Source organism: Myxine glutinosa, chromosome 1 (assembly GCF_964187855.1).
Source record: "Myxine glutinosa chromosome 1, kmMyxGlut1.1, whole genome shotgun sequence".
NCBI lineage: Eukaryota > Metazoa > Chordata > Myxini > Myxiniformes > Myxinidae > Myxine > Myxine glutinosa.
Window position 1 is genome coordinate 151,359,874 of NC_136261.1, and position 132,638 is coordinate 151,492,511.

The 132,638-nt window shown below is 46.4% G+C and overlaps 3 protein-coding genes across 4 annotated transcripts in view; 1 reads left to right on the forward strand and 2 right to left on the reverse strand.

Moving 5' to 3' along the window:
* Window positions 1–4,225: 4,225 nt before the first annotated feature.
* LOC144892358 (uncharacterized) lies at window positions 4,226–70,029 on the forward strand. The gene is made up of 2 exons (XM_078778542.1): window positions 4,226–4,308; window positions 69,640–70,029. The coding sequence occupies exon 2, from the start codon at window positions 69,653–69,655 to the stop codon at window positions 69,956–69,958; it is 306 nt and encodes a 101-aa protein (XP_078634668.1). The 5' UTR covers window positions 4,226–4,308; window positions 69,640–69,652; the 3' UTR covers window positions 69,959–70,029.
* On the reverse strand, window positions 33,206–65,987 carry LOC137429760 (uncharacterized). The gene is made up of 5 exons (XM_068119985.2): window positions 65,967–65,987; window positions 58,844–59,306; window positions 50,413–50,604; window positions 42,615–42,758; window positions 33,206–34,288 (listed from the first exon to the last, which is right to left on the reverse strand). The coding sequence occupies exons 2-5, from the start codon at window positions 59,301–59,303 to the stop codon at window positions 33,333–33,335; spliced, it is 1,752 nt and encodes a 583-aa protein (XP_067976086.1). The 5' UTR covers window positions 59,304–59,306; window positions 65,967–65,987; the 3' UTR covers window positions 33,206–33,332.
* A 47,630-nt stretch (window positions 70,030–117,659) lies between the features above and the next one.
* The window catches only part of LOC137429786 (uncharacterized), a 36,273-nt gene continuing 21,294 nt past the window's right edge, over window positions 117,660–132,638 (reverse strand). Inside the window, exons 3-4 of one of the 2 annotated variants that reach the window (XM_078778559.1) lie at window positions 121,996–122,139; window positions 117,660–119,325 (exon numbers count right to left, since the gene is read on the reverse strand). In XM_078778559.1, the coding sequence (XP_078634685.1) occupies window positions 118,550–119,325; window positions 121,996–122,139 (920 nt within the window). In that variant the 3' untranslated portion in view covers window positions 117,660–118,549. The remainder of the gene's footprint in view (window positions 119,326–121,995; window positions 122,140–132,638) is intronic. The other variant, XM_078778550.1, reaches the window with a different exon arrangement.

A 132,638-nucleotide genomic window follows, 5' to 3' on the forward strand; every position in this document is an offset into this window, starting at 1 on the left:
TTCGACAGCACGCACAGCTCCCCGGAGAGTCCGCTGGCGACTACATTACTGCATTGCGGGAACTGATCGTTAAGTGTGAATTTGCTCCAATGAGTGACGCGATGATTCGGGAACAATTGGTTGAAAAGACTACCTGCAGCCGCACATGTGAACTATCTATTTCTAATGGAAACAGTTTTAACTCTGCCTCAAACTATTGAAATTGCTCATCATGTTGAAACTGTAGCCTGGTGTTGGCTTAGCGGTTAGGGTGTCGGCTTGGGATCCTAGGATCCTGGGGTTGAATCCCGGTCGATCGCTGAATTAATGCCAGGGGGGTTGACTCAGCCTGTCATCCTTCCGAGGTCGGCAAATCGAGTACCAGTTCACTGGTAATTCCCTGTGTCGCAAGAGGTGACTAACAGGGTTGGTGGCAGGAAGGGCATCCGGCCATAAAACATTGCTTCAACAAGCGTTACGCCTCGGTCCTCCGTCGGGGAAGTGATGTGAGTTGACAAAGTGGAAGACGCAGAAAACATGCTATGATATGATATTTCGCTCACAAGGTTCAGACATACATGGAGGCGGCCATCTTGGATTTTGACGTGGCGACCCAATTTTCTATAGCGTTCTTCCTTATGCCTATATACACCCACACACCAGATTAGAAGTTGGTACGTCGCTTATTTTTCAAGATATTCTGCTCACAAGGTTCAGACATACATGGCGGCGGCCATCTTCGATTTTGACGTGGCGACCCAATTTTAAACAGCGTTCTTGCTTGTGCCTAGATACACCCACACACCAGATTAGAAGTTGGTACTTCGCTTATTTTTCAAGATATTCAGCTCACAAGGTTCAGACATCCATGGCATCAGACATACTGGTGGCGGCCATCTTGGATTTTGACGTGGGTTGCACCCACACACCAAATTCGAATGCGGTCCTTCGCTTACGCCCGCACGCACACACGGACGGACGGACGGATGGACACACGGACGGAGGGGAAAAACATCGTCCCCCTTTCGCTCCGCTGTGCGACGGGGGACAAAAAGGGGAGCATGATTCCCCCACAAAGGCCAACCCCTGCTCTGCAGGGTAAAATGGCCTCGAAAGGTGGTTCATGTTGAAACTGCAATCAAACAAGCGTTACGCCTAGGTCCCCCGTCGGGGAAGTGACGTGAGTTGACAAAGTGGAGGACGCAAAAAACATGCTACGATATGATATTTCGCTCACAAGGTTCAGACATACATGGTGGCGGCCATCTTGGATTTTGACATGGTGACCCAATTTTCAATAGCGTTCTTCCTAATGCGTAGATACACCCACACACCAGATTAGAAGTTGGTACTTCGCTTATTTTTCAAGACATTCCGCTCACAAGGTTCAGACATACATGGCGGCGGCCATCTTGGATTTTGACGTGGCGACCCAATTTTCAATAGCGCTCTTCCTTATGCGTAGATACACCCACACACCACATTAGAAGTTAGTAGTTCGTTTATTTTTCAAGATATTTCGCTCACAAGGTTCAGACATATATATGGTGGCGGCCATCTTGAATTTTGACGCGGCGACCCACTTTTCAATAAGGTTCTTCCTTATGCCTAGATACACCCACACACCAGATTAGAAGTTGGTACTTCGCTTATTTCTCAAGATATTTTGCTCACAAGGTTCAGACATACATGGCGGCGGCCATCTTGGATTTTGACGTGGCAACCCAATTTTCAATAGGGTTCTTCCTTATGCCTAGATACACCCACACACCAGATTAGAAGATGGTACTTCGTTTATTTTTCAAGATATTCTGCTCACAAGGTTCAGACATATATGGCGGCGGCCATCTTGGATTTTGACGTGGCGACCCAATTTTCAATAGGGTTCTTCCTTATGCCTAGATACACCCACACACCAGATTAGAAGATGGTACTTCGCTTATTTTTCAAGATATTCCGCTCACAAGGTTCAGACATACATGGTGGCGGCCATCTTTGATTTTGACGTGGGTTGCACCCACACACCAAATTCGAATGCGGTCCTTCGGTTACGCACTAACGCACACACGCCCGCACACTCGCACACAAGCACGGACAAACCATTGTCCCCCTTTCGCTCCGCGGTGCGACGGGGGACAATAAGCAAAGTCTATGGGTTGTGAAACAAAACCATCTCATTCGGTGGAAAATGTACAGACAGCTACAGCCTTGCCCGATTGATCACCCACAACAAACTTCGTTCCAGTGCTCCTGTAAGTTTGGATAAATGTACTGTTTCACATGAATGCTCCCGTTGTGGATCTGTCTCCCACTTTGACAATTCAACAGTCTGTCCAGCGACAGACATGAAATGTACATCTTGCCACGAGATTGTACATTTTGCTGCTGTGTGTCAACACTCACAGACTGTACTACAGGCATTGTATATGGCCACATGAAGTTCTTGTTGTCCACGGTACACACCCAGGAAAGATGAAGGTGACTTGTGACTTTCTCATAAATGACATTTTTGTATATGTCGTTGTTGCCTCTGCTTGTGATTCTTCACTGATGAACGACGACCTATTCATCAACCATGCCAGGAATTATTTAATCTATCTATAATTCCAGTAATCTCTGTGTGTATGTTTGTTTGTACGTTTGTTTGTTTGTATGTCTGTGACCGCTGTTTCTCGACAACTACCGGTCCGATATACTTGAAACTTGCCAGGTATATTGCTGGGGACCCGAGGATGTGCCTTTTCAAGGTTTTAAATTAATCGCAGAAGTACTTACCGAGCTATGTCCAAAAAACGATTCAACCAATCAGAGAGCAGCGAGCTATCACGTGTGCCGAACGTGGCGAACACACTCTGCCTCGGATGGCACATTTGAGAGCGTATTCATTTATTTCCCGTCGGCAAACTATGTTGCCGTTAAACTATGTTTTAGAACTAATTATAAAACTAATAAAAACTAATTTGCGATTCATCGTAACTGCGATATACGACCTTCCGGACAGTGAGGACTGCACTTCCGGCATCCAATCACAGAACGCGTTATTGCGTAGGCGTGGCCGATGTGAGAGCGAGCTGATGCTGAGCCCAGCGCGTGCGCCATTACGGTACGTAATTCGATTTCTTCCGGAGAAAATAATAATTTCTCGATTTCTTATGCGCATTATTTCTCCCAATTCAGTCAGAGCGAAGGGCGGAAGCGAAGAGCGGTTTTTTTTGTTTACGGGCGTACGGGCGGGGTAGAGCGTACGGGTAGCGTTTTTTTTTTTTTTGGCACATTTGAGAGCGTATTCATTTATTTCACGTTGGCAAACTATGTTGCCGCTATGTTGCCGTTAAACTATGTTTTACAACTAATTAAAACTAATTTGCGATTCTTTCGCTTTCCTGCGCATTTGTGCACGCTATGGCGATTTCTTTACCAAACTCCGCTAGCCGTTAGCTTTGGACCAAACCATTTCATGTAAATAGAGGGGGGGGATTGTCACCGTACTCGCAAGCCGTTAGCTTTGGACCAAACCATTGCATGTAAATAGAGGGGGGGGGGGGGGGGGATATACTTTTAGATATATATATAGTACGGGCATGCCCTAGTTCTCACAATGCTGATAATGTTCATGTACTGGGTTGTTTTGAGTCTACTGTCAAATACCAGGGTCAATGTGTTAATGCTAAATGGTATGTTGTGGAGAAAGAGTCCACACTTCTTCCTTCATAAACACTTGAATCAGAGTTTGGGTATGAATATCCATGCTAAGCCACTTGTATGTTTTGTTACTACCTCAGATGTACCGACAAGTAGCGGTGTTCCACAGGAAACTCCCCGATCGCAAGTACATATTCAGTCTCCTGCAGCTGGTACACAGAACGAAATACAGGCTGAATTCCGTGCTCTAGTCTCAGATGACTTGGGGTTGATAAAAAGGAACTTGCATAAAATCAGGTTCAAACCTAATGCCGTCCCTGTCCAACAGAAGTTGCACCACCTTCCATTTGCTGTTAGAAAAGAGGTAGCTAAAGAGCTAAAGTGCCTTCAGGAACAGGATGTTATGGAGCCTGTGAAAGCTTCTGAATAGACATCGCCAGTAGAAGTTGGATGGGGAAAAAAACAATGCAGTACGGGTTTGCATTGAAGTTAGAAAAGTTAATGATTCTATTGTACTGTAGTTGAGAAATACCTAATACCAAACATTGACCAACTACTGAGTGAACTATGAGGTTCCACTGTTTTCCCCAAACCTGATGGAAAATCTGCTCACCATCAACTTGAATTGCGGAAACCTGCAGAAAGTCATGACTTGACTACATTCATCACTCATGAACGTCTTTTTAGGTACAAACGCGTTTGAATTGGGTTAGCTTCCACCCTGCTTCCTTTCAGGAATGAATGAACTCACTTATTCGCAACCTTCCAGGTGTGATTTTTTTTCAACTTTGATGATATTGTTGCGGATATGAGGACTGTATATTTTTTTGATTGTGTGAATTATTATTATTGTTTATTCTGCGCCTCCTGCCTCCGGAGCTGTGTAAAGGTCAAAGGGCATCCCATAATTAGTCCATAAAGCATCCACACCACAGCCAATCATAGAATACCCCTGTTCAATAGTTATATCTTATTATGTGTTTTAGGGTAAGGCTGTGTCTCCCATTAATTGAAATACTCCATTGCACCAGTGAAAGAGATAGATTCCCTTCATTCCCACTCCCAACACTTCCATTCCCCCCTTTTCGTCAATTGCAATTCGCATTGCCAACTGCATGTTGGGCGGTTTTCCCTTCATCCGCCATTGACCACGAGGCAGGGTTGGGGAAGAAAGGCGGGTCCCCACCTCGTCATAGAGGGGAGGAGTGAGTCAGCCCCACTCAACCAACCACGAACAAGGGGTTGGACTTGGAGAGGGTGTGGAGAGAAACATCGAGGAGGTTCGCGAAGGTTGAGGGGCGGGGCCTATATAACCCGCAGGCAGGGCGTGTCCAAGGCAGATGAGCTTGGACGGGATGAGCTACGACAAGAGCGGAGTGTGTGGTTTTTTTGGTCAGAGCTGGGTTGGTCGTCAGTGGTGGTCAGTGTTTGCGGAGAGTGGAGGGGTTGCGTTGAGTTGTCGGTGGTGAGGAAGAGTTGGACTAAGCAAGAGAGAAAGAGTCCTGGAGTTAGTAAGAGAGAGAACCCGTCACGCCAGACCCCCCACCAGCAGCGTTGGCTTGGCTCCACCAAGCAGCTCCGACCCGCTACCCCGCGCACACGACAGGATCGGTGGCATCGGCGGCCGTCGAGGTCCAGCCCGACGTCCCGTGCGGGATCAAACTCCAGCCAGCTCCGGGCCTTCCTCCAGCCACCCACCTCCTGTCATTCCTGCCTGCAATTTCCATCCATTTGCGTACGTGAGTTTGTTTTGTTCGTGCTGTCCTGTGTCGTAACAATAAGTCTGTATAAGCTAAAGATTGCACTGTGTCACCTGCGTCTCATGTCCCTGTAAATAAACGTGACTGCTTGCTTCCTACTTATATGTGTAAATAATAAATCTAATTGCTCTTCTGTCCGTCTTCTCGTCTTATTCCTTTTCCTCTTTGCATTCGGTCGTTTTAGAGTTTTCCAGATTGGGCAGCTGCGGTGCGATACGGCCAAAGTTTGGGTGGAATCGGGTTCTAGTCGGGGAATAACTGTTCGGTCGCGGTCATACCAACCGCTCGGTCAAAATAACATCTTAACCGCGTCCGCAACAATATGTTGGTCTCAGGCAAAACAAAGTCTGGGCAAGATTCCAACTTATGAGCTGCACTGCGACGCTTGTCGAATTCTGGTATTCAATTTAATACCAAGTGCGTATCTGCCTTCCGTTGCATCAAAGTGCTCGGACATATAGTGCATGAAAATGGTGTCCGACCAAATCCAAATCTGGTAAATGGCACTGACAATGCTGCTACACCTAGCATTCCTGATCAAGTGAGATATTTCATTGGAATGGCTGTGTTTTACGAAAAATTCATCTCTCACTTTGCCTCACTTGCCCAACCGATACACGATACGCAAGCTGTTGTGCCTTTGGAGTGCACGGATTCAGCTGCTACTGCTTTCACTGCCGTAAAAAACGTCATCATACCTAGCCCCGGATTACAACTTTGTAATTGTTACCACTGACACTTCTGGCTATGGGATTGGTGCAATAATGATGCAGATTACCCGTGATGGTATTGAGGAAACTACTGCCTGTGCGTTCAGGAAACTGACCGATATTGAGAAATGCTACTCTATCAGAGAACACGAAGCTCTTGCATGCATTTGGCCTGTGGAACGCTGACGTGCTTATTTCTAGGGCACAAAATGTACAATGCGCACTGACCATCAGGCACCAGTTACCATACTTTTGACTTCGGGTACAGGTTTCAGACCTATGCGTAAAGCGAACTGGAATTCAAGATTACTGTACTACGACTACTGAGTGCAGTATAAGCTGGGCTCTCAGAATAAAGTTGCTGATGCTTTATCTCGGTTACCTGCCGATACTGTAAACGACGGCACTGGCCGTGGATAACGATGTTGACCATGTCTGTGAAGTCTTGCTACAAGACGCTTGTATTTCTCATGACAAGTTGAAGCGATTAGTACTGATGACACTCAAGTACAAGTGAAACGGTGCATTCAAGATAGTCGTCCGTTCTAGTCTAAAATGGTCAATGACACTGTGAAACTGTACTTCCCCATTTGTGACAAGTTGTTAATTCACAATGACGTTATATTCCGTGGTGAACGAGTTATCCCCAATTCCCTCACTACTCGACTTATTGGCATTGGACATGCTGAACAGGAAGGCATTATTCCCACAAACAACGATTGAGACAGTTGCATCGGTGGCCAAAAATGGATAGACAGGCTTCACTGTGCTATTCGAAATTGTTTTGTTTGCCAGATGCACGATAAGACTCCTCCTTGTCGTAATGCTCCGATGCAAACTAGTTCCACTTCTTTCCGCTGCATGGAGTAAGTTAGGAGTAGATATTGTCAGACCAAATGTTTCCCATGACAACAGATTTGCTATCACTCTTATTGATTACTACAGTAAATGGCCAGAAGTTACATTTACTCAGTCTACCATGACTGAAACTGTCATAGGCTTTCTCAGCTCTGTTTTAGTTGAGAAGGTTTTCCAGACAAGATCATTACTGATCACGGACCACAATTTTATCATTACAAGTTTTCTACCTTTCTTTCTGAAAGAGGTATTAAACATTCACATTCTGCTATATACCACCCTGAAGGGAATGGTGAAATCGAAAGCTTTAACAAGGTACTGAATGAGGCCATGCAAACTGCTAAAATTACATACCTCCCAGTGGTTCACTCTGTACATAATTTCTTAGCAGTGTACAGATGCACTCCACGTAGTTCTACTTGTGTTGAACCATCTGTATTGCTTCACTGATGTCACATGAAGACCAGGTTAAATATTGCTAGAACAACTTAGACCTTCTATGGAGAGGAGATGGTGCGGCATAGAGTTTAGATTTTAGAAGAAACAAAAAGTCTCGGAACGCTTATGAAGATAGGTGTAGAGGTGTGAAATGTACTGTATTCAAGCTAGGTGAGGTGGTAAAAGCAAGAAAACCAGACCATGTTCCGAAAGTTGAAAGTAAATTCTCACACCCGGTTCAGATAACTACTCGACTAGTAGTCAGGTTCACTATGTATTTTCGTTCAAAAATTTTGGAGATTAGCAAAACTATACATTTTTGGAATATTCAGAGCATGAGGAATCCAAAAATTAATGTTGGCATTTGCGTAGACACCTGCATGGCCGCCATTTTGGATTTTCAAAATGGCCACCATAAAATACATAATTTGCGCTATCTCGGCTTCTAGTCAACCTAGAATCTCATTTAAATATGCTAATCCTATGTTTTCTGGGTCAAGAAAGCCATTGGTGGGATCATTAGACTTCTAATCCTAACACTTGCTTCACTTTTAGGGCTTTCCAGATGTTAGTGATACAAAAAATATTCCGCTCACATCTTCCGACCTATAAACTTTTCATTGAATATGCCTATTCCATGTTCAATCTGATACTAACAAGGCTGCTTTCTTGCTTTATAAACCCATACCTATAACTTCAAAGGACTTGCAATATCATGTATTATGTAATACAGTTATATCACAAATATAAAGACTGAAGGAGCTGTGCTCCAACTCGAATCGAAAGAATGGACGCGACAAAAAGCTGGAATTCGTCCGAGTTTCTTTATTGCATCAAATCAACTCGGGTATTCTGAAAAGCCCGTTTATCGGGCAGCATTACATACAAGTACTCGAATATCTCATGCCGGAGCGTTTGCCCTTAAAAGGCGCGACTGGGCGTGTCCGGGATACCTGGGCGAGTCTGGACATGCCCGGGAACGGCGAGACTGGGTGTCGCCGGACGGGCCGGGTGAGCCCGGGAAAGGTGAGTCCGGGCATGCCCGGGAAAGGCGAGACTGAGCGTCTCCGGGCGGTCTGGGCGAGCCCGGCACAGCGATCGCTCCGTGGTTGCGTCCTCGGCAGGTGTAAGGCGATTGTGTATGTTCAGCGGCAACCGCTACACACACCCCCCCAGAATCGACTTGAACCAGCAGGGTCAATTTAAGGGGGGTCCTGATGACCCGGCCGAAGCGACCCCTGGAGGGTCGTGGGGGGGGGGGGGGGGGGGTCCGGTGTGGGGGTCGGTGGTCGAGCGGGAGTCACCGTGGACGGGGGGCGGCCTCGCCGCGGAGGAAGGGCCAACCGAGGTGGTTGGTCGATGTCCACGTGCGCCGGCTTGAGGCGGTCCACCGAAATCCGGTCCGACCTGCCGCCGACGTCGATGACGAAGGACTTGTCGTCCCGTCGCAGGACCCGGAAGGGTCCGTCGTACGGTGGCCTGAGTGGCCCCCGGTGTGCGTCATGACGCACAAAAACGTACTCCGCTGTGCGAAGCGCTGGGGGGACGTAGGCCTGGGGGTCACCGTGGTGGGACGTTGGCACGGGGGCAAACCGTCGGGCGGTCGCCTGGAGGTCCGAGCGCTGGCGAGCAGGGACTGGTGGCGTCGGGCACGAATTCGCCCGTGACGCGTAGCGGCTGGCCGTAGACCAGCTCGGCGGTGGACGCCCGGAGGTCCTCCTTGGGGGCCGTGCGGAGGCCCAAAAGGACCCATGGTAGCCGGTCGGTCCAGCCGCCGTCCTGAAGGCCGGCCATGAGCGCGGCCTTCATGGAACGGTGGAACCGCTCGCACAACCCGTTGGCTTGGGGGTGGTAGGCCGTGGTACGGTGGAGCCTGACCCCCAGGTTGCGGGCGACCGCGCCCCACAGCTCGGAGGTAAACTGCGGCCCGCGGTCCAAAGAGATGTCCGCCGGTGCGCCGAAACGGGCGACCCAGGTGGCGATGAAAGCCTGCGCCACGTCGGCGGTGGTGGTGGAGACGAGGGGAACGGCCTCCGGCCACATGGTGGTCCTGTCCACCATGGTGAGCAGGTGTGTGAAACCCCGTGATGGGGGGAGGGGGCCCACCAGGTCCACGTTGACGTGGTCGAAACGCCGTTCGGGCACGGTGAAAGGTGCCAGCGGGGCCTAGGTGTGTCGGTGGACCTTGGCCTGTTGGCAGGCCGTGCAGGTGCTGGTCCAATCGCGGACATCCCGTCGAAGGCCGTGCCAGACGAATCGCGCCGACACCAGCTTCTGGGAAGCTTTCCGGCCCGGGTGGGAAAGGCCGTGGTGGGAGGCGAAGATGCGGCGTTGCCAGGTAACGGGCACGATGAGGCGAGGCTGGCCTTGGGAGACGTCGCAGAGCAGGACAGTGTCCGCGAAGGGGACGTCGGCCAGGCGGAGGCCCGTGTCTGCCGCCCGGAGGGCTTGCACCGTGGTGTCGGTGGTCTGGTCAGCCGCCATAAGCGCGAAGTCCACGCCAAGGTGGACCGCGTTCGCGCTGGCCCGAGAAAGACAGTCGGCCACGGCGTTGTCTTTGCCGGCGACGTGCCGGATGTCCGTGGTAAACTCCGACACGGCGGAGAGGTGGCGCTGCTGGCGGGCCGACCACGGCTCCGTGACTTTGGCCATTGCGTAAACCAACGGCTTGTGGTCGACGAAAGCCGTGAAGGGTCGGCCCTCCAGGAGGTGGCGGAAATGGCGAACGGCCAGGTGTAGACCGAGGAGCTCGCGGTCAAACGTGCTATATTTGAGCTCGTTCGGCCGGAGTTGCCGGCTGAAAAAAGCGAGTGGCTGCCAAACCCCGTTCACCCATTGCTCATGTATGGCGCCCACCGCGTAGTCGGAGGCATCCGTGGTGAGGGCGATGGGAGCGTTGAGCACTGGGTGAGCAAGCAGTGTTGCGTCGGCGAGGGCCCGCTTTGAGCTTGTAAATGCCGCGTCCATGGCTGCGGACCAGACGACGTCGTGTTTGGCCGGCTTGCCCCGGAGGGCTTCGTAGAGGGGCCGCATGAGCTGAGCAGCGCGGGGCACGAAGCGGTGATAGAAATTCACCATTCCGAGGAACTCCTGCAGGGCCTTGATGGAGCGGGGACGCGGAAACGCGGTGATGGCCTCGACCTTGGTAGGCAGCGGCACGGCCCCGTTCTTGGTGATGTGGTGGCCCAAAAAATCAACGGCCGTCGTGCCGAAGTGGCATTTGGCCGGGTTGACGATTAGGCCGTGCTCGCTGAGGCGCCCGAACAGTGTTCGGAGGTGCTCGGCCCGGGACGCACTGGCGACGAGGATGTCGTCCAGGTAGACGAAGAGGAACGGCAGGTCACACAGCACGCCGTCCATCAAGCGCTGGACCGCCTGGGCCGCGTTCCTGAGGCCAAATGGCATTCGAAGGAATTCGAATAAGCCGAACGGCGTGATGACGGCCGTTTTTGGGATGTCGGCCGGCCTGACAGGTACCTGGTGGTATCCCCGTATCAAATCGATCTTCGAAAAAATGACCCGTCCTGCCAAACGGGCGGAGAAGTCTTGAATGTGCGGGATCGGATACCTGTCGGGGGTGGTAACGTCGTTAAGGCAGTGGTAGTCGCCACATGGGCGCCAGCCGCCCCCCGGCTTCGGTACGATGTGTAGTGGCGAAGCCCACGCGCTATCGGAGCGCCGCACAATGCCGAGGTGTTCCAAAGCGTCAAACTCGGCTTTGGCCACGGCGAGCTTGGCTGGGTCGAGGCGGCGGGCTCTGGCGTAGACCGGCGGGCCCGTAGTTGGTATGTGGTGCTCGATACCATGTCGTACCGCGACGGCCGAAAACGTCGGCCGCGTGAGGGCCGGGAACTCCGCGAGCAGGCGAGCAAACCCGTTCGCCGCCGGGAGGGCGCATGCTAGCTCGGTCGGCGCGGAGCTGCTCAACGTGCATGCCAGGGAGCTGAAGGTCTCGGCGTTGACGAGGCGACGCCGTTTGACGTCAACCAGCAGCCCGTGTGCGCAGAGGAAGTCAGCGCCCAGCAGAGCCATGGGCACGCTTGCGGTCACAAAAGTCCAATGAAAGCGCTGGCTGCCGAAGTAGAGGGTGACGTTGCGCGGGCTGAAGGTGCGAATGGCCGATCCGTTGGCCGCCACCAAGGAGGGGCCGCAAACCGCGGACTGCCTGTCCTGATCGGAGGCGGGTATGACGCTCAGTTGGGCGCCGGTGTCACACAGGAAGCGCCGTCCAGATGCTTTGTCCCTGATAAAAAGTAAGTTGCCCGTGTGGCCGGCGCTCATGGCTGGTAATGAACGCCGGCCCGGCCGTTTCCCGACTTGCCGAAAGTGCACGGGGGTCGGCATGTCCGGGCCTTTTGTCCGAACCTGGCATGGTAGTAACACCACGCCTGGTCAGGTGTAGGCCCCGGTCGTCGTGTTGGAGGCGGTCGGCACGGCGTAGCAGCCGCCAATTGTGCCGGTAGTTCGGCCGCCGACCGTGCCGGGTGCTCGGGCGCCATGGGCTTTGCTTCGAACGGCGGCGGGCTCCAGGTCGCTGCCCCGATGCGTTGGCCTGCCGAGGAGATCTTGTCGGCTTCCCTGGCGAGGGCGCAGGGATCCGTGATCTGCGTGCTTGCCAGGGCGAGGCGTATCTGGCTAGGCAGCTGACGGAGGAACAGCTCTTGAAAAAGAAACTCCGGGGCGTGCTCCCTGAGCAACGAGAGCATGTAATCCATTCGCTCGGACGGGCGCGTGTCGCCGAGCTCGGGCAGGTCGAGCAGGCGCCGTGCGCATTCCGCCGATGAGAGGGCGAAAGCGTCGAGGAGGAGCTTCTTGATCGCGCCATACTTGTCAGCGGCTGGCGGGTGCTGGAGGAGGCTGAGGGCACGGGCCGCGGTGGCTGAGCCGAGTGCTGCTACCACATGACGGAAGCGGGTGTCGTCGGCGGTGATGCCTCGCAGGGCGAACTGGGAGTCCGCCTGGGCGAACCAAACTGCCGTGTCCATGTCGGTAGGTCACCAATGAAGGAGCTGTGCTCCAACTCGAATCGAAAGAATGGACGCGACAAAAAGCTGGAATTCGTCCGAGTTTCTTTATTGCATCAAATCAACTCGGGTACTCTGAAAAGCCCGTTTATCGGGCAGCATTATATACAAGCACTCGAATATCTCATGCCGGAGCATTTGCCCTTAAAAGGCGCGACTGGGCGTGTCCGGGAGACCTGGGCGAGTCTGGACATGCCCGGGAACGGCGAGACTGGGTGTCGCCGGACGGGCCAGGCGAGCCTGGGAAAGGCGAGTCCGGGCATGCCCGGGAAAGGCGAGACCGAGTGTCGCCGGACGGGCCGGGCGTGCCTGGACATGCCCGGGAACGGCGAGACTGGGTGTCGCCGGACGGGCCGGGCGAGCCCGGGAAAGGCGAGTCCGGGCATGCCCGGGAAAGGCGAGACTGAGCGTCTCCGGGCGGTCTGGGCGAGCCCGGCACAGCGATCGCTCCGTGGTTGCGTCCTCGGCAGGTGTAAGGCGATTGTGTATGTTCAGCGGCAACCGCTACAAGACAATGGTTTTCATTTACCTTTGTTTGTTGCTTTTCTATAATCCTGAGCACTATTTTGAGGCCTTTATTGGATTCCTTGACCCAGAAAACATAGGATTAGCATATTTAATTAAGTTTATAGGTTGACTAGAACCCGAGATAGCACAAAATATGTATTTTATGGCGGCCATTTTGAAAATCCAAAATGGCGACCATGCAGGTGTCTGTGCAAATGCCAACATTGATTTTCGGATTCTCCATGCTCTGATTCTAAAAATGTACAGGTTTGCTAATCTCCCAAAATTTTGAACGAAATTACATTTGTTAACATAGTGAACCTGACTATAGGTTTGAATACTTATGAAACCAAAGGTGGTAAAACATGGAATGTTCAGCGATTAGCAAGATTCTATGGAACTCCTTTTCCCAAAAAGGAGAGTCTTGGTGTTGAATGGTGTGATTTAGAAAACACGAATGCTCCACCAATAAATTATAACAATGATCGATCTGTCAGAGATTGGAGTGCGCCTGTTTGGATGAGAGATTACGTACGACGTGCCATGGCATACTGAGATTAAAACTTTTTATTTTGAAGATACTATCAGTGTGCGTGACTGTTTGAGATACTGTGTCTCTGCGATTGCATGGGGAGTAAAAGTTAAGTTAATTCTCATCAAACTGTAACTTTGAGTAATAGCATATATTTATATAGAGAGAGGAATGTGGTGTCTAGCGTCATTGTACTTATGGTACATTACATTGGATACATAGGAGGGAAGGCCTGCTCGAGTTTTGGGAAGAAACGGTTGCGCTTGCTTGGTGTGCCCTGGAGTTACGACGTTTATTCTGCGTCCTTCATGCTCAATCAACACAACACTAAAAACCTTGACAAAACACATAAAAATATTATTTCATTTAATTTGTACTAATTATTTTTTGGCGCAGTTCGCTGCATCTAAGGCTGCTGGGCCATAGAAGTTCACGGTTCACGTTTCACGGTTCACGCGTGTAAAGAAAAGTGGACAAACGTAGTATGACTTGCTCTGGGCCATAGAACGCCTTTCATGTTTCACGTTTCACGTGTCACATTTCACGCGTGAAAGGCGGAATGAACATGCACACTTTTTCTATGCGTGAAAACGGAGATCTCGGTCGACCTGATTATTTTTAGACTGACATCCGGGCAAAACTTCCGAAACAAAATGGACGACTACCGAGAACAGTTGATCGAGTTAGTGAGAGCAAGGCCCCTGCTGTGGGATCCGCGTGTGGCGGATTACAAAGACAAGGACCAGAAGGCACAAGTTTGGGAGAACTTGAATGGGCGTCTGAATTCACCGACAGGTTAAGGTTTATTGTTTTCGGGTGTGTGCGCGTGTGTGTTTGTTTAATTGTGTGTGTGTGTGTGTGTGTGTGTGTGTCAATGTGTGTGTGTATGTGTGTGTGTGTGTCAGTGTGTGTGTGTGTGGTTGTTTAATTGTGTGTGTGTGTGTGTGTCAATGTGTGTGTGTGTGTATGTGTGTTTGTGTGTGTGTCAGTGTGTGTGTGTGTGTGTGAGAGAGAGAAAGAGAGAGAGAGAGAGAGAGAGAGAGAGAGAGAGAGAGAGAGAGAGAGAGAGAGAGAGAGAGAGAGAGAGAGAGAGAGAGAGAGAGAGACAGACAGACATACAGAGTGAATGAGACAGTGATAAAGACAGAGACAGAGTGAGAAGTTGGAAACGTGTAAAGATTTATAATCCAAATTCGCTATTAGCAACACAAAAACCTGTACTACTTGTCTTTTCATTGTGTTTTAATTGATGTCATTTGCAATGACATTTTGGAATAATGTGTTCCTGTTGCTAGTGATCATTCTTCCCTGGGGGCCATAGAACATGTAAAGATTGATATTTAATTTTGTTCTGACTGCACTACAAAATACAATATTAGTTGACATTTCAGTCTGTATTAATTGATCTCATTTACAAGTACATTTTGTAGGCCTACGTGTGAACAGGTGAACAGCCAAGCGTGAAATCCTATGGCCCAGGGTCCGATTGTTCACGTGAACCGTGAAACGTGAACCGTGAACTTCTATGGCCCAGCAGCCTAACCAACAGCTGACGTAAAATGCTTTGTAAATGTACAATGGGTCCTAATAACACAAGATATGGGAGACAAAATGTCCCATGGCCATACATAACACATCCTCAGTCAGCAAATGTACTGCCACAACACTACTGTAAATTTATTTTCTGTAAAATTTTACACACATTAGCTCAAGTGTTGTACCTATCTCCTAAACTGGAATAAAGGTGACAATAAAATATATTCAGTTTTCTGCATAAAGTTTTTTTTTTTTGCAAAAGCTGTCATTTGTCTGGTCACACATGTACATTAATTAACATAACCTCATTATCCCAAAGTCAAGTTTGAAGATTGTTACTCACAGTATTCTTCGTACAAATGCCAAATACCAAGCCATACTTAATCATCATTAAAACATTTAATCATTACATGTGTGTATATTTAATCATAATCGTGTGTGTGTGTGTGTGTGTGTGTGTGTGTGTGTGTGTGTGTGTGTGTGTGTGTGTGTGTGTGTGTGTGTGTGTGTGTGTGTGTGCGTGCGTGCGTGCGTACGTGTCAAAGGTAAAGTGACCTCGTCTGAATCCAAATTGGTGATTTGTCTGGGATGATGCTCATATGAACTGCAATAATGGATTCCATGACCTTTATGATGATTAGACATAAGCTTGTAGGTCTGTAGTTAAGGTGGTCAGTTTTCACCCCTCAGCCCAAATTGGGCTAAGGCGTATTGTCGTCACGGCCGCCACGGCAGCCATCTGGGCGTCCGTCAACTTTTGGTTTCCGTCAATTTCGAGCAGAACGGCCTGTCCGATTAAATCCATGTTTGCAGTGTGTATTGGGGTTGAGTAGAGGAAGGTTCCTTTCGAAAATGGGCGCGCTGCGATTTTCAATATGGCGGCCACGGTAGCCATCTAGAAAATTGGTTTCCGTCAATTTCGAGCAGAATGGCTTGTCCGATTACATTCATTTTTGCAGTGTGTGTTGGGGTTGGGTAGAGGAAGGTTCCTTTCGAAAATGGGCACGCTGCGATTTTCAATATGGCCGCCACGGCAGCCATCTAGAAAATTGGTTTCCGTCAATTTCGAGCAGAATGGCTTGTCCGATTAAATCCATGTTTGCAGTGTGTGTTGGGGTTGAGTAGAGGAAGGTTCCTTTCGAAAATGGGTGCGCTGCGATTTTCAATATGGCCGCCACGGCAGCCATCTAGAAAATTGGTTTCCGTCAATTTCGAGCAGAATGGCTTGTCTGATTACATTCATTTTTGCAGTGTGTGTTGGGGTTGGGTAGAGGAAGGTTCCTTTCGAAAATGGGCGCGCTGCGATTTTCAATATGGCCGCCACGGTAGCCATCTAGAAAATTGGTTTCCGTCAATTTCGAGCAGAATGGCTTGTCCGATTAAATCCATTTTTGCAGTGTATGTTGGGATTGAGTAGAGGAAGGTGCCTTTCGAAAATGGGCGCGCTGCGCTTTTCAATATGGCCGCCACGGCAGCCATCTTGAAATTGGTTTCCATCAATTTCGAGCAGAACGGCTTGTCCGATTAAATCCATTTTTGCAGTGTGTGTTGGGGTTGAGTAGAGGAAGGTTCCTTTCGAAAATGGGTGTGCTGCGATTTTCAATACGGCCGCCACGGCAGCCATCTTGAAATTGGTTTCCACCGTGCATGGGCTGAGGGTTTACACCCGCGTTGCGGTGCTATTTATTATATCACAATGCAGTGATTTTGGCAGATTTCCAAGCAGATGGAAGATGACCTCAGGCAAATGATAAGATGAAAAGGGTATAGTTGCAAAATCAGAGTCAAGTATTGAAAGAAACCTCTCCACCTTCTCAGGTGAAAAAAGGCAGTCCAGCAACAGTTGGGTACGACTGGGCAGGGTGGGTACAGAGAATAAGCAGTTGGGGAAGATAAGATGTGGAAGCAAACACAGAATCGAGGCATTCTCATGAGCAGAGTCAGCTGTGGTGCCATTTGAAGAGAGGGAAGGGATGGAAGCGGAGCATACTCCAAAGACAGACTGAACAAGGTGCAACCATGTTTTCGAGGAGAGAAACAAATGTGAAAGTTCAATCTTGAGGATAGACAGATGTTGTTTTCTGGTTCTAATGAGAGTGGACACACTTGTTGTGGGATTTTGGGAATGCACTGAGATTGACTTCGGTTAGGTTTCCTTTCCAGCAAGAGAAGGAAAGTTGTTTCAGAGTAACAGCCTCACCACAGGATTCAGTGCACCATAGGCGGAAAGAAGGGCACAATAATTGAAGATGAGATGGGATGGACCTGTGCATAAAAGAGAGAGCAGGATTCTGTGGAAGAATTCTTAGGCTGTGTTAATAGCGCTAGTAGATAAACGAGACCAGTCCTGAAGCGGGATGCCTGTTTGCAGTCCCTGCCAATCTGCCTGAGTGAATTGCCACACTCACCAGCACTTATGAAGCTCTCTGAGAATATCCAGAGATGATCTTATGATCATCTGGAGTGTAGCATCTTGTGATCCTCTTGAGGCTGATGTAATACAGGCAAAATTATAGAACTGTAATTCTTGGTCAACAAAATGATCTCTTCACTTTCCTGAAAAATCTTCAGTACTATGTTATTGATGACTCCACCCTGTGCAGAACAATATACCATACTTCTGAGACGCAAGCTGCAAGCATTTGCATTCCTATCTGCGAGTAAAAAAAAAAAAAAATACATATATATAAAAAGAAGTTATTGTCCCCCGTCGCACAGAGGAGCAAAAGTGGGACTATGGTTTTCCCCTCCGTCCGTGTGTCCGTCCGTGCGTGCGTGTGTGTATGCGTGCGTGCGTAAGCGAAGGACCGCATTCGAATTTGGTGTGTGGGTGCAACCCACGTCAAAATCCAAGATAGCCACCGCCATGTATGTCTGAACCTTGTGAGCTGAATATTGATATTGATAAAAAAAACCAAAAAAAAAACCACCTTTAGAGGCCATTTTTCCCCGCAAGCGGGGGTTGGCCTTTTTCGGGAACTGTGGTTGTTGTTGTTTTTCGGTCCCCTTTTTGAAGCAATGTTTTACGGCCGGATGCCCTTCCTGACGCCAACCCTTTTTGCCGCCTTTAACGATAAGCAGGGAATTACCAGTGAACTGGTACTCAATTTGCCGACCTCGGAAGGATGACAGGCTGAGTCAACCCCACTGGCGTTAATTCAGCGATTGACCGGGATTCGAACCCAGGATCCTAGGATCCTAAGCCGGCACCCGAGCCGCTAGCCCAACACCAGGCTAATATTGATATTGATTGATATTGAAAATTGGGTCGCCGCGTCAAAATCCAAGATGGCCACCACCATATATATGTCTGAACCTTGTGAGCGAAATATCTTGAAAAATAAGCGAAGTACCAACTTCTAATCTGGTGTGTGGGTGTATCGAGGCACAAGCAAGAACGCTGTTTAAAATTGGGTCGCCACGTCAAAATCCAAGATGGCCGCCATGTATGTCTGAACCTTGTGAGATGAATATCTTGAAAAATAAGCGAAGTACCAACTTCTAATTTGGTGTGTGGGTGTATCTCGGCATAAGGAAGAACGCTATTGAAAATTGGGTCGCCACGTCAAAATCCAAGATGGCCGCCACCATATATATACAGACTTGGCATTTAATATGGAATATTTTTTTTGTGGGGGTGAACTTACTTTTCAAGATGACTTACAACCAAACGTTCATTGGAATTATGTTGAAATTATTCTAGATTTTGTTAATGTGACCTTTAAAAGAAACAAAAACCACATTTGACATTTCGAAGCAAATAAATTGATCCTTGAAAGTGATATAAACTGATATCGAACTCAATTCACGGACAGCACTGTGTTAAACTTCTGTGCGTTTTCCAGAAGTATCTCTTTATTTTGCACGTTAGCCAAAAATTTTTTGTAACAAAAACAAAAGTGAAATTACGACTGGGATTACGGACAGTAAAATTACAGTTCAGTACTTCGTGTAACCCCCACGAGCATTCAGGAGAGCACGTACACGTTGAGGCATGCTGTTCACGAGATTTGCCAGGGTTTGGACAGGAATCGCTTGCCATGCAGTTACAACAGCCTGCTGCAATTCACGCACAGAGGCAGGCTGCTGGTCCAAGTTGTCGATTTGACGCGTTAATTCTGCCCACAAGTTCTCTATCGGATTCATATCCGGGGACATGGCAGGCCATTCCATATGCTCTACACCACGGTCAGCAAGTAAGTGTTGGATCATGCGAGCACGATGAGGCCGTGCATTGTCATCTTGGAAGACAAAGTTTCCTCAAAAGGCTGCACGAACAAATGGAAGCAATGTTTCTTCCAGAATGACGCTGTGCTTGAACTGGCTCAGGTTTCCATTCAGAACAACCAGGTCAGTTTTGCCCCATGCATGAAAAGCAGCCCAAACGGTCACCCCACCACCTCCAGCTTGGACTCTTGACACTATACAATCTTCGTTGTAGGCTTCATGCACTTGTCTGCGCACTCGGACACGGCCATCTTGACGATAGACCAGAAATCTAGACTCGTCACTGAAGATCACGTGATTCCAGTGTCCTGGCTGCCATTGACGGTGCTCTCTGGCCCACTGCAATCGGCGCTGGCGGTGTTGTCTGGTCAGACGTGGCTTTCTCAGGGGACGCCTGGCACGATAGCCTGCTTGAACCAGTCGTTGGTCGACTGGCCTTCTGGATGCAGGCACATTTGTCAGTTGCTGCCACTCAGCCCTAAGCCGATTAGCTGACATGGTACAGCCATTGCGGACTAACCGGTGCAGCTGGCGATCATCCCTCCTTGTGGTTCTGCGGGGACGTCCTGGCCTCGGTATTGGAGTAGGGACATCCCTCTGAGCATTTCGTTTCAGGATCTTTGACACCTGACCTTGAGTGATGCCATACTGCCAAGCAATAGCACGCTGTTTCATGCCGGAATTTCGTAAAGCCACCACTAAATGACAAACAGCATTGTCGAGGTGACGGACCATCTCCAGGGGAAGCGGCAATAACTTTTGTAGATGTGCAGCAGTTGTTTTCCACTAATACAGAACGCAACAACCCTTATATACCCGATTGTGAAGCCAATCGTCAAATGTACCTGTCCGTACATTTTGTCACGTCACCTGTGATATAATCCTGTTATTGACTTCTTGCTGCGACAGACAATCAGTGACATGGTTCTTTTAACAAAGAAATCACCGAAGCGTAAAAGAAACTCACCAGATTGATATACCGAGTTCAGAAATTAAACCCAAGTCAAGAAAAAAAAAAAAAATCCATATTAAATGCCAAGTCTGTATGTCTGAACCGAAATATCTCGAAAAATAAGCAAAGTACCAACTTCTAATCTGGTGTGTGGGTGTATCTAGGCACAAGGAAGAACGCTGTTTAAAATTGGGTCGCCACGTCAAAATCCAAGATGGCCGCCGCCATGTATGTCTGAACCTTGTGAGCGGAATATCTTGAAAAATAAGCGAGGTACCAACTTCTAATCTGGTGTGTGGGTGTATCTAGGCATAAGGAAGAACGCTATTGAAAATTGGGTCGCCACGTCAAAATCCAAGATGGCCGCCTCCATGTATGTCTGAACCTTGTGAGCGAAATATCATATCATAGCATGTTTTCTGCGTCTTCCACTTTGTCAACTCACATCACTTCCCCGACGGGGGACCGAGGCGTAACGCTTGTTTGTCAGTACATGGAACATGTCTATCAATGCAGGAAAGTCCTCAGCTTGCTCTGTCTGTGTATATGTATATTGTTGCGGTTTTGAGTTTTTACAAATAAAGGTTAATTTCCCCTCATAGTTTAGTCACACTTGTTGTAATTGTCATGGTTCTCTTTTTGAGGCAATGTTTTTATGGCCGGATGCCCTTCCTGACGCCAACCCTTTTTATTTATTTAGGCTAACCCCAGGACCGCAAGGCTAACCCCCGCTCTTGCAGGGAAAATGGCCTTTTAAAATGCCTGTTGTTTGTTTGTAGTTTAGTCACACGACAACACGTAGCCTCGCGATAGTTCAGTTATTTCTTAGTAAATGTAAGCATCTTCCTTTTCCTGTGTTAGTTTTGCATTGAGTAGAATAATGAGAGTTCGGTCCTTCCATTGCTTATGCCGCCTTGATACTTTGGTTTTTGGCGCAAATTAACACGAGGCCGGCCGAACAAGTCGATCAAGGCCAAAGGAAGGCAGAGGAGGAGCCAACGCTAAGCACGAGCCACCAATCAGGGCTCGAAGGGAGTGGCTTAGCACTGCGTCAAAAGGCGTGGTTTTTGGAACATTCGAGGCGGGCTAAGGGCGTGGCCATATAACCCTTTGCGCAAAGTCCCGACCTCAGTTATGCGAAGGGAGAGGCGCTCGTTGAACGAGTTCTGAGGAGTGGTGCGCTGAAAGAAGTCAAACGAGTTTTGAGGGAAGAGGCGCTTGAACAAGTTAATTGCTCGGTTGAGCTTGAGGCAAATCCTCTATTGAGTTACGCGAGGGAAAGCGCGCCGTTGATTAATAGCGCTGTGAGGAACCACCGAGCCGTGCGAGAGACGTGTATATTTTCCCGCCTGCCTGCTCTGCCTTTGTTCGAGAGACGTGCCGCAAGGATCCCTCCCGCCTGCCTGCTTGCCTTCATCGATGGACGTGCTGTGACCGCAGAGGGCCACGCCGGGCGAAGCTGTTCCTGAACAACGGAGTCGGCGCGTTCAGCGCATGAACATTTCCTTTCTTCATTTCCCCCTGTAAGTGTGAACGGGCCCGAGTCTGGGGATAAGCCAAGACTGTTTAAGTGCCTGCCCTGTGTCTCTGCTTCTACCGATCCTTGTACATAATAATTATTAAACCTGTGTTCTTTCTTCTATTCGACCGTTCCCGTCATTTCCATCTGTTGACTAAGCGTGGTACGAATAAAACCGCTCGAATCGGGTTCCAATACCAGATAACTGCACGGACCACGTGGTACGCCAGCCGCTCGGACGTCCTCAAATTACGCGTGGCTCGTGCGAGGCTTGATCCCCGCTTCCACGGCGGCGTAGGTACTTCGGTACGTGCGAGAATTGTCCCGAAACCCTACCCTGCGTCTGCCCGGGAGGGGCGACTCAAGTCTCACGGTTGCGACGACCCAAAGAGGACAAGGGGCTTAATCTCCCCTTGGTAAGGGCAGGAGGGTCGCGCGAAAACCGTAACAATATGTATATGTATATATATTGTTGCGGATCTCAGAGACGGCACTACCCTTAGCAAGGGGGGGTTAATCCCCTTGGCCTGTTAAGCTGTCCGTCTCTAGTCCTGGTACTTATAACGCTCCTTTGCGGGGTGAAATTGGTCAGGGTTATTGGTCAAGGTGTTCTCCCGAATACCTTTACCAATCCCTCCGCAAAGCAGGGAGACAAGTACCGCTCGAACCACGGACAAGATGGTATTTGCCGAGCGGTTTAGCAATCCGCGATTCGAGCCGTTAGCAATTGACTAACCCGATTCTGCGCGTTGGCCGAATCGTGCCACAGGTACTCAATTGGAGACGGGACAAAAGCGATTGGGGGAAAGAAGAAACCAAAGGTAAGAAATAACAGACATTTATTAATTATGTACACCAAAACCAAAGGAAGAGGAAACGAAAGTAATATATAGAACGAAGAAGAAGAAGCAGGACACAGGGCAGCCTTAAACAGTCTTATATTATACCCCAGGACAAACACACAGACTTACACGAAAGGGGAATAGCAGACAGGAATGACTGGAAGAGGGAGAATGTCCAGGTGGGACAGCAGGGCTGGAAGGTTCGGGCAGAGGCACAGCATTGAGGTCCGCTCCAGGTCCACGCTCCGGGCTGGAAGTGAACAGCCAGCGGCAGCTTCTGGTCTCGTATCTCACACGGTCAGACAATGCGAATAAAGTGCGGGATTGTCGCCGTCAAACGGACCCACTCTCCTCCTTACAATGCTCCGTATCCTCGTCGGGTACCTCACTCATCTGCCGGGTCACGTCTTCTCCTTCAACTCTCATGAACCTTCTCACTCAACTCTCCTTCTCTCCTCACGCGTCTTCTCCGTACCTTCTCACCCGACTCCTGAAGCAGTCCCTTGCAGCCGCTTTTATTGTCCGTGTCGGAATCAAGCCGCCGGCTCTGATCACACACGCCTACCGGTTGGCTCACATCGGCGCTGGTTGGTCGGTAAGGGCTTGCTGACTCCACCTCTGATGACGAGCTGACGTGCCACACCTTGTTCTTGTGGCCCCACCCCCTTCTTCCTCGGCTTGACTGCATGGCTTATGGCGGCGTGGTGCCAGTAAAACAGCCCAATGCAAACGGCGGCGAACGCTGCCCTACTGTTACTTTGAAGAGCGCGGGTGAGACGATTGGGGAAATTGAAAGGGGCCTATCTTATTTGATTAATGCAACGCAGATTCAACTATTGGGAACAGATCCTTAACTGAAACACATAATAATGAAACAACTATGGAGAGGTCCTATGGTTCGCTACGTGTTGTACATGGACTAACTAGGGTGCGATCTTTAACAAAGCCAATTGATGGGGATATTTACAGGGGATCATTTATAAGGGAAACATTTACTAAAATTTACTAGTGAAGGTTCTAAAAACCGTAACAATATATATGTATGTATACACATACACACGCACACACACACACACACACACACGCACACGCACACACACACACTTGGAACTTGGAAGCAGAGCCTCAAGGGTAATGTGCAGAAGTGTTATTTTTAAATAACAACAAATACAAGGCACGTGGCAGTGGAATTCACTGCACGTGATGTGTGTGCAATGCGCGCAGAGTGAAGCAAGTGTTAATTTATGTCAGTATAACCTGGTGTTGGCTTAGCGGTTAGGGTTCTGGCTTGGGATCCTACGATCCTGAGTTTGAATCCCGGTCGATCGTTGAATTAACACCAGGGGGGTTGACTAAGCCTGTCATCCTTCCGAGGTCGGCAAATTGAGCACTAGCTCAATGGTAATTGGGGCACTGCATCAGCGGCACAAACGCGCTTCCTGAGAAATTATGCAACCAGCAGCCACAGGCTGCATACGAAAACAACAACATTTATGTCAGCATGATGTCTAATAAATAAAGAAGATATAAGCACATCTCACATTAGGCAGAGGCTTCAGACTTTAGCACGCTCATGAAGCTGTGCCATCAAATAAACTGTGCCAACCCATCATTTTTGATGGGCTTTTTACTAGTATGTATATGTTAATATATCTATATATATCTATATATATCTATATATATCTATATATATCTATATATATCTATATATATCTATATATATCTATATATATCTATATATATCTATATATATCTATATATATCTATATATATCTATATATATATATATATATATATATATATAGTCACGGTTTTGAGAATAAAGGATGACCCCCCCATCGTAGGTAGACGCGCCACAACATGTAGCCTCGTTTTAGTTCAGTTATTTCATAGTAAATGTAAGCGTAGTCCTTTCCTGTGTTAGTTTTGCATTGAGCAGGCCAGGCCAATGAGTAGGCCTCGATTAGGCTGGAATACCATGTGCTCGGCCTGAACAATTCTGGCAAGGCCGAAGGGAGGAGCTGCAGGAGGGAGTGGCCGGTAAGCAGCGAGCCGCCAATCAGAGCTCAAGGGGAGTGGCTCAAAACGGCGGCAAGAGGCGGGGCTTGGAACATTCGGGTAAGATTGGGGAGGGGCCATATAAAGCCCTACCCCGAGCCCACCAAGACAGAACGGGTGAGAGCAAGAACGAGAGACGAGGAGAGAGAATCGCCCAGCCCCTGAACAAGTCCAAGTGCTTGAATCGAACTGTTGTAATAGCGTCGTTGTACACGAACTCTCCCCGTGCCCTGTGCTCTGCCACCTGTATTAATCGCGCTTGTGAAGACGACCCATTCCGGGCCACAGACGCGCGATCTCCTCCTGCCTGCATTTTCCCTGCATACGTGCCATGACCGCCAGAGGGCCACGCCGGGCGAGCTGTCCCGGAGCGGCCGACGGCAAGGCGCATTTGGCGCGCGAACCTGTTCTTCTTCTTCTTTTTCCCCGTGTGAGTGATTGGCCCCTTCGTCTGGGGATAAGTTAACATTGTTTAAGTGCCTGCTCTGTGTCTCCTGATCCTTGTACATTATAAATAAATTGTGTTATTCCTCTTATTTGACCATCCCCGTCCCTTCCATTAATTGGCCGAGCATAGTACGAATAAAACCACTCAAATCGGGTTCCATAAAAGTAACGGCGCGAGTCACGTGATACGCACACCGCTCGGGCGGAATCGATTAGCGTGGCTTGTGCGAGGTCCGGTCCCCGTTTTCGTGGCAGCGTGGGTCAAAAGTACGTGCGGCATCGACCCGATACCCTTTTTCACGCTTGCTGCGGAAGTGGCGATTCGGCCTCGTGGACACAAAGACCCAAGGGAAAAAAGGGGTTTTAATCCCCCATTTGTAACATGGACAGGCTTCGGAAGATCCGCAACAATATATATATATACAGTCACATGAAACCCTGGTGTTGGGCTAGCGGCTAGGGTGCCGGCTTAGGATCCTCGGATCCTGGGTTCGAATCCCGGTCGATCGCTGAATTAACGCCAGGGGGGTTGACTCAGCCTGTCATCCTTCCGAGGTCGGCTAATTGAGTACCAGTTCACTGGTAATTCCCTGTTTGTCGTTAAAGGTGGCAAAAAGGGTTGGCGTCAGGAAGGGCATCCGGCCGTAAAACATTGCTTCAAAAAGGGGACCGAAAAACAACAACAACCACGGTGCCCGAAAAAAGGCCAACCCCCGCTTTGCGGGGACAAATGGCCTCTAAAGGTGGTTATTTTTATTTATAATCCCCCATTTGTAACATGGACAGGCTTCGGGAGATCCGCAACAATATATATATATATACAGTCACATGAAAAAGTAAGTACACCCCATGTAAAGTTTTGACCTTTTCAACATATTTCAACATTCAGCTATTTGATCTTCATTTCAACAATATTGAGAGATAAAGGTGATATAATATAACAAATATCATGAAACATTTACATTTTGTAGTCCATTGTACAATTTAAATAAACATAAATGCAAATTTCGCATGTGGGAAAAGTAAGTACACCCCTGCATTTATCACGACTTCAAATACCTAAAATTAGAATCAGGTGCACCAGCTCAGGTGCACCAGCTCAGGTGCACCAGCTCAGGTGCAAATGATTAGAACATCGTTAGAGAGGATCTTGGAGGAAACTGTCTTATTTAAACCTCAGACATTTAGTTTGGTTTGTTCTTTGTTGTTGAAGTGAGTGGCGTCACCATGCCGAGATCAAAAGAGCTCTCTGAGGCCTTCAGAAAGAAGGTTATAGATGCCTACGAGTCTGGGAAGGGATTTAAAAAGATCTCCAAACAATTTGAAATCAATCATTCGACTGTCTGGAAGATCATCTACAAGTGGAGAAGATTCCAAACAACTGCAAACTTGTTCAGGCCAGGCCGCCCCAGCAAGTTCAGCCCGAGAGCAGACCGCAAGATGCTGAAAGAAGTCTCTAAGAACGTCAGAATGTCATTACGGGACCTACAGGTAGCTCTTGCCACTGTTGATGTCAAAGTGCACGAGTCTGCCATTAGAAAGAGGCTGCACAAATTTGATCTACATGGGAGGTGTGCCAGGAGGAAACCTTTTCTGTCCAGAAAGAACATCAGGGCAAGACTAAAGTTTGCCAATGAACACCTAGGCAAAGACCAGCACTTCTGGAACAATGTGCTCTGGACAGATGAGTTAAAGGTAGAGCTATTTGGCCACAGTACCAGAAGACATGTTTGGCGAAAACCAAAGACAGCATTTGACCACAAGAACCTGATACCAACTGTAAAGCATGGCGGTGGAAATATTATGGTTTGGGGCAGCTTTGCTGCATCAGGGCCTGGGCAGCTCATCATCACAGAATCCACTATGAATTCTTCATTGTACCAGAAGGTGCTTGAGGATAATGTGAGGCCATCTGTCGGAAAGTTGAAGCTCAACCGAACGTGGACCTTGCAACATGACAATGACCCTAAACATACCAGTAAATCCACCAAGGAATGGCTGAAAAGAAAGAAATGGAAGGTTCTGGAATGGCCAAGTCAAAGCCCAGATCTAAATCCCATCGAGATGTTGTGGGGGGATTTGAAACGAGCTGTGCATGCAAGAATCCCCTCAAACATCGCACAGCTGAAATAATTCTGCCTGGAGGAGTGGGTAAAAATTTCACCCAGCCGACGTCAGAGACTGGTAGACAGTTTAAAGAAACGCCTACTTGAGGTTGTTTCTGCCAAAGGGGGCAATACCACCTATTAGAGCCAAGGGTGTACTTACTTTTTCCACAGAAGGAAATGGCATCTGTTAATTATTTTGTGGAATAAATTATTGCAAAGTCAATTCTACATTGTTTTTGTTCAATTAGATCACCTTTATCTATAGATACTGTTTGAATGAAGATCAAATATTGATATGTCCACATATGTTAAAAAGATTTAAAAAACATTTCAATTGGGTGTACTTAAAAATATTGCCTCAAACAGGGAACCATGATTGTCATGGGGCCCGCAAGGCTAACCCCCGCCCTAGTGGGGAAAAATGGCTTTAAAACGATCATTCATTCATTCATTCAATTGGGTGTACTTACTTTTTCCACATGCGAAATTTGCATTTATGTTTATTTAAATTATACAATGGACTACAAAATGTAAATGTTTCATGATATTTGTTATATTATATCACCTTTATCTATCAATATTGTTGAAATGAAGATCAAATAGCTGTATGTTGAAATATGTTGAAAAAGTCAAAACTTTACATGGGGTGTACTTACTTTTTCACGTGACTGTATATGGGGGTTAAGCACAGTGCAGTGCCAGGCAGCTATCATTAAACCTCATTCGGGTTCAGGTTGTATTTGCAGGGGGATAAATTGTAAATCAAAAGAGGTAGTATTAACACAGTTTAGGAATTTATTGTGGCCTCATCTGGAATATTGTGTTCAGTTTTGGTCACATATCTGAGGAACGACAGAGCTGCCCGAGAGAGAGAGTTCAACGTGGGTGGAGCTACTGGAGAGATTTCAGGGAAACCTAGAAAAAGCTTTGAGGAGTTGCTGAAGGAGACGGGACTTCGACATTAGAAATGAGGCATTTATGAGAGGATCTGATAGGGATGTTTAAGATAATGAAGGTTGTGGACAAGATAGGTACAGTGGAGTTTTTCAGCAGAATCGACAGTGGTAGTACCAGGGCCATCGACTCATTCTAACACTGTCATTAATCCCCCTCTTTTATTGATCTGTGAAATAAATACCCTGTGTTGGTTCTCTGATATTCCTCTAGATTCTCAGTAGTGCTATCGAACATCATATTATGCTTGGTCCCATACCCAACCCTACTTGCCAATTTTCTAATCTTCTGATCACTCACACTCCCAACTCCACACCCTTTCCTTTCCTGCCACAACTACTCATTTGCAATATGTCAGTGCATTTATTTTGTCGGCATGATCCCCTCCGAGTCGATGATCCTGCTGATCTCGGTTTTTAAAAAAAGAAGTAATGTAAAGCCACTGCAAAGAATCAAATAATTATTAGCTTTTTGATGGTGTGCATAGAACTTCAAGGACTCAAAATGAATATTTTTCATGAAAGCAGGAAACCAAAGCAGGATCGCTTGATCCCGAGTAATTCTTCTTCCTCTGGTCGGCATAATTTCATAGAACCTACAGGCCTCAAAAGGACTTTTCATCCAAAAAGACATCCAGAGCAAGGTGGCTTGGCTTCTCGATGAGGATTCTTTTTCTCAGGTTATAACATCCCTCAAGCGTCATACAGACTATATCTGTATTCATTCTATCGGTTTTTGGTGTGATTTTGAAAGTGGTGCTTAAAAACACCCCCACTCCCTTCAATCCCACTCCTCCCTCCAGGTCTTTAAAACAGCTGTTCACCACCATCTCTTATCTTCCCCCATCCAAAACCTTGATCTTTTCTACCCCCGCTAATTCACCACAGATACACTTTTTCGAAATTCCAACTTCTTTCCTGGAAGTCCTTTCAGTGTCCATATGTTTTATACCTCTCCCACCTCCCCCCAAGCCCTCTCCCTCCCACAGTTCTCTCGATGTCCCTGCTCTCAAATGTTGTGTTTGTGTCCTTCCCCGTCTCTCCCCATCTTGTCTACCGCTCCCCTTATTTTGTGTTTTATGTGTCGGTTTGTGTCGGTTTGACTTTTTGTGTGATTAATGTTAGCTCTTTCACGAGCCTCGATGTTGTATACAAAAAAATTTAAAAAATTTAAAAAAAGATTTCACGGTGCTTTGACGACGAGGCTCCTGACAGAAACAAGGATACAAGGGTTCAGACAGTGAAATAAATGTGTATGGCACCTTCCCATAGTTTGATGATCTATCCAATAGCGAGTTTGGCATAGACAACGTATAGTTCCATATGAGGTAGTGCTCATTGTGTGCTACTATAATGACTACCATATTGTATTTAACACAATAGTATTTGACCGACCCCCAAACTCGAGGGAGCTTCTTTAAATCTTACCAATAAATAAAATGAATTTCCATTGTAAAGACCAGTCAATGAAACTTTGGTTCATTATACCAAGAAGCTACTGCATAATAATTCTCATGAGAGGAATGACCATTACGAGCTGAGATGCATTTGAAAATTACTTGAATCACAATAAAAGTTGGGCTTAAAATAAAAATGACACAAAGCTATAGAAATACTAGAATATATATTTAATTGACATATAAGACAACAACTTATGAGATAAAATGGGGAAATAATGCATTCCAAATAAAATGTTAATATATGAAGACTGCTCCATACATTCGCAACAGCCCAATCATCTGCTCTTCCTTTCCTTCCTCCCCACTCATACGCACGCACAAAGTACACATTGCTCCGACCTAAAAACCTTTGTACATAGGTAATAAATATCTGGCCCTTACTATTCTGGATTGTATTTCCAAAAGACACATGAAAAACAAATAAGAGGCTTTAATTTCACTGTATATAATTTTCAGCATTTCAATGGCAGCGAGGTTTTCATTTTGTGCTCATTAAAAAAAAAAAAAAAAATTCAATTACAGAAGCACGGCCAGTAATCGAGAACAAAATTATATTTTCTTATTATATTTGATAAAGACGATTTTCATCTCACGTTTGAAATACCCTTGTGGAAGTTGGTATTGCTCTGCCATTTTGGTAATTTCATTGGTATAAAGGTCAAGCTTTTGGTGCACAAACTGTGATTAGTGTCCATTATGTACAATGCCAATTTAAATTGGTTTCTCAAACAGTATATACAACTTCAATTATCTTTGCTATCAGTTTCTGAAATGCTACAGTTCCCTTTTTAAATGTATCGCTCTGACAATCTCATCCGCAATGTTTGAACTTTTTCCTGATACCCTGTTTAGTACTAGTGTAGCTTTTCCCACCATAATCAATAATTCTGAATGTGATAATACTTTTACAAACTTTGCCAGCTGGTGGAAGTTTCAAATGATTCTGATAAAAGTGTTGAAAAACAATACATAACCAACAGCCATTTTATCACAATAAAAAAGGCAATAAACTTGAGGACTGAATGTAAGTCTTTTCCACCAGAACCAACAGCACAAATATAAATGCCCAGATAAGCAATTCCTACAAGCTCTTTCAATACGATAAACTTCAGTCCTTTTAACACGTTGACCGCCGCCACTTGCCGGCAGTCAAATGCATGTGGCACAAGCTTATTTCAGAAATAATTTATTTTCCTGTTGTATCCATCTCTTCTTTAGTCTTAGTTGAGCTGAAGTGAGCTTTGTGCCGATATCATATTTGCGCACTTTAGTGATTTTCACTATCGTATATAACGGTGCAACACAAATTTGATCATGATTATTACATCGATTTATGTTCATAAAACTGTGAGCAGATCATTTGTTGCGTTATCTGGCACGACAGTGTATTATGTTTACAATCCAATAGCATAATATTTTCAACAAGAATACTCATAGTGGCAGAACCTGGTGCACCCAGCACCACGAGTATACTCAGTCGGCAGTCAACGTGTTAAGAGCTTTTTTCATTTAAAAAAACCTCACATTGCAGGGATGCCTGTGCATCCTAAAAGGACATTATTGATTATTTTTGTTGTTCGGGTTTGACCAAGACGTTTCCATTTTGGTTTAAATGTGCCGATGAAATCCAGTGTAAGACTGCAGCAGCATGGCAAAGACATGTCCCTGAAAGATGCAATGTTACGAGTATATTTAACTGTTTAGAATCTGTATGATTCATTTCATATTACTGGAGTAGCCATGTCATGTTAAGTTGCTGAAATGCTGTATTCAGTAAATGCATATAAACAAGAAAATGACACTTTTAGCCAAAATGTGATTTATGTACTTGCTACTAAAAGTCAAAATGTATCAATCTTTTGAAACAATATTTTCTTGATATTAGATTCCTTTTCTATACTTATAGTATTAATCAATGCATCTAAATCAAGTACAGTCACGTGAAAAAGTAAGTACACCCCATGTCAAGTTTTGACTTTCTCAACATATTTCAACATACAGCTATTTGATCTTCATTTCAACAATATTGAGAGATAAATGTGATATAATATAACAAATATCATGAAACATTTACATTTTGTAGTCCATTGTATAATTTAAATAAACATAAATGCAAATTTTGCATGTGGAAAAAGTAAGTACACCCCTGCATTTATCACTACTTCAAATACCTAAAATTAGAATCAGGTGCACCAACTCAGGTGCAAATGATTAGAACATCGTAAGAGAGGATCTTGGAGGAACCTGTCTTATTTAAACCTCAGACATTTAGTTTGGTTTGCTCTTTGTTGTTGAAGTGTGCGGCGTCACCATGCGCAGATCAAAAGAGCTCTCTGAGGCCTTCAGAAAGAAGGTTATAGATGCCTACGAGTCTGGGAAGGGATTTAAAAAGATCTCCAAACAATTTGAAATCAATCATTCGACTGTCCGGAAGATCATCTACAAGTGGAGAAGATTCCAAACAACTGCCAACTTGTTCAGGCCAGGCCGCCCCAGCAAGTTCAGCCCGAGAGCAGACCGCAAGATACTGAAAGAAATCTCTGAGAACCCCAGAATGTCATCACGGGACCTACAGGTAGCTCTTGCCACTGTTGATGTCAAAGTGCACGAGTCTACCATTAGGAAGAGGCTGCACAAATTTGATCTACATGGGAGGTGTGCCAGGAGGAAACCGTTGCTGTCCAGAAAGAACATCAGGGCAAGACTAAAGTTTGCCAATGAACACCTAGGCAAAGAACAGCACTTCTGGAACAATGTGCTCTGGACAGATGCGTCAAAGGTAGAGCTATTTGGCCACAGTACCAGAAGACATGTTTGGCGAAAACCAAAGACAGCATTTGACCACAAGAACCTGATACCAACTGTAAAGCATGGTGGTGGAAATATTATGGTTTGGGGCAGCTTTGCTTCATCAGGGCCTGGGCAGCTCACCATCATAGAATCCACTATGAATTCTTCATTGTACCAGAGGGTGCTTGAGGATAATGTGAGGCCATCTGTCGGAAAGTTGAAGCTCAACCGAAGGTGGACCTTGCAACATGACAATGACGCTAAACATACCAGTAAATCCACCAAGGAATGGCTGAAAAGAAAGAAATGGAGGGTTCTGGAATGGCCAAGTCAAATCCCGGATCTAAATCCCATCGAGATGTTGTGGGGGGATTTGAAACGAGCTGTGCATGCAAGAAATCCCTCAAACATCGCACAGCTGAAATAATTCTACATGGAGGAGTGGGCAAAAATTTCTCACAGTCGATGTCAGAGACTGGTAGGCAGTTATAAGAAACGCCTACGTGAGGTTGTTTCTGCCAAAGGGGGCAATACCATCTATTAGAGCCAAGGGTGTACTTACTTTTTGCACATGCGAAATTTGCATTTATGTTTATTTAAATTATACAATGGACTACAAAATGTAAATGTTCATGATATTTGTTATATTATATCAGCTGTATCTGTCAATATTATTGAAATGAAGATCAAATAGCTGTATGTTGAAATATGTTGAAAAAGTCAAAACTTTACATGGGGTGTACTTACTTTTCCACGTGACTGTATGTCCTTGAGAGATGCATTCTGAATTTTTGGACGATTCAAAGCACTTTAAGTTCGAGTTCCCTTAATGATCACGTTATAAAGTCCAGGATTGTTTTTAAATTAACGTCTCAGGATATGATGAAAAGCATGCACAGTTACGTTTTTATCGAATGTTACAAGTTTATATATTTTTTGTTATTTTCCGTCTGGTTCCAACTTTGTCTTTTTGAACCTTGGTTTATTACCCTATTTGTCATGATTCTGTTCTACACTGTTAGAGTCAGCATCAACCTTTGCATTTTCATGGTCAGAATTTGCTTGTTCTGAGTCTCTGTGGTGGTACCTCAAATGTCTTTGCAACCAATTTGCATATACAAACGTCTTTCCACAATAACAGCACTTGTGAGGTCGATGTCCCATGTGAATCCTCCTGTGTACCTCCATGTTATCTAAACGTGCAAATGCTTTGCCACAAATAGAACACTTAAATGGGCGCTCCCCAGAATGAATCCTCATATGGACCATCATGTTATCCGAACGTCCAAATGCCTTGCCGCAAACAGTACACTTAAACGGCCGTTCACCTGTATGAATCCGTTCATGCTTTTGAAGACCAGCGGGTTGTGAAAATGACTTCCAACAAACAGAGCACTTGAACGGTCGCTCACCTGTGTGAATCCGTATGTGCTTTTGAAGTCCGCCCGGTTGTGAAAACGACTTCCAGCAAAGAGAGCACTTGTATGGACGCTCCCCAGTGTGAACTCTCATGTGCTTTGCAATGTAATATTGTGAAAATTCTTTGCCACAAACAGTGCAATTGCAAAGTTTCTTTTCGCCATCACGAATTCTCAAGTGTGACTGAACAGCTTGCATCCGATTGAATGCCTTTTCACGAACAAAATACCTATACTTGTACAAATTATCCCGTGTGTGGATCCGCATGTGCATTTTGAGACTAGATGACTGAGTGAATGTCTTCTCACAAACGTAACATTGATAAGGCTTCTCACCTGTGTGAACAGTCATGTGTCTATACAAATTGCTTTTGATGCTGCTAGCATAAGGGCATTGACTGCATTGGTGTGCCTTAACACGAGAGCCTTGACGGTGTCTTGACATGTGACGCTTCAAGGTAACCTCAGTGTGGAATGATTGGGAACATTTTGTGCAGGAGAACCAGTCTTCATGCTTCAATGGTCTCTCTGTAAAGACAATCCACATAAAGTTAGCCCAAGGACTGGCCCGTTCATTTTGGTAAATATTTATGTTTATTTCCCCCCCCCCCCCCCCCCCCCCCACCCCCCTCTGCTCTGCAAACATGCTCTGATTTAACAAGTTAAAATGTAAAATCGGGTTGACCTGTTAATGTTCCCATCAGTTCAAGCCAACACAATTTTACATTTTTAATTTGCCATTTGACTCATGATGCACAGAATCCAATTTCAAATTCCATATAATCATCATCATCATCATCAGTAGTAGTAGGCCCAGGTGTCCCCACTGGATACCTGTAATGAAATTGTATCTAAGTTGAACCCAGGTGTTATGCTCTCTCCAACCACTGAGAGGCGTCTATAAGAACTCGGACGAACATCGCCCCGAATCATTCCTGTGACATATAATCTGTGTGACCGTGTATACTCGAATGGTGCGTATATCTAGATGTTCCAGGCTTGCTTGCATTGATCGCTAATCACTTGACACCTCCATGATTATGTAATCCTGATACATGGCTTGATTATATCTTACAGGTGTTGCCAGAGATCGAATTTGAATTAAACCTACCATTAGGACAATGTTGTGGATTTGACTTTTTACAACACTTAATTCAAATTCGTCTCTTCGTCCCGAACGAGTACGAGACCCGAACGAGTACGAGATGGCTCATAAGATGATCCAAGTGCCTGTCTTCGGAGCAGATCCCCAGGCGACGGACGCGGCCGCCGAACTGACACATTGGCTGAAGATCTTGAATAATCAGTTCAATGCTCAGGAGGCCGTCACCAATGAAACAAAGCTCACTGTGCTGCAATCTAAGGTGCACCATGCCGTGTACATGACCATCGAACAATGTGAGACGTTCGATGATGCGGTGGCTGAGCTGAAGCGTATCTACATAAAAAAACGAAGCGTGGTCTATCCCGACATTTGCTTGCGACTCGTCGACAACAGCCCACGGAGACCTCAGATCAATTTGCTCAAGACCTCCGACGCCTACTGAAGGAAAGTACCCCTGTGGTACACACCCATGAACAAGTCTGCGATGACCTTGTCCGCGATGCTTTCGTCTCAGGTCTATGGTACTTCTTCAAACAAGTACTTCAAACTTGCAAATCAGCATACTTTCAGCTGCGAAAGATCGCATCCATTCGCCACTTTCTTACTCCTCAAGCTGCTCTAGCTCTGGTCTGTGCCCTTGTCCTCTCAAGGCTAGACTATTGTAATTCGTTGTATGCTGCTGCCCTCAGTTTCTCTTGGATAAGTTACAAAAGGTTCAAAACTCTGCCGCTCGTCTTGTCTGTAAGGCGAAGAAGTCTGACCATGTTACTCCGCTGCTTGAATCTTTACACTGGCTGCCTGTCTCTGCTCGTGTGCAATACAAAATTTGCACACTATGTTATAAATCATTGTGTGGAACGGGACCTCACTATCTCTCCGATTTGCTCACTCTCTATGAACCTCGGCGACGGCTTCGTTCAAGCGACGACTCTATGACCTTAGAGCAGCCGCGCACCAGCACCAAGTCGTTTGGCGAGAAATCCTTTTCCTTTGCTGCACCTCTGCTCTGGAATGACTTGCCTTCCTCTGTTCGACATGTTGACTCTCTTCCTGCCTTTAAAACCTCCCTCAAAACCCATCTGTTTCACAAGTCTTTCAAAGTCTAAGTCCTGTTTTCCCTTTGGTTTGAGGTGGGACAGAGATCGAGAGTATGTCTGTGTACATGTGCGGAGGAGGGAGGGGGAGTACACATCTGTGGGTTTTGAATGGGGGGGGGGGGGGGGGAGAGGAATAGGGCAAGAGTGAAGGTGTGTCTATGTGTGTGTATGTTTGTGTATGTGTGTGCGGTGTGTGTGCGTTCGCATGATAATGTAAAGCGCCATGAGGGTCGTTTACTCTGCTTGATTGGGCTATATGACTCCTTTATTATTTATTATTATTATTAAGGTCGCCGGTCGTCAGACAAAGACTACTTGAAGCATCCGAATTGACACTAGCCGAAGCCCTTCGGTTATCTCATGTGTACACCGAAGCACGGGAACAATCCGACGCGTATGAACGCCCATACGCCACTGCGGGGATATCTCGACAGACCCGACCGGAGAGAGCTACCGCCGAGATCGAGGATGCTGCCTCGGCTCCTCCGCCGGAATTGGGGACCACGGATACTCTCAAGGATCCCGATCCGGGATTGACGGTGGCTGCTGCACCAGGACCCAAGTCAGGAAGTAACGCTACGTGCTATTTCTGCGGGAATCAGAATCATCCCAGGTCAGTTTGCCCAGCTAAGGACGCGAAGTGTCATTTGTGCACAAAGACGGGACATTTTGCAAAAGTTTTCCGAGCATTGCGAGGCAAGCGAGCTCGCTCGACGATGAATGTGCTTATCTCCGAGCCCGCGGCACGAACGGCGCACCTCGCCCGACTTTGATGGGGATCGCCCCTCTTCGTGGGCCCCGAGCTGAGAGCTCGACCTTGATGAGACTCGCCGCGCCGACTAAACAAGTGTCGCAAACACTTCAGTACGCGGCGCGACCGTCCTCGACAGGCATTCTTCGGACACCCTGCCAACTTCCGGGATCGGCCACCCGATCGGTGAATGCTGGCTTCGAAACTCCGCGCGTGGCACGAGCGCCCTCCGGAGGCGGCACGATCGACCTACAAGCTACTTCAACGGCACGAAAGACATTAGCTGGCGTCGGATCCACACGCGAGGCTTGAGCGCCTCCCCTCGATGACTCGATAACTACAGGGCCACCTGACCTGTCTCGTGCTATAATCCCACTTATGATTGAAGGAATTTTTGCAAATGCTTTAATCGACACAGGATCCACGGATAGTTATGTGGATCTTCGGCTTGTGCAGAAACATGGATGGCCGATTCTTGGGACAAGACGCAGAATCTTTATGGCCTCTCAGGGGCTATGGCTTAGCACAAAAGGGGAATGTCGACTGAAGCTTGTGATTAAGGGTCGAATGTTTCCGGATGTGCATTTAATTGTCTTACCAGCATTATGTGCAGAAGTTTTGCTAGGACATGATTTTCTCAAGCGACATGGACGTTTGGAAATGGAATTTGGTGGTACTGATACACTTGTTGTGTGTGCTCTTGCAGGGATGGAAATTGAGCCACTGTCGCTGTTCCCCAATATGACCACGGACCTGTCGCGGTTAAATCGCGACGCTACTCACGAGCTGACGCGCAATTCATTGCGGAAGAAACGACGCAGCTACTAAAGGAAGGTATCATAGAACCGAGTCGGTCGCCATGGCGGGCCCAAGTTCTGGTGGTACGAAGCGAATCGCATCACAAAGGCATGGTAATCGACTATTCGCAGACGATTAATCAGTTTACCCAGTTGGACGCCTACCCACTCCCGGGAATGGACTCCCTGGTTCGACAGGTGGCACAGTATTCGGTCTATAGCACTCTCGATCTACGTAGTGCGTATCATCAGATCCCCATCTCCGTGGCAGATCACATCTATACTGCGTTTGAATCAGGTCAGAGGTTATACCAGTTCACCCGGCTACCTTTCGGGGTCACAAACGGGGTCACTTGTTTTCAGAGGGCTATGGACGACCTCATCGCTAAGGAGAACTTGACAGATGTCTTCGTTTATCTGGATACTCTCACGGTTTGCGGGTATGACCAGGAACATCATGATGCTAATCTGAAGCGCTTCCTCGAGGTCACGCAGAGGTATCGCTTTTTTTTTTTTTTTTTTTTTTTTGTATACTGAATCGAGGCTCGTGAAAGAGCTAACATTTATTTCACAAACAAATCAACCAGACAAACAAAATATACAAAAGAGGGAGCAGAAGCCAAGATGGGGAGAGAAGGGGAAGCACACAACCACAACATTTGAGAGCAGGGAGAAGTGTGGGAGGGAGAGGGCTTGGGGGCAGGAGGCGTGGGAAGGGGAGGGGGGGGGGGGAAGAGGTATAAAACACATGGGGACCGAAATTAGCGGGGGTAGAAAAGATCAAGGTTTTGGATGGGGGAAGATAAGAGATGGTGGTGAACAGCTGTTTTAAAGACCTGGAGGGTAGAGTGGGATTGAAGAGAGTGAGGGAGTTTGTTCCAGAGCCGGGAGAAAAGAGGAATGAAGGAGTGAAGGTGAGCAGAAAGTCTTGATTTTGGCAGTTTAACCATAAGAGGGTTGCAGGCAGATCTTGTGCGACCTGTAGGAATATTTGGGGGACAGAGCCCAGAGAGGGCTGGGGGGGCAAGGCCAGAGAGGAGTCGGTAGAAGACGGAAAGACCACCAACCTGCCTGCGGTGAGTGAGTGAAAGGCCCTTGGAGTAAGCTTCATCGCGGGAGATTCCAATGATTCTGAACGCTTTGGTTTCAACAGCGTGAAGACGGGCTAGGTGTGAGGCAGGAGCACCAGACCAGAGGGGAGAGCAGTATTCCATAGAGCTGCGGATGAAAGCCTTGTATGTGGTGAGGAGCTCAGGTGTGTCAAGGAAGGACTTCACACGACGGAGGATGCCCAGTCGGCGACTGGCTTTGGAGGCCGATGGTGACTAAATGAGGCTAAATGTCGCTACTCTACTCGCACGATAGATCCCCTGGGGTACACGGTGACCCACGGCTCTGTAGCTCCGGATAAGGAGCGTCTGCGACCCTTGCTCGACATGGCCCCGCCCTGCGATCGTGCTTCGTTGAAGCGCTCTCTCGGGCTGTTTGTTCATTATTCCAAGTAGGTTCAAAATTTCTCCACGAAGCTCCGCCCACTTGTGGATTGTGAAGCGTTCCCTAAAAGCCTTGCTGCCAAGGCCGCTTTTCATAGCCTTACGTCCGACATCGCTGGCGCCGCTGTGGCGACGATTGACGAAAATAAATCCTTTGTTTTGGACAGCGATGCGTCGGATCATGCGATAGCTGCAACTCTCTCTCAAGGGGGGCGCCCTGTGGCCTTCTTTTCACGGACTCTCTCCTCCGCAGAGCGGAGACATTCGTCTGTCGAAAAGGAGGCGTATGCCATTGTCGAGTCGATCAGGCGTTGGCGTCCCTATTTGCTCGGACGATGCTTCCAAATTATCACGGAGCAACAGAGCGTTGTTTTATGTATGACACCCAGCATGCTCAACGCATTAAGAATGAGAAAATCACTCGCTGTTGGATCGAGCTCGCCGATTTCTGCTACACAATCAAATATCGCCCTGGGCGGGATAACCTGGTTGCTGACGCTTTATCGCGGCCGGCAATGTGTGCGAGCCTCACCTCTTTTGAGGACCTGCATGATTTGCACCTTGTGCCATCCCGGGGTGACGCGTTTCGCTCATTTTGTGCGCAGTCGTAACTTACCCTACTCTGTAGAGGATATTCGTCAGCTCTGTTGCACTTGTTCTGTATGTGCTGAACTCAAACCGCGTTTTTACAACCCTCCTATGGGAACGCTGGTCCGAGCCACTAGGCCGTGGGAGAGATTGGCGATGGATTTCAAAGGACCACTGCCGGCGTCACCAGCTTCGAGTAACTCTCGTTATCTACTCACGATCGTTGATGAGTTCTCGAGATTCCCTTTTGCTTTCCTGTGCGTAGATATGACAGCCGCCACGGTTATCCAGTGCCTGGAGAACGTGTTTTCTATGTTTGGGAATCCGGCCTATGTGCATAGCGATCGAGGCGCGGTGTTCCTGTCCCAGGAAGTGAGGAACTTCTTACTCCAGCATAATGTCGCTTCTAGCTATACTACTCCGTATAGGCCGCAGGCGAATGGACAGGTCGAACGCTTCAATGGTATTACTTGGAGAGCCGTTACACCGAGTCTTAAGTCCCTCCGCCGAGGCCTAGACAAATGGGCTTGGTCGCTACCAGTGGCACTGAACTCGATCAGGACTTTATTGTGTACGGCTACCAATCAAACTCCCCACAAATGGATGTTTCATCACCCGAGGAGTTCGGGTAGTACTCGATCTTTACCGAGTTGGCTTGCTGAGCCGGGACCGGCTTACCTCAAACATGCAGTTCACATGAGTAAGTATGACCCACTAGTGGATAAGGTGCAGGTACTCCAAGCTAATCCCGAGCACGCTCGTGTGTTGATGTCTGATGGACGCGAGTCAACAGTCTCCGTACGCCACCTGGCCCCATGCGGGGATATTGACGAACCAGTTTACGAGTCCATGGACTCTCCCGTTGATCCGCCTGTGGTGTATTTGCCGGCATCCTCACCGCTAAACGCTCCCCAACCTGTAGGCCCTGTGGTGCCACCGCCGTCACCTGACTTAGGCGGCTACTCCGACGCAGGGGACTCCGGTCTTGGGGTTGTAGTACCCGGTAGTTTCCGGACCCGTGCCGGGAGGGAGATTCGCCGCCCTGACCGCTATGGTTGGACCGACTGACATGGACGGACAACTGCTGCTCACTGCTATTATTCTGCTGCTATATGCTGCTAGCTTGATCCCTGCCTTAGCGGAAGTGTAGTTTTAACGGCGGGGAGAATGTAATGAAATTGTATCTAAGTTGAACCCAGGTGTTATGCTCTCTCCAACCACTGAGAGGCGTCTATAAGAACTCGGACGAACATCGCTCCGAATCATTCCTGTGACATATAATCTGTGTGACCGTGTATACTCGAATGGTGCGTATATCTAGATGTTCCAGGCTTGCTTGCATTGATCGCTAATCACTTGACACCTCCATGATTATGTAATCCTGATACATGGCTTGATTATATCTTACAGGTGTTGCCAGAGATCGAATTTGAATTAAACCTACCATTAGGACAATGTTGTGGATTTGACTTTTTACAACAATACCCACAGCCCAAAAGAATCCAGCCACTCCGACTGGATTCCCCCAGAGATCTAGTAGAGAGGAAATGTTAAATAGTTATCTGTATTGTGCGACTTGAGAGTAAGTTGCAGTTAAGTGGTGTACAGTGTCAGGTTCAAGATGACAGCACGAGCAGAACGGGTCTCAAGTTGGTCGAGTTTGTTGTGATAGGTTTTAAATGTGGGGTGGTACTCGGAACAAAGTCTAAATAATGTTACTTTGGAGGAGCACGGGAGGGTTTATTCAGATGAATGGATTACGAGGTATGGATCGTTGAGCATTGTATTGGTGGGCTGTAGCTGCAATGATAGTAGTGGCGATGTGATTGTGAACGATTTCCCCGAGACGTGTTTAAAGGTGGAGGTGGCCCGTTAAAAACAAGGTTGTTATATTAGGTTGCTGGTGACATCTCTCTGTGTCAGAGGGTGGGTATGATTGGACTAGTGGTGACATGGGTGTTCAAATGTTTGAGTGGCATCAATGAAGCATGTGCCTCTGATATGAAGATGGGGTTGGAGGGTGAGTATTTTTGTTTCAGCGGCGAGATGATCTTTGTTTGCGAGGTGGGTGCAGCCTGTGATGGTTCTGAGTGATTTGTTTTGTATTATTTGAATTTTAACGCATTGTTTTGGATATGGTGGGTTCCCAACTTGGGCTCGCGTAGTTAACAGTGGTTTGGATAAACTGTTTGTAAATCGAGTTAGGGATTATTTTTGTTAACGAAACTTAGTATTGGTTAATGCTTTTAGTATGTTAACCTTTTGGTCAACTTTAGCTATAATTTGTTGTATGTGTTTAGAGAGGGTCATGTGAAGGTCAAGTGTGATTCCAAGTATTTTGGAGTTTTTATTTAGGGAGTGAGGGTTGTTGGTTGTACATTGTGGTTGTTGGATTCACGTTTGTCCGGGGTTAGGAGAGTGATTATTGATTTAGTTGGTGACACGTTGTTTCGGTTAAATGTGAGCCAGTGTTGGAATGGTGTTGTGTTTTGTTGGAGTAAGCGAGTGGCTGTATTTATGGAGTGGTCTTGTGCTGCCATGGAAAGGTCAACTGCACAAGTAAAGATTGTCACAAGAGGAAGAGGTTCTGGAATGTCATGGAGAAAGAGAAGAAAAAGTGCTGGGGAAAGGACAATTATACATTATTAACAATTATACAATTTCATTTCAGAAAATATCACATTTGCAAAAAAAAAATCATTTATGCAGTTTAATGTCTTAAGCCATAAGTCGGTTCTGTGGCGAGGCCTGGGGAGGAGGGAGGGTGAGGGTGGGGTAGGAATTATCGACTTGTACGTCAAAAACACAGTAAAGTGAATGAGCTCTTACACGAGCCTAGATTGTGTCTACAAAAAAAAAAAAAAAATCTGTACTGAGGAAGAGCAGGAAAACTGGCATACAGACTGCACTTGACAAACGTATTGTTATTATGCATTATAAAAAGCAAACAGCTTAAGTTACCCGTCCAAACATATTTATCACATTACTCCAGGAGTGAATTCAGTGAAATGCATCGGGCTTACCTACTGGAAGATGGCCAGCACTGCCAGCCTCCTCAAATGAGTAATCAAAGGGCTCTTCTTTAACATGTACAAGATTCAAAGTACTTTCATAAGAGTCGGGAACATCATGTTGGAAAGATCTTTCATCCAACTGATCCGCTTCATCTGCACACAACTCAGCATCAGCCAAATGCAAGATATGCACAATGTAGAAGGAACAAGAAGTATATCCAAAGCAAATATTTGTGGTTTAAAACTTTGCACACTTGAACAAAACATGTAATAAAACAACGTATCATAGATGTAAACTGTTTCCATAACCACCCATCCCCCACAACCTTTAAATCCCATGTGCTCTAAAATATGCAAAATATTCATATGAGTCAGCATTCCTAAGTGAGCACTTATCTCGTCATTATGTGATCTCTGGTTTAAATCAGATGCATATTGTAGTGTCGACAGCTCTGATAACGCGGACCCGCTACGGTGAAGCGATGGCCAAATTAAAGGGAATCACACTTGAGTGGTTAGCATTATTTCCCCAAGCCGGAATGCAAATCACGCTGGTCGCTTGAGCGACCGTTTAACAAATCCTATCTCCCCACAGGGACTAACCAAGGCAGGACCGTTTGGATGCTAGTGACAAATTGGCGGATTATCAGGTGACATGTACTTAAGGAATACCAACATATTGAAAGGAGACACAGGCCAACGAAAACGACAAAAGGCAGACTGAAAAAATAAAGATAAATAAGTCAATAAATACACACTCAATAAACCTAAATTCAGTTTTAAAATATAAGAACTGCATGCACTCTTCCATTCATGCACAAAGGGGAGAAACCAGGCATAGTCTTGAAGGATACAGATGGGCATGGTCTCCAGAACGAAGCACAAGGAAGGACTGCAAGGTGACACAGGTCAGCACTCCGGCACCCACAAAAGTGGGCTAACTCCGCAATGACGCAGAGACCCCAGTAAAAGCGTAAACGTCCCCAGCTCTGACCAACTCAATTGTAGCACTCCTCCCATTTAGAGTACACTCGGATTAAAATAGAGCGTGAGGAGAGTAGCGAAGTGCAGGAGAAAATAGCGGGAGAGCAAAAGAAAAAAAAAAAGGGAGCGAAAGAGAAAAAGAACGAATAAGTCTGTGTACGGTCTTTCAACACCACCCTCCCTTCCACCTACGGCCATGCACCACACAGTCAAACATTATTTATTCATTCCTTAGCACCAGACAATGAGGTGGCATGTCGCCATAGCAACGTCATGTCGATGGAGTGTCGCCACTGGTGCTGCCAAACCAATGATGCGACACCTTGAAGTGTACCAATGGCAGCACGGCCTCGGGGGTCCTTGTGATGTCTGGCACCACGCCGGATGCCATGTACTCATGGTGCAGGAGGCAAGAGGGGTTTATTGGTCCAAACACAAACCAAGACATCCCAATGCACCCTTCTCCTACTTTGCTTAGGGACCTTGTGTGGTTTTACAAGGGCCACGTACAAATTAAACCTTCCTACATTATGCCAATACCAACTATAACCACCCCTCCTGGCATACATAAGAACAGAACAACTTTACTCTAACCGGTTCCTGAATAATGAATGAATGAATGAAAATGAATGATCGTTTTAAGGCCATTTTCCCCGCTAGATCGGGGGTTAGCCTTGCGGGCCCCATGACAATCATGGTTCCCTGTTTGAGGCAATGTTTTTATGGCCGGATGCCCTTCCTGACGCCAACCCTTAGTCGCCTCTTACGATGCGCAGGGATACGGTGTACCTATTCTAAACCGGGGTACACACCGGGATTCCTGAATACAAAAAAAATGTTTTAACCTACATAAATACACAGACCACGCTAACCTAACTAGCTACCTAATTTGTACGCCCTCCAAAGTAAGAATATGACGATTTGTCCATTATCACTTGCTGTCCTCAAGTAATATACATGTCCTTCCTTTTTGACAGGACCAGACTTGTTAGGGGCTCTGGGGTATCTTCTTTGCAAATGACATAGCTCCCAGTTTGGCTGAGCTAATTGTTGTGATGTTAAAGGTGCTGTAATGTCTACGAGTTGGAAATTTTTGGATATGGTTAAATGTCTTGCCAACATCAAACATTCTGTGCTCTTCTTGTATTTGACTTACTAGCAAACACCACCAGATAAACACAAGAATATAAATACACCTACCCCTCGATTTACAAAGTACACAGTACACGTTCTTGAAAGGTCATCTTGAAGGAAAGCAAAATTCTGCATAATCAAACCCTATTTTCTATTTGACTTCAATTATTACGAGCATTGAACCCATCGCTTCGCTGTAGGTAGTTGCACAACAAAACATGTGTATGTCACAGTACAGAATACAGTTTGTTGGCAGTCAATATTTGCAATTAACATGAGCACACTTATTCATTAAAAAAACAATATTATAAATTGGTTTTATGTTCCCAGGCATCAGTACGTCTTTTTTTTTTTTTTTTTGCAAATTGCAAAATGCATTTCTCATGAAGTTACCACCATAAAGGCCAAGCTTAGCACGAGAAGTAGTGCTGTAATAATGCCCCAGACGCAACACTATCTTACTACACCGACATCTTACTAAATTCATCATCCCGGGGTCTGGCATTAAGCCCGTCGCCTATGGACGTCAGATAATCAGATATGTGGGTTATGTTGTTCAACTGCCATCAATGAAGTGACAGGATGAGATGGGTTGAGTGCTGGACGCCAGGATAATGTGCATGCCCGTAGAGGCCCAGTCTAGCGCGAGACGTAACATCGTAATAACATCACAGCAAAAAGAGCGTGACAGACAGAGGGATGGATGGACGGAAAAATCTGGCTACTTTAATATATATAGATAATTGGAGATGCGCTCCAACGGAATACATGTCGGCCCAAAGATAAAATAAAAACACCCTTAAGAATACAGCAAACCTTTTTTTAAGAACATATTTAATATAAATTTGATATGATAAAATATGAATAAAATGTCACAGAAATAAATAAAAACAAGTCAGGAGACGACGATTGTTCACGAGCGAGCGGTATTCAATGACAAAGGACGGACTATAACCGAAACAGGCCTGGACAGGCCAGGCCCATAAATGTCAAAACGAAGGTTACTGACCTGGAAATGAGATAGAAAATAATGTATAATCAGTTATGAGGTTAGTTTTTTTTTTTGTTTTTTTTGTATACAAGATCGAGGCTCGTGAAAGAGCTAACATTAATCACACAAAAAGACAAACCGACACACAAAACACAAAAAACAAGGGGAGCGGTAGACAAGATGGGGAGAGAGGGGGAAGGACACAAACACAACATTTGAGAGCAGGGACATCGGGAGGACTTGGGGGGAGGTGGGAGAGGATTAAAACATATGAACACTGCAAGGACTCTGGGGTGAATTACCGGGTGTAGAAAAGATCAAGGTTTTCGATGGGGGAAGATAAGAGATGGTGGTGAACAGCTGTTTTAAAGACCTGGAGGGAGGAGTGGGATTGAAGGGAGTGGGGGAGTTTGTTCCAGAGGCGGGAGAAAAGGGGAATGAAAGAGTGAAGGTGAGCAGAGAGCCTAGACTTTGGCAGTTTAACCAGAAGAGGGTTGCAGGCAGATCTTGTGCGACCTGAAGGAATATTGGGGGGACAGAGCACAGAGAGAGCTGGGGGAGCAAGGCCGGAGAGGAGTCGGTAGAAGACAGAAAGACCACCAACCTGCCTGCGGTGAGTGAGTGAAAGGCCCTCGGCGTTGACTACATCGCAGGAGATTCCAATGATTCTGAAAGCTTTGGCCTCAACAGCGTGAAGCCGAGCAAGGTACGAGGCAGGAGCACCAGCCCAGAGGGGGGAACAGTATTCCATTGAGCTGCGGATGAAAGCCTTGTATGTGGTGAGGAGCTCAGGTGTGCCAAGGAAGGACTTCGCACGACGGAGGATGCCCAGTCGGCGACTGGCTTTGGAGGCCAGCTTGGAAATATGGTTTTCCCAAGAAAGATCATGGCAGATAGTGAGACCCAAAAGCTTGAGCGACAGAACTTCTTGGAGAGGATTGTTGAGAAAGTAGATGGGAGGGTTGTCCAGTCGGTCCTTTCGGAGAGACATTGTAAGAGTGTGAGATTTGTCAGGATTGAAAGACATGTTCCACTTGTTTGACCAGTCTGTGATTTTGTCCAGGTCTGCAGAGAGTGAGGAGGCTGCAGACTGCCGATCTGAGGGATGAGGAATGAAGCGACAGAGAGTAGAGTCGTCAGCAAAGAGATAGAGAGGATTTTCAAGAGAGTCAGAGAGATCATTGATGAAGACCAGAAAAAGCACAGGGCCCAGAACACTACCTTGGGGAACTCCAGCCTGAACAGGAAGAGGAGATGAGAGAAACCCATTCAGGGCCACACGTTGACTACGACCAGAGAGGAAGTCCGCCAGCCATGCGTGGAGATTTCCATGGATACCAAAGGAGGAGAGTTTGGAGAGCAGAGCAGGGTGCCAGACCGTATCGAAGGCACGTGAAATGTCAAGGGAGACAGCTCTAATTTCCTGTTTGGCGTTGAGGACCTCCATCCATTGTTGAGAAAGCAGAAGCAGCATGTCCAGAGTAGAGTGACCAGGTCTGAAACCAAATTGATGATCAGAGATCAAGCGATTGGAGAAGAGGAAAGATTTAATATCTGAAGCAATGATGGATTCCATGACTTTGCTGATAATTGGGAGAAGGCTGATTGGTCTGTAGTTGCTGGGATCTGTTTTTGCACCTTTTTTGTGCAAAGCGGTGATGTTGGCTGATTTCCAAGCAGATGGCAGATGACCTTGAGCAAAAGAGAGGGTGAAGAGAACAGAAAGAGGGAGTGAAAGTGCAGAAGAACATGATTTTAGGACCCGTGGGCTGATGCCGTCAGGACCAGTTGCAGAATCAGAGTCGAGGGTTGCCAGAAACTTTTCCACCTTGTCAGGAGGAAAGGACACAGAGTCCAGGAGCAGCTGGGTACGACTGGGTACGGTGGGTACAGAGAGGGATGGGTTTGGGACACAAGATTTAGAGGCAAACACAGAGTTGAGGCATTCAGCTTTTTCACGTGCGGAGTCAGCCGTTAAGCCGTTTGAGGTGAGGGAGGGGATGGAGGGGGAACAAACACCAGAAACAGATTTGACCAGACGCCACCAGGATTTGGAAGAGGGAGACAGATAAGAGAGTTCGGTCTTGAGAATGGTGAGATATTGTTTCCTGGCTCTCCTGAGGGTGGACACACACTTGTTTCGGGCTTTGTGAAAGGAAATGAGATTTCCTTCCGTTGGATTTGCTTTCCAGGAGACGAAAGCAAGTTGTTTCAGGGCAACAGCCTCACCACAAGATTCCGTGTACCATGGACGGGAGGAAGGGTATGACAACTGAAGACGAGATGGTATAAATCTGTGCATGAGAGAGAGCAATTTACTTTGAAAGAATTCCCAGGATGAGTTGATGTCAGAGGCGGTAGAGATGGGAGACCAGTCCAGATGATTGATGGCTGCTTGAAGACCGTGCCAGTTGGCCTGAGTGAAATGCCAGACTCGTCGACGCTGAGGAGGCTCTCTGAGAATGGTCAGAGAGATGTCCACTTTGACAAGCACATGATCAGATGAGCCGATTGGAGCAGAAGAAGAGCAGCAGACATTTTCAGGGAAGTTTGTCATAACCAAATCCAGAAGAGAAGATGCTCCGTTGACTGAGATCCGGGTCGGGAAATTGTGTAGTTAGCTACACAATACCGAAAATTCGGTGAAAAATGAAATGAAAAAAAAAAAAAAAAAAAATGAAAAATCGAGCTCCGTGGGGCTAGACAAATGACATTGGCCTAACCAAATATCGAAACCCCTGTCAGATTCCACCAAACCCCTCGGAGAAGATGTAGCTTGAACTCATTACCCCCGAAAAAGACACCTTTTTTGGGCGTGACCGCCCACAATGGGCGCAATACGCCCACTCTAGGCAGGACACAACTAGATCATGATATCAACCTCCCACCCAAGTTTCATTAAGATCGGATGATATCATCGGGTAGTTATGCTGCGGACAGACAGACACACACACATACAGACACACACACATGACGAATATAGTGGTCACTTGATACCTCGTGAACCAAAAGCTTCCCAGCAATTGAACTGATCATACAGTATAGTACAAAGTGCGATTAACACAACCGACTTTCCTAAAACAAGCCAAGATTGAGGGGGAAGGAAGAAATGGACTGAACCATTCTGCAAAATAAAATTTAACGTAATATAAAATGATTCCAAACAAAATGTTAAAAAAGTGAAAAACCAAAATGTAAAAACCCCAATTTATATGTTACGTTGTAGCGAAATCCCATATAAATAATTGCCATTATCATGAGGGGTGTACGTATTATTATTTATAAATAAACCATACTATTTTGCTACAAAATAATCTAACATACCAATATAACATACCGATGCCTATTGTTCAGAACTGCTGTGTCAACATAAAATAAATGGATGATTTTGTCTCGAACACAAATTTTTATACCAAAATATATGTGCCTGACTAAACATCACTGCGAATGCGCAAAGAGGTACAATTTCAAGTACCCCAATATCTGAAAATGATCATTTGGTATTGATCCATGCATGTGCAGTTTGGTGCTTTTATCACAAAGTGCACAATTATGAATATTTGGATTATGCCAGCACACTATATGATAATCATTTGAAAATAAAAAGATGAACACTGAGTATTAAACAAGCAGGACATAAAAACAATAGATTACAATCTATTGGAAATTGGATCAGGCCAAACAGTGCATATAAATAATGTCCACAATCAACCATTCTGTGAAAAAGTTCAAAGAAGGGTCAAATGCAGAAGTTAAGAACAACACGGTGAGAGATATATTCTGATTCTGATGCATCATGCGCTCTTACAGAGCATTGGTGCTGCAGAAGCTGTTTCTGGGAATGGGTTATACTGGGTGGTTTGTCATTGCCTTCCCAGTAGTAGTTTATTTATTTATTTAATGGCCACAATTATTCCCATGTTCTTGTAGGGGTTACTGGGGAAGCATAGCTCGAATCTTTCACGAACTGGCTGGTCAAGCCTGACGTTGGACTAAGGTTAGAGCAGGTAATTGGAATCCGTTCATGGTGCCGGCCATAGCTCGCCTACACTTTACGAAGGACACCGTGGGATCTTTAAACGTCCACCAGGTAATACCGGCAGACAGGAAGCCAATTCAACGTTCATACGAGGGACGCCACACACATTGATGAATCACCCTGTCTGCGAAATAGCAGGGTTTATAGCTGGGACGATATATTCGAACCCAGATTAGAGAGCTGAGAGTCGAGTGTGCATAACTCAAGGCTATCCTGGAGATATATACTGCTTGGTATTCACTTTCAGCATGGCAAGAGAACATTTATAATCCACAGAGCAGCAAAGCATGGTTTAGATTTCTTGGGCTTTGATGCACTCAGCATTCTTTTAAATTAAATACAAGTTTGCTAACAAGGAACTTCATCACGAGAGGCCATGAGGCCCATCAAGCCTGTGCAATGGTTGCCAACTTATGGCTGTTTGTCCATGCTGTATCCTTTTTAAATGACGAGTTAATAAAATAAGTAGCACGCACCATTTTTTTTAGTTTTTGCTACGACTCAGCCGTGGTCGGGTTTGAACCGCCGACATCCCAGACTCAGCGCGGATGCTCTTCTAAGCATTACGCCACTGAGTCTGGTTCTTCACTCAACAATTAATCTGTGAGATTCTTAATAAATTGGAAAACTTTTTGTTTTAAGCGTGTGATGTTGCTTACCAGTTTCAAAGTAATCGGTATCAACACTGTGCCTCTTTTCTTCGTTTGTTTTCGTTGAAATGTCACTGAGAGACTTTGTAGTGCTTGAGTGGTGACGTTTCTGTGTTTCCAATGCAACATCATTTACTGAAGAGGGAGGTGGTGTACTGGAGGTCCTACTACTGCTAACATTCACTGGTGGAATCACAACACCTGCAAGAATCACAAAACATATTTGACGTTTTTTATATACAGCTTTCCAAAGCAAAAACTGGCTCAATGAAATTATGTGAATCATGTGAATCTATGCATATTACAACTCTCTCAGTTATGCATAGTTATCGACAACCATGACTCCCAAAACTGCTTCAAATATCTGGTGAAAATCAAAGCAGGAAATTGAAGTATGTTAAAAAGATGCCATACATCTTAAACAACATGCAGGACTTCATTGGCCAGACCTCATACGTTACAACCCAAACTGTATACACATGTGTGCATCAACGTTGTTGTTGTTGACTAAAAATGGTTTCTACAATGTTTACTAAGGAATTATGAAAGAGCAGCCGAATGTTGAGTGGGGTTTTGACTTGCACACAACATTTATTTACAATTCGATTATTTTCTATGCATTCATTCTTAAATAAACAGTAATAGTGTGGAACGAGGAAGGAGGGGTTAAATATTATAACGATAAATTGAAAAAATTATCTCTGCAATCTGATAACTTTTCTGAGTTAAGAAGACAGAAAAAGGAATTCTATAGCACACAACGTATCCGATGAATTGTTCGATTCAGAGCATAAATTGTTAAAAGGTGTGAATTTTTTTTACTAGAGTGGCCTGAAAAAATATTTACCCTCTACCAATAATGCCAAATTTAGATAAATCATGCAGTAACAATTTTTCCAAATGAACTTTTTTATTCATAACTGAAGAGATCAAACGAAACACTGTTATAGTTGCAGGAGGTTACATTCCAGGAATACCTGCAAAAAACATGTACAAATCAATTTCACTGGTTGCAAAAGTATTCAACCCCTTAGTTCAGTACTCGGTGGAAGCATCTTTTGCAGCACTGACTGCTACAAGTCTTTCTGGGTAGCATAGGTCTCTAGCAGCTTTGCACAGTGAGATGGTCAAATCTTTGCCCATTCTTCACCTGCAAATTGCTTTCGTTCTGTTAAGGTTTATCGGTGCCGTCGATGGGCTACAATCTCAAGTTTCGCAATAAATGGTCAATTGGGTTCAAGTCAGGACTTTGACTGGGCCACTCAAGAACATTTATTTTCTTCTCATTCTCCAGTGTGGCTTTAGGTTTGCACTTCGGACTACTGTCTTGTTGAAATGTGAATCTCCACCCAAGCTTCAGATTCATGGCTGACTCAAGCAGGTTTACATCAAGAATTCTCCTGCACTTTTCACTGTCCATTGTCCCTTCTATCCTGACAAGCTTGTCAGTCCATGCTGATGAAAATCAGCCCCATAACATGATGCTGCCAACACTATATGCTTGACAGTCTGGATGATGTTGACAGGGTGATGTGTAGCATTCGGCTGGCACCAAGACGTTAACGCTTTGAATTTAGACCAAAAAATTCAAATTTTTGTCACGTCTGACCACAAAACCTCTCCACATTATGGCAGTATCATTAAGATGCTTTTTTTGCAAATTCCCTACAAGCTTTTAGATGAGTCTTTGTCAGTAATGGTTTCTTTCTTGCCACCTGTCCAGAGAGGCCAGCTTTGGGAAGGGAATGGAACATTTTTGATTGATGAATACTGACCCCTATCTCGGCCATAGAGCCTTGCAGATGTTTCAAAGGCATTGTTTGATTTGCAGTGACATCCTGGACCAGTTTCCTGCTTGCCCAACTTGATCTAGGTAGAATCTGGGTGGTATGATATGCTTTCCAATTCTTAATGATGGATTTCACCATACTCAGGGATAATGAGTGACTTTGAAATACAGTTGGACACCGCTATTCGTGGTTCCGCTATTCGTGGGTTCCGTGTATTCGTGGTTGATAAAATGTGATGTGATAAGATGTGATAAAATGTTATACTTCTCCCCCCCCCCCCCCTCCCATGCCCCCCCTCCCCAAGCCCTCTCCCTCCCACACATCTCCCGATGTCCCTGCTCTCAAATGTTGTGTTTGTGTGCTTCCCCTTCTCTCCCCATCTTGTTTACCACTCCCTCTTTTTATATATTTTGTTTGTCTGTTTGATTTGTTTGTGTGATAAATGTTAGCTCTTTCACGAGCCTCGATTCTGGATACAAAACAAAAAACAAAAAACAGAGTAACCAATCACAAATGGAAATAATTATAGAATGCTCTTATTAGAGATGTCCATGCAGTTTGTAAGAAGTTTATGATAATGTACTGATATTATAACATTATACTCGGACTGCTAATTTGTGCAGTCTCATTATGTGGCTACACTACAGGAGTAATCAAGTACTGTGGTAACCAGTGAAGTGTTTGTAGAAGATTGAAGCAATGATTGATGAAGTGTAAATGAGGCAGTGATGTAGGGATTGTTATGTGATGGCAATACTGTTAGCTACTCTCTAAACCAACATCGTCCTTATCTTGTTTGGGACCTTTTTTAGACTGTAGTTTGTCATCCCGACATTGCCTTTTTAATTTACCATAAATTTTTTTATTCACTTGTCTCTAATTTTTTGCAATGTGGAATAACACAATGGTACGGTACTCAGAGGATACTCAATCTTGGAGCAAAAGTGCCAAGATATCTTAGTCAGCAAAGTCAAACACTGCACATGTGTTCCTATATTGTCTTACGTAACCCTGACTGTATCTTGCAGCTCTGTCTTATTGCTCGTTTCTCAAAGCGTAATGTCTTCATCCAGCCTCATGCCACACAAGGACCTGCACTTAGAAATGCCAAAATACCTGGTGTGGTTTCCCTCTAACCAATAGGGTGGGGACAGAAAGGAGGGGCGGAGCCTCTCGAGAGGAATTTATGTATGCACGGCCAGACGTGAAAGACACTCGTGGTTTTTACCGTTTTGTTTACTTGGTGTGAATAAAACTTATATTATACACTCGAACTGCAGGTGTCCTCGATAAACTACTACGAGAGTACGAAGATGTACTCCAACCTTTGTTTTGTATCAGTGGGTGCCGGTGGGGCCGGCATTTTTTATCCACGTCATCCCCACGTTAGTATGTAGAGTCGACAGTGCCAGCACACTCTCTGATAATAGTTTCGTAAAATTAACTTCAATGAAGAACTTTATCAAGACAAGATATAAGTATTTATCTGAAGTATCCAAATCCTGGTTCTGAGAAATCAGAAGACCTCGGTAATACTTGAGTAGATTCTCGCCAGACAAAAATAGTCACTATAAATCATCAGAAAGCCGTTAGTCAAGCACATTGTACACGTGACACGCTTTCTTATCTGTGCATGCGCATAGCAAGGTTCAGGGTTGATCGAGTAGGCGTGGGGAAGGGCGTGGCCTCGCCAAACTACGATGGCCTCGGTTGAGCACGAGAGAACACGCTCTCAGAGAGTATCTGTAAATATTTAACTGGAGAAATAAACTGGAGAAACAAATTATAACAAAGGATTCTGCACCAAGTAAATCTCCAGTCATTGCCATTGAGAGAGGCCCAGCTGAGAAATACACCGTCTGAATAATTATTGTATTATTTGAGTAGATGATGTTCTACTACTGATTTACAAATGTTGCAGTACAAATTTTATAGATGTGCCCACCAGTGGTGTTTTGAGGGTGTCTGGCATTATTTAAAAAAAAATTTGAAATAACAATTTTCCCTCTCCCCCCCCCCCCCCCCCCCCTCTCCCTCCTCTCCCGCACTCCCTGCTTCCACGTTCCTCTCCCAAATCCCCAATCCCAGTAGCCATAGGTAAGAGGGCATAGACATAAGGAAACTAGGATCTTTATATTTAAATATTAATATTAATGAATTGACCATTGACCACTCAAGACGAAGCAGTATGCCAAAACAAAGATGAAAGGATCACTAAATGTCAGTTCAAAACTTATTAAACTAGGGGGCCCGTTGGTCAAATTGGACCAAATTTTAATTGGGGACTTTTGGATCTTTGGGAACTTTTGAGTCATCAGGGTCATCTGGGTCTTTTTGGTCCTTGGGGACCTTTGGATCATCCTGGTTTTTTGGGTACTTTTGGTTCATTGGGACTTTTTGGTTATCTGGGTCTTTTGGGGGCTTTTGGCTCTTTGGGGACTTTTGGGTCATCAGGGTTGGGTCATCTTTTGGGTCATCAGGTCATCGTGGACTTTCGGGTGATCTGGATATTTTGGGTCATCAAGGACGTTTGGGTCATCTGGGTGTTTTGGGTCAAGTATTTTGGGTCCTCGGGGACTTTTGGGTCATGTGGGTCTTCGGGGTCATCAATAACTTTTGGGTCCTTGGGGACTTTTGGTTGATTTGGGTCCTTGGGGACTTTTGTGTCATCAAGGACTTTTTGGTTCCTTGGGGAATTTTTGGTCGTGGTGGACTTTTGGGTGATCTGGGTATTTTGTGTCATCAAGGACTTTTGGATCATCTGGGTGTTTTGGGTCCTCGAGGGTCTTTTGGATCCTCGGGGACTTTTGGGTGATTTGGGTCCTTGGGGACTTTTGGGTCATCTTGGTCTTAAAGGTCATCTGTGTTAAAGGGTCTTCCAAGGTCTAAGGGGTCTCAGCAGTCTAAAGGGTTAAAAGGTACATTTGAATAGTACTTAATTAATTGACGTCAAAAAGTATGACACACGCACGCACACCTCCATTTATAGTAGATTCAATTCCCGTGGATTCCTTGTTCAGGCTGTTTATACGACGCCATCTATGATGCGCTGATGTAACGAATCTGGCGCCGAGAAACTGTGACTTGAGATGGTTATTGATCACGCTGTTTGCTTTTGCCTTGACCCACGACTGGAGGGATGGTGATCACGTGTCCCATGTGCGGTGTACAAGCACTGGTACCTCGCTATTATTTTATTTTTTTATAAAGGTAACAATGAAAAACAAGGCATTTCCTGAGACATGATATTTCTGCTGATATTATTTTATGCCACGTAACATTATCACGTATAACGCCGGCACGGAGGCAAATGTGTCTAGCGGCTCCGCCCCCATCAAGCTGATTGACAGTCATCGCGACGCCGAGCCCAGTCCTAACTTTTACATAGGAATGTCGTTTTCCGGACTTTTCAGAGAATCCTTTCAAGCTACGAGAATTATGATACCAAAGGATGTTGCAGGAAGTAAAACTCTATCGAATGGTAGCAGAATCATTGTCATTGATAGAGGCATCTCGGAAATATGCGGTCTGAAGAAGATTATTATTATTATTATTATTATTATTATTATGAACAAGAAGATGAAATCCCGGGTTTGAGCGATCTCGTTTTTTCGCTTTATTTTGCTTTTGCCTTGGTCTGGAGAACTGAAAAGGGATCCCTACCTCGACAATCAACTGAACACACCAGGTAGGCTCTCATATGTAGCCGAAGCGAGTTTTTAAAGAAGATAAACCAACTTTAGTTTTGCATGTACCAGATTGGACCGACGTTTTTTTCCACGCCATCCCTACATAGAGAGTACTACCGTACTCTCTGATTAGTGCAATTAGCTGTCTCCCTTTCCCCCATTGAAACTGGCACGGCATGCATTCACGGATTTTCATCGACATTCGCGAGATTTGCCTCGCCATTTCTGGGATTTTCATCGACCTTCGCGGATCATCATCATCGACATTCTCTGGATTTGCCTTACCATTTGTGGATTTTGCCTCGCCATTTGCGGTTTGGTCCTCTCTATTCACGGATTTTCACGACTCGGGAAACTATCCCCCCTTTTTCCATTGAAACAATGCCATGCTATTCGCAGTTTCGCAATTCACGGAATTTTCCAGGAACGTATCCCCCCGCGAATAGCGGGGTACCACGGTATTCTGATAACCCTCTCCTGACCAGTGCTTCTCCTCCACTTTATGTCTGACTTCTGTGGAAGGATCCTTCGTCTTCATGTTTGCCTTGTTGGTTGACAAAGTGTGTTGCACCTCAAATTGCATAGATAAGTGGGAGAGGTGAATTTTGAAGTTAAACCACTGATTACATCCACGTGAAACATATTACACTTATGTTGTAACCTTTCAAACAAATAATTTGCTCCTGAAGTGATTTAGGGTTAATTAGGCAAAGGGTTTGAATACTTATACAACTGAGAATCATATGATTATCTCTGTTAATCTAACTTATTTACATTTTATCTGCATTATCACTTTGGAGTAGTTTGTGAAGGATTTGATTTGAAAGAATCACGAAATAAGCTGATGGCATCAAAATGTGGAAATGTTGGAGCCAGCACGGAGACAAAAGGATATAGCTGCCATCTTAGTTTTCTGGTGGGCCTAAGACATTACGCCTCTCGGCCTCTGCTAATTATGCATTTATATACGGTTTGTTGCGTCAGATTTCCATTTTGTATGCAAAGCGGTTGATACAGAACGTATGGCTTGGCAAGCAATAGCAAGCTGCTTGCTAACACAACAAACCAAGAAAGCTGCTTGCTAATGGAACACACACAAGCTGCTTGCTAATGGAACACACACAACAAGCTGCTTGCTAATTGGGACATTTGTGAAGAATGTCATATATGACCATCTTCAGACATTTAAAACAACGCATTTGATGTGGAACTTCACGAATACTAAATGCAAAGCAATCTCATGTGAAAAAAAATAAAAATGAAACACGACACAGTGTTGCCCGCTCTGTTTGGTCCAACGAGAACAGTCAGAAGAGAGAAGAAAAAGAGAGACGGCCTTGTCCTCAGTGCCAAAACTCCACATACTGAGGACACTCATATTCTCAATATTTATATTATATTGAGAAGATGAGCGAATATACTGTCAATATAGAGCTAAAGATGTGATATACTGTCAATATACTGTCAATATACTGTCAATATAGAGCTAAAGAAAGATGCAATATACAGCCAATATACTGTCAATATGGAGCTAAAGATGTGATATACCTACTGCACATGCGCAGCAGTTATCGTGGTAATTAATTTCCATTATTGTTATCGCAATAGCGATCGATAGATTAATTATCGCCCAGCACTAGTGTGAACGGTTTAATATTCCACTGGTCAAGGTCATGCATAGAAACAATCAACATTCGCTATCATTGCAAATGGATGCAGGGATAGAAAGGCAACAACCATGATTCAAAGATGTAGGGATGGTTCCACATGATAGTTTATTGTGACCAGCCCAACCTTGCTTACATACCTTTTGGCATACCATCCCTACATCCTTCTTTTGGCATCCCCTACATCCGACATCCTTTTGCATTAAAAAAAAAATGTTTTTTTATTTGTTGGTTCTGTACTTTAAGACAATGTATTTACATGCTCGAGCATTTTATTTTGATTGCACAATGAAATATCTTGTCAATGTGTGAAAACACTTTCCATTAAATAGTAATACTATTAAATATAGTGGGCAGCAATAATATTCTACCATTGGCCACACCCACGTCGGTGTGACTGGCCCTCAGCCAATTGTGTCGCTATGGGCCCGCCCCCACCAAGCTGATTAACAGGTGTGGTCCTACCCACCCATCTTGGCCTTTCATTGCCCTACTTATAGCTATGCAGAAATGCTTACTTCGAGTAATCCTTTCAACTTGTGAAAAATTTGAGCAGTCATGGAATTTCCAGCTGTAAAATGCAGTAGATTTGTGTTTAAACCAAGTACTGAGCTCAAACCATTTTTGACGCTGTCTGAAAAGAAAAATAATCATAAGAAGAAGAATTACAAACAGGTTATTTTGAGTCTGTCAGTTCTGTAAATCAGCGATGCTGTCCAAAGGTTTCATGAACGCTGTTGGATGTGAAATCCTCCACAGACGACTGGTAGGTACTTTGTAGGTTTATTAATTTCTATCTTGGTTTTTGAGGATTTGTGTTGTATTAAACCTATGGAGTGCCGTACTATTCCTACATTAGAAGTCTACCGACTTCCTGATAAAGCAGGCAGCCAGATGCCATTAAGTTAACACATGGTTAGTGGTTGGCACCAGTTCAATCCTCCTTAAAGTTAGAAAATATATCTAAAGAGCACATTACTATATGCAATTCCAGTGAAAAGACTAAACAAAAAAAAAAATACCGATACATACACATACAACCAGACTCGGTGGCATAATGATTAGTCTGGGAGGTCGGTGGTTCAAACCCTAGCCTAGTCACACCAAAGACTGTAAAAAATAGTATCTGCTGCTTCCTTGCTTATTATTCAGCATTTAAAGGGATAGACTACAGACAAACAATGCTGGGAAGGCAATGGCAAAACACCCAGTACAACCCTCGTCAATAAACTGCTTCAACAGCACCAACGCTCTCTAAAGAGTATGGCAGATCAAAATCAAAACATATACATACCAGGTTCTGAGTTTTCAGTGCCTCCTGGTGGACAGAGGCTGTAGATATCTACGACCTGGATGCCAATGCCATCGTGAGGATCTTCCAGTAACCCGCCAATCTCTCTTTCTCTAGATGGAGGAATGGTTTGCAGAGAAACAAGTTTCTGGGCACAGCTTGTGAGTTCCCGACTCATCGTATTAAACATTGCATAAAGCACGTCCACAAGAGCAGAGTCTGCAGAGCAAAGAGTGCGTGGCTCCCAGCGCAATTCAATGAAGCTGCGAAGCTCGGCATACATTGCGAAGGGAAGTTTTTCTCTGGCCAGTGAGAAGAGCTCGTCTCTTACTGAAGCTGTCTCAGCACAGGCGCGAAGTGTCCTGTGGCTCTCAATACCCAGGACAGTTACCACTGCACGCGCTATTTCTGCTCTCAGGCCCTGAGCCTGCAGCCAGGTGGGAAATGTCCCCAGTTCAGCCATGACCTGTTAGGCACACTCAAACAATGATTTGGTCCATTTTGTTTCTGCAAAAATATGAACACTTAATTTGCAATTCAAATCGATTAAATTTATAAACTTCAATTCAACCCAAAATGCAAGATGTTTGAACAAAACAATTTGAGACACGAACCATCTCCTCAACCGTACCGTCAGCATAGACCTAAAACCAAAACACAAACTTGGCAACGTCACTTATCTGGATCAGTACATCCACAACAAACTGGTCCACAACTACAACCAGACACATCTCATCTCTAGTCTGGCACTCCTCCATTCCTCCAACGTTACTCTTTCAGACCCCTTAAAAATCAAATGCTATCGGACTTATTTGTCTCTATGTCAATGATGCCACTGCCAATTATTTAATTGTCTTTTTTTTTTTTTTTTTTTTTTTTTTTGTATACAAGTTCGAGGCTCGTGAAAGAGCGAACATTAATCACACAGAAAAACAAACCGACACATAAAACATATAACATAGGGAGCGGTAGACAAGATGGGGAGAGAGGGGGAAGGACACAAACACAACATTTGAGAGCAGGGACCGAGAGACATGGAGACATGGAGAGATCTGAGAGAGGGCGAGGGCTTTGGGGGGGGGGGGGGGGGCGTGGGAAGGGGGCAGTGGGAGAGGTATAAAACATATGGACCCTGCCAGGACTTACAGGAAAGAAGTTGGAATTTCAAACAAGGTGGATCTGGGGTGAATTAGCGGGGGTAGAAAAGATCAAGGTTTTGGATGGGGGAAGATAAGAGATGGTGGTGAACAGCTGTTTTAAAGACCTGGAGGGAGGAGTGGGATTGAAGGGAGTGAGGTAGTTTGTTCCAGAGGCGGGAGAAAAGAGGAATGAAAGAGTGAAGGTGAGCGGAGAGCCGAGATTTCGGCAGTTTAACCATCAGAGGGTTGCTGGCAGATCTTGTGCGACCTGTAGGAATATTTGGGGGACAGAGCACAGAGAGAGCTGGGGGTGCAAGGCCGGAGAGGAGTCGGTAGAAGACAGAAAGACCACCTACCTGCCTGCGGTGAGTGAGTGAAAGGCCCTCAGAGATAGCTTCATCGCGGGAGATTCCAATAATTCTGAAAGCTTTGGTTTCAACAGCGTGAAGCCGAGCTAGGTGTGAGGCAGGAGCACCGGCCCATAGGGGAGAACAGTATTCCATTGAGCTGCGGATGAAAGCCTTGTATGTGGTGAGGAGCTCAGGTGTGCCGAGGAAGGACTTCGCACGACGGAGGATGCCCAGTCGGCGACTGGCTTTGGAGGCCAGCTTGGAAATGTGGTTTTCCCAAGAAAGATCATGGCAGATAGTGAGACCCAAAATCTTGAGCGACAGAACTTCTTGGAGAGGATTGTTGAGAAAGTAGATGGGAGGGTTGTCCAGTCGATCTTTTCGAAAAGACATAGTAAGAGTGTGAGATTTGTCAGGATTGAAAGACATGTTCCACTTGTTTGACCAGTCTGTGATTTTGTCCAGGTCTTCAGAGAGTGAGGAGGCAGCAGACTGCCGATCTGAGGGAAGAGGAATGGAGCGGCAGAGAGTGGAGTCATCAGCAAAGAGATAGAGAGGATTTTCGAGAGAGTCAGAGAGATCATTGATGAAGACCAGAAAAAGCACGGGGCCCAGAACACTGCCTTGGGGAACTCCAGCCTGAACAGGAAGAGGAGATGAGAGAAACCCATTCAGGGCCACACGTTGACGACGACTAGAGAGGAAGTCCGCCAGCCATGCATGGAGATTTCCATGGATACCAAAGGAGGAGAGTTTGGTGAGCAGAGCGGGGTGCCAGACCGTGTCGAAGGCACGTGATATGTCGAGGGAGACAGCTCTAATTTCCTGTTTGGCATTGAGGACCTCCATCCATTGTTGAGACAGTAGAAGCAGCATGTCCAGAGTAGAGTGACCTGGTCTGAAACCAAATTGATGATCAGAGATCAAGCCATTGGAGAAGAGGAAAGATTTCATATCAGAAGCAATGATGGATTCCATGACTTTGCTGATAATTGGGAGAAGGCTGATTGGTCTGTAGTTGCTAGGATCTGTTTTTGCACCTTTTTTGTGCAAAGCGGTGATGTTGGCTGATTTCCAAGCAGATGGCAGTTGACCTTGAGCAAAAGAGAGGGTGAAGAGAACAGAGAGAGGGTGAGATAGAGCAGCAGAGCAGGATTTTAGGACCCGTGGGCTGATGCCGTCGGGTCCAGTTGCAGAATCAGAGTCGAGGGTTGACAGAAACTTTTCCACCTTGTCAGGAGGAAAGGACACGGAGTCCAGGAGCAGCAGGGTACGACTGGGTATGGTGGGTACAGAGAGGGATGGGTTTGGGACACAAGATTTAGAGGCAAACACAGAGTTGAGGCATTCAGCTTTTTCACGTGCGGAGTCAGCTGTGTAGCCGTTTGAGGTAAGGGAGGGGATGGAGGGGGAACAAACACCAGAAACGGATTTGACCAGACGCCACCAGGATTTGGAAGAGGGAGACAGATAAGAGAGTTCGGTCTTGAGAACGGAGAGATATTCTTTCCTGGCTCTCCTGAGGGTGGACACACACTTGTTTCGGGCTTTGTGAAAGGAAATGAGATTTCCTTCCGTTGGATTTGCTTTCCAGGAGACGAAGGCAAGTTGTTTCTGGGCAACAGCCTCACCACAAGATTCCGTGTACCATGGACGGGAGGAAGGGTATGACAACTGAAGACGAGATGGGATAAATCTGTGCATGAGAGAGAGCAATTTACTTTGGAAGAATTCCCAGGATGAGTTGATGTCAGAGGTGGTAGAGATGGGAGACCAGTCCAGATGATTGATGGCTGCTTGAAGACCGTGCCAGTTGGCCTGAGTGAAATGCCAGACTCGTCGACGCTGAGCAGGCTCCCTGAGGATGGTCAGAGAGATGTCCACTTTAACAAGGACATGATCAGATGATCCGATCGGAGCAGAAGAAGAGCAGCAGACATTTTCAGGGAAGTTAGTCATAACCAAGTCCAGAAGAGAAGATGTTCCGTTGACTGAGATCCGGGTCGGGAAATTGACAGATTGTGTCAGTCCCAGTGAGTCGCAGAAGTCCTTTGCTGAGGAGCCATGGCTGGTGAGAGAGGTACCCACACCCAGCCAACTGGCATGATGACAGTTGAAATCACCACATATGAGGAAGAGAGAGTTGGGATGAGTAGATAGAAGTTGGTCCATATCATCAGACAGCGAGATGTAGATGGAGTCATCACTGTTTGGTGGACGGTACAACACACATATGAACAAGAGGTGGGAGCGAAGGGGAAGCCGTAGCCAGAGGTATTCCTGGGGGTGAGGTGGAGAGAGTGCAGTGCAGGGCGAGTGAGGAAGAGAGTTTTTGATAAAGATAGCAACCCCGCCTCCAGGACGAGGCTCAGGTCTATCATACCGGAGGAGGGAGTAGCCCGGGAGAGATACTATGGAATCAGAGACATCATAAAGGAGGAAAGTTTCTGTTAAGCAGATCACGTCTGGTTTGACAGAAGCAACCTGTATGGAGAGATCAGTTAAGTTTGAACGAAGGCCCCGGATGTTTGAGGTCCATACCGTTAATGAAGAGGAAGGGGGAGCATCAGATACAGAACAGGGGGGAGGAGGGGTAGGGTAAGATGTGGAAGAGGTGGAAGACGTAGGGAGAGCTGTTGAAGGTGTGTCAGAGATTTCAGAATAGCTCGGAGAAAGGGAAGGATGGGGCGGACAAAAGGTTTGATGGTGATTGGGTGAGCCACAATGAGGTGTTATTTGAGGAGGGGGAAGAGCGAGGCAGAAGGTTGGGGGAGATGGAGGTGAGAGTTTGAAGGGGGAAGAAGCGGGGAGGATGCTTTGAGGAGGGGGAGTGAGAGGGGGGAAATTGAGAAGCAATGAGGGTGGGGAGATTTGAAGGGGAGGGGTGAGGGGGGAGTTTGGGAGGGAAGGGACAAGGGGAGGGATTTGAAAGGGATGGGATATGGGGGAGATTTGGAGGGGAGGGGTGAGGCAGGAGTCTAGGAGGGGAGGGGCGAGGGGGCGTCTTGGCGGGGAGGGGTGAGGGGGTAGTTTAGGAGGGAGGGGGCAAGGGGGGAGATTTGAAAGGGATGGGTGATGGGGAAGATTTGGAGGGGAGGGGTGATGGGGAAGATTTGGAGGGGAGGGGTTATGGGGAAGATTTGGAGGGGAGGGGTGAGATTGGATTTTTGAAAGTGTACGATTTATGGGAAACGAACATTTATTGCAAAATGAGTTTCTTGTGACCTTCGAGTTAAAAATACGTTTAAGGACGCTGGATGGAGGATGGAGTGCAGGAGAGTTTAGGGAATGTAGAAAAAAGGCACTATAGGAGATGGATTTTTTTTTTGGGATGAATTGATTTGGTGAGCAAGTCGAAAGCAGCCTTTTAAAGAAGAAGAAGAAAAAGGTGTTATAAAATATGACGGAATACATAACTTGAGGGGAAAGTGTAAACATTGAAGGTTAATGAGTGAAAACTATCTGGGGAAATGGAAATGGGGGAGAAACACGTGGTCGAAGAACGAACGCACGAATAAGAATGAATAAACGAATGAGAACAGAGAAAGAAATGTTTTTTTTTTTTTTTTTTTTTTTTTTTTGAGTTGAGATTTACACAAGGAAGTAGGAGGCTATGGGTGAAAAGCCTGGGAATACAGAGAACGAAAGTTATTGGATCACAAACGACGGACCACTGAGAGAAAAACAAAGCCTCAAGGTTGTACAGTGCACACTGTACAAGGCCTTGCTCGCGACACGGCAAACAGACGATCAATTTATGAAAGATAAACACCGAGAAACAACCAAAGTTGCACACAATAACTTCACACACCGAAATATAAATACAGTTTCGACAAAATACAATTGTGAACAGACTTAACTTCGAAAAACGTGGAGACCGTGTGGAGCTTCGAAAATCCCTGCCGCCGTCTCCAAGATCTCGCGAGATCTCCATTGTCACTGACATTTGTCACATTGTCACTGTCACACTGTCACATTGACATTGTCACTCCATTGTCACTGACGAGATTTGTCACTGACAAATAGCTGGTGTTACTGTCTTCCACAGCCTTTTGTCTACAGTGATCCAAGGCTCATGGAAGAGCTTGTATTTTTATTTTTTTTTGTATACAGAGTCGAGGCTCGTGAAAGAGCTAACATTTATCAAACAAACAAATCAAACAAACAAGTAAACAAAGCACATAAAAGTGGGAGCGGTCGACAAGATGGGGAGAGAAGGGGAGGAAGCACACAAACACAACATTTGAGGGCAGGGACATCGGGAGATGTGTGGGAGGCAGAGGGCCTGGGGGGAGGCAGGATAGGTACAAAACGCAAGGACACCAAGGACTTCCAGGTAAGAAGACAAAAGTCACCTCAAAAAAGTGGATTTGGAGTGAAATTAGCAGGGGTAGAAAAGATCAAGGTTTTGGATTGGGGAAGATAAGAGATGGTGGTGAACAGCCGTTTTAAAGACCTGGAGGGAGGAGTGGGATTGAAGAGAGTGAGGGAGTTTGTTCCAGAGGCGGGAGAAAAGAGGAATGAAGGAGTGAAGGTGAGCAGAGAGTCTTGATTTTGGCAGTTTAACCATAAGAGGGTTGCAGGCAGATCTTGTGCGACCTGCAGGAATATTTGGGGGACAGAGCCCAGAGAGAGCTGGGGGAGCAAGGCCAGAGAGGAGTCGGTAGAAGACGGAAAGACCACCAACCTGCCTGCGGTGAGTAAGTGAAAGGCCCTCGGAGATAGCGTCATCGCGGGAGATTCCAATGATTCTGAACGCTTTGGTTTCAACAGCGTGAAGACGAGCTAGGTGTGAGGCAGGAGCACCAGCCCAGAGGGGAGAGCAGTATTCCATTGAGCTGCGGATGAAAGCCTTGTATGTGGTGAGGAGCTCAGGTGTGCCAAGGAAGGACTTCGCACGACGGAGGATGCCCAGTCGGCGACTGGCTTTGGAGGCCAGCTTGGAAATGTGGTTTTCCCAGGAAAGATCATGGCAGATAGTGAGACCCAAAAGCTTGAGTGACAGAACTTCTTGGAGAGGATTATTCAGAAAGTAGATGGGAGGGTTGTCCAATCGGTCTTTTCGGAGAGACATCGTAAGAGTGTGAGATTTGTCAGGATTGAAAGACATGTTCCACTTGTTTGCCCAGTCTGTGATTTTGTCCAGGTCTGCAGAGAGTGAGGAGGCTGCAGACTGCCGATCTGAGGGATGAGGAATGGAGCGGCAGAGAGTGGAGTCATCAGCAAAGAGATAGAGAGGATTTTCAAGAGAGTCAGAGTACCTGTACCTAGTACCAGCCTAGTACCTGTCTGTACCAGCCTTGAACGAATAGCCGAGACAGTTTTACTCCCGAGGCGACCAGCCGAATATACTGTATAGCGGTTATTTTTGGCGTGCGCGGGAGGGAAGAGATGCAAGGTATTTATCTCACGAAACACACGGGTTTATTCCAAAACCACAAACAAGTAAACGCGACAAGGAAATTCAACAAATACAATTGAATGAAAATTAATCAAGAAACAAATGAAGGCTGAGGTAAAACTAAATCCTATTTTGAGGGACCCTCCACACAGTCTCAAAAACACACAAGGGAAAGATAAAATGAACACGAGGGAAAGCCCTTCAGCCGGAATTTAACTTGGCGTCCCAACGAGTACCTTTTGGAGCTTGGCAGCTGTTGAAACTGGGGTAGCCACTCGCGCGGGAAACGCTCCAAAATTGCGGGGGTCGAACGCCGCGTGTTGAAGGCACTACAAGCGTGAGGCGAGCAGATTAGACAGCCTCCTTTTGATTCTCTACCATCAAGTGCAACGAGACATTCAGCTTCCAAGAGCCCAAAAGTCATCCAAAACCTCCTGCAAAACATGCCGACGCGGCAAAGAGCGCCTCACTTTGCAAAACGCACCCAGCACAGTCAGCAAACGATCGTCCACGATCAGAACAAAATGGCCCCTTCTCCGAGCAGGAACCAGCTGAAAGAGAGAGCCAGAGAGAGACGTGCTCTTCTTCCTCCTCTTCAGAGCCAATCACCAAACGTCCCTTCTAGTTCGCCCCACCCACAACCATTGGGATAATCATGTCCCTCAGGGGCATGGTCTGTTTCCTATGGTCCTTTAGAGGCGGGGCTTAGTCCAATTGGCAATGTTCTGGTTCTGGCAGCATGCAGTGGACAGTTGTTGTCGTTAAAAGGAGGTTTTTCATGGCCTTCCTTGCCAGCAAAACGTAAAGGGAAGATCACAGAGGGAATATCCCATACTGGGGAAAACTAACCTTAATCCTTAACTAGTTATCACTGCTTCACCCCTCGTGTGAAGACACATAAACAATCTTAAGCTACAGTCTCCCGACTCAAGTGCATCGAGGTTTCTCCTACGCGTTCACGGTCCATGCTCTTATTATACAGTCCGACCTTTACTATGGGGTTCCTTAATCTGCCCCCATAAACGTAACAGTATGTGTAATTATACATGAGATGGAAAGAAATTAGAAAACCAAAGGACATTTAAAAGCAAAGTATTTAGTCCATGAGCTAGAGGGGCCCACCTAGCACCTCCCCCCCCCCCCCCCCCCCCCACTAATCAACAAAACTATATTTTTTTGAAACTTTTAAATGTACTGTTTGAGAAATTATATGTTAACATGCGATAAATTGGGACTCAGTGTGAATTTTGAGAGACTGAAAGTTGCTATTTCCTCTGTTTATGATGGTATATTGGTTATACTGTTATGTATATATATTGTTATATTGTTATGATGGTATATTGGTTATATTGGATGTTATGATGGTTATACACGATGGTATACGTAAGCAGAAGATTTTGTTTTTTAATCCAACCAAAGATGGCTGACTGGCGGCCTTTATCTACAGTGCATTCAGAAAGTATTCAGACCCCTTCACTTTTTTCACATTTTGTTATATTGCAGCCTCATGCTCAAATCGTTTAAATTCATTTTTTCCCTCAATCTACACTCAATACCCCATAATGACAAAGAGAAAACAGGATTTTAGAAAGTTTTGCAAATTTATTTTAAAAAAACAACTGAAATATCACTTTGGCATAAATATTCATAACCTTTGCTATGACACTTGAAATTTAGCTCAGGTGCCTCCCATTTCTCTTGATCATCTTTGAGATGTTTCTACACCTTGATTGGAGTCCACCTGTGGTAAATTCAATTGATTGGACATGATTTGGAAAGGCACACACCTGTCTATATAAGGTCTCACAGCTGACAATGCATATCAGAGCAAAAACCAAGCCATGAGGTCGAAGGAACTGCCTGCAGAGCTCAGAGACAGGATTGTGTGAGGCACAGATCTGGAGAAGCCGACAAAATAATTTCTGCTGCATTGAGGGTTCCCAAGAGCACAGTGGCCTCCATAATTCTTAAATGGAAGAACTTTGGAACAACCAGAACTCTTCCTAGAGCTGGCCGCCCGACCAAACTGAGCAATTGGGGGAGAAGGGCCTTGGTAAGAGAGGTGACCAAGAACCCGATGGTCACTGGCTGAGCTCCAGAGATCCTGTGTGGAGATGGGAGAAAATTCCAGAAGGACAACCATCACTGCAACACTCCACCGATTTGGGCTTTATGGTAGAGTGGCCAGACGGAAGCCTCTCCTCAGTGAAAGACACATGAAAGCCCACAGAATCTTGTTTCTCACAGTCCGAGAGTCCCTTAGGTGTTTTTTTGCAAACTCCAAGTGGGCCCCTCTAGCTCATGGACTAATTATGTTCTATCCCATCCATCTCATCTTAGACTAATCCTTCCATCCATTGCTCCATTCCACCAAATCAGTTCTCTTCAGCCACATTCTCATCACCCTTTCCAAACTGACCACACAACAACACACAACATGCATTTTAAGGCCATGTTCCCTGCTAGAGCGGGGGTTAGCCTGCTAGAGCGAGGGTTAGCCTGCTAGAGCGGGGGTTAGCCTTTCCAAACTGACCCAAACCTGCTATTTACAATCCTTTTAATCCATCTTTACTCCCATTTCGGCAATTGCTTTCCATTTTCCACCTGAAAAGCCCCATTCCTTCAATTAGTTGGTTCAGCTATCTCCACCAGCCCAACCCCATTTTCTTATAATTGATGCCTTTTATTTTTAATTGCTCAGCCTGACCTCTCTTTTCCAACAGCCCCAGTAATATTTTTGTTTTATACCGTCCCTGTAGCAATGTCCACCAATGAAATACACGAAGCCTTGTCATTCAGTTTAAAAAAAACAAACTGTAACCAAGTGTGGCTCAGAATTTATATCGACACGATTAACAACAACTACAAAAACAATCTATAGATATGGCTGAATTTCCACAAGTCTAAAGTGGAACACCTCGCACATGATAGAACCATAGATCTAGTTGTCAAACCCAAGCTCTGTGAGTGCTGGCAACCAAACTCAAAAAAAAGCTAACAACCCAGCTGACAACAAAAAAGCTGGCAATAAATTAATTCCCCCTTCCCAACTCCCCCCCCCCCCCCCCAAAAAAAATAAACGAAAACAATAATCAACACAAACAATTCGAGATCAATTTTTATCAATCACTCTCCCAAGCTTGGATGACGTGCATGTATCACTTTGTACCATTGTCTATCATACTCATGCACCTGAAAGAGCCTGCTCACTTTCTAAGTTATATTTCTTTTGTTTTTCGAAGGCTGTAGTTCAAAGGCTCAAAGAAGAGCTCATTCGCAAATCACATGCAGGATAAAGACATCAGTAGACATCAGCATACATTTACATGGATGGCAAGGAAATTAGTAGACAATGGACAAACGTATGGGATTGAGGATTTCAACATAGGTTTACATGCCATGTGGCACTGAAGGATCAATGCATTTGGACTCTTGAAAATGCAGCCTAAATCTTGTATGTTTTTTTGGAACTTGACATCTACATCAATTAACGGAAAGCCCTTCAGAGAGAGGCCCTTCAGAGAGTTCAGAGAGTTCAGAGAGTTTCCACAATGGTACAACATTTTAGTCGCTAAGGAAATAACAGGAACCAATACAAATTCTGAATTCTCCAACTTAGAATTTGCACAGACATCTCTGTGAATATGAAGAAACATCAGGGCAAGGAATGCGTACAAGAACATTAATGTGAGGAACGCACATCCTCAGTCAGCGCCATTTTGACTGATCCATGGGTTCAATGATAATCTATATACAGGGTGCCCCAACACCTTGCCTCCCCCCTCCCTGCCCAGCTTTACTGGGTCGCCACTGTACAATGGTGGGCATATAGCGGGAAGGATCATTCATTTGACATCTCAAATACCAAATTTCATCATGATCTAATGAGCCTTTCTTGTTCTGTTGCAGATTTTGTGAAGTGATGTCGTGGTCGGGTGATTCCGAGAAGAAAAGGTGGATATGCCGCATCATGGCTATCGCGTTCCGAGTCGCCAGGGATCAGACGCCGGGAACCATATCCCGATCCTGGGTTGCCAAGTACCTGAACAGGTCTGAGGACTTCGTCAAACGCAATTGGAACCGTGATCCCTTCGATTGCGAGATGGACAGCCGGCCCGAACAGACAGCACAATGTTTGTCTCAGGAAAGCAGGGATATCATCATTGAGTCACTTGCCAGGGAGAAGAAAAGCATTCGAGGGCTCCAAAAGGAGATTGAACGGGTTTGAGGGAAGAAGAAGAAGAGCTTATCAAGTATCCACAGGTTCCTTCAGTCCATTGGCGCAGGCTTTTCACCAAATTCCAGCACCGAAGCTGACGGAGAAGAACGTCGAGGATCGAATGTGGTTTTGTGAGTTTTTGAGCGAGTGGACCTCTGATGATTTTCTTTTCCTGGCCCTTTCTGATGAATTTTTCATTTATGAGGCTCGACGTCCCAACTTCCAGAACGACAGAATTTGGGCTCTTCACAATCATGACATTCCACAAGAACTCAAGATTCGAGAGAAATCGAAGACAGCACGGTGCGTTGGCATCTTCTTGATGTTCACAGCGAAAAGGCTGATATGGGTCATCAAAGAGCAAAGACAATCATGGGACGGCAAATACCTCCGAGACGTTGTGCTGACCCGCCATGTTATTCCGTTCTTATGGAACCCAGAAAATGTCCTCGGCATCAAGGAGACCACGTTTCTGCACGACCGAGCCCCGTGCATGAGCGCACTGGCGACCCAGAATCTTCTGAAGGCGAACAAGGTCAATTTTTTCGGAAACGATGAGTGGCCGGGAGCATCGCCTGACCTCAACACCTGTGAACATTTGGGGGCGATTCTCAAGAACAGAGTTGAACAACGCCTCCAGAACACCAGGGAAGAGCTTCTCACTGCTTTGACTGACGTCCTCGAAGAAATGGAGTTCGATCGTGATTTGTTTGTGTCTCTCTTGGAATCCTACCCCGCGCGTTTGGAGGCAGTTCGGTCGGCGGGCGGTGGGCACACCAAATATTTAAGCAAAGCTTTGAAACTGTGCACATGAGATGTCGAATAATAAAGCTTTTTTCCCCTATTCGTGGTTTCTCCCTACCTCTCCTACGTTGTGCTGGGCAGGGGGGGGGGGGGGGCTAAGGTGTTGGGACACCCTGCGTATATATAAAAGAAAGTTTTTGTTTGTTTGTTTGTCTGCACGTGCTAATCTCCTGAACGGTGATGGGAGGAAACCTCTGAAACAAAAAACGTCGGGACGGGCCCCAGAAAGGTTATAGGCTAGGTGGCGAGGCCGGTCGATGCCGCCTCGGCCGGGCTGGGCCCATTTCGCAATTAAAAGCTGAGCTGAATTATAGTAGTCAATCTTCTATGGCCGTGGGTAAAAGCTGAATTATAGTAGTAAATTCATTCAAAAAGAACCCGGGCAACGCCGGGTGCTTTCAGCTAGTGATGAGATAAGTAAAGCACATGGAAACACAACACCATCCTGTGTATATTAATTGATATCCCAAGCTAACTCGTGCCATCACGACTTTGATGCTGGGCCAAACGTGTTAAATGCAATCGTAACTCATGACTGCCGCAGATGAGGCATAAACACCTAAAATGGCTGGTCAGCGTCAAGAGGTATGTTTATATAGCACAAGTGTACCACATAGCTGAACTAAAGTTTCACAAATCAAAGGTAACCATGTTATATAACAAAGGCAATAATCGTGATTTGTATCGTATTACCAATGTGCGGTTAGGGTGAACATGGTGAGTATGCTGCTGCAAATAGGTACGGCGGTATCCATCACTCAGGTCCAACATGTAGCCTGTGTTGAGGAAAAACTCCACATTTGTATAGCACGAGATAAAAACGGCTTTTCCCAGGTGTAGAGATGCCACACATCAGACAGAGCCTAGTTTGTTGTCTGTATCCACATCCTCAGATAAGTGTAACAGGAACAAGCACAAAATGTAACTGAATTGCACTTTTTGGGGGTTGATCAGAAACTAGAACCTGACTGTTTTTTATTGATCTCACTCCATAGGTATCTACATCATGAATAGAGTTATTACAAACAAGGAGAAAAAGATATAAAACGTCATAGCCCCCGTGGTTTTAGAAATTTTGCTGTACTCGGAAACTCGGAAAGAGCCACACTCCAGAGGGTCACCTTTCCCCTTGTATAGAGGGACGAGGGTACTCAGTTCCCAATCCACTGGAATGCGGCCTTCTTTCAACACCAGATTACAGATCTCTGTCATTCTCTTCACACCCCAACTTCCTGCTGCCTTCAACATATCTCCCACAACTCCCGTCAGCCTTCCCGCTTTTCTACTCTTCATTGCTTTTATCGCTTCCTCAACTTCCTTCTCAGTTATCGGCAGAGAAGATACCCAGATAGGTAATTCTAAAGGGTAATTCTAAAGGGTTTCGTTCGTTTCTAGGCTTTGCCGATTTCATATTAAAAATGCCAAACTGAACCACTTCCTTTGGACATGACCGCAATTTTTAAGCGGTGAAACTGCTTCAATATTTGGTGATGTCCGTCCATCAAAATAAAAAACCTTTATAACCCACCGTGTTTAATTCTAAAGGGTAATTCCAAAGGGTTTTAAATGGTTCTAAAGAGTAATTCTAAGTTACCGTTTGTTTCATCCATTTCTAGAGCTTTGCCTATTTCATATAAAAATGCCAAACTGAACCGCTTCCTTCAGAAACGGGTACGATCTTTCTACTCTGCCTGCCTGGCAGTAAACCAAATTTCAAAATCATTACACACAGTAAACCTACTGTTTTGAAGGACGTCATAAAGGACACAAACAACAGGCACAAATAACTGATTAACGTGTTGGATAGGGTGGTAGTGCTACTGCATCCATGGCGGTAAAATTTGAAATTTATTTATTTGACTATTACAATCTTTTTTTTTAATTGAAACATATATTTGAACACTATAGAACACAAATCGCTTTCTTGTCACTTCCAAAACCCCTCTGTTTAGCAGTACTTGGACATGTTAAATAGGGTGATGTATAAAGGTAATGTATCAGACTGCTTCAATAGTGCAAAACTTCCGGAAAATTTTTAGGAATCTTTTAAATCATTAGTTTATTAAAACTGGAGTTTTGATTAATATTTAAAATTGATTAATTTGCCCACAACTGTAAACGTTGCAATAAATTGTCATGATGTCATCTTTTCATGAAAACATTCATGTTGTACTTGATATGGCTTTTCTTGGCACCATGGATTCAATGGTCTGGAGTGAATGTCACTGGCATGTTGCCATGGCAAGCTACTGGCAAACATTAAGCAGGTTGACAGACGTTCTACTTCTTTTAACGACCACAATTATACCCACTTTCTTGTGGGGTCGGTGTGATGCGAAATAGCGAAAGAGAGGTGTGATGTGATGGGGGTGAGTTGCTTGAAGGATGAAGTGGGACAAATCGTTGTCGACCCAGATGGAATTAAAGGAAGATGGAAAAGATATATGGAAATGCTGTTGAATACAGAGAATGAATGGGATGGCAACATCGAGAGTAACCCAGTTTTAGGACCGGCAGAGAAGATAACTGAGAAGGAAGTTGAGGAAGCGATAAAAGCAATGAAGAGTGGAAAAGCGGGAGGGCCGACGGGAGTTGTGGGAGATATGTTGAAGGCAGCAGGAAGTTGGGGTGTGAAGAGAATGACAGAGATCTGTAATCTGGTGGTGAAAGAAGGCCGCATTCCAGTGGATTGGGAACTGAATACCCTCGTCCCTCTATACAAGGGGAAAGGTGACCCTCTGGAGTGTGGCTCATACCGAGCGATAAAGTTATTGGAGCATGGAATGAAGGTATTGGAAAGGGTGTTGGAGAGGAGGATAAGGAAGAAAGTGAAGATCGACGAAATGCAGTTTGGATTTATGCCAGGAAGAGGAACGACAGACGCGCTTTTCATTGTGAGGCAGTTGCAGGAGAAGTACATGGAGAAGAGGAAGAAGTTGTTTCTTGGGTTTGTTGATCTGGAGAAAGCATTCGATAGGGTTCCACGCAAAGTATTGACATGGGCATTGAGGAAGTTAGGAGTGGAGGAATGGTTGATCAGACTAGTGATGGCAATGTACAAAAGAGCGCACACAGCTGTAAGGATGAAGGACGGGAACAGTGGTGAGTTTGAGGTGAAGGTGGGAGTGCATTAGGGGTCGGTACTAAGTCCACTACTATTTGTTGCTGTGATGGAGGTGCTGGCTCAGAACGTAAAGGAGGGTTTACTGTGGAAGTTGTTGTATGCAGATGATCTGGTGTTGATTGCGGAAAGTATGGATGGACTGAAGGAAAAGATGAACAAGTGGAAGGAATGTATGGAGACAAAAGGTCTGAAGGTGAATATCGGAAAGACGAAGGTGATGGCAAGCGGTAAAGCATGTGGTGAGGTGGAAAGAACTGGGAAGTGGCCGTGTGCTGTGTGCAGGAAGGGTGTCGGAGTGAACTCCATTCAATGTACAATGTGCGCTGAGTGGGTTCATCAAAAATGTAGTGGTCTGAGAGGGTCATTTACCAGTGTGGCAGCTACATTCAAATGTAAGGTGTGCACAGAGGGAGCTGCAGATGGAGGAAATGTTGAGTTGGATCTTGGAGACGGCGTGAAGCTGGAAGGTGTGAAAACATTTTGCTACCTCGGAGACATGCTGAATGGAAAAGGTGGATCAGACTCGGCAACGGTTGCTCGAGTGAGATGTGCATGGAAGAAGTTTCGGGAACTGAGTGGCGTGCTGATGAGGAGGGGAGTGTCGCTGAAGCTGAAGGGAAAGGTGTATGCTGCATGTGTGAGAATTGTTATGATTTATGGGAGTGAGACATGGGTAATGAACGTAGAGCAGCAACGAAGGCTGGGAAGGGTGGAAATGCGAATGGTTCGATGGATGTGCGGAGTATCGTTGAGAGAGAGGAAGACAAATGATGAATTGCGAAAGATGATGGGAATATTGCCTGTGATTGATGCTGTGAAGAGGAACAGGTTGAGATGGTTTGGTCATGTGTTGAGGAAGGATGAAAGTGACTGGTTGAGAAGAGTGATGGAAATTAATGTAGAAGGAAGTAGAGGACGGGGAAGACCGAGAAAGACTTGGCTAAAGATGGTGGAAGAAGAAATGCGGGCAAGGGGGTTAACAAGGAGAGATGCAGAAAATAGGGCAACATGGAGAAGATTGTCATGGGGACCGCAAGGCTAACCCCCGCTCTAGCGGGGAAAATGGCCTTAAAATGCATGTTGTGTTGTGTCTTGTGGGGTCGGCTAGGAAAGTTTTTAACCCGTCTTTCATGAAACGGCTGGCCAGGCCTGAAGTTTGACCAAAGGTGGTAGGAATTTGGAATTTGAACAGGGTGCCAGTAATAACTAGCCTATTCTTAACTAAAGGCATCGTGTGATCTGAACATCCCTCAACCACCAGTGTTGACAGACAGGTGTTCTGGGTTAATGGCCTTTGAAAGCACGACATACATTGATGCTGTGCCCAAAATGCAACCGATGCCCGTTTATTAGCGGGTCGCGATTCAAACTCGGCAAGACAGCTCAAAGGTAAGAGCTCCTACTTCCAAGTTATCCTGGCATATTGGGAGACTATAAATCTGATATTTGTACCCTCATACAGGTCGAACCCCCACCCACTCTCCCTGGATCCAACAATGCCTTCTTGATGTATCTTTCCATATCCAGGCCGTCTGTGAATAGGTATCCCAACTCTACACAGGCATTGGTTTTTCTTTTCCTCGAATTTCAAGCTGTCCATTCATTGACTTTCATTCCTCGTGACCTCTGATTCATTCATTTCTGCCAGTTGCCACCATATAATACATTGTCCCTGTATAATACATTGTTTTAGTTCAGCCTTGAGCCTGAAAAAACAAAGTTAAAATGATTTCCTTGCAAATCAAGTCACAAACCCCAAAATTAACCCGTTTGCTTTTGACCAAAGCCTTTTGTACTGATAATAATACAAACCAGATTTCCAAAAACATCAAAACTAAAACAATCCCAGTGTATTAAATTACAAATGAAGGATCTTAGAGGTTGTGCAATATAGATGAAGAAAATAAATAAATAAATAAATAAATAAAAACTTTGATATACAGGTAGTGGATAAATAAATGGAAACACATGGGTAAATGAGGGACACCAAGTACATTGAAAGCAACGGCTCCCACACAGATGTGTTCATTAAGCAAATAACACCCCAGCATGCTTAGGGTCATGTATAAAAATGCTGCACAGGCCTGGTTGCCTATAATTGTAGCTAGCATGGCTGCAATAGGAGACCTGTGACTTTGAAAGAGGGGAGATTGTTGATACGCGTTTGGCAGGAGCTTCAGTGACAATGACAGCTCAACTTGCTGATGTTTCATGAGGAACGGTATCTAAGGTGATGGTGGCATGGAACTCTGAGGGAAATACCTCATCAGCAAAGGGCAACAGTGGACGGAATTGCATACTCCAGGATCGTGATATCTGTGCATCCATTTGAAGTGCAAGGCAAAGAAGGCGAGCAACTGCAGATCAATCGAGTGTAAATTTAAACCTGAGGCACGAGCAGCCAGTTCCATTAAAACGGTCCGCCGAGAATGCAATAGAGCGGGATACTTTAGTTGGGTTGCAGTGCACAAACCGATCATCACACCTGGCAATGCACATTTGAGTCCAGTGATGCAAAGATCACAGGAAATGGACTACCGAGCAGTGGAGAAATGTGATATGGTCAAATGAATCATCCTTCACCATGTTGTCGACAAACGGACAAGTGCATGTGTGGCGCCAACCTAAAGAACTCTATACAACCCTGAATGCTTTGTTTCAATGGTGAAGGGTTCTGGTGGTTGTGGGGCGCATTTCCTGTTTGGGTGCAGTCATTCCCTTCGAAGGCAAGGTCAATGCCAATTGCTACTTAATGGTACCAAGTGATCATCTTCATCTCATGTTACAGCATTTGTTTCCTGTCAGGAGTGGTGTCTTCCAGGATGACAATGCTCCCATCCACAGAGCACACATGGTCGCCCAATGGTTTGATAAGCATGACACTGATATTATCTATATGTCATGGCCTTCTCAGTCACCAGATCTGAACCCAATCGAGCATTTATGGGATATTCGGGAACGATGCCCAAGACAGTGTTTTCCACCTCCATCAAACAGGTGTGAGTTGATCAACTTTCTTGTGGAAGAATGGTGCCGCATCCCTCCTGCAGAATTCCAGACGCTTGTGCTGGACTCGATGCCATGGCAAATTCAAGTCGTACGTGGTGGCCCAACACATATTTAGCAACTTTACATTGGTGTTTCCATTTTTTGTCGACTCCTTGTAAATGCTAGCTATTAATGCATTATAACAATGTTTATTGCGCATATTCTCTATTTCTTACAACCTACATCACATTCATGTTTACCACAAGTTATATGAATTGCAGAAATAATACATACCGATACTGCTTGCTCGACAATAGCACTCCCTCCTTGGGTACTTCCTGCCAGTGCTTAGTGCTATACATTCCCAACAATAACTTGCATTAGACATTTTCTGATTTAATCCACAAAATGAAAAACAAATATTTCATCCGTCCTATAGTTGTTTTCTCCACCTCCTAGCATTAAGCCACAATTTCAAAATTAGAAAGACGACACTGACAACTGAAGCTGAAGCACAGGCATTTTGCTCTCACATTACAGGCACGTTGGTGTTCCCTGAGTTTTCATTGCTGCTCCTCTGGTCTGACCTTCCCAACCAACTCCAGGATGTCATGGCGTTTCACCAGTAACCCCCACCTGGTTAAACTTCCAAAACAGTGACATTGTTAACGCTGCATCGTCTTGAGGCATTGTCATCATTATTCCAATATTGGTAGTATTACTCTTTACCTGCCATTTCTTAAGTAGTTACATATCCATTATGCAGGCTTAAAAAATTATACACAAAAACAGGGCGAGATTGTTTCATCCATTACACGTGCCACTGTCATATTCAAAACGCATCATGCAGCTGATTTGTCATTTATCTATATATAAACGTTTATGTATATATATAAAAGAAAGTTTTTGTTTGTTTGTTTGTTTGTTTGTATGTTTGTCTGCACGCGCTAATCTCCTGAACGGTGAAAGATAGGAGGAAACCTCTAAAACAAAAAAATGTCGGGACAGGCCCCGGGAAGGTTTTAGGCTAGGTGGCGAGGCCGGTCGAGGCCCACCTCGGCCGGGCTGGGCCCATTTCGCAACTAAAAGCCGAGCTGAATTATAGTAGTCAATCTTCTACGGCTGCGAGTAAAAGCTGAATTATAGTAGTAAATTCATTCAAAAAGAACCCGGGCAACGCCGGGTGCTTTCGGCTAGTCTCCCCCCCCCCCCCCCTTCACATGCCTCCCCCCCAAAGCCCTCTCCCTCCCACAGATCTCTCCATGTCTCCATGTCTCTCAGTCCCTGCTCTCAAATGTTGTGTTTGTGTCCTTACCCCTCTCTCCCCATCTTGTCTACCGCTCCCGATGTTATATGTTTTATGTGTCTGTTTGTCTTTCTGTGTGATTAATGTTCGCTCTTTCACGAGCCTCGATCTTGTATACAAAAAAAAAAAAAAAAAAAAAAAAAGTCTTCTTATAAAGCTATCAAATTTTGAGACAAAAATTGCCTAAAGCCATGTACTTGTACCTTACATCCAAAAGACATTTTATCCCGATTTGCTTTTTCTAAAGACACCATGGGATATTTTAAGTGTACAAGACAGCAGCCAGTCTTACATTCCCTTCCATGCATGTTGTTGAGTTAGCAGGATGACTTCGAGGCATGCACACTCGCCTCTGAGCTGCCTAGCTGCTAGCATGGGTTAAAATATTGACCCAGCTATAAACTCCTATCCTAATATTCCGCACAGAGGGCTGGGAATCAATGTGTGCGGCGTCCATTGGAGGGACGTTAGCACTGCAACTAGTCCATGGATTTTTTTTTTTAAGATCCCACGGTGTATTCCGGGAAGAGGCAGCGAGTTATCGCCAGCATCCTGAACAAACTTCAAATGCCTGCTCTCACCTACAGGAGGCGTGGCATCAACGATGCAAAGCACCAGCCACGTGCTCTACGTACATGAATGAACGAACGCAGGCGGTGCTTGCTAATGCATCACCACCAGCGGCACCGAGTCCATTCGTTCGATGAGAATCATTACATCTGAAGATCGATTCTTATAGTTATAGGCCTAGTTATTCGGATCAACTTTTACAGCTCGCCTCTGTAAGTGTAAACCGAGGAGGCTCGCATGGTTAACAAGGCACGATGGTGTATAAACTTTCCCTCCATCCTGTGAGCACCCCTACAACAACACAAAGCACCACGACACTGACGAACAGCAGAGTACCAAACTACTACAGTAGCAGCGCGTGATTTGATACTGTATCCAACCATTTTATACGTATCTCAGAGGCTTTGGTACGAAAGGGCTTCCTCCTCTTCAAGGTTTATATAAAATAATTTAATTTCCACCAAGCTCACACAACAATCGGACCGTTTTGGCATTGAAAATCGTTGTACTTTGATTTACGCATGCACACATTTACAGACAGCAAACGATACGCATGGAAACATCACCGGTACTAAACCTGACCAGTGCTTTTTCTAACTCTTAAAAAAGGTAAACAGAACAATGCAATATCATACAATACATTTAGAATACGAAGAAAAGCTTCGGGAGTCACGCACCTCCTACTTCCGGTTTACGATAACGGGCTCAGCTCAGGTAATCTGATGGAAAGACTTTCATCATCCATAATCGGAAATATTTTTTATTTACACTCGAAAATCATTCTCATTATCGTTTGTACCATTTTATGTCAAAATTAATTAAAATTTAAAAAAGAGGATCACGTCGAGCAACGAGATGCTTAACCAATGCGCTACTTACAGGCATCGTCTTTAGATACACCGCCCAATGTGCCACACTCCTGCTAATGAATAGACAAGAGAAGGATCGAATGGTGGCTGCAGGCTAAACAGAAAGAAGACAGGAAGCTTAGCAGTGGGAATTTGGGATTATTGGTAGGCTAGAAGGTGGAGAGGCCAAAAAAAGGATTGAGGAAACGCCAATGATTTTTTTTTAAGGGTGGATCGCAAAAAATAATTACAAGAAGGGAGAAGTGAAAAAAATAATCTACATCGACACTTAGTTTTATAATAAGATGGAGGAGCTTGAAACAAAAGTAGATAACGAGGAGTACGGTACTGTAGCGGCTACCGCTGGGTTTACACAATCGCCTTGCACCTACCAAGGACACGGAGCGATCACCATGCCGGGCTCGTCCAGGACGCCCGGGCAGGCCCGCGCTCAACTTGCCAGGCCTCGGCCGGGACGCCCGGGCATGCCCGGGCACGCCCGGCCACGCCCGCTCTCGACTTGCCAGGCCGCGTCCGGGATGCCCGGGCATGCCCGGGCATGCCCGCCCTCGACTTGCCAGGCCGCGGCCAGGACGCCCGGCCACGTCCCCTCTCGCCTTTCCCGGGCAAACGCTCCGGGATAATGTGTGTATATATATTGCTGCCCGATAAACGGGCTTTTCAGAGTATCCGAGTTGTTTTGTGACAATAAAGAAACTCGGACGAATTCCAGCTTTTTGTCGCTTCTATTCTTCCGACTAAGTGGTAGCACAGCTCCTTCATTGGTGACCTACCGACATGGACACGGCAGTTGCCCTTAAACTGCCTACCTTCTGGGAGGCTCACGTGGCGGTTTGGTTCGCCCAGGCGGACTCCCTGTTCGCCCTGCGAGGCATCACGGCCGACGACACCCGCTTCCACCATGTGGTAGCAGCGCTCAGTTCAGCCACCGCGGCCCGTGCCCTGAGCCTCCTCGAGAGCCCGCCAGCCACTGACAAATACAGCGCGATTAAAAAGCTCCTCCTCGACGCTTTCGCCCTCCCATCGGCGGAACGCGCACGGCGCCTGCTCGACCTGCCCGAGCTCGGCGACACGCGCCCGTCCGAGCGAATGGACTACATGCTTTCGCTGCTCGGCGAGCACTCTCCGGCATTCCTGTTCCAGGAGCTGTTCCTCCGTCAGCTGCCTAGCCCGGTACGCCTCGCCCTGGCAAGCACGACGATCACGGATCCCCGCGCCCTCGCCAGGGAAGCCGACAAGATCTCCGCGGCAGGCCAACGCATTGCAGCAGCGACCTGGGGCCCACCGCCGTCCGACGCAACGCCCATGGCGCCCGAGCACGGTCGACGACCGAACGGCCGATGCAATTGGCGGCCGCAACGCCGAGCCGACCACCTCCAGCACGACGGCCGGGGCCTCCACCTGACCAAGCGTGGTGTTACTATCATGCCAGGTTCGGACAGAAGGCCCGGACATGCCGACCCCCGTGCACCTTCGGCAGGCCGGGCAACGGCCGGGCCGGCGTTCATTACCAGCCATGAGCGCCGGCCACACGGGCAACTTACTTTTCATCACGGACAAAGCGTCCGGACGGCGCTTCCTGTGCGACACCGGCGCCCAACTGAGCGTCATACCCGCCTCCGATCAGGACAGGCAGTCCGCGGTTTGCGGCCTCTCCTTGGTTGCGGCCAACGGATCGGCCATCCGCACCTTCGGCCCGCGCAACGTCACCCTCTGCTTCGGCGACCAACACTTTACTTGGACGTTTGTAACCGCAAACGTGCCCATGGCTCTGCTAGGCGCCGACTTCCTCTGCGCACACGGACTGCTGGTGGACGTCCAACGGCGTCGCCTCATCAACGCCGAGACCTTCAGCTCCCTGGTATGCACATTGAGCAGCTCCGCTCCGACCGAGCTGGCATGCGCCCTCCCGGCGGCGAACGAGTTTGCTCGCCTGCTCACGGAGTTCCCGGCCCTCACGCAGCCGACGTTTTCGGCCGTCGCAGTACGACATGGGATCGAGCACCACATACCAACCACGGGCCCGCCGGTCTACGCCAGAGCCCGCCGCCTCGACCCAGCCAAGCTCGCCATGGCCAAAGCCGAGTTCGACGCTTTGGAACACCTCGGCATCGTGCGGCGCTCCGATAGCGCGTGGGCTTCGCCACTACACATCGTCCCAAAACCAGGGGGCGGCTGGCGCCCATGTGGCGACTACCGCCGCCTTAACGACGCTACCACCCCCGACAGGTATCCGATCCCGCACATCCAAGACTTCTCCGCCCGTCTGGCAGGACGGGTCATTTTTTCAAAAATCGATCTCATACGGGGATATCACCAGGTACCTGTCAGGGCGACCGACGTCCCTAAAACGGCCGTCATCACGCCGTTCGGCTTATTCGAATTCCTACGGATGCCGTTTGGCCTCAAGAACGCGGCTCAGGCGTTCCAGCACTTGATGGACGGCGTGCTGCGTGACCTGCCGTTCCTCTTTGTTTACCTGGACGACATCCTCGTCGCCAGCACGTCCCGGGCCGAGCACCTCCTCCACCTCCGAACACTGTTCGGGCGCCTCAGCGAGCATGGCCTCATCGTCAACCCGGCCAAATGCCACTTCGGCACGACGGCCGTTGATTTTTTGGGCCACCACATCACCAAGAACGGGGCCGTGCCGCTGCCAAACAAGGTCGAGGCCATCACCACGTTTCCGCGTCCCCGCTCCATAAAGGCCCTACAGGAATTCCTGGGAATGGTGAATTTCTATCACCGCTTCGTGCCCCGCGCTGCTCAACTCATGCGGCCCCTCTACGAAGCCCTCCAGGGCAAGCCGGCCAAGCACGACATCGTCTGGTCCGCAGCAATGGACGCGGCCTTCCAAAGCTCAAAGCGGGCCCTCGCCGACGCAACACTGCTCGCTCACCCGGTGCTCAATGCTCCCATCGCCCTCACCACGGATGCCTCCGACTACGCGGTGGGCGCCGTACATGAGCAATGGGTGAACGGGGTTTGGCAGCCACTCGCTTTTTTCAGCCGGCAGCTCCGGCCGAACGAGCTCAAATATAGCACGTTTGACCGTGAGCTCCTCGGTCGACACCTGACCGTTCGCCATTTCCGCCACCTCCTGGAGGGCCGACCCTTCACGGCGTTCGTCGACTACAAGCCGTTGGTTTACGCAATGGCCAAGGTCACGGAGCCGTGGTCGGCCCGCCAACAGCGCCACCTCTCCGCCGTGTCGGAGTTTACCACGGACATTCGGCACGTCGCCGGCAAAAACAACGCCGTGGCCGACTGTCTTTCTCGGGCCAGCGCGAACGCGGTCCACCTCGGCGTGGACTTCGTGCTTATGGCGGCGGACCAAACCACCGACACCACGGTGCAAGCCCTCCGGGCGGCGGACACGGGCCTCCGCCTGGCCGACATCCCCTTCGCGGACACTGTCCTGCTCTGCGACGTCTCCCAAGGCCAGCCTCGCCCCATCGTGCCCGTTACCTGGCAACGCCGCATCTTCGCCTCCCTCCACGGCCTTTCCCACCCGGGCCGGAAAGCTTCCCAGAAGCTGGTGTCGGCACGATTCGTCTGGCACGGCCTTCGACGGGACGTCCGCGATTGGACCAGCACCTGCACAGCCTGCCAACAGGCCAAGGTCCACCGACACACCCAGGCCCCGCTGGCACCTTTCACCGTGCCCGAACGACGTTTCGACCACGTCAACGTGGATCTGGTGGGCCCCCTCCCCCCATCACAGGGGTTCACACACCTGCTCAACATGGTGGACAGGACCACCAGGTGGCCGGAGGCCGTTCCCCTCGTCTCCACCACCACCGCCAACGTGGCGCAGGCTTTCATCGCCACCTGGGTCGCCCGCTTCGGCGCACCGGCGGACATCTCGTCGGACCGCGGACCGCAGTTCAACTCCGAGCTGTGGGGCGCGGTCGCCCGCAACCTGGGGGTCAAGCTCCACCGTACTACGGCCTACCACCCCCAAGCCAACGGGTTGTGTGAGCGATTCCACCGCTCCATGAAGGCCGCGCTCATGGCCGGCCTTCAAGATGGCGGTTGGGCCGACCGGCTGCCGTGGGTCCTTTTGGGCCTCCGCACGGCCCCCAAGGAGGACCTCCGGGCATCCACCGCCGAGCTTGTCTACGGCCAGGCGCTATGCATCCCGGGCGAATTCGTGCCCGACGCTACCAGTCCCTGGTCCGCAGCTCACCAGCGCTCGGACCTCCAGGAGGCCGCCCGACGGTTTGCCCCCGTGCCAACATCCCACCACGATGACCCACAGTCCTACGTCCCCCCAGCGCTTCGCACAGCGGAGTACGTTTTTGTGCGTCATGACGCACATCGGGGGCCACTCCGGCCGCCGTACGACGGGCCCTTCCGGGTCCTGCGACGGGACGACAAGTCGTTCGTCATCGACATCGGCGGCAGGTCGGACCGGATTGCGGTGGGCCGCCTCAAGCCGGCGCACGTGGACATCGACCAACCGCCACGGTTGGCCCTTCCGCCGCGGCGAGGCCGCCCCCCGTCCACGGTGCCCCCCACTCGACCGCCCACCACCACACCGGACCCCCCCCCCCCCCACGACCCGCCAGGGGTCGCTTCGGCCGGGTCATCAGGACCCCCCTCAAATTGACCCTGCCGGTGCAAGTCGATTCTGGGGGGACGTGTGTAGCGGCTACCGCTGGGTTTACACAATCGCCTTGCACCTACCAAGGACGCGGAGCGATCACCATGCCGGGCTCGTCCAGGACGCCCGGGCAGGCCCGCGCTCAACTTGCCAGGCCTCGGCCGGGACGCCCGGGCATGCCCGGCCACGCCCGCTCTCGACTTGCCAGGCCGCGGCCAGGACGCCCGGCCACGCCCCCTCTCGCCTTTCCCGGGCAAACGCTCCGGGATAATGTGTGTATATATATTGCTGCCCGATAAACGGGCTTTTCAGAGTACCCGAGTTGTTTTGTGACAATAAAGAAACTCGGACGAATTCCAGCTTTTTGTCGCGTCCATTCTTCCGACTACGTGGGAGCACAGCTCCTTCAGTACCATGATTGTAGTTAATGTGAAACAGGGACAAATTGGACAGGGCAAGAATGGCAAACTCTGATGCAGGATGAGGCTGTATTAATTAAATTGTACGAATTGTTGGACGGTGTTAATAAAACTGATTGAATGATTGATTTTTATATTGCAGGCACCTACAACTCACCGTAGATGAGTTCAATTCCAAAGTAAAGGAGAATCACCTGCTTGAAATCTAATTATTTCGAACAACTTCTAAAAGGTGCCAATACTATTGTCCGGGCAATTTTAGGATTTCTGTGTGGAATAAGTCAAGATTTAGTAATTTTTATTCAGCTTTTTTTGTTTTGTTCCACTGCAAACCAAAGAAATACATAATATGTGGATACCAAAATATTTTTACATTTCAACAATTTTGTGGAAGAAATAGTGCATTATTTGAAAAAAGTGCAAGGGTGCCAATATTTTTGGCCATGACTATGTCGGGCGCCCCTTTATATTAACTTTTCTGGAGCATTACTTGGTCCCCACTAAGAACACAAGGGTCGTCCAGCATGCACACGATTTTTTAAAGAATGTTTCTTATTTTCTATTGTCTGGCATTTTCCACAAGCCATGGAATGTCCCTTCTTTTCTATTGCTTGGCATTTCCTACAGGTTATGGAATTCCCCTTTTCTATAGTTTGCCACATGCCACATAAAGGGGCCTTTTCTATGCCCCTGGCATTTTTCTCAAGAATGTCCATCTTCTATGGCCACTTAGAGAATGGCCATCACAACAACAGATGAAAAAATACATGGAGACATCACATACATCAACTAAATTACACTAATTAAAACCAATTTACCACGGTTTGTATGGGGGTCCCACCTGATACTGTAAACCATCTCCCCCAATGATTGTCATGAAATACGGTATCAATCCAATCCTGAACAAAGAAAAAATTATATATTGATTACTACCGGGGTCAAAAATATTATATGTCCAATTTTTTGGGGTTCACCCATATGAGCCAAGCAAAAACTATGGCACTTAGGTGGAATTTGTTTTGAAAGCCATTAATTAGACGTATTGGCTGATGTATTGTTAAGTTTGTAGAAGTTAGACAGTGATTACTTTAGACCAGGTAGATTTGCATAAATTAGCATGCTCCGATTGTTGTGAAGAAGAACCACCCCATGTAATAAGTAGGGATCCGGTAGGTCGTGTGTTTGGATTAAGAGTACTAGTGAGGTACCCGTGCTACACACGGGTGGGAGGCCATAAGCAAACAGACAATGCAGAAACGGCGAATGCTAAAGCATGAAACCAATAAATTCCACATTCCTGTAGTACCTTCAGTCGCACGTCAGACATGAACAGCAAGTTCGTGAAGGACTTCCATGAAAAACGTACCCGTTGGCAAACAAACGGGTACGTTTGTTCCATACCCAGTCAATGGCGAATCTGCATATGGCGATCCGCGAATTCACGTTTAGAAAGTAGAAACCGTCACGGCATTTCGTCATTCACTTGAACTTGATATCTCTTTTTTCATTCCAAATAGCATAACTCCAATCACAAATGAAATAACATTAATATAAAAAAATAAACTTTTAACAACATTCGTGACAAACAAATATTTAAATCCTGATGTTAAGTTCCGTACGGTTGGGTGAATACAATTACAAATTCAAAATTGTAATTGTATTCACTCAATTCCAATCATCAATTGATACTTTAACAAAACGATTAACACGATTAACGTTTAACGATTTAACATTAGGATTGAATGACGGTTGTATTTGGATATTATCAAACCAGTGCATTGCCATCATCTGTCCATTCCGCATTCGCAGCAGGTTCATAATTGTCATCAAAAGCGAAACAGTATTTGTAGAATTTCAATAAAAGCCACATCACTGTTCATATCAGTAAATATTATTCCATCGTGTTTGGAAAAACTGGAAAATTGGAAAACTTGGAAAAACAATATAGCCTATTTTACTGCCAGCGGTCCCAGGAATACCCACCCAAAATATCGTTGCGATCGGTTGAGCCATTTTTGTGGTACCTTCGAACGGACAGACGGACATTTGGTGAATTATAGTAAGATTACGTGTGGCCATACGAAGGGTGGCTCTTGTGTTAATTAGCTCAGGGATAATGGGTAATTTATTCCCTGTTTGTAAATACCTCTGTACTTTATTCCTATGTCCCTTTTGGCACCACACCATAGACACTAGCCAAAATCGCCCATTAAACACCCCTAATTAATAAAACCACCAGAATCCAGGCATGAAGCACTGCCACTGACAACCCTGACTTTGGAAGCACACGGGACGAAAAATCTGTGAGGGCACGCCCCGAGGAGCCGTGATTGGGCGGGGTTTGATTGACAGAAAGGACGGGTAAGATGGAACTCGTTGATGGGGTCGGGGCGGAGACGTGTTGAGATGATGTCAGAGCCCAAGGAACAAAAGACTGTTCCCGACATTTTGTCCTCTTACGCGTGGGGAGTTCAGAACGCTCTGACCGTTATTGGTCGCTCTTGCACATTCTCTCCCTGAACCTCGTACGAACGGTGGCATTTTGCTCTCAGGCTCAAGGAAGTGATCGTGAACGGCCATGTTTGGAGATCCTGCTGGTGTCGTGAGGAGGCAGAGCTGCGGCCCGGGAACTGTGCTTTTCCATGCGGAGGACGGGTGGACGAGCACGGCGTGGAAGAGGGGGCTGCACGCCTGCTGTTCGCTTCGCCCCGAAGGCCTACTTCGACCAACGGGCGCGGCCCAGTGAAACGAGGGCGGACTGAGGCCTACTCGCGCCAACGAACGAGTGCACTTTCCCACCAAGAACAGAGCCGCGTCCAGACTGTGCGCTCGGGGCCTGGCCGAGCCCTGACAAGATGCATTGGTCGAGTTGAGCTAAGTGCAATTGAATAACCAAACGCGTTTATTTTCAGTTGTCTTTCCCTTTGTCTGTGTACTGGATCTGTGTGCAGGGATGTCCCATTTACGATTTTATTTACCGTACCGTGTAGGGGGGGAGAGGGTAACATCGGCTATGTGGCCGCAGCCTCACGCAGAGGTGTGGGAGAGGGCGGGTGGGGGAGGGAGAGGGCGGAAATCCTCGTTGTAAATGTGTATTGTGCAACTCCACCTAGTGGTGGTGGGAAAGGGTATTGCAATTCCCTTTTTTACCTCGGCAACGCTGAGGTTAAAAGCACTCTTCGCACAGGTAAATTTATTTCGGCAAACAGGACAACTAATTGGTCCGTCAACGCCAGTATATAGGTACATACAATATGGTGGTTGTTGTTGTATAGCTCCGGACACTTCTCTTGAACAAGCCCGCGACCCAGAAATCTCCCAGGAGCGACCCAGAAATCCCCCACATCCAGGATGGTGTACCCCCAACTTCGCAAAGTCAGGGCCACGACAGAATTAGAGAGAGTGAGAGAAGAGATAGAGACAAGAGGGAAAAGGTCGGTTATATGGGGACCTATTGGCACTCTGACTATGACCGCGTTGCTCTGATGAACCTGGGCAGCAAGGAAGAACGGTGAAGATTTAGCCCCCAATTCTCGTTGGGTGGTACAACCACCACAAAGAGGCATCCCTGATAGGTGCTAAGATGGTTGTTGTCTGAGTAGTAGCTTTTGCACTGGCAACAAATTAACCAGGTCGTTTGCACGTTTCCCAAGACTCAAACATTACCTCTACCCTCGTGTGCACACAAGAAATGCACCACAACTCTTTTCTACAGAAAATGGTCTTCATCACGTGGTTTTAAAAGCATCGATTGTGAGGATAACTAATTTGAGTTTGCTGCCAAATTCTCAAAAGCTTAAATAAACACTGCATTTGATTTGAGATGAATCACAAACAGATTAGTGTTAAAGCAGAAAGTGTTTATTTCTGTATAATTATTACACTTGACTAATGAGCCTTAGAACTTCAGCATACCAACACAACCATGTTAAAGAAGCACGATGTCTTCTGACATCAGTGTAATGCCATCGATCTTAAAAGGTAAAACAACAATACCTACTGCACATGAATGTCATCTTCTTAAATAGTCAAACAGAAGACGATACAGCAATTAATTAACCCAACGATTTGTGGGGTTGAAATAAGCAATGAACAGGATATAATTTTCAGAATTGGTGACCAACATCAGTGCCCTGTTAAGCGGACAAAAACGATGCAAAACTAATCAGCAAAACATTCCATTTGTCTATGATACTTTTGTTTTCAGCTAATAGTTTTCAAATAGTTTCAGCTAATAATAAGGCATGAGATAACAAGTACAGTGCACTCTCTACTGTCCGCACAAGTCTGTTCCTCTCATGTGGAGTGTTAATTTTTGCGGATACTGGACATCCACAATGAAAATACTCTTCTTCAGTAATAATACTCAGATTTTATTGCAATGTTGTGGCAGAAGGGGAAATGAAGTACTGTACATGTGAAAAAACTGAACTTTATTATACTATAAATATAGAAACAAGTTACAGAATTAAAATATGAAAACAATACCAGCAACCATATGCCCACTCGCTGCATGAGCCAAAGAATGAAGCATTCTACACTCTCTTCTGTTTTCCCAGCAGCTTGACCGGCATAAAATTGACAGTTCGTTTTTTTGCATTTGCACATCATACACAATCCAGAGGCCAATGCCAAGAGATTCGGCAACTGATGCTGCACTTGCACCATTCTCAAACCACCTTGCAAGCTTGAGTTTGTCCTCTGTGAAATCCATAAATGGCTAGTGAATCGTGCAGATGTACAGCATGAAGTGAGCATTTGGGATGCATTGTTGTGATGTGCAAAATACTACCAACACTGATTGGTCGAGTTATTGGGGAACACCGACTCTCCTACGATGATTGGATGATCTCCCAAAGGCATCTACATGTGCCGATTTTATGCAACCACTTGACATTCACAGTTAGTTTGATATGTGGATAGTAGAGATTCCACTGTAAACCATTAGAAAAAAAAAAAATCAAAGAATCAAAAAAAAAAAGAAAAAGTCAACATCCTGAAAATTTTAAACCTTAAAATGTGCCTCCATTTTCTGACTCGAGAAATTAGAAAATCTGTTTTGGCATAATAAGTACTAATGCTACTGTAATCTGGCATACCATAATCACCATGGCAATGTCTTATTTTGCCCTTAACCAAACATTCACCACACCCCACCCCTTTTCCCTACATTCAACACTTGCAGTGCATTCAGAAAGTATTCAGCCCCTTCACTTTTTTCAAATTTTGTTATGTTGCAGCCTTATGCTGAAGTTGTTTAAATTCATTTTTTCCCTCATCAATCTACACTCAATACCCCATTATAAAAACAAACAAACAGGATTTTAGAAAGTTTTGCATATTTATTAGAAAGAAAAAAACTGAAATATCACATTTACATAAGTATTCAGACCCTTTGCTATGACACTTGAAATTCAGCTCAGGTGCCTCCCATTTCTTTTGATCATCTTTGAGATGTTACTACACCTTAATTGGAGCCCACCTATGGTAAATTCAATTGATTGGACGTGATTTGGAAAGGCACACACCTGTCTATATAAGGTCTCACAGCTGACAATGCATACCAGTGCAAAAACCAAGCCATGAGGTCAAAGGAACTGCCTGCAGAGCCCAGAGACAGGATTTTGTCGAGGTACAGATCTGGGGAAGCCTACAAAAAAATTCTTCTGCATTGAAGGTTCCCAAGAGCACAGTGGCCTCCATAATTCTTAAATGGAAGAAGTTGGGAACAACCAGGACTCTTCCTAGAGCTGGCCGCCCGGCCAAACTAAGCAATCGGGGGAGAAGGGCCTTGGTAATAGAGGTGACCAAGAACCTGATGGTCACTCTGGCTGAGCTCTAGAGATCCTGTGTGGAGATGGGAGAAACTTCCAGAAGGACAACCATCACTGCAACACTCCACCGATCTGGGCTTTATGGCAGAGTGGCCAGACGGAAGCCTCTCCTCATTGAAAGACACATGAAAGCCCACAGAATCTTGTTTCTCACAGTCTGAGAGTCCTTTAGGTGCTTTTTTGCAAACTCCAAGCGGGCTTTCAAGCCTGGTTTGGGCTTAGCGGTTAGGGTGCCGGCTTGGGATCCTCGGATCCTGGGTTAGAATCCCGGTCAATCGCTGAATTAACGCCAGGGGGATTGACTCAGCCTGTCATCCTTCCGAGGTCGGCAAATTGAGTACCAGTTCACTGGTAATTCCCTGTGTGTCGCAAGAGGCGACTAACAGGGTTGGCGGCAGGAAGGGCATCCGGCCACAAAACATTGCTTCAAAAAGGGGACTACGGTGCCCAAAAAAAGGCCAACCACTGCTCTGTGGGGAAAAATGGCATCTAAAGGTGGTTCATGTTAATAGTCCAGAAACTTTGTTTTTTTATTCAGAACTCAAAATATCCTTTTGAATCAGAAAATATAAAGAAATGGCATTGACAAAATTATTGACACCCTCAACTTAATATTTGATAGCACAGCCTTTGGACAAAATAACTGCAGTCAAGCGCTTCCTTTAGCCATGAATGAGCTTCCTACACCTCTCTACTACTGGCAGTTTTACCCACTCTTCTTGTACAAACTGCCTCAGTTCTCCCAGATTTGAAGGGTGCCATCTCCCAACTGCTGCTTTCAGATCTCCCCACGGGTATTCAATGGAATTTAGATCTGGACTCATTGCAGGCCACTTCAGAACAGTCTAGCATTTTGTATTGAACCATTCCTGGGTGCTTTTTGAAGTGTGTTTGGGAGCATTGTCTTGCTGCAGGGACATTCTCCCAGAAGGATTTTGGCTTGTTCAGGTGTGTTTTGGCAAACTCCAGTCGAGCTTTCTTAGCAGTGGGGTCCTCCTGGGTCGACTACCACAGAACCCCCTTTAATTGAGTTGGCGACGGATAGTGCAAGTTGAAACTGTCGTACCTTGTGTCTGAAGGTCAGCTTGAATCTGTTGGGCAGTTGATTCAGGTGTTTTCTCAACCATTCGAACAATCTTTCGCTGCAATCTACGGTCAAGTTTTCTCTTGCGGCCACGTCCAGGGAGGTTGGCTACAGTGCTATGGGCCTTAAACCTCCTGATAACATTGCGTACGGTGGACATAGGAACATCAAGATCTCTGGAGATGGACTTGTAGCCTTGCGATTGTCCATGCTTGGCTACAATCTTGCGTCTGACATTCTCAGACAATTCTCTGCTTTCCTTTCTTTTCTCCATGCTCATTGCACTGCAAACAGTGACACAAAACAGCAGAATGAGTCCTTTTCTCCATTCAAACTGGTTGAATGAGTGATTTTTATATTGCAGGCACCTGCAACGCACCTCAGGTGAGTTCAATTCCAAAGTAAAGGAGAATCACCTGCTTGAAATGTAATTATTTCTAACAACTTCTAAAAGGTAACAATAATATTGTCGCGTGACTACCCTTGGTGAACACCGTAGGGTAACACGGATGACCGATTGCGAGACTTTACACTCCCGAGGCGAAAACTCAATGGCGGATTCAAGCTCAACACAAAGTTAAACGCGCGGGAGGCCAGACGCAACGAGCTCCACAGCCTTATCTATTAAAATGAAACACCCAGGAAACTGCGTTCAAATATGTACAGAAAATAATATAAGGATTTATTATTGAAAAGTAATAACAGTGAAAAAAACACGCGCCGGTAATACTAATAACTAAATCGGGACGTCCCCACACGACTGATATCAAACACAAAACGAGGGAGATTAATTACGAAAAGAACACGTCACGTCGTTCAAAATGTACGCGGATTCGGGCTTATCTGGTCTTTCGTCGTCTTTGTGGCTGCCGTCCAACACCGCTCCTTTCGGCCCGATCGCACACCTCGCTCCAAGTTCCACGGCCCTCTGCGTCCGCCTCCAAGCGCCACCAGGCCTCGTCGGTCCAACGGCCCACACACACCACGAGCTCCTTTGCTCCAACGGTCCACCGCAGGGCTGCACGAAGCAACCAAAACCAAGTGCCAACTGCCAACTGCAACGAGCTGTGGTCACGAATGTTCAACGAACCGTGTCCTGTGCCAACTCCGACGAACTGTGCAACGAACCGTGTCCTGTGCCAACTGCCACGAACTCTGGTACGGAACTGTAACAACGAACTCTGCGACTCAACTCTCTCAACTCTGGACTCCACTCGAACTGAACTCAACTCAACTCTGGACTCCACTCGAACTGAACTCAACTCAACTCTGGACTCCACTCGAACTGAACTCAACTCAACTCTGGACTCCACTCGAACTGCCGAAATGGCGTCCGACCGTCGCCTATATTGGTGGCCGATGACGTCACATTGGCGCGCTCCTCAGCCAATCATAGCCTCCCAACTCGCCCAGGTCACGCCCTCTGCGGCATGCGACTCCTGACATCTCCCGTCCGTGACCCCGCGGTCCTGGTGTAACACGTGCCAGCGAGGTTGGTAGGCCTTTGAGGTGCGCAGGCGAGGTTTGTAGGCCTTGGAGGTGTAAACGGTGGCGGTGTATTGTGGCGGTGTTCTTGGCCTGGTGGTGCCCATTTATTACGAAGTCAATGTCAGGGAAAGGGAATTATTTAATGTTGCACTAAGGACCTAACTAATGTTTATGTGGTTTGCAGTGCCATAAAGGACAAAGGTTTGATTACTAGGTGATACTCACAGGGGCGTTACCTTTAATCCCTCACTATTTAACACTCGAATCTCCAGGTAGATCCACACTCATACATCTTACCCCGACAACCGCCTGAACATCAATAACTTATTACATGTAGAGTCCCTGTCACGACAGCCGAATACCTACCTATTCAGATCTACCTAGCTCTAGATGTTGCATTACCAAATTCATAACACAGCCCCCCCCCTGGAACCGTAGCTCCTGCAAGGTTCACCGCAGGGCTACCATTCCAGCCTTAACACTTACTGTCACACACTTAATTAACCTATGAAATAAATCAGGAAGGGCTGTGGGAAGTGAGTCGGACTACCTACCTACACTTCCTTAACATGCTGAACCCCTTAACCATCATGCAAGTATGTACATCTTCTTCGTTGTTCCTGTGGAGGGAGGAAACAACAACACACAACACTAACTTAACCACAAAACTTAACCATCTTTCCAAAACTCAAAACTCTAACCTTTGTACATACCCCGGTCTACAGACCGCGTCCCCCGGTGGATGCCACAAGACTCAACCTTACCTGCGGGGCCATCCCCAATGCATCCCCCTAAATTTCCTCGGGCCCTGTCCAGATGTTACAGGTGAGTGACACGGCTCGGTGGATTTCGCCCACATTCATGCTACACAGACCCCTTAACCACTCATTCTCATTCCATAGGTCATCAAGGCATTGCAAAAATCAACAAAGCACTTATTCCCAATACACCCCCTGCAGGACCATGGCATTGATGTCATTCACGTGTGTGTGCATTCCTCAACTAGGCAGCGGGGAGGTACCGCACAAAAAGATGGTGGGGGCGCATCAGGCTGTGGTGCCCGCAGTCCCAAAAACAAGTCAACCGACTTACAAATTCATTGCCCCCCCCCCCCCCTTTACCTCTTGGCCCCGTGACAGCCCAACAGCCCCTTTCCGCCGTTACCTCGCCGGTGAGGGTCTCCACACACACCAGGCTCCTTTGCCTCCTGCTTTCACGCAGCAACACGGGTCACCGGGGGACTTCCTCACCCCGCGGCGCCCAACCAGACCCTCCACCGACGAGCTCCAATTTCCAGTTACCACCGGCTGCCAGGGGTAATTGCCGCAGAGGGGGGCCCGCAGGCATCGCTCCTCAGAGCTTGCTCTGTACCTGCGGACACACACACCTTCCCCACCCATGGTCCCAAAACACACTTCCTCCCCCGCTGCCATTCAATTCTCCACACAACTCAGCACAATTCAGTACAATTCATAGATGGTGTAAAAGGTGTTACAAGGCTTGCCATGGCCTGCCAATGTGAAATCCCATTCACAGTTCGAATCATTAAATCCTTACACCTTTCCATTAGCACATTTCCAAAAAGCACAATTTATCGCCCCTCATTATCTCCAATAATCATCACTCACTCTCCAGGTTCCACTCTCACGACCACATCAAAACACCTAACCACAATACAAAAACATACGCCACCCACAAGACACTGTGGCTCCCATTCCATCCCCTCACCGGCCATGTCATCACTCTCACCCGCCTCCCAACTCCAAATTACATGTCCCCAATTTCCCAAAGCAAATCCTGAAGCCTGGGACAGTACTCCTCAAAACACTCACCTCAAGTGCAGGTAGTTGCAGGTTGGTCAGGTCCAAGAGTGTCATCCACCCTTCACAATCCCAAAATTTCACATTGGGCCTACCAAATACTTCCAAATTTCTCTTTTGTCCCCACTACACTGGCAGGTATGTGGATCCGCATCCAACGGTGATCATCACTACACAACTACCTATGGCCACGACAGCTCTGCACCTCTACCGTGCAAGGGTCACCGGGACAAGGTGAGCAGTCAAAACGCCAACATGGCCCATGGGTGTCCATAAGGGTGCGACCCACCATCCATCCTTCGGCCCCCCTGCGAGGAACACAGCTGCAGCAGCCCCAGCTGGCCAATGTGGTGAGCACTTGCTGCCACAACACACACTACCGCACACACAACCTCGGCCCTGGGGGGCACGGTCGCAGTGCGTGGCATCCCTACAGCCACGTCCCCTGCACCTCCCCATCATCCCCCAGTCCGACTACAGAACTGCAGCCCCCCAGTGCTCACCCACACTTGACCACACCAAGGTCCAGTCAACAGCCATGCTCCACCAGGAGACCCACCCAGAAGACATGGTCCACACACCTCGGACACGCACAGCACCACGTTGACCCTCAGGCTACACAACTACATCCCCATCATCCCGCGTCCCAAATATCAGCACAGTTGCCCCCGCAACCAGTTGAAAGCTGTGTCTTGCTACCCTATTAATTTCATCACAGCCTCCAACACTTTGGTCTACACACCTGGATCAATAATGGCGTCACTGTACAGTGTCCACCATGGCATTTCAAAATCCACCCTTAAATTTCCATCTAACCCACAGATTACCCATGCCAACCATTTGTCACATTTCACTCACCTCACCAAAGAAGGATGCTTTGCCATACACATGCCAGCCGAGCATGGCCCATATGCTCGGCGCGTTACACATCTCCCGATTCACATCCCCATGGCTCTCTTCCCAACCCGAGAGTCCATAAATCATAACGGAGCATCTGTGGAAGGTCACTCACACCATCACGTTCCACAGATGCCCCAATGGTTGTCCGGCAGGCTATCTCCATCCCTGTCCATTCGGTTTGACCCGCGTCCATCGACCAACACGGCATGGCAGGTCATCACATGCCAGTTGTCCCAAAGTCTCAGGGAGAGGGTGTCAGGTCGCATGCCCGGGTGATCACTACATCAGGCCCAAGCTGGCCATCTGCGGTGCCACCACCAAAGCGCGACCCACAACACCTCCCCCTTGTGGTCCTCAATATTTGCCATCCCAGGCTTGAGAAACCACCTCGGACCTCCCTGGAGGTCTTAACCCCCACCAGGGTCCGGTGACCCTGCCGGCCCGAGCCACCAGCTCGGACGGCGCCCCGACGGACAAGGGACGCCACACTCCACCAGACCCCCCGTGGGACCCAGGTCGTACCTCGACACCCAAGGCTGGACCCCACGTCCAAATCTCGCCATCACAGCCCCCCAGCTGGCTGGCATACCCAAATTTTGAAAGGGGCAACTTTGGCCCGAGGCCATCACCCATGACCTCTCCATGTCCAGATCCCGCAGCCCGGGGACCAATCCCCACCATGGCTGCTCCAAATCAATTTCCCATTGTAATTTTATTTTAAATTTTCTTTTACAAATTTTCATTCCCACTGCCAAACCGCAGCTGCAGGGAACAACCTCTACCACCGGTTGTTCTGCCCCTCCCTGCAGTTGATCCAAATTCCCTACAGGGACCAAATCTCCAGAAGCTCTATCTCCCGATCCTCCAAGATCCAAATCCAGCCCGGAGCCAACACACTCCCCCAACTGGTTGTCCAATTTTGGAGCCTCTGTTTCCAAATAGCAGTGTACAGTGAGCGTCCCCTCGGTCATTCCAACCACCTCCTCGGACCAACTCACCTCTTCCCCCAGACTCCTTTGGGCCTGAACAAGCTCTACCTCCATGGGACTGTCACAGGTCTCCAGCCGCTGGATCAACTCATCCTCATCATTAGAAATCATTCCTGGCCCCGCCAGGCTTTGATCAATATCCCCAATAAATACCCGGTCCGGCTCTATCGCATGGACCCCCAAAAACTCTACCCCCTCTTGCTCCGCACCACCGCCCTGGTGCTGCACAATTCCAAATTCATCCCCCGGTTGGGGTGTTGTGACATCCACACGGTCCCGATAAACAACCAGGCCAGAATGTGGGAAACATTCCCCATTACAACTCTCACATTCCAAATTTCCTTCCCCGCTCACCTGTGGACACTCCACGTTTACCTGCAGGCATTCCCCATCTACCTGTACACATTCCCCATCCACCTGTGGACATTCCCCATCCACCTGTGCAATTCCAAATTTTGCCATTTTCTTTGCCAGCCCATCAATTTTAATACTCAATCGATCACTCATTTCCTTCATTCCTTCCCTCCATTCCTTCCCCTGTGACTTCATTTGTTCATTCAATTCCCGACTGGCTCGCTCTCTCTGTGCGTACATGTCTCCCATCTGCTTTCCCAATCGCTCACTGTTCTTTTCCATCCCTTCAATTTGTTCCTCCAATCGATCACTCATTCCCTTCATTCCTTCCCTACATTCCTTCCCCTGGGACTCCATTTTTCGAAGCAATTGACCCAACATCTGGTCGGTTGTCGGGGCCGTTCCTACTACTCCCGACTCCCCGGTGGGGGAGGGGGATAAGTTGGTGCTCGGGACGAGGGAGGTTCCAAGGCTCACCTCTGCATCTAATTCCCCTATTTCCGGCTCACTCCCGACGCTGACGGAGGCCTCGCTGCGTACTTCCATCTCATCAATTTCCGACATCCGCTTTCCGGAAGATTGTTTCCCGCGCGCGTATTTATTTTAATAATTCCTGAAACAATTTAAATTTGACGAAGACACGATATCGCGCTCCGTTTGCCCGATTGATTATTAAATTTCTCCGCCTCGACTATAAAAATTTTGCGTTCGAACGTCGGGCGCAATGTACGCCCGACCGTGTCGATGTCTCCCCGCGGACAAAAAAAATTTGTCCGACCGTGTCGATGTCTCGCCGCGGACAAAAAAATTTGTCCGACTGGTTCAAATCCCACTCCTGACACCACTTGTCGCGTGACTACCCTTGGTGAACACCGTAGGGTAACACGGATGACCGATTGCGAGACTTTACACTCCCGAGGCGAAAACTCAATGGCGGATTCAAGCTCAACACAAAGTTAAACGCGCGGGAGGCCAGACGCAACGAGCTCCACAGCCTTATCTATTAAAATGAAACACCCAGGAAACTGCGTTCAAATATGTACAGAAAATAATATAAGGATTTATTATTGAAAAGTAATAACAGTGAAAAAAACACGCGCCGGTAATACTAATAACTAAATCGGGACGTCCCCACACGACTGATATCAAACACAAAACGAGGGAGATTAATTACGAAAAGAACACGTCACGTCGTTCAAAATGTACGCGGATTCGGGCTTATCTGGTCTTTCGTCGTCTTTGTGGCTGCCGTCCAACACCGCTCCTTTCGGCCCGATCGCACACCTCGCTCCAAGTTCCACGGCCCTCTGCGTCCGCCTCCAAGCGCCACCAGGCCTCGTCGGTCCAACGGCCCACACACACCACGAGCTCCTTTGCTCCAACGGTCCACCGCAGGGCTGCACGAAGCAACCAAAACCAAGTGCCAACTGCCAACTGCAACGAGCTGTGGTCACGAATGTTCAACGAACCGTGTCCTGTGCCAACTCCGACGAACTGTGCAACGAACCGTGTCCTGTGCCAACTGCCACGAACTCTGGTACGGAACTGTAACAACGAACTCTGCGACTCAACTCTCTCAACTCTGGACTCCACTCGAACTGAACTCAACTCAACTCTGGACTCCACTCGAACTGAACTCAACTCAACTCTGGACTCCACTCGAACTGAACTCAACTCAACTCTGGACTCCACTCGAACTGCCGAAATGGCGTCCGACCGTCGCCTATATTGGTGGCCGATGACGTCACATTGGCGCGCTCCTCAGCCAATCATAGCCTCCCAACTCGCCCAGGTCACGCCCTCTGCGGCATGCGACTCCTGACATCTCCCGTCCGTGACCCCGCGGTCCTGGTGTAACACGTGCCAGCGAGGTTGGTAGGCCTTTGAGGTGCGCAGGCGAGGTTTGTAGGCCTTGGAGGTGTAAACGGTGGCGGTGTATTGTGGCGGTGTTCTTGGCCTGGTGGTGCCCATTTATTACGAAGTCAATGTCAGGGAAAGGGAATTATTTAATGTTGCACTAAGGACCTAACTAATGTTTATGTGGTTTGCAGTGCCATAAAGGACAAAGGTTTGATTACTAGGTGATACTCACAGGGGCGTTACCTTTAATCCCTCACTATTTAACACTCGAATCTCCAGGTAGATCCACACTCATACATCTTACCCCGACAACCGCCTGAACATCAATAACTTATTACATGTAGAGTCCCTGTCACGACAGCCGAATACCTACCTATTCAGATCTACCTAGCTCTAGATGTTGCATTACCAAATTCATAACACAGCCCCCCCCCTGGAACCGTAGCTCCTGCAAGGTTCACCGCAGGGCTACCATTCCAGCCTTAACACTTACTGTCACACACTTAATTAACCTATGAAATAAATCAGGAAGGGCTGTGGGAAGTGAGTCGGACTACCTACCTACACTTCCTTAACATGCTGAACCCCTTAACCATCATGCAAGTATGTACATCTTCTTCGTTGTTCCTGTGGAGGGAGGAAACAACAACACACAACACTAACTTAACCACAAAACTTAACCATCTTTCCAAAACTCAAAACTCTAACCTTTGTACATACCCCGGTCTACAGACCGCGTCCCCCGGTGGATGCCACAAGACTCAACCTTACCTGCGGGGCCATCCCCAATGCATCCCCCTAAATTTCCTCGGGCCCTGTCCAGATGTTACAGGTGAGTGACACGGCTCGGTGGATTTCGCCCACATTCATGCTACACAGACCCCTTAACCACTCATTCTCATTCCATAGGTCATCAAGGCATTGCAAAAATCAACAAAGCACTTATTCCCAATACACCCCCTGCAGGACCATGGCATTGATGTCATTCACGTGTGTGTGCATTCCTCAACTAGGCAGCGGGGAGGTACCGCACAAAAAGATGGTGGGGGCGCATCAGGCTGTGGTGCCCGCAGTCCCAAAAACAAGTCAACCGACTTACAAATTCATTGCCCCCCCCCCCCCCTTTACCTCTTGGCCCCGTGACAGCCCAACAGCCCCTTTCCGCCGTTACCTCGCCGGTGAGGGTCTCCACACACACCAGGCTCCTTTGCCTCCTGCTTTCACGCAGCAACACGGGTCACCGGGGGACTTCCTCACCCCGCGGCGCCCAACCAGACCCTCCACCGACGAGCTCCAATTTCCAGTTACCACCGGCTGCCAGGGGTAATTGCCGCAGAGGGGGGCCCGCAGGCATCGCTCCTCAGAGCTTGCTCTGTACCTGCGGACACACACACCTTCCCCACCCATGGTCCCAAAACACACTTCCTCCCCCGCTGCCATTCAATTCTCCACACAACTCAGCACAATTCAGTACAATTCATAGATGGTGTAAAAGGTGTTACAAGGCTTGCCATGGCCTGCCAATGTGAAATCCCATTCACAGTTCGAATCATTAAATCCTTACACCTTTCCATTAGCACATTTCCAAAAAGCACAATTTATCGCCCCTCATTATCTCCAATAATCATCACTCACTCTCCAGGTTCCACTCTCACGACCACATCAAAACACCTAACCACAATACAAAAACATACGCCACCCACAAGACACTGTGGCTCCCATTCCATCCCCTCACCGGCCATGTCATCACTCTCACCCGCCTCCCAACTCCAAATTACATGTCCCCAATTTCCCAAAGCAAATCCTGAAGCCTGGGACAGTACTCCTCAAAACACTCACCTCAAGTGCAGGTAGTTGCAGGTTGGTCAGGTCCAAGAGTGTCATCCACCCTTCACAATCCCAAAATTTCACATTGGGCCTACCAAATACTTCCAAATTTCTCTTTTGTCCCCACTACACTGGCAGGTATGTGGATCCGCATCCAACGGTGATCATCACTACACAACTACCTATGGCCACGACAGCTCTGCACCTCTACCGTGCAAGGGTCACCGGGACAAGGTGAGCAGTCAAAACGCCAACATGGCCCATGGGTGTCCATAAGGGTGCGACCCACCATCCATCCTTCGGCCCCCCTGCGAGGAACACAGCTGCAGCAGCCCCAGCTGGCCAATGTGGTGAGCACTTGCTGCCACAACACACACTACCGCACACACAACCTCGGCCCTGGGGGGCACGGTCGCAGTGCGTGGCATCCCTACAGCCACGTCCCCTGCACCTCCCCATCATCCCCCAGTCCGACTACAGAACTGCAGCCCCCCAGTGCTCACCCACACTTGACCACACCAAGGTCCAGTCAACAGCCATGCTCCACCAGGAGACCCACCCAGAAGACATGGTCCACACACCTCGGACACGCACAGCACCACGTTGACCCTCAGGCTACACAACTACATCCCCATCATCCCGCGTCCCAAATATCAGCACAGTTGCCCCCGCAACCAGTTGAAAGCTGTGTCTTGCTACCCTATTAATTTCATCACAGCCTCCAACACTTTGGTCTACACACCTGGATCAATAATGGCGTCACTGTACAGTGTCCACCATGGCATTTCAAAATCCACCCTTAAATTTCCATCTAACCCACAGATTACCCATGCCAACCATTTGTCACATTTCACTCACCTCACCAAAGAAGGATGCTTTGCCATACACATGCCAGCCGAGCATGGCCCATATGCTCGGCGCGTTACACATCTCCCGATTCACATCCCCATGGCTCTCTTCCCAACCCGAGAGTCCATAAATCATAACGGAGCATCTGTGGAAGGTCACTCACACCATCACGTTCCACAGATGCCCCAATGGTTGTCCGGCAGGCTATCTCCATCCCTGTCCATTCGGTTTGACCCGCGTCCATCGACCAACACGGCATGGCAGGTCATCACATGCCAGTTGTCCCAAAGTCTCAGGGAGAGGGTGTCAGGTCGCATGCCCGGGTGATCACTACATCAGGCCCAAGCTGGCCATCTGCGGTGCCACCACCAAAGCGCGACCCACAACACCTCCCCCTTGTGGTCCTCAATATTTGCCATCCCAGGCTTGAGAAACCACCTCGGACCTCCCTGGAGGTCTTAACCCCCACCAGGGTCCGGTGACCCTGCCGGCCCGAGCCACCAGCTCGGACGGCGCCCCGACGGACAAGGGACGCCACACTCCACCAGACCCCCCGTGGGACCCAGGTCGTACCTCGACACCCAAGGCTGGACCCCACGTCCAAATCTCGCCATCACAGCCCCCCAGCTGGCTGGCATACCCAAATTTTGAAAGGGGCAACTTTGGCCCGAGGCCATCACCCATGACCTCTCCATGTCCAGATCCCGCAGCCCGGGGACCAATCCCCACCATGGCTGCTCCAAATCAATTTCCCATTGTAATTTTATTTTAAATTTTCTTTTACAAATTTTCATTCCCACTGCCAAACCGCAGCTGCAGGGAACAACCTCTACCACCGGTTGTTCTGCCCCTCCCTGCAGTTGATCCAAATTCCCTACAGGGACCAAATCTCCAGAAGCTCTATCTCCCGATCCTCCAAGATCCAAATCCAGCCCGGAGCCAACACACTCCCCCAACTGGTTGTCCAATTTTGGAGCCTCTGTTTCCAAATAGCAGTGTACAGTGAGCGTCCCCTCGGTCATTCCAACCACCTCCTCGGACCAACTCACCTCTTCCCCCAGACTCCTTTGGGCCTGAACAAGCTCTACCTCCATGGGACTGTCACAGGTCTCCAGCCGCTGGATCAACTCATCCTCATCATTAGAAATCATTCCTGGCCCCGCCAGGCTTTGATCAATATCCCCAATAAATACCCGGTCCGGCTCTATCGCATGGACCCCCAAAAACTCTACCCCCTCTTGCTCCGCACCACCGCCCTGGTGCTGCACAATTCCAAATTCATCCCCCGGTTGGGGTGTTGTGACATCCACACGGTCCCGATAAACAACCAGGCCAGAATGTGGGAAACATTCCCCATTACAACTCTCACATTCCAAATTTCCTTCCCCGCTCACCTGTGGACACTCCACGTTTACCTGCAGGCATTCCCCATCTACCTGTACACATTCCCCATCCACCTGTGGACATTCCCCATCCACCTGTGCAATTCCAAATTTTGCCATTTTCTTTGCCAGCCCATCAATTTTAATACTCAATCGATCACTCATTTCCTTCATTCCTTCCCTCCATTCCTTCCCCTGTGACTTCATTTGTTCATTCAATTCCCGACTGGCTCGCTCTCTCTGTGCGTACATGTCTCCCATCTGCTTTCCCAATCGCTCACTGTTCTTTTCCATCCCTTCAATTTGTTCCTCCAATCGATCACTCATTCCCTTCATTCCTTCCCTACATTCCTTCCCCTGGGACTCCATTTTTCGAAGCAATTGACCCAACATCTGGTCGGTTGTCGGGGCCGTTCCTACTACTCCCGACTCCCCGGTGGGGGAGGGGGATAAGTTGGTGCTCGGGACGAGGGAGGTTCCAAGGCTCACCTCTGCATCTAATTCCCCTATTTCCGGCTCACTCCCGACGCTGACGGAGGCCTCGCTGCGTACTTCCATCTCATCAATTTCCGACATCCGCTTTCCGGAAGATTGTTTCCCGCGCGCGTATTTATTTTAATAATTCCTGAAACAATTTAAATTTGACGAAGACACGATATCGCGCTCCGTTTGCCCGATTGATTATTAAATTTCTCCGCCTCGACTATAAAAATTTTGCGTTCGAACGTCGGGCGCAATGTACGCCCGACCGTGTCGATGTCTCCCCGCGGACAAAAAAAATTTGTCCGACCGTGTCGATGTCTCGCCGCGGACAAAAAAATTTGTCCGACTGGTTCAAATCCCACTCCTGACACCACTTGTCGCGTGACTACCCTTGGTGAACACCGTAGGGTAACACGGATGACCGATTGCGAGACTTTACACTCCCGAGGCGAAAACTCAATGGCGGATTCAAGCTCAACACAAAGTTAAACGCGCGGGAGGCCAGACGCAACGAGCTCCACAGCCTTATCTATTAAAATGAAACACCCAGGAAACTGCGTTCAAATATGTACAGAAAATAATATAAGGATTTATTATTGAAAAGTAATAACAGTGAAAAAAACACGCGCCGGTAATACTAATAACTAAATCGGGACGTCCCCACACGACTGATATCAAACACAAAACGAGGGAGATTAATTACGAAAAGAACACGTCACGTCGTTCAAAATGTACGCGGATTCGGGCTTATCTGGTCTTTCGTCGTCTTTGTGGCTGCCGTCCAACACCGCTCCTTTCGGCCCGATCGCACACCTCGCTCCAAGTTCCACGGCCCTCTGCGTCCGCCTCCAAGCGCCACCAGGCCTCGTCGGTCCAACGGCCCACACACACCACGAGCTCCTTTGCTCCAACGGTCCACCGCAGGGCTGCACGAAGCAACCAAAACCAAGTGCCAACTGCCAACTGCAACGAGCTGTGGTCACGAATGTTCAACGAACCGTGTCCTGTGCCAACTCCGACGAACTGTGCAACGAACCGTGTCCTGTGCCAACTGCCACGAACTCTGGTACGGAACTGTAACAACGAACTCTGCGACTCAACTCTCTCAACTCTGGACTCCACTCGAACTGAACTCAACTCAACTCTGGACTCCACTCGAACTGAACTCAACTCAACTCTGGACTCCACTCGAACTGAACTCAACTCAACTCTGGACTCCACTCGAACTGCCGAAATGGCGTCCGACCGTCGCCTATATTGGTGGCCGATGACGTCACATTGGCGCGCTCCTCAGCCAATCATAGCCTCCCAACTCGCCCAGGTCACGCCCTCTGCGGCATGCGACTCCTGACATCTCCCGTCCGTGACCCCGCGGTCCTGGTGTAACACGTGCCAGCGAGGTTGGTAGGCCTTTGAGGTGCGCAGGCGAGGTTTGTAGGCCTTGGAGGTGTAAACGGTGGCGGTGTATTGTGGCGGTGTTCTTGGCCTGGTGGTGCCCATTTATTACGAAGTCAATGTCAGGGAAAGGGAATTATTTAATGTTGCACTAAGGACCTAACTAATGTTTATGTGGTTTGCAGTGCCATAAAGGACAAAGGTTTGATTACTAGGTGATACTCACAGGGGCGTTACCTTTAATCCCTCACTATTTAACACTCGAATCTCCAGGTAGATCCACACTCATACATCTTACCCCGACAACCGCCTGAACATCAATAACTTATTACATGTAGAGTCCCTGTCACGACAGCCGAATACCTACCTATTCAGATCTACCTAGCTCTAGATGTTGCATTACCAAATTCATAACAATATTGTCCAGGCCATTTTAGGATTTATGTGTGCAATAAGCTAAAAGTTATAATTTTTCAGCTTTTTTGGTTTTGTTCCACTGCAAACCAAAGAAATACATATGTGGATATCAAAATATTTTATAATTTCAACAATTTTCTGGAAGAAATGGTGCATTATTTGAAAAAAGTGCAAGGGTGCCAATATTTTTGGCCACCACTGTGGGTATATACATACATACATACATATATATATATATATATATATATATATATATATATATATATATATATATATATATATATATATATATATATATATATATATTACTATAATTCACCAAAAGTCTGTCTGTCTGTCTGTCTGTCTGTTCCCAGGTACCGCAAAAACGGCTGAACCGATCGCAACGAAATTTTGCGTGGGTAATCCTGGGATCAACTGGAGTACATCGGCTCTTTTGTTTTTCCAATTTTTTTTCCAATTTCCCAGTTTTTCCAAACACGATGGAATAATATTTACCGATATGAACAGTGATGTGGCTTTGATTGAAATTCTACAAATACTGTTTAGATTTTGATGATTTGCGTCTGATATGATTTAACGGATGTTTATATAAATAGTTTAAAATAAAAAAAGCCTTCAATTTCTGATATTTTGCCTTTTCATTTGGGCCTCCCAATTGAAGACCCACCCTATGGGCGGGTACCGTTGCTAGTATATATAATTTCAAAACACACCTGGTCACAAGTGTGCCTCACTGACCGGGTCCTCAGTCAAGGTCCTCAGCAACATCCCGTTTCGGTCAGCTAAGGTGGCCCAGCAGGGGCACATGTGCCTCCAAATGCAGCAGCTGCACCTGGATGCGTACATACCCTCATCCCCAGCCAGTGAAAACACAGACTACAACAACAAACAACAACAGGCATTTTAAGGCCATTTTCCCTGCAAGAGCGGGGGTTAGCCTTGTGGTCCCCATGACAATCTTCTCCATTTTGCCCTATTTTCTGCATCTCCCCTTGTTAACTCCCTTGCCCGCATTTCTTCTTCGACCATCTTTAGCCAAGTCTTTCTTGGTCTTCCCCGTCCTCTACTTCCTTCTACATTCATTTCCATCACTCTTCTCAACCAGTCACTTTCATCCTTCCTCAACACATGACCAAACCATCTCAACCTGTTTCTCTTCACAGCATCCATCACAGGCTCTATTCCCATCATCTTTCACAATTCATCATTTGTCTTCCTCTCTCTCTCAATGACACTCCACACATCCACCGAACCATTCGCATTTCCACCCTTTCCAGCCTTCGTTGCTGCTCTACGTTCATTACCCATGTCTCACTCCCATAAATCATAACACTTCTCACACATGCAGTATACACCTTTCCCTTCAGCTTCAACGAGACTCCCCTCCTCGTCAGCACGCCACTCAGTTCCCGAAACTTCTTCCATGCACATCTCACTCGAGCAACCGTTGCCGAGTCTGATCCACCTTCTCCATTCAGCATGTCCTCTAGGTAACAAAATGTTTTCACACCTTCCAGCTTCACGCCATCTCCAAGATCCAACTCAACATTTCCTCCATCTGCAGCTCCCTCTGTGCACACCTTAAACTTGAATGTAGCTGCCACACTGGTTAATGACCCTCTCAAACCACTACATTTTTGATGAACCCACTCAGCGCACATTGTACATTGAATATAATTCACTCCGACACCCTTCCTGCACACAGCACACGGCCACTTCCCAGTTCTTTCCACCTCACCACATGCTTTACCACTTGCCATCACCTTTGTTTTTCCGATATTCACCTTCAGACCTTTTGTCTCCATACATTCCTTCCACTTGTTCATCTTCTCCTTCAGTCCATCCATACTTTCTGCAATCAACACCAGATCATCTGCACACAACAACTCCCACAGTAAACCCTCCATTACATTCTGAGCCAGCACCTTCATCACAGCTACAAATAGTAGTGGACTTAGTACCGACCCCTGATGCACTCCCACCTTCACCTCAAACTCACCACTGTTCCCGTCCTTCGTCCTTACAGCTGTGCGCGCTCTTTTGTACATTGCCATCACTACTCTGATCAACCATTCCTCCACTCCTAACTTCCTCAATGCCCATGTCACTACTTCACGTGGAACCCTATTGAATGCTTTCTCCAGATCAACAAACCCAAGAAACAACTTCTTCCTCTTCTCCATAAACTTCTCCTGCAACTGCCTCACAATAAAAAGCGCGTCTGTCGTTCCTCTTCCTGGCATAAATCAAAACTGCATTTCGTCAATCTTCACTTTCTTCCTTATCCTCCTCTCCAACACCCTTTCCAATACCTTCATTCCATGCTCCAATAACCTTATCGCTCGATACGAGCCACAGTCCAGAGGGTCACCTTTCCCCTTGTATAGAGGGACGAGGGTACTCAGTTCCCAATCCACTGGAATACGGCCTTCTTTCACCACCAGATTGCAGATCTCTGTCATTCTCTTCACACCCCAATTTCCGGCTGCCTTCAACATATCTCCCACAACTCCCATCGGCCCTCCCGCTTTTCTACTCTTCATTGCTTTTATCGCTTCCTCAACTTCCTTCTCGGTTATCTTCTCTGCCGGTCCTAAAACTGGGTTACTCTCCATGTTGCCATCCCATTCATTCTCTGCATTCAACAGCATTTCCATATATCTCTTCCATCTTTCTTTAATTCCATCTGGGTCCACAACGATTTGTCCCACTTCATCCTTCAAGCAACTCACCCCCATCACATCACACCTCTCTTTCGCTATCTGCTTTGCAATCCTGAATACAGCTCTCTGACCCTCTTCCAAATCCAAGCGTTCTCCGAAAATTTTCCTGCATGCCTCCTGTGCCTTTGCTACCTCTTTCTTTGCAGCCTTCTTGGCTGCCTTATAACTTTCATGCTCTGCCTTTTCTGCCCCCATACCCTTCACCTTCTGCCACTCCTTGAACTTCTTCCTCTTCTCGTCAATCTTCTTTCCAACTTCATCATCCCACCACCATGTTTCCGAGTGCCTCGGTGGTCCTTTTGTCCATCCACATACCTCACCAACGGCTCCCAACAGACTATCTTTCTTTGACATCCAACCACTTTCAAGCTCAACCACATCATCCTCTACCATACTCAGCCTCTCTTTGAATGCCTCCCTCACTGTCACCTCTTTCAACCTCCACACCTTCATTCTCGGTTGGTACTTCACCCGCCGAGCTCTCCTCGCACCTTTCACCCTTATGTCGCAGACAACCAAGTGGTGCTGTGAAACAGCCTCCTCCCCCGGGATCACCTTTGTGTCCCGGAGGTGCCCCCTATCTCGCCTACGCACCAGCAGGTAGTCAACGGTTGTCGTCGACCCACCTGACGTGTATGTAACAAGCTTATTATCCTCTTTCTGGAACTGAGTATTACAAATCAACAAATCAGCTCCATCAGCAAACTCCAAAATCCTTTCACCTTCTCCATTTCTCACACCATATCCGTAACCCCCATGAACTCCCTCAAAACCATCCATACTCCTTCCCACATGTCCATTTAGGTCTCTTCCTACCACAACAACTTCCTCATCTTTCACGTTTTCCATCAGCTTCTCTATAGCACACCAGAACTTGTCCTTCTCTTCATCGCTCCGACCAACCTGCGGAGCATATCCCGAGATGATATTCACCAAGAGCTTTCCAATCATCATTTTCACCATCATCAACCTTTCACTCACCCTAATCACACTCACCACACTGTCTACAAACTCCTCAGAAAACAGGACACCAACACCATTCACGCCCTCCGGGCACCCTTGCCACACAAACTTGCATTTCTGTCGCTGCCTACCCTTCACCATTCTCACACCACTTCCCTTCCATCTCATCTCCTGCACACAACATATGTCCACTCTTCTTCCGACTACAACAACAAAACCACCTCCACTCCCAGAATCCACAGCCCCTCATCCACTCACTCACACGCCAAAAAAACCCCCAAAAAACAACCGACCACCACCCTTACAACATGCTCCACTCAAACAAAAACACATTCATGCAAAACCACACCCACTCCTGCAAAACACACACACACACACACACACACACACACACACACACACACACACACACACACACACACACACACACACACACACACACACACACACACACACCTCCATTTCTCTTCCGCACTCAGTCACTACCCCTTTAGGCTGAAATGAAGCACCACCCACAACCTCAACCTACACCGTTCGACGTGCCTCCATAAACTTCCTCCATATCCAAAGTGAGCCTTTCAAGGCAACCTGGGCTACTCTGTCACACATCCTCCTTCTATCTTTCTCACACACTCCAAGCCGAGCAAGAAATGCAGGAAAGGAATTGCCAATATATCCTCTGCACCCCACCTCAAATGGCTGTCAAGAAACTCGCCAACCCTTCTCCCGACATTCTGCCTCCAGCTCACTGTACTTTTCTCTCTTCCTCTCGTGCACCTTCCCAAGGTACAGACAATTCCCCTAAAATGACCTGTCTTGTTGCACCTGACCAGATGACAATGTCAGGCCACAACCTTGTCACACAGATCTTCTCTGGGAATACCAATTGTGGCTTTCGGTCTGCCGCCACCTACCAATCACAAGCATTTGACAGCCCTCTTGCTTTCCACCAGCTCCTCTTTCCACCTCTTACCACATGGCCCTCTTTGACAAACAACACCTCTCCCCCATTGGTGTCCTTCTCCACTCTTCTCTCTCTCTCTCTCTCTCGATCTCAGCACCTCTTGTTGCACCATCTGCACTACCACCGCCAGGCCCTGATCATGCCGCCACTTGTATCTTCCTGCTGCCAATGCTACTGAGCATGCATTCAGTGCATGCTGCACCATTCCCGTTCCCAAACCTCCACACAAAGAACATCTCTCCTCCTGCAACAAACCCCACAATCTCAAGTTTACTGGTGACGGAAGCACATCATACCTTGCCTGCAACAGGAAACTCAACAAGATTGGCTCCATCCTCCAAGTCTCTTGCCACTTCAATATCCTCACCCGCACACCTTCCCACCTAGTCCAAGCACCTTACTGTGCCTGTCTGACTGCTTTCTCATATCTCCCCTCTTCCTCCTTTCTTTTCACGTCCCTCTCAACCATCTTCCTCCTCTCTTTCACACATGCCTTTCCCCATCGCTCATACTTCATCCACCCCAAGCCATGCTTCCCGTGCTGAACCATCCCCACAACCTCCTCCTGTTGCAACCACTCCTCCATCTCATCCACCTCTGCTCTTGCATTCCACTTCTGACTTCCCTTCTTCTCTGGGAGAGCATTCTTACCACTAAATCACTTGAATCCCACAACATCATGAACTCCCGCACCCTCACCACCTTAAACTCCTTGGTTAATAATGTCAAGAGAAACTGGAGTTTTCCACCCTGACCATAAAAGGCAATGCTCCCAACCACCTCCTCACAAACCCGCTCACAACAACCTCCATCCTCTCTACATGCCCAATCGCAATATCATACATCATCAATGGCCATAATACTCGTGGCATCAATCCAAACTTCAAAAACCATACCTTCAACTTACCTGGCAAACCACATCCATCAATCCTCTCAAAAGCTTGTTCCTCACCTCCTCCACCCTTCCCATATCATTCAACTCCACTGTATACCATCTTCCCAAACTATTCACAGGGGCCTCTGTCAATGATGGAACCACCTCCCCTCCCAGCTCAAACCTGTGCATGTTATCCACCAATCCTCGTCTCACTACCACACTCCTCGACTTTCTTGCTTTAAAGCCCATTCTTGCCCACCGCATCAACCTTTCCAGTCGTCTCAGTACCCCTACTGCTGCATCAGCCGACTGTTGGACAACTGTCAGGTCATCCATGAATGCAAACATTGCTGGCAAACTCTGACCAGGAAATAGCTCCACTTTTTCCCCCATGTCCACTCACCGCACATATCAACAACTCCATAAGCAGCACAAACAAAATAGAAATGGTTCATCCCATCGGGATCCCCACTTCCAACTTCTGCCACTCTGTTACATAGGGCTGTGTCGCAAACCGCATCCAAAATTGATCATAATATGCCATCAAAAAATCCCTAAATCTCCGTGGCACCCAGAAGAAATCCATGGCATACCTGATCAAGGCATGCAGCACTGACCCATGTGCATTCTCCAAATCCAGCCACACCACCGCAACATCCTTCCTTTGCCTCTTTGCCTCCTGTAACACTTGCCAGACCATTGCCGAGTGTTCCATGCATCCTGGTGATCCTGATATTCCTGCCTTCTGCACAGAACCATTCTCTCTAATGAAGCCTGAGAGCCGTGCCGCAAAGACACTCATCAATATCTTCCCATCTACATCGAGTAATGATATTGGTCTAAACTGCTCCAGTGTCACAGCCTCCTGCTGCTTTGGAATATAAACTCCCTCTGCACTACTCCATTGACTGGGCACCACTCCTTGCCTCCATACGACCTTCAGCGCCTTCCACCGATACTGCCTGATGCCTTCACAACTCTTAAACACCTTGTATGGCACTCCATTTGGTCCTGGAGCCGATGCCGCCCATGCCTTCCTCAAAACTGCCTCAACCTCAGACAACTTTGGCTCTGACAAATCAAATGGAACACCTGGCTCTGTCGGCCTCACCAAGCCTTCGATGTCCTCCACCACTTCGTTCCTCCCTGTGTCTGTATACATGGCACGCAGGTCACGTATATGTATATATATATATATATATATATATATATATATATATATATATATATATATATATATATATATATATATATATATATATATAATATATATATATATATATATATGGGTGATTGAAAAGTAACTCCCTATTTTAAAATACTTATAATTTATTTCTTAACTATAATTTTTACAAGAAATGGATATAAGAAGAAAGCGTATAGCATGAAGTTTTATTTAAAATTCGATATGGGCACCAGAATTCGCCACCAGCTTCTCAAGCCGCCCGGGAACCGCGTCAACTGATTTCACCAGGAACTCGTGGGATGGAAGACATAACTTCTCGTATTCGCCCTTCAAGTTCTTCCAAAGTCGTTGGTTTGGTACAGTAGACTTGCTCTTTTACCCAACCCCAAAGAAAAAAGTCACATGGTGTTAAGTCAGGGCTCCTGGCTGGCCACTCATACGGACCACGACGACCCATCCATCTCCCAGGGAAGTGGGCATTCAGCCATTCACGAACAACAATAGCAAAATGTGGAGGAGCGCCATCTTGCATGAAAATCAAATCTTCAACATTCTCCGAAGCACTGATAATTGGCCAGATTTCGTCTTGCAGCATGGTGAGGTACCTTTTGGCATTCATGGTATCACGAAGAATGAAGGGACCTACAATCCTTTCCGAAGTCATTCCACACCACACCATTACCTTGGGCCGATATTGCGTTTTTTCAGAAATAACACGAGGATCTTCTCCTGCCCAGTAATAGCAGTTGTGACGGTTCACAAACCCACCGATGTGAAATACCGCTTCATCAGACCAGAGGATATTTTTAAAGAGATCAGACCAATCTTCATACCAAGCCAGCATCACCTCCCCAAACTCCATGCGAATGTCGCAGTCTTCAGCAGAGAGTGCTTGACAGTAGTGCGGCTTCCAAGCATGCCATTTAAGCTCCTTTTTGAGCACAGTTCGTACTGTGTGAAAGGAGAGCCCACTTTCCCTTGCTGCTTGTCGAATTGACTTTCTTGGGCTCTGTGTAAACATTTATTGAACTGCTTGCACTGTCTCCGGGTCACTGGACTTGGAAGGGCGACCGCTTCTTCGAGTATCAGATACAGATCCTGTAGCCATGAGTTTTGCATGACAATTCTTGATCGTCTTTGCCTCAACTTGAGCATGTGCTCCTTTAATGGTCATCCACCATCTTTGCACTTGAACAACGGATTTCCAAACTTCGTAACGTGCCGCTAGCTGGGCATGCTCCTGCAGGGTAAGACGTCCAGCCATGTTTGTAGGGCTTCCGAATTTCAAACAAAACGTAATCTGAAAAAAGACCAACACAGATTAAATTCTCATACATTAAGGAACAAACACTAAAAATTTGAGAAAAATATTACAATAAATAAATAATGTCTAAATATTTTAAAATAGGGAGTTACTTTTCAATCACCCTCTAGTATATATATATATATATATATATATATATATATATATATATATATACATATATATATACATATATATATACATATATATACATATATACATATATATATACATATATATATATATATATATACATATATATATATATATATATATATATATATATATATATATATACACACAGTCACGTGAAAAAGTAAATACACCCCATGTAAACTTTTGACTTTTTCAACATACAGCTATTTGATCTTCATTTCAACAACATTGATAGATAAAGGTGATATAATATAACAAATATCATTAAACATTTACATTTTGTAGTCCATTGTATAATTTAAATAAACATAAATGCAAATTTCGCATGTGGAAAAAGTAAGTACACCCATGGCTCTAATAGGTGGGATTGCCCCCTTTGGCAGAAACAACCTCAAGTAGGCGTTTCTTATAACTGTCTACCAGTCTCTGACATCGACTGGGAGAAATTTTTTCCCATTCTTCCCTGCAGAATTCTTTCAGCTGTGCGATGTTTGAGGGGTTTCTTGCATGCACAGCTCGTTTCAAATGCCCCCACAACATCTCGATGGGATTTAGATCCGGGCTTTGACTTGGCCATTCCAGAACCCTCCATTTCTTTCTTTTCAGCCATTCCTTGGTGGATTTACTGGTATGTTTAGGGTTATTGTCATGTTGCAAGGTCCACCTTCGGTTGAGCTTCAACTTCCGACAGATGGCCTCACATTATCCTCAAGCCCCCTCTGGTACAATGAACAATTCATAGTGGATTCTATGATTGTGAGGTGCCCAGGCCCTGATGCAGCAAAGCTGCCCAAACCATAATATTTCCACCACCATGCTTTACAGTTTGTATCAGGTTCTTGTGGTCAAATGCTGTCTTTGGTTTTCGCCAAACATGTCTTCTGGTACTGTGGCCAATTAGCTCTACCTTTGACTTATCTGTCCAGAGCACATTGCTCCAGAAGTGCTGGTCTTTGCCTAGGAGTTCATTGGGAAACTTTAGTCTTGCCCTGATGTTCTTTCTGGACAGCAAAGGTGGAAACCCTGGCACACCAGCCTGGCACACCCTGGCCAACCCTGGCACACCTCCCATGTAGATCAAATCTGTGCAGCCTCTTTCTAATGGTAGACTCGTGCACTTTGACATCAACAGTGGAAAGAGCTACCTGTAGGTCCCGTGATGACATTCTGTGGTTCTTCGAGACTTCTTTCAGCATCTTGCAGCCTGCTCTCTGGCTGAACTTGCTGGGGCGGCCTGGCCTGAACAAGTTGGCAGTTGTTTGGAATCTTCTCCACTTGGAGATGATCTTCTGGACAGTCGAATGATTGATTTCAAATTGTTTGGAGATCTTTTTAAATCCCTTCCCAGACTCGTAGGCATCTATAACCTTCTTTCTGAAGGCCTCAGAAAGCTCTTTTGATCGAGGCATGGTGACGCCGCACACTTCAACAACAAAGAGCAAACCAAACTAAATGTCTGAGGTTTAAATAAGACAGGTTCCTCCAAGATCCTCTCTAACGATGTTCTAATCATTTGCACCTGATTCTAATTTTAGGTATTTGAAGTGGTCATAAATGTAGGGGTGTACTTACTTTTTCCACATGTGAAATTTGCATTTATGTTTATTTAAATTATACAATGGACTACAAAATGTAAATGTTTCATGATATTTGTTATATTATATCACCTTTATCTATCAATATTGTTGAAATGAAGATCAAATATCTGTATGTTGAAATATGTTGAAAAGTCAAAACTTTACATGGGGTGTACTTACTTTTTCACATGACTGTACATGGTCAGAGTGTGTGTGTGTATGTATATATATATATATATATATATATATATATATGTATATATATATATATATATATATAGATATATATATATATTGTTGTGGATTTGAGAATCCCATGTTTTTTATTGTTGTAAATATCACCCTGTGTAAGTGTCATGAATTCTTGTAAATACCTCAGCTTTGTGTGTAAAGGTCAAAGGTCGTCCTCTTAGTTAGTCCATATACATGCACGTAGGCCACCATATACCCTTCTAAATAGTTATTTCCTTATTATGTGTATTAGTTTAAGGCTGTGTTTCCCATTAATTGACTCTGCATTGCACCGAATTGAAATAAGATAGATCCCCTTTTAAATTCCTTCAAAACCTCCATTTTCCAACTGCCTGCATTGCCAACTGCATTCGCCCTCCATTGAGCACGTGCTCTAACTCGGAGAAGAAAGGTGTGTCTCCACCTCGTCATAGGAAGGAGGAGTGAGCCCTTGCCGATCAACCAACCAAGCACGAGGGGTTTGGCTTGAGAGGGCGGAGAGAGAACGATCGGGGAGTTTCGCGAACGTTCCAGGGTGTGGTGCTATAAAACCCGTCGCCCGGAGCCTCCCACCGCAGTCCACCGGTGGTTGTTGTTGAGAGTTCAGTGGAGGAGGAGCAACAAAGTCGAGTTCAGTGGAGGAGCAGTCCACCGGGGTTGTTGTTGAGAGTTCAGTGGAGGAGGAGCAACAAAGTCGAGGTCAGTGGAGGAGTGAGCACTGCGAAAGTTGAGTGAACCAACCGCAGCTTTGAGACCACCGTAGTCCGGCCCCCCTGTGACACGCAGCTTCGACCCGCTGCTACGCGGGAACCAATTGCTGTGGGATCGGTGGCATCGGTGGCCGTCGAGGTCGAGCCCGACGTCCCGTGCGGGAGCAAGCTCCAACTGAACCTTCCTCCCCTTCCAGCCATTCGTTCCTGCCTTCATTCCCCATTTGTGTAAGTCTGATTGTCGTCCGTCTTCTGTGTTGTCCTGGGGTATAAGTTAAGCCTGTTTAGATAAGTTAGTATTGCACTGTGTCTTCTGATCCTTCCATCCTTCTGTCTTTATTTTCGTATCTTTCCTCCTCCTTGGTTTCTTTTTGACTTGTACATAATTAGTAGTAATAAATTATATTTGTTCTTCCTACCTTGCCTTCTTGCCTTTGCATCCGTTTCGTTTTAGTGATTTCCCCATTGGATACCTGTGGCACGATTTGGCCAACGTTTAGAATCGGGTCTAGTTACTTGCTAATGGTTCGTGCCGCGGCTGCTAATCCGCTCGGCAATTAACATCTTGTCCGCGGTCGCGAACGAGGTTGCTCACCTGCCTCTCCGGAGGGAGCTGTGCAGCTTCAGGAGCGGAGACGGCCAGTGAAAATAAAAGGGGGACTAACCCCCCCCCCCCCCCTAAGGGGAGTGCCGTACTCCGTTTCCGTAACAATATATATATATATATATACATACATACATACAATCATACATACATACTAGAATACAAGACCCGTCGCTTCTCTGACGGAAATACCTATCTTTGCTGTAATGGCTAATCTATGAGGGAATAAGCAAAAAAAAACAACAAAAAAAAAAAGGATTTTTGGGAGATCCTGCTCTCCATGCAGGGATAACCAAACCAATGTCACGTGTTGACATTTGCAGTTTGACACGCATGTCCAAGTACCCCTAAAAAAAAAAAAGCCCAAGTTTTTTTTTTGGGGGGGGATCACAAACACTTCCGGGAGGTACCCGTTGGATTTATAGATATCCGTTAATCCTTTCTCAAGTTATAACATGGCAAACAGACAGACACCGCTCCTTTTATAATATAGATATGTGCGTGGGAATGCGTTGATACATGTCTGTTTATGTTTGTTACTTGCCGGAATAGATTCCGGCAAGTATGTTGGTTGGTTGGTTTGTCTCTGTCTCTGTCTCTGTCTGTCTGTGCGCAGTACAACGTCTACATCGTTGCACATAGCATCGCCATACTTTACACACATATTTGCGTTGCCCTGGAATAGACTGTACCCAATTTTTAACTCTCCTGGCCCAAGGTCAAGCTCAAGGTCAAGGTCACCCGAAACGTGAAATCAGGGGGGAGGGGGGGGGGGGGTCGAGTTTTCATTTAAAATATATTTCAAACCACTATAACTCTAAAAGTACAAGAGATATGCATACACTTACTGTTCCTGACATATAGGAAGTCACATACGACATTTCATTTGGCACCATGACCGTTGACCTTGAGTGACCTTGAAAGGTCAAACTCAAGGTCAAAAATGTTTTTTTTTACTAATAACTCTTGTCAAACATTATCAGATTCCCTTCTAACCAACACCAAAATGTTCATTATTAAATTCCCGAAAAATAACATGTGGCATAAAATGGTCAAAAATGCTTAGTTTTAATTATTTTTTGGGGTCAAAGGTCAGGGGGCCAAGTTTTCATTGAAAATATATTTCAAACCACCATAACTCTGAAAGGACAAGAGATATGCACACACATACTCAGTTACCTTCCATTGCTTAGCGTATATACATGTATAGATTTCCCGCCATTTTGATCCAAAATGGCCGATTAAAAAAAGGTACATTCCGGCAAGTCCTCGGTCCCTAGCCGATTTTTCATTTGTTTGTTTGTGGGAAGAAATGCATTGAAGGTTGGTGGTTGTACTCGAGGTGTGCATGGGAACGTTCTCCGAAGTTGGGATGGCCACGTTGGTGGAACAAGTTTCCCCTTCCCTTGCTGCTCCAATAGGGAGCGGGTGCTTCTAGTAATAATAATATTGTACCATATAAAACACAATGTACTCCGGCAGAGGTATGTGCTCTACCAAGTACCGTTGTAGTTTGCATTGTATGCACTCAACAACTACTGGACGAAATGAGTTGGAAACAGGTGGTTGCACTCAGAGGGGGGCACTGGGGAACGCATTAAGCAATCAAAATATTCATAGTCCTTGGTGTTCAGGTTGGGGGTGCAGGGAGGAGAACCCTAATTCACACTATATACATCATATGTATGACATAGAGCTTGGTATGACATAGATTACCAGTCATACTAAAATAAGCTGATTCTGCAGGAATTAACCCATCCATAAGGATAGGTTCTTCACTAGTAATAGTAAACAATTCTTGCCAATTGAAATTGTCACCAATTTCAAAAGGCCCCGGAAAGTATATATTTGAACCATCGAGAGTCAACTGTCATTTACAAATTCTATTTTCCTCTATCAGGTCTCCTCCTGACTATTAACAGACATTGGAAAATGCTATTTTTCAATGCTGCCCGCATGGACCTTCATATGTTTACGAACGCCAACAGGTTGTGAAAATGCCTTGTCACAAACAGTGCACTTGTACGGTCGCTCACCCGTGTGGATTCTCATATGCATTTTCAGATGTGGCAATTGAGTAAACTGTTTTTCACAAATGTAACACTTGTAGGGCCGTTCACCTGTGTGGATACGCATGTGGCTTTGGAGAGTACTGGCTTGTGAAAATGTTTTCTTGCAAATGGAGCATTTGTATGGCCGTTCCCCGGTGTGAATCCTCATGTGCTTCTTAATGTAGGAGAAAGGAAATAATTTGTCACAAACAGTGCAATTAGTTTCTTTCTTTCGCAAGTGGACCTTCATGTGCGATCGAAGATGCGTCAACTGCGTAAATGACTTTCCACAAACAGAGCATTGATGAGGTTTTTCACCCATGTGAATTCTCAGGTGTGATTTTAGATGTGATGACTGAACAAAACTCTTGAGACAAATAGAACACTTGTATGGTCTTTCCCCGGTATGAGTCCGCATATGTATGCGAAGGCATTGCAATAATGCAAAATCCTTACCACAGGTAGAACAATTGTATGGCTTCTCGCCCGTGTGAACCCGCATGTGTGCATCCAAAATGCTTTCGCTGTTGCTCTTGTAGGGACAGTGGCTACATTTGTGTTTCTTGCCATGATAACCCTGGCTGTGTATCTTCATGTGCCGCTCCAAAGTAAGTTCAGAGAGGAAGGACTGAGAGCACTTCGAGCAAGGGAACCTTTTCTCTGCAAAAACAATCCACAAGACAATGAAGTCAAGCATTTGGCTCTCGTGTAAAACAAATAATGGAATAAAATTAGAAAGAGTATAAAGTATTTTTAACGGCAATCTATCCCCCACAAACTCATGTTTCATCTTTTCACTGGATTGATGGCAAATGAAGGACTACAAAGAGTAAAACAAAACGTCACATGAAAAGTGCCCCGTCTCACACCTGCTCACGTACACCCATATAAGACTACATATAGATCATGCCAGTTGTAAATTAATAAATAACAATTTAAGAAATGATGATGGAAAGGCTTTATTCTTGCTCTCCAAAATAGTCTATGCTTTGGCTCATGGACGGCAAAGATTTTGGTATACCCCTAATCCTCTCAATTTGCAGTTTCTCTTTATCTTCTTTGGACTTAAAGCCTTAGACAATGTACTGAACAACTTTGTATTTACGCTTCAAAATTGTCTAGTTAACGTTGTTGTCACGGGGATTTTTTTTTTTGTACCGGCATGTATCAAAGGTGGAAGTTCGATGTACAGTACGCCACTTCTCTTGCCCTCAGTCGCGCGGTCTCTACTGTACCATGAGAGGTATCATTTGACCTTCATTGATAGTATTTGTGTCAAACTCTCCAAAACCAATTAATCACGAGTGTAAATGACCCTCAAGTTCTCCAACTGAGACTCCCACGAAGAAGGGTCATAAAGCTATTAGTTTAGACATTTAAATGGACATGATAACGTGATTCAAACGTGGGAAGCGTTTGGTGGACATTGTCCATGTGCTCAGCCTTCCTCCCTCGACTGCGAGGACGATTATTAGTAGCTCCACCGAAATAAAGGCGAGTGCACTCAAGCCGAGTGCCTCATAATCTCAGAAACAGGTCCCCCCTCACCTGCACCTCCCAGGCCAAGACACTCACTGTATGCTGCACGCATTTACTTAAAACCGTCCATAATATATAAATTTAAACATTTATTTACATCCTTTATGATTTATTTAGTTGTTAAGTCTTTAGTATTTATTTACAGGAACTGTATTTACATATTTACTGTCTTTACTTAGGTTCGAGTTAGGTAGGTTAAGACAAGAAAGTTATGCCCAGGAACGCATCTTCAATGTATAACATCACGCCAATGGGAAAATAGTTTTTTTATTTACGTTTCCTAGGAAGGCATCACGAGCATAAATAGAGTATGACATACAGCTTGACACATCACATGAAAAATGGCCACTGCATGCAGGAGCTTGAGTATAGGCTTGAGGAAGTTCTTGGATTATGAACAAAATGCCACCGAGGGTGGCTATTCTTTCCTTTTGGGGTCAAAATCAATGAAGTATTTCTTGCTTAGTATGAATTGTTGCTTGGCTGTGCATCCTTTTTCTCCTCAAAATAGAAGAATCTTTCTATCCATATCCTCAAAATCCCCTCGATCATGTATTTAAAAAAAGAAAGAAATTATTTTGCATATTATTAATCAATCCTCAAGTGGAACAAAACAAACAATTGGATAATAATACAAAGTGCATTTTATGCACATTTTTGTGACAAATCTGCAATAGAAATTGGTACTTTAGCTTGCTCAACCGGGAGTATCTATATTATAAAGCAGGGGTGTCCGTACGTACCCGAACTACTCCCTCAGTTTTGGGGTTAGCCTTGCCAAACCTTGTGTGGAGCCTTTTGGTGTCCCAGCAAGTGTCCTAAGGTAGTGGGAGGTTTCATAAATTCCTCAATACAATTATGATTTTGACTTTTGATCCATAAGAAACTGCATTTATCCATCGTAAGATGGGGGTGAGGTAGGTTTCATAAATGTCTCAGTACAATTACGATTTTTGATCCCGATGAAGCGTTTCGTATCCGCCCTTGCTCACCGGCAGATTTGTCTGCATTGGTTATCAGTTATTCACATTAGAATCACATATCACATTAGAATGACATTTATATTAGTTTATCTCACGACTGTTTGTAACAGCATTTTGTTATATTAATGGTGTAGTATTAATTTGTGATTGATGCTGTTTGGAAGAATGATGCTGATGACAAGAATGATGCTGTTTGCAATGCAAATATAGAGATTGTGTTTAAAGGAGAATGAGGAATTGATGTGAGTTTCCACCCGTGACATTCGCAGATTTGGTATTGGCAGTTTCCCCATTGACCGCATATAGAAACATTCAGCGGCAGTACGTTTTTTGCCCAAATCATTCACAAACCGGTTGACCACGCCTGGCATTCGACTGAAGGTGGCACAGGAATGTGGATTTTATTGTTTTTTTATTGGAAAAAGAAGAAAAAAGAAAAAACGGGTTGGGGATAAGCTTATAGTTTCCTGAATATATCCACAAAGAAAAGATCGATAATGCAAAACTTATCAGGATAAACAGTGATATAATTTCGAATATTGCATGATGTTTGGAACAGCACATAAACCAGAATCTTATCTCAACTTAAAAACTCAAAATAAATTTGCAATTCATGTATTTGGTATAGAAACATTTTAATGATGTAGTACAACTTCCCCAAAAGGGTAATTTATTTAAAGTAATCATATCGCATGGGAAATTCAAAAACAACTTGCCTTAACTTTGACAATAAACTCAGACATTCATGATAAATATCAAACAAATGAATTGTGCACAAAATATTCCAGTGATTTGTGTAAACTCTTACCAGCTCCATAGAGAAGAGCATCATTAGTCTTGTTAGGACTTCCATCACATTGTACTCTATCATCACCAACACTTCCCAACTCCTCATTGGAAGGTGGGAAAATGACACCTTGTGACAAGCCTTTCTCAAGTGAATCAGTGCCACCTGCACACACATACATATTCTATTGTAAGAAGTTACGGCAACCACAAAAAATAAAACACAAGACAATAACTCACTCGTTTAAAGGCAATAAGCATTAAGAAAATGAATGGGGTTAAATGCCAGATCAAGAGGTTTATGCAAAGATAAGGAGAATGCTAGTCAGCTATTTCCAATTTGGTTCCTCAATCAGAAACACAACTGTACCACATATTTGAAAATAAAACACTTTATCAGCAATTCACTTCAAGCAGAGGTTGTGGCTGTTTAGCAAGGTATATAGTGGGGCGGCTTAGCCCAAATATTCAAAAGAATTGTGCATTTTGTGATACAAGCACCAAATTTGGCACAAATGTACATTAATATGTTGCGAACATTTTCAGATATTGGGCCACTTGAAATTCTCTCTTTATGTCCGCCATATTGGATTTCAAAATGGCCGCCACTTGAAATCTACATTTGCTATTATCTCTGGACGTAATGCAGCTATTGACTTGATTCTGGTATCTAAATGTATGTTTTTGGGGGCAAGGAATCCAATGGTACCAATTTAAACTTAATATTATCTATCACAGTCTGTTATATAATTTTATTTGGAAATTATCTAGGCAAATATTGGATTCAACACAATACTTTGAAAAGAATGTCTTAGTTCTGTAAATATAAATAAAATAAAAAACTATACTAAATCACTAGTAACAACTCAGACAAGCTCATATATACTGGCAGTCTAAAATATAAATTCATATCCCATTAGGAAACAAAGTGACACATTCATTTGTGTTTTTCATATGCATATTTTATGTAACATTACATTCATATTGTCAATAAATACCAAACATGCATAATCCCCTTTTCCTAGACCCTTTAAGCCATCTTTTGTGTTTCTAGAGTACAGAAATTTCTTGTATAGGCTTCCATCTGTCTTGTTTCCTTAACAATGCACTGTAGCATGTCTTTAACAATGTTTACAAACATGACTCCACTACATGTCTTTAATCACAGCCCTGACCCAAATAAAAGAGTAGAGAGGCTGCATGTGTGTTGACCCACATCAACTGTGTTCTTTGTGTGTGGCTGTGTTTAAATCACCTTGTGACTCCACATAAATGAGTTAATTACATACAATCTGGGCTCAGCTAGACAACATTGTGTGGTCAGCAATGAAGACGAGAGTCTGAATTACATGTATGCAAAAGACCTTGTGAACCAGTGAAGCAATTACACGGGTAAGCATGAATTAAATCTAGGGCATGATATAATTTCCATGATGTTTACCTCTACACTCAATGGTGGAAGGAGGTAATGTTTTGATCCCAGCTTGTCTGTATGTCTGTTTGTCCACAAAATTCCAGACAAAGCTTGTAGTAGTGGTAGTTGTAGTGGTAGTGGTGATAACAGAAATTGTTATATAGAACTGAACTTATATTATTATTATATGCAGAAAATAACTTCATTTCTATATGCCCTGCAGTGGACAGGTTAATTGGTTTATGCACTGAAGGGGTCACCCTGGTGTGCACTGCTGTGTTCTGCCTCACTGAGTTGTTCAGGTATGATGTACTCAGCACAAGCTTACCTGATACACATGTGTGCTGGCTAAAACCACTTGTCTGGTGGGCACGACAGAGGCAGGTTGTCTAATAGCCAACCTGGTCTTACTTTTTTGGGGTTTATCTGAAATTCTTACTATAAGGCTTTAAATTAGAAATGTTTTATATAAAGTAGTATTTTGAGTGAAGTGTGTATTCCACACTGACAGTTTTGACATGTTCTGAATTTAACACGAAGGCTGTAATTAACAGAACGGGGTATGTCTGGAAAATGTACTGTCCAACCTAATAAGAGTTTAGACTGATTTATATTTAAATCTTGGCTGTGTAAATATTGTAAGAATTTATGAATTCAAATGTTTTGTAAATATTCAATAAATTTGGGAATATTTTTTAACTAAAGAATCTCATGTGATTTTATTTCTCTTCTTGCCTCCGGTATGGGTGAAAATTTAATTCCGGCATAATCTCACAAAACTAATTCCCTAAGTGTGCCAAGCTAAATGCTCTACGATATAGAGGAATTATCCTCCTCTCCATTAGTATGGCGGAGGAAACCCCTCTATTATATATATAACAAAATGTTAACATTATATCATTGTATCGTTGCAGATTCAGAAGACAGTTCCACCATGTCCAAGAGCTTCAGACTAGCTGATGTTGAGCGAACTTCACCATCAACATCACAGCACCTCACCACAACTGACTGGAAGTTATGCCTTATATGTCAAGAGGACAAGACGGAGACACTGACCAAACCTGACCAATCAAAGAGAAAAGACATTGGGAGTGGGTACAGTTCACTCGCAGAGAACTTGGTCAAATTCAGTGAACTTGGAGAGCTTCCAGGATCATTTCACCTGGAAAGACTCGATGATGGTCATGGCATTGAAGCTGCGATGGTTGCACACGGTGCAAAATATCATCAGACATGCAGGCTCCAGTACAACAACACCAAACTGCAGAGAGCACAAAAGAGAGCACTCAAGAAAGAATGTGAGAGCGATGAGGAACAAGCTGCATGCAAACGCACCAGGTTACATTCACGCTCATCGAGTACAGAGAAGAAGGTCCCAGAAAATTGTTTCTTCTGTGAACAACCTGCTGGGGCTGACAGTCTTCGGAAAGCTGCAACATTCCAAATGGACAAACGGGTGCGTGCCTGTGCAACCCTTCTTGGTGATACAGAACTGCTGAACAAGAGTGATCTCCTCACATGCTTGGAAGAAGTCTCCGATGCAAAGACAGAGACTCCTGTCACGACCTGTATTGTGCTTGATGGAGCAGCCATCGTCCAGATGCTGAAGCCGGCTGCATCAAAGACCTTTGAAGAGTATGCACAACAGATCTTCATCCCATATATGTCCACGAAGCTGCAAACAGTGTCACGCCTGGATCTGGTCTGGGATACTTACCTTGCTGATTCACTGAAAGGTAGTACACGTGCAAAGCGGGGACAAGGTGTGCGGAGACGTGTGGTGGCTGCCGCAGCCATACCAGGAAACTGGCAGAACTTCCTACGAGTGGACAGCAACAAGACCGAGCTGTTCAGGTTCCTCTCAGCAGCTCTCATGGAATGGTTTGACCAGGAGGACAGGCAACTCGTCATTACTGATGGAGAGGCAGTGCTCAGCAAGCCACTACTGCCAGATCTGACCTCACTCGCCCCATGTAACCATGAAGAGGCTGACAGTCGGATGTTGCTGCATGCATCTCACGCAGTCCAGCATGGACACCATGCAATACTCATCCGGACTGTAGACACCGATGTTGTGGTGCTGGCAGTGTCCCTGGCACAGGAGTTGCAACCAGAAGACAAACTGTGGCTGGCATTCGGAACAGGCCAGAGTTTCCGATACCTAGCAGCACACGAAATAGCAGCTGGATTGGGACGAGAGAAGGCTCGTGCACTGCCAATGTTCCACGCTCTAACTGGATGCGACACTGTGTCTAGTTTTCATAGACATGGCAAGAACACTGCGTGGGCAGTCTGGACGGTACTGCCAGAACTCACTGAGGCGCTGCTGCTGCTGTCCTCTGCACCTCGTGACATACCAGACGATGCAATGCGCATCATCGAGAGGTTCGTGATCCTGTTGTATGATCGAACCAGCAAATGCACAGACATTGACAAGGCCAGGAGGAAACTCTTCGCAAGGAAGAACAATGTGCAGCTCATCCCTCCAACGAAGGCAGCTCTGGAGGAACATGTCAAGAGGGCAGTGTATCAAGGTGGACATGTGTGGGGTCAGATACTGCTGCCAGCACCAGAGCTCCCTCCACCAACCAACTGGGGTTGGTCAAGGACTGGAGAAGGACAGTACACACCTTACTGGACCAGGCTAACTGAGGCAGCTCACAGCTGCATTGAGCTGGTTTCTTGCAAGTGCAAGAAAGGGTGTGTGAGGCGCTGCAAGTGCAAAAAGGCTGCCCTTCAGTGCACAGCCCTCTGTGTGTGTGAAGGGGACTGCACATGACGATGAGTCAACAACATACATGTACTTGTGGAAATGCTGAACTTGTTAACATGACACTGTTTATGTACACGTATCTTCAGTACCGGTATATACCTAGCCTCAGATACCAGTACACCTAGCCTCAAATACTAGACCATGTAGCATGTCAGTATTATACCTAAGACATTTACAGAACTAAGACATTCTTTTCAAAGTATTGTGTTGAATCCAATATTTGCCTAGATAATTTCCAAATAAAATTATATAACAGACTGTGATAGATAATATTAAGTTGAAATTGGTACCATTGGATTCCTTGCCCCCAAAAACATACATTTAGATACCAGAATCAAGTCAATAGCTGCATTACGTCCAGAGATAATAGCAAATGTAGATTTCAAGTGGCGGCCATTTTGAAATCCAATATGGCGGACATAAAGAGAGAATTTCAAGTGGCCCAATATCTGAAAATGTTCGCAACATATTAATGTACATTTGTGCCAAATTTGGTGCTTGTATCACAAAATGCACAACAGGTTTGCTATGCTGCTACACTACTTTTTTCTAAACGTGAGGGTCGAAGGCAAGCATTTTCTTCTGGTGCAACAGTTAAGGCAGCATTGGCAATATTTATGCAAGATATTCATGTGACTAAAGCCACAATGTGCTGTGGCTTACAGGGTGTAGTGAATGGGGATGAAAGCTGGGTTCACTACTTTCAGCCAGAAACGAAGAGGGCAAGCAAAGAGTGGTGCCATTCAACTTCCCCCAAAGCCCAAAAAATTCCGCACACAGCTGTCTGCTGGAAAAGTGATGCTGATGCTCTTCTGTGATAGGTGAGGCCCACTTGTAGACCATTACATGCCCAGAGGGACCACAGACACCAGTGCATCATACTGCGACCTCCTTTAAAATCATCCGAAACCAGCAATCAGATCAAAACGTCGTGGACTACTCGTTACCGGTGTTTTGTTGCAGCATGACAATGCTCAGCCCCATATTGCCCGCACTACAGCTGCAACAATCGAGGACCTGCATTTTGAGTGTCTTCCTCATCCACCCTACTCGCCAGACCTCGCCACTTCAGATTACCACATCTTTGGGCCCCTTAAAGAGGCGCTTGGTGGAACCACTTTCCGATCGGGCGAAGAGGTCCAAGAGGCAGTGCACAAATGGCTATACAAGCAGCCAAAAAATTATTTATTCCAGAGGAATCCAGGCCTTAGCAAAGTGCTGAAAAGATGCATTGAACACAATGGAGATTATGTTGAAAAATAACAGTCGTTACACACATACATGCAATAAACAAGTTGTGAAAAATATATTAAGGTTACTTATTCACTGCCCCTCGTAATTAAATAATAAACATTTAAAACAAACAACCAATTAATCAAGGCACTAAAACTGCTGCTGGTGTCGAAACCGGCAGTCCGTTTGAGTTTGCTTTGTCTGTGCGTGAAGTTAAGCACTCAAAGCAACATCTTGTCAAAGATCGAGGTGAGCGTACTCGGTGTGCAAAGTTTTGGCATTAAGAAGAAGGACAAGCAGGTAATCTCATTCTTCTCACCTCTCACCATTCTCGTTGAACCAAACGAGTGGTAAAGATGGTGTCGTGTGTTTCCTTCATTTATTTATTATATTTTGGCACAACATGGGATTGCTTGGCATTTATTATTCGCAAGTTTCAACATCAAAGGCGTAATTTTAAATGCCCCAAGAGTGAAGATATTTATACATGACTTTCTTTACAAATGGTGTGTTCCGTTAGCAAGCAGCTTGCTATCGCTTGCCAAGCCAGACAGTCCGTATAAACTGCTTTGCAAACTGCTCGTCCAGTCACTCGGCAAAGGATAAAAGATATTTCGTCCAGGTAAAATGAGGTTTGACTTTAAACAAATTACAACAGAATTATGAAATAAAGAGTACTAACACACATAACTCTATGGCTATTCAGTTTGTTTTTATGTGGATTGTTATTGTATGCCGTTTGGTTCTCAAGGCACTAATTGCATTCCAACGGGGGCTTATGCATTTAGTCTCGGGTGTCCGTGCGTCTGCAACCATATCTCGGAGATGTATGGATAGATTTTGTTCATACTTGACACAAAGACAATACATCACGGTATACACATGCACATCATTTCGTTTCACGACGCGATCAAAGATGGCCGACTGGCAACCATTTTAGTTGTAAAAAAACCCCGATGTTCAACACGTCCTCAACCATTTATCGGACACGCATTTGCAGATGTTGTTCATACTTGGCAAACAGATAACAAATTATGGCTTGCATATGCACGTGGGGTTTTTTATAGATCAGATCCAAGATGGCCGACTGGCAGTCATTTTGTTACTGAAGCGCGTCTCAAACAATTTCATGGACATGCATGGTCCGATTTTGTTCAAAGTTGGCACAAACACCTCACTTTATTTTGCGATATGATCAAAGATGGCCGACTGGTAGACCGGCGGCCATTTTATTTGTAAAAAATAAAAATGTATTGTTACATCTGCAGCTAGTCAACACCAGCCTTGGATGGATGAAATGAACCAGCCTTAACTCCTGAGGTGATCTCCCAATTATGGCGGTTATTGCGCGCGCAGGATGGAAGAGACACAAAGCATTTAACTACAGGAAAACATGGGTTTATTCCGAAATCCAAACAAAGAACACAACAACGAAAAGGTAACGATAATGATGTACAGTAAAATAAAGGTGTGGACTGAAAATAACAGAAATTAAGCTGAAGTAAAATTATACGGTGAGGTACCTCGACACAGCCACAAACCACGTACACGGGGAAAGGTAAGAAAATAATAATACTTCGTTAGGCACTTAGCTGTGGCCCAAAAATGGATCCTTTGGCGTTGGCAGTTGACGAAACCCTAGAGCCACCAGGTGGCAGCCGGCAAAATGGCGGCAACGCCGAGTGTTGAAGGTGCCTGGGAACGAGGCGAGGGGCGAGCATGCAGACGGCCCTTTCTTCTTCCTCTGTTTTGGTAAGGACAGCGCAGCCTTCCGCTCCTTGATGAGCCCAGCAGTCAAAACACCATAAATAAACCCGCTCTCCTCCAAGACACAAATTTCCTTGCTCGCCAAGGATCAATCACGCTCTCCCCTATGAAGAACCAATCGCAAAGCTTCTTCTGCGGCGTGAACCAATCGCGAAGCTTTATGCTGCCGGCTGCGCTCTCGCTCACCGAACCAATCGCGAAGCTGCTTCTTTGAGCTCGCCTCGCGCTCCACCCACGTCATTCGGGAGGTGTGGCCTGCCGGCCCTGTCCCACCGAATCATGGTAGCTCACCCTCTCCTGGGCGGGTCTTTGCCTTGTGGCCGGCTGATGTTAGGCTTGGCCGGCAGTTGCCATAAATGTTAGGGATGGCCACAGAGGGTATCACGAACAGGGGAATTAGCCTTAAACCCCACTACTAATTAACACGTCATCATCCCTCGTATGATGAACATTTAAACCTAACCTGAAGCTACATTTTCCCTACTTAGTACATTGAAATGCTCCTACACATTACACGGTCCATACTATTTCCTATGCAATTCTACCTTTCCTACTGTATTCTCTAAAAGTAAGAATACAGTCGGAAAAGTAGAATTGCACAGGAAATAAACGCATCAGTGTGTGTGTGTGTGTGTGTGTGTGTGTGTGTGTGTGTGTGTGTGTGTGTGTGTGTGTGTGTGTGTGTGTGTGTGTGTGTGTATATATATATATATATATATATTGTTACTGATCGCGGTTTAGATGTTATGATGGGCCGAGCGGATGGTCCAACCGCGACCGTTACAGGATCCCCGACTCACCCGATTCCACCCAAACGTTGGCCGGATCGCACCGCAGCTATTCAATAGGGAAAAGACTAAAACGACGAATGCAAAGAGGAAAAGGAATAAAACGAGAAGACGTACAGATGAGTAATGGGATTTATTATTTACACAAGCAAAAAGGAGCAATCAAGGTTTATTTACAACACATAAGACGCAGGTGACACAGTGCAATTATTAGCTTATACAGACTTAAGTAACCCTGGGACAGAACAAACAAAACAAACTCACGTACACAAGAAGGGTGGAAAGGCAGGAGGTGGATGGCTGGAGGGAGAGGAAGGTCCAAGGGGGTCCTGCAGCACAACCGGCGCGTTTAGCAGCCGCCGTTCCTTCACGGCCCCCAAGCTGCTGTTGTGGCTGCTGTGGACGTCGCGTGCTTTGCCAGGCCTTGTCCGACTCGTCTGGTCCAAGCCCTCAACTCTTTCTTGTGCGTTCGTTCACTCTTTACCACCGACTCCTCACTGCAACCAACGCAACCAACTGACCACCACCACCGACTCCTCACCGCAACCAACGCAACCAGCTGACCACCGACTCCACTGACTGACTCCTCCACTGACGACCAACTCACGACTCTCACTTGCTTCTTGCGTGCGCGCCTTTTATAGCGCCTCCAGCGATCAAGCCGCCGGCCTTCAGGACACGCCCATCGGTGTGCTCACCTCGGCCCTGGTTGGTCACGCGACCCTCTCGCTCCGCCCTTGATGACGACGGGCGGGCACGCCCCTCTTCCCCTCAATGACGAGGTGGAGACACGCCTTTCTTCTCCGACCCTGCCTCGTGGTCAATGGCGGTTATTGGAGGGGAGGTAATTGGCAATCGAGGGTTGGCAATCACGAGAGGGGATGTAATTGGAAATGGAGATTTTGGGGATGGGAATGAAAGGGGATCTATTCTCTTTCACTGGTGCAATGGAGTACTTCAATTAATGGGAGACACAGCCTTACCCTAAAACACAGAATAAGAGATAACTATCAAACAGGGGTATTCTATTATTTGGCTGACGTGTATGCTTGTGGACTAATTATGGGATGCCCTTTCACCTTTACACAGCTCCGGAGGTAGGGGGGCGCAGAATAAACAATAATAATAATAATACAGCACACAATCAAAAAAATACAGTCCTCATCTCCGCAACAATATATATATATATATATATATATATATATATATATATATATATATATATATATATATATATGTGTGGGGACCTGAGATCCTCCTCCCCCTTTGTCTTAATGATGTTTGATTAACTAACAAGTATAACCAATTATATGTTTCATTTTTGATTGCTATATACAGTGAAACCTTGACTTACGAGCTTAATTCGTTCTGTGACCGAGCTCGTAACTCAATTTGCTCGTTTCTCAAATTAAATTTCCCCATTAAAATGCATTGAAATGCTATTAATCCGTTCCAGCCCGCCAAAAACCACACCAATTTTTTTTTTAATATACAGTATATATAAAAATATCTCGCGCTTTATATTTCACCTGTATGCAGCATACAAGTTGGCAGGATGGCCTGGACTGGAGGTACGCACACTTGACTCTAAACTGTCCAGCCTGGGTTTGAATCCCGACCCAGCTATAACCTGTCATGGGTGAATCACAGGCAGGGTGATTCATCAATGTGTGTACCACTAAACTGGGCGCCCCGTTTGCATCCCATTAGTTGTTGGATGTTAAGGATCTCACCGTGTTTTCCACAAAGAGAAGGCGAGCTATCGCCGGCACTCTGAACAAGTTGTGGCCTGGCATGCTCTTCTCCTCTGCCGTTATATACGTCCTCCTCGGCATCTTTTTCCAGAAGAGCCCTGTCTCGTCACAGTTGAAGATTTGCTGGGGGATGTATCGTTCGGCTTCTATCAGTTCGGCAAAAGTTATAATAAAATCTTCAGCTGCCTTCACATCCGCCTCACCAAGTCGACAACACGCACACCTCGCTCATGTTTTTCGACGATTGCGTGTTTTATATCCAAGCACATCATCCTCTTCTTCTTCTCAATACTGCCCTTGGCACTCAATTTCTTAGGACCCTTCCAAAATAACCAAAATGCGAAAACAAAGCAGCAGTGATATACGGCAGAAATGCTTGCACGGCAAGATAACCACGTGACCGGAACCCAATTGGTGGCGGGTCGCGTAAGCTCCAAAATAACCAACATGCGAAAACAAAACAGCAGCGATATACGGCAGAAATGCTTGCACGGCAAGATAACCACGTGACCGGAACCCACCTGGTGGCGGGTGGCGTAAGCTCCAAAATAACCAACATGCGAAAACAAAACAGCAGTGATATACGGCAGAAATGCTTGCACGGCAAGATAACCACGTGACCGGAACCCACCTGGTGGCGGGTGGCGTAAGCTCCAAAATAACCAACATGCGAAAACAAAGCAGCAGTGATATACGGCAGAAATGCTTGCACGGCAAGATAACCACGTGACCGGAACCCACCTGGTGGCGGGTGGCGTAAGCTCCAAAATAACCAACATGCGAAAACAAAGCAGCAGCGATATACGGCAGAAATGCTTGCACGGCAAGATAACCACGTGACTGGAACCCACCTGGTGGCGGGTGGCGTAAGCTCCAAAATAACCAAAATGCGAAAACAAAACAGCAGCGATATACGGCAGAGATGCTTGCACGGCA

Excerpts from the sequence above, each read along its gene's own strand:
- LOC137429760 (XM_068119985.2), bottom strand. The coding sequence starts at position 59,303 with ATGGCTGAACTGGGGACATTTCCCACCTGGCTGCAGGCTCAGGGCCTG. Across the intron at positions 50,605-58,843 it reads CACTGAAAACTCAGAACCTG|GTGTTGTGATTCCACCAGTG; the intron begins GTATGTATATGT and ends TGATTCTTGCAG. Across the intron at positions 42,759-50,412 it reads TACCGATTACTTTGAAACTG|ATGAAGCGGATCAGTTGGAT; the intron begins GTAAGCAACATC and ends AGTTGTGTGCAG.
- LOC144892358 (XM_078778542.1), top strand. The coding sequence starts at position 69,653 with ATGTCGTGGTCGGGTGATTCCGAGAAGAAAAGGTGGATATGCCGCATC.